Below are 122,789 nucleotides of genomic sequence, written 5' to 3'. Positions count from 1 at the left end.
CCAAATTTTGATATAATTCCTAGTGCTGTAGGGACGGAAACATCAGGGTTTGGCCAAATAGAGCATAAGGTCGTCCGCATACAGGGATAGTTTGTGTGTCTGGCCACCCCTGTCTATTCCTATGACTTCATTTGCGCCTCTTAGGGCCACTGCCAGTGGTTCCAGGGCCAGATTGAACAAAAGAGGGCTTAATGGGCACCCCTGTCTTGTACCCCTGTAAATATGGAAGTATTGAGAAATATAATTGTTTGTGCGGACTGAGGCCTGGGGTGTAGAATATAATATTTTTATCCAGGAAAGTTGTAAAGAGGTATTTATACTCTATCCGATCAAAAGCTTTGTGTGCATCCAAAGATAGGAGAACCTCTGCTGTAGGTATAGGTTTTGATGGGTATAATACATTAAACAGTCTACGCAAATTACTGAAGAGTTGCCGCCCTAAAATAAAACCGGTCTGGTCTGGGTGTATCACTGTATGTATTACTGATTCCAATCTGTTAGCTAAAACTTTGGTTAGGATCTTATAATCGCAACAGAGCAGGCTCACCGGTCGATATGACTCACATTTTAAAGGGTCTTTTCCTTTTTTAAGAATGACTGAGATTGTGGCCTGAGTCATTGTAGGTGGCAAAGATTTTCGCTCTAGTGCTTCCGTATATACCTCTTGTAACAGAGGGGCTAATTTAGTTGAGAATTTTTTAAAAAACTCAATTGGGAAGCCATCCGGTCCAGGGGCTTTCCCGGTCTTCATCTTTTTAATGGCCTGATCGATGTCCTCTATTGATATGTCATGATCGAGATGTTCTTTATCTTGTGATTCTATGGTTGGAATTTCAAGGTTATCAAAAAATGCAGCCAACTGTACCTCATCACTATTTTCAGAGGTGTACAGGTCTTCGTAGAATTTCCTGAATTGATTATTAATGCCCAACTGGTCCGTAATTATCCCTTCTGGTGCGCCAATCTCTGATATAAGACCCGACTGTGCAGACTGCCTTAACTGGTGGCAAAGCAATTTACCAGCCCGCTCCCCACTCTCATAAAATTCTTGACGAGATCTGAGATATAGATCTTCAGCTTCACCAGTGGAGAGAATGTCAAACTCTGTTAATAATGCCACTCGTTCCCTATACAAGTCAGCAGAGGGGGCTACTGAGTTTCTGCTATCTACATCATTAATCAAAGCTGTCAGTTCTTTAAGACGTGCCTGCCGTAATTTGTTTGCGTTGGCGTTATAAGATATAATCTGCCCACGTATATACGCTTTCATTGCTTCCCAGAGGTTGCCAAAACTAGTTTCAGGTGACTGATTCATTTCTAGGAAGAAATCGATCTGAGCTGAAATGAAGTTAACAAAGTCCTTTTCAGATAGAAGGCGTGGATTGAGTCGCCAGGTGTGGTGTGGAAATTCAATATTCTGAGAAGTAAGTGTCATGGTTATTGGGCTATGATCAGAAATTGTGATGCCCTCGTAAGTGCTAGCCCTCAGAAGAGGGAGGAGCCTTCTGTCTAGCAAAAAATAGTCTATTCTAGAGTATGACTGGTGTGCAGCAGAGAAGAAAGAATATTGTCTAGATTTTGGATTTCTATATCTCCATGCATCCACCACTCCATACGCCTGAAGAAAGGTATTTATGATCTCGGCTGACTTACTTGGTGACCGGGTTGAGCTACTAGAGCGATCCAAAATAGGGTCTAAAACACAGTTCAGGTCCCCCCCTAGAATCAGTTGATGAGTATCCAAATCGGGAAGCAAAGAAAAAAGGGTGCTAAAAAAACTGGAATTATCCCAATTAGGACCATAAACACACGCAAGTACCACTGGCCAATTAAGAAGACGTCCTTGAACAATAATATAACGACCATCTTTATCAGAGATGGCCTTAGATTGCACAAACTGTATCTCTCTACGAATAAGGATGGCTGTGCCCCGAAATTTAGCGTTTAGTCCAGAATGAAAAATTTGGAGAAAGCCCCCTCTCTTGAGTCTACTGTGGTCTTTATTGAGCAAGTGAGTTTCGGTCAGAAATGCTATGTCAGTTCGCAGTTTTGATAATTGTGAGAACACCTTGTTCCTTTTAACTGGATGATTAAGTCCTTTAACGTTCCAATTCGTTAATATCATAACTGTAATATATATTGGACGTTGACAGATCTCTGTCGGGTTGCGAAAAGAACACACCAAAAAAAAAAACACACACAGATATACACACACACATAAAACAAAAACCCACCCCGCTGGCCTCTCCCCAAATAAGAGGCTGCGTATCCCCCCCAACACATACTCGTAACCTTCAAAGCTTACCCTGTGAAACTGAGCCACACTGGAACTATGTAAATAACAGGGTAAAATTAACGCAGCTAAACTCAACTTGTATATCCCACTTGACTAGGTCTATATGATTGTGCAGTCCAGAAACTGCTCTTTCCGGTCGGTGACTCGGACATTCTTTGCGTGATAACATGGATTATATTTAGTGCCACTCCTGGATTCGCCCATCTTAATAATGGAGGAGTAGAACAGTCATCTTTGGTAAATCCACCCTTATTGAACGAAAGCTGAAAAACAAGACTAAAATTGTACAGAAGTCAGGTACCTGAAACGTTGACTCCAGTTTAAACGCTGTCACGGGTGTAAATCTACGTGGCACTAATCCAACATATCGCTGTGATTCAGAAGTAAGTTAGACCCTAATGACGCGCACGCCTAGTCAAGGTTTGGGTTTCAGGTTATTCTGAATGAAGTCCTTAGCCAGTTTCGGATCCTTGAAACGTGAACACTCGCCATTCCCCAGCGTTATCCTCAGCTCCGCAGGGTACCACAGCCCATACCGTACTCCCTCACAGCCTCGTAGCATGTTCCTCACCTCACCGAAGCCTGCCCTCAGTTTAGCGACTGATTGGGTATAGTCCGGTTGAATGCGGATTCTATCACCTTCTCTGGTAGTCAACTGTTTCATCTGGCCAGCTTTCCTTAGAATTTCTTCTCTCTCATGGAAATAGTGGCATCTGATGACGAAGGCTCTCGGTGGGCCGTCGTCGGCTGGCCTCTCGCGCAGAGTCCGGTGTGCACGGTCAAGCAAAGGGAGCCGCTCCAGACCGAGTGTTTCCTTCAAGCATAGTGAAACAAACTCAGTCGTGCGCTTGCCTTCTTCCCGTCTCTCCTTTATCCCGATAATCCGGAGATTGCAGCGACGCGACCGTGCCTCCAGGTCCTCATTCCGTGTTTTCAGCCCTGCGAGCTCCCTCTGCACGTTAGCCATATCGCGTTCCAGAGCTACCACCCGGTCAGATTGGTCGGTTGCCGAGGACTCTAGGGTAACCACTCGTTTCTCCAGCGCGGCGTTTTTAGCATTGGCATTATCGTTGGCCAATTTAATCTCCGCCTTTAGCTGTTCCACCTGGTTCCGGAGTTCGGCAGTTTGCGCTTCTGCTGAAGAAAGTAGTTCAGTCCTCAGCTCGGCTATGGCTTTGAGGATGGCGTCCTGTTCAATCCTCCGATCAGCTGTAGCATTAGCCTCCGGGTTAGCTTTGGAGTTAGCACGCGTATCCGGCATTTTCCAGGCTTTTCCGTGTGTCCCACGCTTGTTTCACTCAAAATATCCGACTTGGCACAAGCACTTCACTTTATGTGCGAGTATTTTAAGAAGCTTGCAAGCTTAAGTAGCTACATTAAATGTAAAATGACAGTTCCAGTGGGGAGCCCAGCAAAAACGCGTCCTCACATGGCGCCGCTCTCTATCGCCCCTTATCTTAATTGTTAATTTTACTTTACCTTTAAAGTTTTTCCTTTTCCAGTTTTTTCTTTTTATTCTGATTACCACGCTCAGGAGGCTTCTTGTTTTTCCTCTGCTCCACTCCTAAACTTTAAGTGTTCCCTTTATTTTTTGACCAGTGTATAAACATATATAATATATAAGAGACCACTGTAAAGTTTTCTAATAATCAGCATGTATGACACCCATCCATTCCAACCTAAGTACACTTCCTTCTACTTAATGTGCTTTTAATTAGGTGATCACCTGAACCAAATCTTATTAATGAGGAAAAGTATATCCTCTTGCAATAGGACACGCTGGATGGCAAAACAAGTGCTAGGAATAGCTCAAAAGTAATTGGAATAAAAAATAACTATTAACCATGCCAAAAGAGTTGAAAAGAAAAGGCTTGAGTGAGGAAAAGAAGGGCTCAATTCTGACTTTACTGGCAGAGGGATACAGTGAGCATCATGTTGCTTCCATCCTTAAAATGTGTAAGACTGCAGTTCATTACAACAAGGACCCAGGTCTCTGTTGCACCCACTGTAAAATTTGGTGAAAGATTGGTGATGATCTGGGGATGCTTCAGCAAGGCTGGAATTGGGCAGTTTCATCTTTGCAAATGACACATAAATTAAGCCACATACAAGGTTATCCTGGAAATCACGCAGTGACACAGAGAGAGAGTCTTTGTCTTAAACCAGACAAAATTTTTAACAAGGAATGATTTGACTTGTCTAAAGCTATACTGGGAATTCTGCCTGATAAAATAGAATATATAAAACATATATAAACAACAATATATAAACAACCAAACCAAAATTGTTAAATCATTTATTAAAGAATGCTCTAAAAGAGAACACAGCAGAGCAGTTGATTATAACAACTCAATTATTATTATTATTATTATTATTATTATTATTACAGATAAAAGCATAATGATTTTTGTATATTGTAGATAATATGTGTATAGGTGATAGTTTACAAATAGTTGATAATAAAGTGAAATTTATTGGTCACAGTAAGATTAGAGATAAAAGCACAGTGATACTGGTACATTGTAGATTTAGACTTCAAGTACTTTGTTTCATCTAAAGAATTACTTTTTATTTTATTCCAAGAATAAGTATTCCCATTGGTTCATTTTGACACAATGTAATGAAAAAAGAAACAGATTTACATTATATAAAAAATACAAAATAAAACAAGGATTTTCAAACAATTATACAAGCATTTATCCCTCTAAACACATTATTAAATATAAAAGATACAAAAGACATAATGGATGTTTTCTCATTGATATTAAAATTAGATGACAATATGATGACCCTACTGGGAGATTGATGGGATGGGTTGTGTTTTTATTTTATTGCTTTTTTTATGTGCCATGTACAAGAAATGTGTTTCCAGATATTTACGGAACATTTGATCCCTTAGGCCATACACAACAGGGCTTATAAACCCTGGCAAAATTTGAACAAAGACATAAATTGTAAATCTAATGTCATTTTTTAATAACGGAAAAAGAGATAATAGCAAACTCTCAAATAACGGAACAATGAAGGTAAACATGCACAGCACAAGCTGCAGTCCATGCAGGAGGATGGTGTTTCGGGCCTTCCGGGCATCTGCACCAGTGGCCTTGGCAGCGAACATGATCCTGAAGTACGTGTAAAACAAAGTGAGCCAAACGAAGGACAGATAGACCAGATGTGAGATGTTTTTCTTCTCTATCAGGTAACGATGCCTGAAGACCAAGTCTCGACTGCAAATGATGGTAGAAAGGAAATAATATAAAGGCTCAGTGGCTAGAAGAATGAAAAGATCTGGAAGAATAGAACAGCAGACAGCTATGTAGCGCTCCACAGCCATGCCAGCCAGATTTAGAGGGGTGTTGAGGGTGGTGAACACTACAAGCATTATAATCAAGCAGCATAAAGAGACATTCATTGTAAAAAATATGTAAGATATGATGTAAAGCAACACTGCCATGGTTAGCTGGATCATGTCATTCAGGACCATGTGGATGAAGAGGATGTATCGGGGATTCTCCGTGAAGATCTCATGCTTGAAGAAAGTGTGGACCAGTGTTCCATTAATGTAGTTAATGGTGACGTACAAAGCTGCAACTATCACATTTTTGGCCACAGCTGTAGCGTACGAATCTCTACCAGTAGTTTGTGTGTTGCTGTATATTGAGGAGTTCATCACTTACTCATGTCAGAACCACAGACTGCCTGTTTAAAAAGGCTTTTAAACCCTAGAACATATAACAAAGCAATATTACTCCTGCATAACAAAACAATCTTATATAGTATGATAATAAATAACACAAGATCTTCTACAGCTTTCTTGTTCTATTCTTCTAGTTTGCAAGAAAACATGTATTAGCAAGTGATTATATTCAGTCTGAGGAGAAAGTCAGCCCACTTATAGGATTCCACAGAAATACACAAACCATGATTCCCTCTATGCTGCATGCAGAGTCTGAGATGCAGCAACTTCTGCCAGACTTTAGGGACCAGTAAGTCTCCTGGGGGGCAGGTCATCCACTATGCTGTATACTGTGGAAAAGCTTTGAGCACCTAAGCCCAGGATCTTCTCAGTAAGTGTGTGTTTTTTGTTTGTAAAACATCGTGTATCATTAGAATAGACCCAATAAAAAACAAACACAGTAAAAAGGAATACATCATGAAAAAAGTAGTTGAGATCCTGCCTGGAGCCAGAACCACAATGGAAGTGTTCAATTCCATTAATAGCTCACCTGATTTAATGTCATTGTTAAAAACTAATTACCATACCAGGTGTTGAGTGAACATGTGAAGAAGAGGTTTATTGTACTAACAGAAAATATGCAATATGCATTAAACCAAAATTTGACCAGTGCAAAAAGTGGGCACCCTTATCACCCTAAGACAACTTTTTGTATCCTTCCCCTGAACAACTATGTTGAACAATCTTTGTTTTTAGATCATTTGAGAGTTGTTTTGATGAGCCCATGATGCCACTCTTTAGAGGAGATTCAAATAGGAGAACATGATTGGATACACCTGGCTATGAAGTTCAAAGCTCAATGAGGTTACCAAACCAATTTTGTGCTTCAGTAAGTCAGTAAAAAGTAGTTAGGAGTATTCAAATCAATAAAATGATAAGGGTGCCCATACTTTTGCACCGGTCAAATTTTGGTTTAATGCATATTGCACATTTTCAATCCTGAAATATTACTGTGTCCATCAGTTATTACATATATCAAACTAAAACGTCTGTTGCAAACACCCAAATATTTAGAACTAAAAATGATTAAGATTAATAGGGGTGCCCAAACTTTTTCATATGACTGTAAATGCTGCAGATGTGATTTGATATCAAAACAACAGAACATAAATAAAACAAAATCTGACATTTAACATGACTGTTTGTTCAGCACAATTTATTTCTTTTTTTACGTTGAAAATCTGTGGCTATAAAACAACACTACTCCAGCAACTAAAAGTGGTTTATATCATCTGGTTTATTTTTAGACTTAACTAAACATCACGGTTGGACAAAACAATCTCCATTTTTCACATTTCACTTAATAACTTACTATTAATCTGCTAGTTTTTATTATTTTGTCTCAGAATGATAATTATGTGGTAAATGGCCCAGTAGAAATGATCCAGTTGATCTGTACAGCTTTAGATGATCTGAAAGAGCTGTGCAAACACAAGCCACATCCAGGCTGCATCTGCAGTTCTGTCCTTTTCTGATATGTTTTTGATATGAAGCACTACTGGTCCATCAGTGTTCTAGATACACTGCATTAAGGCAAAGGTTTATTTTTTATTGTGTTTATTGTTACTTTATTATTGTCCTGAATTAACAGACATATGTTCTGATTAAAACAGAAATAGCAGAATATGTAAATGATCCCCATGACTTTTTTTTGCAGTGTCTAACTGGTGTCCACATGTTTTGAATAATTTAATTACCACAATGATTTACTGCAGATGGTTACACTTTAAAAAGATCTAACCTGAGGAGAGGTTGTTATTTTCTATTCATCAGAAATCTAAAAAAAGTCTCAGCCTCAGTTCTTTCCTTGCTTCTTTAGTGTAAGACATAGAGTAATGCCTTGCATTGGAAACTAGAGAATAAACATTTTTTATCAGATTTTACTCTAGGTAATTTTTAAGGTATTTGTCATCAGGATTTACTGACCCAACGTAAAGAATAACCCCCATATTATACTTTCATTTTCTGTTGTTTTTAATATATAAATAAATAATTAGTAGTAATAATACAGATTTACATTGAGTAAAAATGAATAAACAAGGTATTTGCTTAGAATTTATTTAGTTAACTAAGTACAGTTCAATAAGTAGTTTAGTTAGGTAGGTTGTGTTTTGCATCTTTCTTTATGCGCAGCAAACAACATGTGCTTTTTCAGATATGAACAGAGTATTTTATCCCTGAGACCATACACAATAGGACTTATGAATCTGGGCAAAATGTAGACAAAGAGGTAATGTATGATTCTCAGCTCACTTACATAATTTGGAAATAGAGATACCAACAAGCTGTGAAGTAACGGGCCAGTGTAGGTAAACATGCACAGCACAAGCTGCAGTCCATGCAGGAGGATGGTGTTTCGGGCCTTCCGGGCGTCTGCACCAGTGGCCTTGGCAGCGAACATGATCCTGAAGTACGTATAAAACAAAGTGAGCCAAACGAAGGAAAAATACACCAGGTTTGAGATGTTTTTCTTCTCCACCAGGTATGGGTGATGGAAGAGGATGTCTTGATGGCAGGAAATGGTTGAGTAAAAGAAAGATAAAGGCTCAGTGGTTAGAAGAACAAACAGATCTGGGAGGATAGTGATAACACTTAAAACCCAAATCAGTCCAATAAGAATGTACGTCCTGCGCACAGTACAGATGTGTGTGTGATGTAACGGTTTGCAGACAGCTATGTAGCGCTCCACAGCCATGCCAGCCAGATTTAGAGGGGTGTTGAGAGTGGTGAACACTGCAATCATTAGAAGAAAGCAGCATAAAGAGACATTCATCAAAAAGACAATATATGTAATGATATAAAGCAACACAGCAATATTCAACTGGATCAGGTCATTTAGGACCATGTGGATGAAGAGGATGTATCGAGGATTCTCAGTGAAGATCTCATGCTTGAAGAAGGTGTGGACCAGCATGACATTAATGTAGTTGATGGAGACGTACAAAGCTACAACTATGATGGTCATGGCCAGAGCTGAAGTGTCCCGTCCATTAGTTTGGGTAATGTTGCTGTACTTTGAGAAATTCATCACTTGCTCTTTTTTACACAATGGACTGCCTTCCTCACCAGGGGTTACTAGACAATGCAAAATATAAATTACATCTAAGATTCTACATTAACACACGATCCTAAACGTGTAACACATAGATAAGCAGTATTTTCAGTTTAGTTGTATTTATCCTTCTTCATAGAAAATTCACAGCGGTGTAAAAACAATTCATTACATTAATGTATCATTTCAATTCATCAGATTATACATAAAACGTCATATAGTATTATCTCTTAAATGGCTTTAAAAAAGACAGTTTAAAATAGAAGAAAACAATCTATTTTAAAACTGGACAGATTTAACCTACTCAGACTCCAACAACATCAAAAAAACATCTGCCAGTGCTTATATAGAGTCTATGGACAAGAAGGTCAGCCCCTTTTCTAAAAATAAACCTATGATTATACTGCCCTATTTCCTCTAAAGGAAAAAAAAACGAAATAATGAAGAGGGCAACCTAGTACAAGGCCAGTAGAAGTAGATGGAGAGTGGGCAGCTGGTTTGAGATGGACAGCAGGAAACCCTGATGGCTGATTTTGAGCAGGTCAGAAGACTGTGAATTGTTTCTTATTATTTTAGCTCCACTGGTCAGGTTTTGTAGTTCATGAACCTTTGGGTGTGTTCAAAAACTTTATAAACATCACTTAAACCCTCACTAACTCTCTATGATGAGTTCTAATAGAGTAAGTTCCACCCTAGAAATGGGAAGACAGGGGGCGATGGAGTGGGAAGATGGAGTGGGAAGACAGGGGGCGATGGAGTGGGAAGATGCAGGTGCAGGTAAGGGGCGGGAGTTAACGCCCCAGGCAAGGCTTGTTCAATTGCGGGGTCGTTCAACTGCGAGGTTGTTCAACAAGCAGGTAGAGAGGAAGTGATGGTTTAAATAGGAAAGGAAGTGGGAGGAGTGAGTGCGTGGATCAACTCCCAAAAGTTAGTTATGGATACATAACTCCACTTCTTGATGTGAAACATGCCTCAAAAGAGCTCTCAGAAGATCTATGTTCCAGACTTGCATGAAGCTGGAAAGGGTTACAAAAGTATCTCTAAAAGTCTTGATGTTCATGTGTCCACGGTAAGACAGATGGTCTACAAATGGAGAAAGTTCAGCACTGTTGCTACTCTCCCTAGCCTTGGTCGTCCTGTAAAGATGACTGCAAGAGCACAGCGCAGAATGATCAATGAGGTGAGGAAAAATCCTAGAGTGTCAGCTGAAGATTTACAGAAATCTCGGTAACATTTTACTTGGATGGTCCATTTGATGGCCTTGTTGATGCTCAACTGACATTCAACTAACATTCAACTGAATGTCAATTAACTGCAACTTAACCATATGTTGAAGGTAAACGATTTAAAATAGAACATAACCCTATACCTAACCCTAACATTAACCCTAAGATCTAACCATACACTTAACCCTAACCTAAACTTTAAATCTAACTCGAAACCCAATGTGATCAATAAAAAACTGTCCGCGACTGAGCTAAAATCAACCAGGCATCAAAAATCCTGAAGGAGAATGTCCGGCCATCTGTTTGTGACCTCAAGCTGAAACGAACTTGGGTTCTGCAGCAGGACAATGATTCAAAACCCACCAGTGCATGGGGGGTATGCCTGTTGACAATTCATTGAGATGGTAATAAATGACTGTTGACTTAGACTGTCTGTCTATGTTGTTTTCAGTCAGTGGAGCACCTGTGTTTTTTGTTGCCAAGATAGTAATATGCCACAACTCACTTTCAGACCACTTTCAGATCACACCCATCAGTGTAGATATATTCACAAGCACTGTGGTTATTTTAATGGTGCAGGCACAATGTTCATGTCAAGATGGCATAATTTTGTTTAAAACAAAGGCAAATTATGTGGGTATTTATGTGTGTGCATCTATGTTTTAACATTAACATATTTTACATTTTGTACATTGTTAATAAACTGCAATTTTTCCTGTACCTGTGTTCTTATGACAACATTTCAACATTTATAGAATTGATTCAAATTAATTGTTTCTTGAATAATCATTATTGTATAACCTTCCTGGAAAGCTAAAAAATATTATTTTGTGGAACACTAGAAATAATATGTGAGCTTAACTGGAAATGTAACAGGAAGGATGCCTCTAGTGTCGTATTGCTGATGAAGTTCTTCAGGAGAACAATACCTTGTTGTAATGTGTTTTCTTCACAGCTGGGAAAGGTAACCTGAGACGAGCAGCACCTTAAGGGTAATTAACTAATGCTAGAGGGACCCACTGACATTTCACTATCTGACTAATGGAGTCAGAACCAAGAGTGGTGTCTGGGCCCTGAACCCCGGTGCTCTCGTTAGCAAATTCAGGTAAAGGTCACCTTAAACCTTGTTTTTCACAAACACACAAACATAATACATCCCAGGGACTAATTAGGATGTCAGAGAAGATAAGCAGAGAAGGTCAAGTTTCTGTAAAACAGTTATGGGTAATTAGGATCTTGTTTTGGTCTGTTTGTTGTGATCTCTGAGGAAAAGATCTTTTGATTGTATTAGAAGACTGACATATTTACAGGAACTGAGGCGCCAATGTTGATCCATTCAATAAAGTTCAAAGCTACCAACAGGGAAGAGCCTATTTATGTTGATATATTCATAATGGATTTGGCCTCAAAGGTGCAAACTTGTGTTACAGGCTGAACACTTATGTAAACTTTACCACACAGGAGAAAAGCCTCCAGTGGATTCACCTTTTATACAAACTGTCCTAATGCTTCATATTCTTTGATTTATTTTATAATAAATTGATGGTCTTATTATGATCATTTTGATCCTTTATGTGTTGTCTTCTCAACTTTATTTTAGATGTTAATATACATGATTAAACACATCTGGTTTCCATTCAGGAAGCTGTGGAAATGATATATTGGGCTTGTTAAAATGGAACATTTCTATAATGACAAACAAAAATATTTGTAAATCCCAAACATTATTACGTGTATACATTAAATACAATGATCCTTTAAATAAACAAACTTTTTTTCTATAGTAGAATTAGCATCAAAAATGTTAAAATGCAAATGTTCCCCAGGTTTAAATGACTGTCTCAAAATATGTTAATTAACGTATTTAATAATCTTGGTTCTCTATTCTTATATCGTATTTTCTTAACCTCATTGCACTACAGATGGAGGAATAATCAGATTGCGGTAACTAAATATGATCATGTACACAGTAAACAAACTGGTGATGTCAACAAAAAGAAAGAAAGAAAAAAAAAGAAATAAAGGTTGAGGTATGAAAGTTTATTGGCATTAGCAGACCAATAGACATTTTTGGGTTTAGAGCAAATCTGTATCTTTGCGGGTTGAATTTGGATTCTGTATTCTGAGGGTTAGGTGGGGAAGGTCAGAGCGTGTGTTAAAGGTATTGCATGGTGGCTGCTTGCTGTCTATGCTGTTGGGAAAATGGTATTAAGTTTTATTAAAGTCCTGTGAAATCCCAGAAATTAAGATTGGAGGCAGTGGGACACCACAGTTTACTGCTGGACCTTCTGGAGGTGTCATGGGCTTAATTCAGTGAGATTCAGTAATTCAGTACCTACCTAAAGAATTGTAAAGAGCTTTCAGTAAAGTGGGTAAAGGGTAAAGCGTGGAATGGCTTGGAAGTTCTGATTAACATTATGCTTACGAAATTTTGACTGGCTTAAAGGTCCATAGAGTAAAAGCGTGCATTTCAAAATCCATGTTTCCCACTAAATCCAAAAAGAGGCGGATGACAGTATTAGAGTATAGTCATTAAAAAAGCAAAGGCTACTATATGGACAGAACATATTAAAGTATTTGCTAATTTATAATTTCTTCTCAAATAAAAAATGTTTGCTTTTGTTGGAGTAACTGTCTCCACTGTCCACTAAATTGTGGAGCACTGCTGTAAGGATTTAATGGCATTTATCACCAAGAGCATTAGCGATGTCAGGAGTGGGGCCAGTGCTAGCTATTTGCCAAAAACGCTTTGTATGTCCCTCTATTTCCAAAATAACTTGCTACTTGTGAGTCTTGGTCCTCCCAGGGTTTCTTCCTTCTCCAGCTCTGAGGGAGTTTTTCTTTGCCTCCACGCTCACTGGGAGTTCTGTATTATACGTTCAGTGTTTTGTCTAATTATTTGTTCAGTAAAACTGCTTTGTGACATCAGTTGTAAAAAGCGCTATACAAATACATTTTATTTGATTTGATAAACCAGATTGTGCAGATTGTGAACACATCATCTTACAGGAGGAACTAAACAGCTGTGAAGCTGTAATGGCTGGGGTCCGGCCGTGGGCTTCTTCAGCTGGTAGAGGGAGGTTTCGAGCCCCAGACCAGATCCGTTCCACCTGGGTTTGCCGCTATATTAACCCTGAGATTCAGTTTCTCTGCACTGGATCTTTAAAGCTCATCGGGGCGAATCTATGCCGGATTTTCCTCAGAGCTACTGCTTTTTTTTCCTCCCTGCTCTATCCACGGCAAATGCCATTTTCGTGCCTGTGCTTTGGAGCGAGATTGAACGGCATAGCCGGCTTTCTCCTTCCTTCTCGAGCTTCTCCCTATCCCTAGTCTGTGGGAGCCAGGGCTGAGCATCGAAGTTCGCGGCCGTTCTCCTTTTTGTTTGTCGACCCTGGTTCCTCCTTTTCCCCCGGTGGAACCACAGCCCAGTCCATAACCACCTTATACACTCCCTGTTCAGTTCTGAGAAGCTGTTTGTTTCGTTTTCTCTCTCTACACCAGTTTATAAGGGCTCGATTTCTTTTGCGTCTCTTGCCGGATCTCCACCCGTTTTCCCCTTTTTTTTTCACCTGTGTTGAGGGGTTCCTGTCAAGTTTTTACTTGCTTTGTATTCTGTTGCTGTGCACTTGGGTTCCACAACCTTCTGGGCTGGAGAGCTACTGCTCCCCACCCATTACAGAAAGATCCAGCCCACCATGGATCCAGCAGAGCATCTCCATTACAAGCAGGTAAAAGCCAACCCCCCACCATTCAACCGTTTCCCCAGGGGCCAGACCCTCTTCCAGCAGAGCAGCCTATGGTGGCTGCACCCCCCTCTGCAACTTTGTTTGAGCCACCATAACCAGCTCCCATGCGCTACAGGGGCAAGCCAGGGGGCTGTAAGGGTTTCTTACTACAGTGCTCACTGGCTTTTGAGCTACAGCCCTCCAGCTTTAGGTCAGAGTGGACCAAGGTGGCATACATCGTCTTCCTCCTCACCAGAAGTACGTTAGCGTGGGCAACCCCAGTATGGGTACACCAGCGCAATCGCTATGATATTCGGGGAAGCTCTTTTCGGTTCAACGAGAGGAGGCGGGGACCTGCCTCCTAAACCTGCATCAGGGTCAGTATCAGAGTATGCCATTAATTTCCGTATGCTTGCAGCTGAAAGCAGGTGGAAGGCTAGCGCACTTGCCAGCGCATTCCATCATGGGCTCTATGAGGATCTCAAGGATGAGCTAGCCCATTGTGACCGGCCATGCTTTATGACCTTATTGAGCTCACCCAGAGGCTGGATAACCGCCTGGATTTGGGAGTGGCGGGTAACTTCCTGCCTGTCGGTCCTCCTGCCTCTACCCTCCCCGAGCAATCCTGGGGGTGCTGACCTCTCCTGACTGGTTACTGACTACCATGACCTCGGGGAGCTTTTCAGCAAGAGGAAGGCCCAGAAGCCATCGACTTTCTCCCTGAGATTAGTCCCCCCAGGGGAAAGTTATTTGATTTGTCAGGTCCCGAGTGCCAGGCGATGGAAGAGTATATCCATAGAGTATATTCATTTGACCCTTTTCCTCCCCGGCTGGCACCGGGTTTTACTTCTTGGGGAAAAAAGTACGGGAGGTATAGACTACAGAGGCCTCAACAAGTTAACAGTAAAACAACATTAACCCCTACCACTCTTGTTGTCGTCCACCTTAGAGGCACTGCATCAGTTGGACCTGCGCAGTGCCTATAACCTAGTCAGGATCAAGGCGGGTGACGAATGAAAGGTGGCATTTATCACCCCCTCAGGGCACTACGGGTACCTGGTAATGCCCTTTGGGTGGATGAACACCCCGCCATCTTCCAGAGGTATATTAACAAGGTGCTCCAGTCATTGGACAGATACATGTTTTCCTGGCAGACATACTCGTGTTGTTGCATAACACCCTGCGCATGGACCCCAACAAGGTCAAGGCAGTCGAGAGCTGACCCCAGCCCATCTCGGTACGCCTGGTCCAGCGCTTCCTGGGCTTTGCAAATTTTTTCCGGCGGTTGGTCCATAACTTTAGCACTGTGGCCGCTCTGATGACCACCCTGATGAGGAAGACATCAGGGTGGTTCAGTTGGAACACAGAGGCCCAGGAGGCATTTGATGCTATCAAGCACTTGTTGACCAGGCCGCCTGTTCTCCGACTGCCTGACCCCAGACTACCGTTTGTCGTGGAGGTGGATGCCTCCGAAGTAGGCGTGGGTGCAGTCCTATACCAGTGGGCTGACCAGACTATTCCCACCGTCTGATCCCTGCTGAGCAGAGGTGGAAAAAAAAAAAAAATTTATTAAGTAAAAGTACTTAATTAAAATTTGCTAAAATTTTTCTCAAGTAAAAGTAAAAGTACCCATCTAAAAATCTAATCGAGTAAAAGTAAAAAAGTACTTAATTTAAAATGTACTTTGAGTAAAAGTTACATAGTTAATTTTAATTATTTGATGTAAAAAAAGTTCAACAAATCATAAATAAAATTCCACATAATAATTTTGACCTTTCAGGCAGTATTTGTTTAGACCACCGCATAAAACATTTTCAAGAACAAGTGGCATAGGTTTCTATTATGCATTTTTTTTCTTTACTATTAAAAGTTATGATCATATACGTGGCTATAATATACGTGGCTAATTTTTCTATTAAGCAGATTTTTATATAGCACATTTAAAGTGGCGCTCTGAGCTGAGTGGACGGCTATGATGAAAAGCGCGAGATATCATTTAATTAAATTTATTTAAATCATAATATAAATAACAGCTGTGCCGAATTATGACTCCCCGGCAGAATCCGACTCTCCTTTGCATGCACGCACGTCTGGTAAACATGTGGGCGCTAGAAGTTACTCTCGTGCTGTCCGTTATTTTTTGTGTGTAAATAACATTTTATATTTATTTTTTTACTCAGAACACAGCAAGAAATAAAGCCAAACAAAGTTTAGTTATATAACGAAGGAAAGACGGGTATTGCAGAACTAAATAACTTGTAGGAACGCGTTTTAGCCATAATGATCACTATTAGGAGAACATGTTAAACACAGCTTATTCGTAAAATCTGCGAAGATAACCGAGTTCAAATATGAATACCTGATATTTACACCTGCCAAAATGATACTCCCCCTCTGATCTCAGCACCCTTCGTGGTGAAGAGCACAGCACAATCTCAAATAAGAATTTGCCTGGACATGAAATAACACTGAAGGTACGCCAGAGCACTGTAAAAAAATATCAGACTTCCAGAATAAAATTATAATATTAAATAGGAAAAGAAGGCTAACTGGGTGGCCAGTTTAAGAAGCTCTGTTAAGATGATCTCTTACAGGGCTGCTGGGATTATGATCAGTTATTTACATTTGTAACTTGCTAGAGTGTTCTAGTGTTACAGATAAATTATACAGTGTCCAGATTTTGAGGTGTAGCTACTGGTACAGCCCAGCCTTCAGCACCCCTGCCACGAGACGTGTCCAGCCAGGAGAGCGCAAGGTGCTCAGCAGTTACCTTGTATTTTCTTTATAACTCGTTTTAAAGAAAAAACTTTCAACAGCACTTGTTTACTTTATATTAGGATTACAAATTAATTCCATAAAAAGGATAATAGTTTTTTAGTGTAATATGATGATATAATTTGTCCTACATCTTACAATTACATTTGGTCACATCTTGCACACATTTAAAATATTGGAATAAATTATCCAATTTATCAAAATTGCAATATAAATTTCCCACTCAAATAAACATCTTAAAACAGTGTATTATTTTTATTTTAGGCCAGCAATTATAATTTAATATAGTGTTACAGATTAAAGCAGGTCTCATGTGAGCCATTTATAGAACGGTCCCTAATTCCATTATATACATTTTTTATATTATTTTTCTTTCCTCATTTTTACAGTGTACAGTTGGAATAAGTCAATAAGTCAATAAACAAAACTCTAGGTTGACACGCATATAATGTTTTACAGTATTTTTGATAACACAGAGACAGTCCCCCTGCATCAGTAAAAGGTTAATTTCCTTTATTCAGGACTGGAACTGATCGTATTTACGTTCCTTTGATTGCAATAACTAAAGTAAAGAAGTTGAAGACCTCCGTGGACCAATGCTTGCTCTCAGGACGCGGCATCCCACGGCGGGGGTCCCGAAGCCAAAGCGCAACATAGGTAAGGCTGCGCGTGTAAAGACGCCTTGCAATATCTAAACACTGTAGCGGGTCGGGTCCCCCTAATTGCGAGACCCAAATGCGAGAAATTGCGAGACCCAACTGACTGTAAGATTGAGACTACGCCACCCCGATTTACTATGTAGGGTAGGGGATCCCTCTGAGGTTTTTCTCCAATAAAAGTGTGATCAGGCTGTTTAACAAAAATATCTCATCTCATCTCATTGTCAACCGCTTAATCCGTGAAGGGTCGCGGGGGGGTGCTGGAGCCTATCCCAGCAGGCATCGGGCGGAAGGCAGGATACACCCTGGACAGGCCGCCAATCCATCGCAGGGCAGACGGACACAGACAGACAAACAGACACATTCACTCACACACTCACACCTAAGGGGCAATTTCAATCAAGTTCCAATTAGCCTGAACGTGCCGTCTTTGGACTGTGGGAGGAAACCGGAGGAAACCGGAGGAAACCCACGCAGACACAGGGAGAACGTGCAAACTCCACACAGAAAGACCCGGGTTGCCCCAGCCAGGAATTAACAAAAATATATTTTTTGATATTTTTGAAAAATTACAGAATTATCACAATAAAAGGCGTTAAGGGACCATAAGACCACACTCCAGCCACTAGAACTGACCTCACTCACTTAATTTGACATATAACTTATAAGGAGTACGAGTCTTACACAGAGACAGTAATATTATCTTGCAACCCAAACAAAATAGAGAAATTAGATCACTCAAATAATAAACTCACTGCAAATCAATTAAGCAGAAGTGATACATAATTACACAAATCATAAAATAAAACAAAAAATACTTTGGGTCAATTATGTGTCCCTCTGATTAGTATACAAAAAGGCCCAGTAGAGGGCAGTATAGCACTACTAATGCTCTATGGCCCAGTCCACTTGCCCCAAATACTGAAAGATTATGATAAGCACAATTCAATACAGAGGATAAAAATCTGTCAATTTCACAATAATCTAACACAATTAGCATAGGTGACTCAGTACATTGGTAAAATCTTCATAATACTCTGGCTTACAAAAGCAGATAAAAAGGAAGCCAAAAAACACCATAATACCTATATAAAAAAGGCAAAGAAAAACAGTGGCCTACAGGCAATCAAGCTCAGCTCCACTGCAATAAAGCAAATACAAAAGAAAACACCCCTTTAGTTTTCACAGAGAAATTTAATCAAGTTCAAGCATGACCTTTAAGCTCCATTCACAAAATATAAAATCTTATAACAATATATGAATAATACAAATATAGTTTATATACATATATATTTAATTAATGTGATGCTTCATTAGGTTTAACTATTAGCTATTAAACAATTAAACCCCATGGTCACAATATATATATACATATATACACACACACACACACACACACACACATATACCTTCATCCATGCACCTGCTCAAACTACACACATACATAATCATAATTAAATTAACACCTAGCTAAAGCTGGAAGAACCAATTTTAACCACTCACCTAATAGCTACCAGACATACTCCATCACGTGTGAACTGTGATGGCTGGGTGCTGCAGTCAGTCCCATACTAAAATAAAACAAAGTTCCCCTTTAACACATTTTCCAATATTTAATCCTAATCATTAAAACCCATCTATACATATAAACCTATACAGCTCAAATCCAGCTGATATTTCACTAAACCATTGTACTTACTATGGCTTTGGACGGTGAAGCCTAAGGCTCAGCAATCAAACGAACATGTGTGCTGATATTCCCTAGACAACCAAAACGATTAACCGGGCTGGAAGTCCACTGCTTGCTCTTGAGGTCAGGCACGACTGATACAGCCCTGTATCTCCTAAGAGAAAGACATTTTATCCCCTAAATCCTTTATAGCCACTAATTTAATAAACCAACAAAATAAAACAATAAACCATGAGAACCTTCCAGACTCAGTTACCACCGCAACCACAACCCACACAGCAGACCAGCTACGAGGCTGAAGTTGGTTTGATATTCGCAGCTCCAGATTCGTTTGGCTCGATATTCGCAGCCTCGTATTCCCCGGCTGAAGTTGGTTTGATATTCGAAGCTGCCGCTTCACTGAAGCACCGTGAACTAAAGGGAGCGTTCACAAACACCCGCTGTTTATATTAAACACCTCACAGATCAACACTGAAGGAGATAGAATGAAGAAAAGCAGTACATCTGTTTATTAACAATGTAAATATACAATATCTTATTAAATGTAATTTTATATACACGACCTTTCATCACTTATTTTCTCCAGTTTTACTTACAACATGAATTTGCTTTTCTAGTGTAATTCATTCATTTCCTGAGTAAAAAATATCTGAAATAGAGATTTAGCCTCCTACTTTCAAGAAAACCTGGCATTATCCTGTCCGGAGCCAATTGTATATTGTAAAATATTTATTTTAATTACTGAATTTATAATTATATATTATAATAAGTAATAAAAATATATATGTAATAAAATTATATTTTAAAAGCCATTGCGCTCAAAAAATATGAGGCAGATGTTCAAGTGTGATTTTGAAGAACTTTTTCATGTTGGGCCAGAACAAATACACATGATCTGAAGAGTACTAGTCTTCTACTGTAAGGAAAACCTGGAATTAGCCTGGCCCAAGCTGATTTTATACTTTAAAATGAACTGGCAACATGGTATAATGAGCCATAATGCACAATTTTTTATGTAAAGCTGATGTTCCAGTGTGATTTTGAAGGACTTTTTCATGTTGGGCCAGACCAAATACACATGATCTGAAGAGTACTAGTCTTCTACTTTAAGGAAAATCTGGAATTAGCCTGGCCCGAGCTGATTTTATACTTTAAAATGAACTGGCAACATAGCCTACCAATCCATAATGCACAGTTTTTTTATGTAAAGCTGATGTTCTAGTGTGATTTTGAAGGACTTTTTCATCTTGGGCCAGACCAAATACACATGATCTGAAGAGTACTAGTCTTCTACTTTAAGAAAAACCTGGAATTAGCCTGGCCCGAGTTTATTTTATACTTTAAAATGTACTGGCAACATGGTATAACGAGCCATTTTGCACAAAAAAGCCACTGTTCCAGTACAATTTTGAAGAATTTTTCAATCTTGGGCCAGACCAAATACACATGATCTGAAGAGAACTAGTCTTCTACTTTAAGGAAAACCTGGAATTAGCCTGGCCCGAGCTGATTTTATACTTTAAAATGAACTGGCAACATGGCCTACCGATCCATAATGCACAAAAAAATTGAATATAAAGCTGAAATGAACTGGCAAATTTTGAAAGACTTTTTCATCTTGGGCCAGAACACATACACATCAGATGAAGAGAACTACTCTCCCACTTTGAGGAAAACCTGGAATTAGCCTGGCCCAAGCTGATTTTATACTTTAAAATTAACTGGCAACATGGTATAACGAGCCATAATGCACAATTTTTTTATGTAAAGCTGATGTTCTAGTGTGATTTTGAAAGACTTTTTTATCTTGGGCCAGACCAAATACACATGATCTGAAGAGTACTAGTCTTCTTCTTTAAGGAAAACCTGGAATTAGCCTGGCCCGAGCTGATTTTATCCTTTAAAATGAATTGGCAACATGACATGAAAGCCATTTTGCACAGAAATAATGAATATAAAGCATTGATTTTGAGAATACCAGAACTCTTCATCTCATGTGTATTTGGTCTAAAAAAAAAGTCCAAAATCATACTGGAATATCAGCTTTAAATAATATTTTTTTTGTGCTGCCATGTTGCCAATTAATTGTGGAGTCTAAAATCAGCTCGGGCCAGGCAAATCCCAAAATTTCCTTAAAGTAGAAGACTAGTACTCTTCAGATCATGTGTATGTGTTCTGGCCCAACCTGAAAAAGTTCTTCAAAATCACACTTGAACATCTGCTTTACATAAAAAAAATGTGCATTATGGATTGGTATGCTATGTTGCCAGTTCATTTTAAAGTATAAAATCAGCTCGGGTCAGGCTAATTCCAGGTTTTCCTTAAAGTAGAAGACTAGTACTCTTCAGATCATGTGTATTTGTTCTGGCCCAAGATGAAAAAGTTCTTCAAAATTGTACTGGAACAGTGGATTTTTTGTGCAAAATGGCTCGTTATACCATGTTGCCAGTTCATTTTAAAGTATAAAATCAGCTTGGGCCAGGCTAATTCCAAGTTTTCCTTAAAGAAGAAGACTAGTACTCTTCGGATCATGTGTATTTGGTCTGGCCCAACATGAAAAAGTCCTTCAAAATCACACTGGAACATCAGCTTTACATAAAAAAATTGTGCTTTATGGATCAGTATTCCATGTTGCCAGTTCATTTTAAAGTATAAAATCAGCTTGTGCCAGGCTAATTCCAGGTTTTCCTTAAAGTAGAAGACTAGTTCTCTTCAGATCATGTGTATTTGTTCTGGCCCAAGATTAAAAAGTCCTTCAAAATCACACTAGAACATCAGCTTTATATTCACTTTTTTGTGCATTATGGATCGGTATTCCATGTTGCCAGTTCATTTTAAAGTATAAAATCAGCTCGGGCCAGGCTAATTCCAGGTTTTCCTTAAAGAAGAAGACTAGTACTCTTCAGATCATGTGTATTTGGTCTGGCCCAAGATGAAAAAGTCTTTCAAAATGACACTAGAACATCAGCTTTACATAAAAAAATTGTGCATTATGGCTCGTTATACCATGTTGCCAGTTAATTTTAAAGTATAAAATCAGCTTGGGCCAGGCTAATTCCAGGTTTTCCTCAAAGTGGGAGAGTAGTTCTCTTCATCTGATGTGTATGTGTTCTGGCCCAAGATGAAAAAGTCTTTCAAAATTTGCCAGTTCATTTTAAAGTATAAAATCAGCTCGGGCCAGGCTACTTCCAGGTTTTTCTTAAAGTAGAAGACTAGTACTCTTCAGATCATGTGTATTTGTTCTGGCCCAACATGAAAAAGTTCTTCAAAATCACACTTGAACATCTGCCTCATATTTTTTGAGCGCAATGGCTTTTAAAATATAATTTTATTAAATATATATTTAATTATTTATTGTAATATATAATTATAAATTCAGTAATTAAAATAAATATTTTACAATATACAAAATCATATTTAATAAGATATTGTATATTTACATTGTTAATAAACAGATGTACTGCTTTTCTTCATTCTATCTCCTTCAGTGTTGATCTGTGAGGTGTTTAATATAAACAGCGGGTGTTTGTGAACGCTCCCTTTAGTTCACGGTGGTTCAGTGAAGCGGCAGCTGCGAATATCAAACCAACTTCAGCCGGGGAATACGAGGCTGCGAATATCGAGCCAAACGAATCTGGAGCTGCGAATATCAAACCAACTTCAGCCTCGTAGACCAGCTGGACTCCAAACAAGTGGCCAAAGCACGCCACACAGTAGCGACGGTGTGCACGCCAAACTAACGCGCTCCCCTTTGTTCAGCACGAACGGAAGTGACTGCTCCTGCTGCCCCGGAACTCTTAATGTGCCGACTAATCAGGCTGCAGTATCAAACTAACTTTTATTAAATATTTTAGAATCTTACTGAACCATTCTATGCCTAATATTAGTGACACAAGCAGACCAGAAAATTAAATAAATTCATAAAAACACGCCAAACCAACCTCCACCATTTAACTCTCATGTGTGTTACCACTCCAGACCCACTAGATGGTGCCAGAAATGTACTTTTCCTGTGATCTTTTGCCAGCCATACTACAACTGTATTATATAAATATAACAATATAGTATTAATAAGCTTTAGGTTATAAATGTAGATAATTTATTATGAGGACGTTGCCTCGTTATTCCACGCGCCAGCATCCGTGCACCAGTGTTTAGATTATTGTTTTTTTTTCCCAGCATTTTATTTTTTACTCAGTAAACCGGAGTTTTCTAATGTAGCAAAGTAAACGACTTGTGTCAAAATGTACTTGAGTAAAAGTAAAATTACATGTTTTATTCCAGTAATTCCAGTAATGTGAGTAAATGTAGTTAGTTACTTTCCACCTCTGGACGTGGGAGATAAAGCTTGCCCTAGAAGAGTGGAAGCACTGGCTTGAGGGGGTCAAACACCCCTTTCTGGTCTGGACAAACCACAAAAACCTGTCCTACATCCAACAGGCCAGGCATCTAAATGCACACCAGGCCAGATGGGGATTGTTTTTTTTTCCCAGTTTGATTTCAAAACCGGATGCAATTTCTTGCTAGTCGGAAACCCTCCCTATTACCTCCGGCCAGGATCCTGGCGCCCCTTCGGTGGGGACTCTTGGACGCCATCAGACGGGCCCAAGAGGCTGATCCCGGTCTGGGGAACGGCCCACCAGGCCGGGACTATGTACCTCCCTCCCTCAGGAGAAGGGTACTCACCAGGGGCACTTGCAGGGGTTACACGCACGCTCGAGTTCCTGCGCCGCCAGTGCAGGTAGTGTGCACTGTCCACTGCTCCCCACCCATTACCCTTACCCTTACCAAAACCACTTATCAGTGAGGATAGCTGGCAAACATGGCTTCAATTTTCTAAGCAACATAAAGATTGAGGCAAGAATGAAGTTAGCTGATTAGTGAACCACCAGGATATTCCATCAATGGATTTTTTGAAAAACAGAGTTCAGGGAGCATGAGCATCATTTTTACACATGGATTGGCCACCAGACCTTAACCCCATTGAGAATCTTTGGGATGTGCTGGAGAAGGCTTTGCACAGTGCACCAAATCTCCCATAATCAAGATAAGAAAAACTTTTTTGTAACTTATTTTTAATATTAATGCAACTCTGGACAGAAATAAGTGTAAATAAATAAAATAAATAAATAAATCATCAACTTTCTGTAAAAATGTACAGTGGTGTGAAAAAGTATTTGCCTCCTACAGATTTCTTTGTTTTTGCTTTTTTTGTCATACTAATATTTTTCAGATTATCAAACAAACTTTAATATCAGAAAAATATAAAACAATTTAAAGGAAAACAAACAATCTAAACCAATCTGCCCTCTGTGAAAAGTGTTTGCCCCCCTAAACCTTATAATTTGGTTGTGCCCCAAACTGCAATAATGCTTTACTGATAACTGGCAATGAGTGTTTCACATCTCTGTGTAGGAATTTTGGTCCACTCTTCCTTACAGAATTGAGTAATACAAAATTTAATTCAGACACTTTGGAGGGTTTTTGGCATGAACTGCCTGTTTAATATAATGCCACAGCATCTCAATCAGACTTTGACTAGGTCATTCCAAAACCTTCATTTCTTTAAGCCATTCAGAGGTGGACTGGACTTGTTTGTGGGCTTTGGGTCATTGTCCTGCTGAAGAACCCAAGTACTCCTGAGCTTGAGGTCATGAACAGATGGCTGGATATTCTCTTTCAGGTTTGACTGGTAAACAGCAGAATTTTTCTTTGATGGAGCAAAGCATCCCCAGAACATCATACTACCACCACGATTTGCATTTGCGTTTCTGAAATTATGTGTTAGTTCTACCCTAGATGTCATAGGACTCATAACTTCCAAAAAGTTTCAGTTCTGTCACGTCAGTCCAAAGCATATTTGCCGAAAATCCTGGGGGACATCAAAAAGTTTTTTGGCAAATGTGAGGTTGTGTCCTTTAGTTTAGCAGTGTTTTTTATTATGGAACTCTTCCATGGAGACAATTTTTACCCAGTCTCATTATTATTATTAAATAATTAACACTGATCTTAACTGAGGCAAGTGAGACCTTTAGATCTTTAAATGTTGTTCTGGGTTCTTTTGGGATCTCCTGGATGAGTTGTCCTGTTGGAATAATTTCAGTTGGCCAGTCACTCCTGGGAAGGTTTACCAGTGTTCCATTTTTTCTCCATTCGTGAATAATATCTCTCACTGTGGTTCACTGGAGTCTCAAAGCCTTAGAAATTACTTTATAATCTTTTCCAGACTGATAGATGATCAAAGATTAGTTTCCTAATTTGTTTTTTTTATTTCTTCAGATTGGGGCATAATGTGTTGCTTTTGGAGATCTTTTTTCTGCTCCTTGTTGTTGGACAGATTCTTTTTAAATATTTTTTCTTGATTTTAAAGGTCTGGCAGTAATCAGGCCTGGTTGTGGTTAGTAAAACTGAAACTCAGCTTTTCAAAAAGCTTTCCAACACGCCACTGTATAAGCAGACACATACAGGTTCACAGGTGGGTTTGGATAGTAAGTAAAATGGCTATATTTTTGTTGTAATTATGATGTCAACACTATGATTTACTGTAAAGTATCAAGAAGTTGCCAGTTAGTTTGAATAATTAATGCAATTCTCTTTTAAAGTGGTTAGATCTCATAAGAGAATTCTCACAAGGCCTTGTACATTTTTGCACCAGAATTAGCAAAAACACTCTGAAAAGTTGTCTTTATTTCATCTATTGAAATAATATAAATGAATTTTACACAATACAAAAAGGATTATTCGAAAATATATAAAGCACAATTACAAAATACAGAAGGTATAAAAACATGGTATTTCCACATGACCAAAATCAAAATAAGGCTACTTTAGGTAGATTCTCAATCTCTGATCTATATGCAGTCCACTACAAGCCATCAAAAAGCTATCAGGACACTTAAACAATGGTAAAAAACAGCTTTGGCCTTATTAATGTTTACTGAAAGGTTATGATACAGTTTGTTTTTTTGTAAATTCTTGCTAAACGTAATAACAATACCTAAACATAAACAAAGTGAAGGTCGATATAATTTACAAACTGTTTCAGTACACATGACTAACACAGCTAGTGGACTGACATATCCAAATCCCCTTTATACATTTGGTTGAACTGAAATGCCAAGGCATCATTACTGAGACTGAGTTCAATCAGCTTACAGTACACTGGAGACTATAGAGAGGTACAATCATATAACTTCATTACCAAATGCTTCACCATAAATATTTCTCTCATAACCATATAAAGCAGATCAAGTACAAATAGGGCAAAATGACTTCTGGTCAGTGCACTTCAGTGAACTTCAGTGCATGTACAGTTTTTTTTATGGAATTTAGGTTGATTTGCATGTTATGCACTTAAATGTGGTTTTGGTAGAACAATTCATGAAAACAGTAAAAGCCATCACTTGAGTGCCTGTCAAAGGGAGATGAGCATCTAAAAAAATGTTTTCTTCTCATTTCCTGGTTAGCAGTTGATTTTCCAGCTTTTCCAATCGCATGGTCATGGCTGACAGTAGCAGGGGGTTAAGAAAATTGCTGTGAGGAAGTTTCATAAGATTTTAAAAAAAGGCTGAGACATTTTGAAACATGAGTTATAGGGTAAGAGCTCCATTCAGGATCAAACTTTATACCTGTCTCTTTTTTTTGCGATTTTTTAAACTGATGGAAATTAAAATTATATAGCAACAAGATACCTAAGCAAAACACACTGTACTGTTTAAATTATTATCAGATTTTTCTAATAATCAACTTTCAGATACCCCCATACACCCAAACGTTCTGGAATTGTCCTATGTATTTATAATAGAAATACAATATTCATTTTTTTCCCATATTACTTGCTTTGCATCTGTTTTGGTGCTAGTGTTTTGGTGCCTGGAAAAAAAAGCCATAATGAATTCCACTAAAATCCAGGATATTTTTTAGGCACTTTTTAGCAAGCTATTAATAGCAATCAAAATTACAATGTGTTGACTGCAGGGATATCATGACCGTCTCACTTCCCAGATTTGAACCCAACAGTAAATCTGTGCTATATGTGAAAGAGAGGGACACAAAAGCAAAGACTCAATGGTTCTTAGCTAAATAAATGCATTTATATCATGCAGTGTTCATGCTGTGTTGCCCACAATATTGTCTGTGTCTGTGAAAAGAGTGAAGAATCCCTTTTACTGTCTCACAGTCGGAGACAGGAAAATATGATTATGAGAGCAGGGAGAGTTTCCACACAGACGTTACACTTATGTGCGTATCTGTCTGTGTTTATGATTGGTAATATTTACATTATTTCAAATAGGTTGTATTGGATCCACTGTTGCTCCAGGGACCTATCATACACCCCGCACAAGGCGTGTAGCCTGGTGCATTGCCATCGTACACCCCATCAACAGTCCATTTTTAGGCCTTGCGCACGCGTCCTTAAAATAGCGTAGGACTTCTGGAATATATCATTATTGCTGATGGGCGTGGTGGTCTGGAAATTACGTGTTTTCAGATAAATTTCTGGCGTGTTTCTATCTTGGCGGCGGAAAAACGCCTTGCACGACTGATCCTGTGAAAGGACGTCGAAATTCAATGGTCAGTGGCGCACCCAGAGCTGAATCATGATCACCCTGCGCCCTGTGCTCCAAAAATAAAATATACTTAAAAATCTGCATGACAGTTATAGGGAGTTATATTTATGTTCAGTACGCAGACTTAATAACTGTAACTTAATTTCAGCAGACACAGACATTCTGCTGTTTGAGAATTTTAACAGATGCTTATTCTCACTCAAATGCTGGAGTTTTAGAAATAAAAAAATAAACATAATGGATGCGTGATTACCTCTTTTTTCTTAAAAAAAGTCTTTTAATAAATAAGGTCGTATCAAGTGTAGTGAAATTCATGGTATAAACTCACTATATTTATGGTTAATTAATCAAAAGATATCAGGCGCCTCTCTCTCTCTCTTTCGCAGCGTGGAGCTGAATTCAGCGTGAGGCAACAAATAATATAAACTCAGTTTAGTTAAATAAATTAAGATGAGTAAGGACCTGTAAAGTTAATCAAATATTGTCAAACTAAAACTAACTGAAACTGAAACTTTTATTATTCTGCACACTATCAGAAAGCCTGTGATTGTTTTAAATTAGTTTTTTAATACATTTATATTTTATATTATTTATTTTTTTATTCATTTTAAGTATTTTATTGATCAAATTATATATAAAAATATATATATATATACATTTATATATTTTTTCCCATGATTCCAATGTTCTTCGTTTATTCATATAAACTTTATTATTTTTTATCATGCTTCCCTTATTTGAACAGCGTGACACACAGTCAGTTTATGCACTCTTAAAATAGGAATGAACAGAAGTCAGAGCGCACCTGTCTCTTAAATGTAATGACTACAGACACACTGATTGGTTTATTTCACGTTATGCCAAAAACACACCCATGAATAATTAAGGGAATTAAATTGGAGCTGCTATTTTTCGCGCCCTCAAGATACCAAAGACACAGGACACGCCCCTAAATCCAGCTGTGCAAAGCGCAATTAACTAGTGTGCTATAGATCGTTAAAATAGGGGTCCTAGTGTTAGTCGTGCCATACAGGTAGGTGCTGTGGTTATCGACTAACTGGCTCTCCTTATTGTTAAAGTTCCGGGGGTCAGAGAAAGCCAGTTTTAGTAGGAGGGCTGTGATTTGCTCGTGATATTGCTGTTTTTCCAATGTGCATTTTTAATTCTTCATTTAAATACTTTGAAAAATATTGCTATTATTTGTTTATTGTGTTATTCGGAGTGAATCATGTTTTAACCTTCCCTTCACAGTGTGGGTTTTGTGTGTTTGTGTGTGTGTGTGTGGGGCATTTAGCATTATTCTTAAATAAATATATCATCACTTGCTGTAATGAAGAATATTGTAGTTGAGAAAAACCATAAAGGATATGTTTCTGGTTGAGCTGGTTTAGAGTGGTCATGGTAGCCTGCTGGAATTCCACAAGGCTTTCACAGGCACAAGGGTTCTTCACCTCAATCTCACCTTGACTTTCCTCTGAAAACATACAGTAAAGAAAGTACAGACAAAAGAGTAAGATTGTTTTTTTCTGTGAATGTATCAAAGCAAAAAGAAGTGTGAAATTCAATAACATTTGAGTGAAGCACAACTATTGCACAATACTACTTAAGCACAAAACAGCCCAATATTTTAGGTGTTCTTACACCTACATGAAGCAAATACACTGACATACAACTTCCTACAAAAAAGATAATATTCTCAGTGTCCTTTAGATGGAGCTACAGAACAGCTTAACGAACATCACATGCAACCCCAGCCTCTCGCCTCAAACTTGCTCCCAGTCTTATGCTGCAACAGTGTTTTAGTCTTATTCATTTATTGAATTATTCTCACATACCTGCACAGACATTGAGTTTGAGGTTCTCTGCGATCTGGCTTATGGCAGTGAAGTCAGCAGTGTAGAAAAAGTGTTTGTCCAGTGGTTCAGATGCAATTTGTCTTAGTTCATCCTCTACAGCTTTGCCCACACCAACAGCATACATAGTGATGCCTGCAAAACAGCGTTCTCATGTCATCCTACAGTAAATGGCAAAAACAAAACCTATTCTAACTTTTTATTTATACTTTTACTTACTTAGATGGACATGTGCTACATGGAATGGGGGGACTTTAGGAAGGGGCAGGAGGGTGTTACATGTTGCATTAAAATGGTTTCTTAGTCATAGCAGTTTATATCAGATATGTGTTAAGCTATATTTGGTTCTTTTATTACTACAAACATTGTGTGTTAGGGTTTTTTTTGTATATTATAATGTTGCATGTCATAGGGAGCTTAATATTATCCATTTTTGTTAAGTTTTATAAAGCTAAAACATTTTAAGAAACAATAAAGAAATACAAAACACAAAAAACACATTTGCACACATACTTAATAAAAAGGCTGCAGTGACCTCTATTTCACATATAGGACCAGGATTCCTGGAATGATAACAGTAATATTTACAGTAGTGTGTAGGATTCTAAATGCTCTGGATAATTTAAATTTCAGGGTACAGTTTATAAAGCTAAAATATATAAAAACTCAATAAACATAAAACACAAAAATGATTTCAATCATTTTTTAGAAACTTTAAACATTGAATGGGATCAAATTGGTTGATTTATTGACCCCAAACATAATAGAAGGGTAAAGCTAGTCAGCTCTGCTGGGTTTACTAACTGAGAGCTTGAGATACAGATTGAGGAGGGCAGGAAAGGAGGGGTCAGCATTTAGATACAGACGTAAATGAAAGGACAGCCATTCGTGAGTAGACTGGAAAAGTTCTATTCAGTTTTTTTTTCTAATTTTATATTAATAAATAATTTATTTTAATATTTTCTAATTTAAGTGCTGAAATGTGTGGAATTCCAGTCAAAATCTCCATTGTATAGGGCAATCAAAACTCAAGCCCTCCTGAGGTCTATCCGAGAACATGCCTGCTGGCAAACTAAGCATGCTTCATCACACTTATTCACAGCTCACCTGCTTCCTTGGCCTTTTTGGACCACTCTGTTATGTCATCTTGAGATCGACCATCGGTAAACACCAGCCCGACCCGGGGGACGTTCCTGGAGAGAGCGCGAGCACCCTCAGCCTCTGAGAAACTGTTCTCTACCATGTGTTTTAGTGCCAGTCCAGTCATGGTTCCCTTCTCCATGTATTCCACCTTCATCACAGCTGCCTTGATCTCCTCTTTGCTTTTGTACATGCCAAGTGGGAACTCGGTCCTCACTCGGCTGGAGTACTGAACGAGACCCACACGTGTTCCGTGCCCAGAAACTTCAAGCTGGTCCACAACCTGATTGACAAATTGCTTGACCAGTTCAAAGTTCTGAGGCCGAACGCTCTTTGAGCCATCAATAAGGAGGACCAGATCGATGTTGGATGATCTGCAGCCTGGAAGTTAGGGAAAGTATGTTTATGCATTTTATAAGCAGAAATGTAAAAAAAAAAAAAAAAAAAACATTTCATTGCTATGTTACAGGGTATGAGTGTGTATATTTCAAACAAGCAGAAGCAAACTCAAAGCTACTTAAAAACTGTTTTCCTGTTAATAATAATAAAAAATAAAATGTCATAAATGTTTTGTAACTTTAATGAAGGATTGTCACAGGCACAGTGCTCAAGGTAAACATAAACATATTGAGTTTAATGTCAATTGTTAATTGATATGACAGTTTTTACAAGATTCTGAAATTGACAAACAAACAAACAAAACATTAAAAATGTACTCAACATTCTGCATAATCATGCCTGGCCGAGGATTTAAACCCTAGTCAGTCAGTTTTGTTAGTGGCTTTGCTAATTATGCACAAACCACCAGCCACCACAACCATTTCCGCATAAACATTAGTCTTAAATTGTAGAGTAAGCGTCATACTAAATGCTCTCTCTACCTGTAAATGTCTACTCACTTCCACAGCTCTTTCCATCATCCTGTAGAAGATGTCCTTCAGGGCAGATACAGTAATAGGATCCTGGAGTACTCACACATTGGTATTCACAACCATGCTCCACTACATTACACAGGTTGTCAGCTGCACAAGAAACAAACAGATTTTATTTAGAAGATAACGATACACTTGATGTTAATGAATTGCTCTAAAATGCCTAGAAAGTAGTTGAACCTGAACCATAATTCCATCTATTCTTGCAAAACCATGTAACCCCATGTAGAGTACTCTGTCTTTTATTAAAGAAATTGAAGAACTTTTTTCATCACAATATAACTGTGTTAAATGTGTAACTGTATTATAGAACAGTGAAAGCCTCACTTACTTTAAAACTGATTGAACCAAGATGTTTGAAATACATTTAAAATGTGATAAAGACAAATATGGAATAGTTTTATTCAGGTTGGTCCTGAACATCTGTGGATATTTCAGGTCTTCCTCTGCTCATTATTTACGAAGCCTTAAGTCGTTGTGTAAAGCATAAATGAAAACAGAATACAGTGTTTTGCAAATCCTTTATAACCTATGTTCAATTTAATTTGCTATTAAGACGAGATATTTGATGTTCAAACGTATAAACTTGATTATTTTTTGATTTTTATTGATTTTTGCAAATATTCAACCATTTTGAATTTGATGCTGCAACATGTTCTAAAGAAGTTGGGACAGGAGCAACAAAAAATTCGGAAAGTTGAGAACCAACATTGAACGCCGGTGACCTTCGACCCCTCAGGTAGCATTGCATTAAAAACCCATATCATCCTGTAAGTAAACACTTGGGCTCAGGAAAACTATAGAAAACCATCGTCAGTTCATCCTCCATCTACAAGTGCAGGTTAAAACTCCGCCATGAATTCCACCTACAAAGCTACAGTTACCAAACGCTTATTGAGTGTTTAAAGGAAAGGTGATGGAACACAGTGCTAAACATGTTCCTGTCTCAACTTCTTTACAATGTCTTGCAGCTTTAAATTCAAAATGAGTAAATATTTGCAAAAAACAAAGTTTATCCGTTTAAACATTAAATATCTTGTCTTCGTATTAAATTCAGTTGAATAAAGGTTGAAAAGGAATTTCAAATCAGCATATTCTGTTTTTATTTATGTTTTTCACATGACAACTTTATTGGAATTGGGGTTGTAACAGGAAGTTGATCTCCTTCTGGTCCAGGATGCTTGCATATGTTTGGCTTTCTGGGTTCTTAGGTTAGAAATTAGATTTTCCAGGAAAGAATATTTCTCTAGTCTACATTAGGTATGCACAAAAGCAATATTTGCCTTAAAATTTTACTCATATTGCTGATGTGAACCACGAGACTGGTTCACCTTGGGGTGGATATAAAAGTAACCTTGTTTTTCCACACCACTGAAACACATTCAGTTCTATTACTTTCTCCAAAAAGTTCTCCAGATGTGTCAAACAAGAGCCCAAGCCTGAGTTTTCTTAATAAATCTTGTTTAATCTGTTCTAACTCCCTGATTCTAATTCAGAACTGATTGTTTAATAATGGTTCCTTTTTTAATACATCCACATAGGTTTTATATATTCAGGAGTATAATAGCGCCACTAATGGCTTGGATGGGGGTTCTGTATTCTGTATTTTCTATGTTTAATGTTTTGCCTGATTCTTTGTCCTGTAATCATGTAAATAATTCTGTAAAGCTGCTTTGTGCCAACACCTGTTGTAAAAAGCGTTGTACAAATAAATTTGATTTGATTTGATTTGATTCCTTTGGTTCCAAGTTTTTAAAGCCTTTGAAGTCAATGATAAATAATAATGATAACAGCAGAGATAGACATTATTCTGAACACAGAGAGATAAAATAAATAATTTTACATTTTAATAACATTTTACACAGCATACACACATTTTTGAAATTGGGGTGCTGTTTAGATTTAAATGTTTTTAATGGAAGCATTTTGGATGCATTTCATGTTCCAGCGTGGCTAAATACACCAACAGCAGTCAACAAACTGGAGAAATTCCTGCATTCCACAAAAGTGAAAAAAATATTGCTAGATTTGGATAAAGAGCACCTGACTGTCACAGGACTAGTTGGTGTGTGCTGGAATGTGGAAGATTATGCATTTGACTTCAGATTGGTTTCATGGGCTATAGAAGGCATTTAAACAGTAGTTAGTCTCTGTGTTTAAATATTTTCCATATAATTGAGATGATGCCATGCTAGATTTCTACACAACAGAAAAGGACAAGGACTTTTGACCAGAGCCACTGTAAATAAATTAGATAGAACTATTATGCAAAAAAAAAATAATAATAATGCACAAAAACAGTTAAAATGGTTATTAAAGAGCCATGAAGGCTTGTATCTTTATTCTCAAACATACCCTGGCAGGTCTTTCCATCCTCCTGCAGTGTGTAGCCTTCGTTGCAGCGGCAGTAAAACCCATTGAGCACACTCACACATTCATGTTCACAGCTGTGATTCCCAAATGTACAATAGTCAATCACTGAAATGATAAAGAAACAGCAGGTTGTACACAGTGGTTTATAATGCTGCTGTCACACAAAAACCTTGTATCTCAATCTTTATATATATATATATATATATATATATATATATATATATATATATATATATATATATATATATATAATTTCTTTTTTTTTACAAAATTTAGCAGTTGTTTTTCATACTATCTAAAATGTTAGTATTAATGGACCAATAGAAGTGCAACAAAATTATCCTTTTTTTTATTGCAGGTTAAAATGGTTTCTCCTCACCCTTTGAAGTTGACATAAAAAGAATAATTAATTACACTCTAACCTGAAGTAAAAGGTGATACATTTAAATATGTCCATGTTTTATCTCGAATGCAAACTGTGAAAATCTGACCAAAAACAAAATTTACAAAATTCTCCATAGCTGTTTCACTGCCTAAAGTAAAAAGACAATTTAATTATAAATTTCCACTGTATCTCTGCAATCAATGTTTGAAATCTGCCTCTGCAGCGCCCCCACAGTTTCAACTGTGCTATACGCAAGAATGATGTGTCCATGCACAATTTGCAAATCAATCAATTGAAATCTGCCATTGGGAATTAACACAAAGAGCAAAGTGGCAAATAAAATAGTGTGACATTATATCAGCAGCAAATTGAATAAAATTATTTTAACAACCAATTGTATTACTTTTTGTCATTTTACTTAGTTAACAGTAATAAAGTCTCCAGGTTTGAAATTATTACTGAACTCTTTGTGATCAACATTAGTAGTAAACAAGTAATTCCAGGTTCACACTATATGATTTAAGCCCAGTTTCTCAGAGGCAAATCGGGGATCTCTCGACACTCACTCAGTCGTGTAGTGTGAACTACTGGCGCGTGCTGAGCCGCAGACACCCAGCAAATTTTTGTCATGCTAAATATCTGATCCAGTTGGCGGGGGACACGCAGCACGCTTCACTAGAAAAAACGCAACACACGACCGGGCGGCGCTTCAGCCGACTAGCAGAGACCCAAGAGGAGTTTGAAGATGCCGTGGGAGTAGAGCGACTGCCCTGAAGGTGAGCTTGAAATGTAGCCTTCACATTATTACATGATCACAATCAACTTCTCTAAAATCCGATGTCGTGGAGTTTAGGACGTTTAGAGATCCTAAATAATCTGACAGCACCTACTGTGCCACGTTTAGGTAGCAAAAAAACCCAGACAGCCAGCTAGCTTGCAGTCAACGTTTTAGATGGCTCAGGTTGTTTTGTGGGAGGCTAACCAAACTAAGTTACATGCAGCTGATAACATTTCATTTTATCCAGCAAGATGAATGACGGACATAAAGCACTATTCAAACCCTGATGGATAAAGCCAGCATTGACGATGGATGGATGCACTGTTAAACTGCAGAGGGTGCTCACGAGTGAGTCCTCTATGAATAGGGATGAATGGACAGGGTTCATACACCTTTTACAAGGTAAAATTCAAGCACTTTTCAAGCACATTCAAGGCCCATTTTCAAGTTTTTCCAGCACAAATTAATAATAATGGTGATATCTCTAAGTAAGTAAAAAGCAGGAATTATGGATTTATTGGTGTCAGTTTCACACAATTTAAATACCAATGTTCTTCACAGCATGTTTATCCTATTCATTTAACTGTGCAGTTACTGTATGTACATTTGGGGGTGAGTTAAGAGCATTTATACACATATACTCAAAATTATTGATTTGTTTTTTGTCACCCTGCAAGAGATGGTATTATGTTAATGTAGTGCTGGACGATATGGCCAAAATTTATATCACGATATATTTCTTAATTTCGGTCGATACGATATAATTTCGATATTGATATAATTACTTTGAAGGCCTCAGAAAACTGCTAAGAATCCCTGCAATGGAAATCTGTACACTACTGTCTGAAATTTTAATTTAAGTCTTTGAAACCTCCTTTCACAAAAATTATAACACTTAAGAAATAAAAAAATGTCAAAATAAATCAATGCTCAATTTTATTTGCATATAGCAAAATAAAAACATGACATCCCTGTCAAACGTAAGCCTATATAACTAACTAAAAACAACTTTAAATTACAACAGAGGCAGAGAATCTTACTCTTTTGTTTTACTCTTTAAACATATTTAACAGATCAAAACAGAGGTTTTCTGTAGCCTGCAGAAACAGGAGATGCTCCAGAGACCCCAGGAGTAGGCCTTTATCAAAAAGGCCTACTAGGACATTTTTATTTATCTCTGATGTGTGATTTTTTTTGTTGTTTTTATCCACTTGTTCCTAAAAGTTTGTTTCTGATTATTTTTGAGATTTCTTTGAAATGTAAAGTACATTACAAATAAAATGTATTATTAATATTATTATTACTATTATTAAGTGTTTCAACTAGGATAAAGAATACAAGAAGCATTTATATACATAAAAGGAACATGACATCCCTGTCAAATAAACAAACCTAAAGGATTCATAAAGTTAACTTAGTTACAACATAAGCTATAAAAGTGCTTCAGTCAGTATAAGGAAAATATTGTATGTAGTGGAGTTATTTAAGGTGGTGTAACAGATTAGATGTATTAACGTTACCGCTGATGGTCGGCTCCACTCTCCAGCACAATTTGCAGCAAACTGAAGTTTATCAGACTTTCTAAAATCGATCAATTCCTTACCACTGAATTAGACCTCCCTCCTTCAATTAATCACTTGTGGAAGCGGCAGGGGCATTACTTTTGCATCAAAAATGTCCCACGCTGGATCCGAGCGGACCCACGGCTGACCGCTGAACGAGCGGACCCGCAGCTGAACGAGCGGACCCGCGGCTGAATGAGCGGACCCGCGGCTGACCGCTGAACGAGCGGACCCGCGGCTGACCGCTGAACGAGCGGACCCGCGGCTGACCGCTGAACGAGCGGACCCACGGCTGAACGAGCGGACCCACGGCTGACCGCTGAACGAGCGGACCCGCGGTTGAACGAGCGGACCCACGGCTGAACGAGCGGAGCCACGGCTGAACGAGCGGACCCACGGCTGACCGCTGAACGAGCGGACCCGCGGGTGAACGAGCGGACCCGCGCCTGACCCCTGAACGAGCGGACTCACAGCTGAACAAGCGGACCCACGGCTGAACGAGCGGACCCACGGCTGACCGCTGAACGAGCGGACCCGCGGCTGAACGAGCGGACCCACGGCTGACCGCTGAACGAGCGGACCCGCGGCTGACCGCTGAACGAGCGGACCCACGGCTGAACGAGCGGACCCACGGCTGAACGAGCGGACCCACGGCTGACCGCTGAACGAGCGGACCCGCGGCTGAACGAGCGGACCCACGGCTGAACGAGCGGACCCACGGCTGAACGAGCGGACCCACGGCTGACCGCTGAACGAGCGGACCCGCGGGTGAACGAGCGGACCCGCGCCTGACCCCTGAACGAGCGGACTCACGGCTGAACAAGCGGACCCACGGCTGAACGAGCGGACCCGCGGCTGACCGCTGAACGAGCGGACCCGCGGCTGAACGAGCGGACCCACGGCTGACCGCTGAACGAGCGGACCCGCGGCTGACCGCTGAACGAGCGGACCCACGGCTGAACGAGCGGACCCACGGCTGAACGAGCGGACCCACGGCTGACCGCTGAACGAGCGGACCCGCGGCTGAACGAGCGGACCCACGGCTGAACGAGCGGACCCACGGCTGAACGAGCGGACCCACGGCTGACCGCTGAACGAGCGGACCCGCGGGTGAACGAGCGGACCCGCGCCTGACCCCTGAACGAGCGGACTCACGGCTGAACGAGCGGACCCGCGGCTGAACGAGCGGACCCGCGGCTGAACGAGCGGACCCGCGGCTGAACGAGCGGACCCACGGCTGAACGAGCGGACCCACGGCTGACCGCTGAACGAGCGGACCCGCGGGTGAACGAGCGGACCCGCGGCTGACAGCTGAACGAACGGACCCGCGGCTGACCGCTGAACGAGCACACCCGCGGCTGAACGACCGGACCCACGGCTGACCGCTGAACGAGCGGACCAGCGGGTGAACGAGCGGACCTGCGGCTGACTGCTGAACGAACGGACCCGCGGCTGACCGCTGAACGAGCGGACCCGCGGGTGAACGAGCGGACCCGCGGCTGAACGAGCGGACCCACGGCTGAACGAGCGGACCCACGGCTGAACGCTGAACGAGCGGACCCGCGGCTGACCACTGAACGAGCGGACCCGCGGCTGACCGCTGAACGAGCGGACCCGCGACTGACCGCTGAACGAGCGGACCCACGGCTGACCGCTGAACGAGCGGACCCACGGCTGACCGCTGAACGAGCGGACCCACGGCTGACCGCTGAACGAGCGGACCCACGGCTGACCGCTGAACGAGCGGACCCGCGGCTAGGCTAGGCTCGGTTCGGTTCTGCTCCAGCGCTGAACATCTCAGATGCGAACCTAGCCTACCCAAGCCTTGAATCCGCTCGTCCCGGCTCCGTTTGGCTCCAGCGAGGCAGTTTAGATGCGTAGGGGAGCGGACCCGAGCCTAGCCTAGCCAAATCTAACCTAGCCTAGCCTACCCTACCCTATCTGGCTACGTGCCTGTGTGATTACGTCATCATGCACAGACATAGCTCAGCTACGGAGGCTTATGTGTTTAGCTCTGGGGCGAGCTTACACCAGTAAAAAATGCCTGTCCGTGTAAATAATACATATCGATATACCACAAAAAGGATATCACCGTTATTGAAACATTTCTTATCGCGATAAATACCGATATCGAATTATTGTCCAGGCCTATGTTAATGTAAACACAATCAGAATTGGGTTTAGTAATAGCAGAAGAAGAGGAAATTAAATCAAAAGTTTTATGATTTAAAATGTATCACCTGTCTGTAGAGTTTGCTTGCTATGGCACAAAAGATCTCTAGGCAAATAACTTTCAAATCACTTTTTTACTGAAAATATAGAAAAGAACATTTACCATCGAGGTAAAGCTTAACAGTGCTGTGCAAATAATTTTTTTTATCTTAAATTCACAGTTCTCCTCGCGCTATGCTCATTGACTACAGATGCTGTTTTTGCTCGAGTGGAGTTTTTGCACTCAAATGTAGAAAAGGATGGCTTTGGGAGTTTGGGTGCGGAGTCAGGATCACCTTCCTCAGCAAATGCTATTGGCTGATATCTCCAGGCTTTGTGATGACGCCTACTACCAGCACCCTTCAGAAACAGACAGCAGGAGAGTTAGCTAGCTATGCTAAAAGCCAAACTTTGTATTTATCTACATAATAATAGTAATAATCCGGGGTTACACATACAATATATATTATTAGGCTAAGCCGAACCTGGTTTTCTATCGAGTTGTGCTACCCATCGGTATGTGCCACTTAGCAATTTTACTGTTTTCATGCTTTTTTTTTACTAGAAGTGGGTAACCCAGGTCCAGAAAGTACAAATGCAACCCAGGACTTTGTACCAACCCTCTGCGGCTCTGCTGCAGATTCACCCTGGATAGGATTATTCATTTCTGGAACTGAGTTACCCACCTGTAGTATTTTCCTGATAATTTAGTTTTTTTTCCTGGGTGCATTGTACAATATGGACTCACAGTCATCGTTTGTTTGAGTGTTACAAGCATGTAAAAAAGTAACAAAAATGTAATTATAAAAATATATATATACTTTTACAGTTAAACATACACTGGGGTAGCACGGTTTGACAGGGTAGCAGAACTCGACAGAACACCAGCACTGTTAACGCGGCGTCAGCGTCCCCCAATCTCCAGGGCTGTTTGCTCGGATTCAGTGTCTAGAACGAGCCGATCTCCGGGACACTGAATCCGGGCAAAAAAAGTGGTAAAAAATAGTGGTAAAACTATGTTGCATCTGGGGGCAAACAGACGTTTCCTCGTAAGCCAGCTCCTCTTGGATTACGAGAAAGAACCGGAATTTGTTGTCACACATACGTGGAGGTGCAAGCGAAGCCTTTTTTATGTTACGCTCTGCTATTTTTTTGTTAAAGTAAACTTATTTAGTCAGATAGCTATTTGTTGTAAAGTAAATGCAGTTACAAGCATTTTCTCCAAAATTCCAGGCCTGGAAAACAGAACGTTAAAATTCAAGCATTTTCAAGCACCCATACGAACCCTGAATTTGTAATGAAATACTAAAATTGTAATGAAATACTTGTTTTAAAGTAGAATTGTGTATTTTACTAAAAAAGCAAAGAAAGTGTGCCTGTATGTTTCCATTGTTTTACTGTTTAGGCAGTAAAGACACTAGTGCTACTGCTACTTTGAGCTGATTGGATGGTGATCTGATGCTGGAGGCTTATAACTGGAGTTTAAACTCTTCAAAAAGATTACTGTGGTACTAAAATATTAGATTCTGCATTGAGGGCAAAAGTACATATTTCAATATGATAATCAGACATTTATAAACTCTGATTTTGCTCAGTTGCTTCGTAGGAATCCATTCATTTCGGACTCACTTCAGGTGTGTATTCTCTCTAAATATTCTCTGGCATGGCATCGCTAGTTCTGGTGTGTATTGAGTGTTCTCGAGATAAACAGATTTTTGGCAGCCAGCTGTATTTGCGATTTCCTACAGTGAAAAATGCTGCAATTTGTGACCCCGTGTCACTGATGACTGACCACTCAAAAAGTTGTGTAGTGTGAAGGAGTGGTTTCAGCCCTGAGTCTTCCTCTAGTAGAGGTTTAATTCTCAATATACATTCAAAGGCTAAATAAATGAGTGCTGCTATATAGTAGTTACCAGTAGTTACAAGTATACTGCTGCCATAACAGATGGGGATGTATTGCTTTCCACAGAACCACAGTTCTATTTCTGAAGAGTTACTAAAGGAGGGGTCAAGTGGATGAAGATTAGTTGTACATTTGTGAGAATGTGTGTGAGAGTGTGTGTGTGTGTGAGAGAGTGTGTGTGTGTGAGAGAGAATGTGTGAGAGTGTGTGTGAATGTGTATGTGTAATGTGTGTGTGTGTGTGTGTGTGTGTGTGTGAGTGTGCGTGAGAGTGAGTGTATTTATGGGCTGATTTGTAGCCCTCACTAACTTGTGCAGGTCTTCTTGTCTTCATTAAGAGTGTATCCCTCCTTACAGCGGCAGAAAAAGCCGTTAAGGACACTCACACACTCGTGCTCACAGCTATCGTTTCCAAACGAGCAGTAGTCGATCACTAGAACATGTAAAGAACAGTGAGATATGTGGGCTTTCAGAGGATAAGCAAGGTAAGCAAGCAGAGAATTGGCGTGACTAAGAGAGAAAGGATTCGTCACTGGTTGACTCCACTAACTTGTGCAGGTCTTCTTGTCTTCATTAAGAGTGTATCCCTCCTTACAGCGGCAGTTAAAGCCGTTAAGGACACTCACACACTCGTGCTCACAGCTATCGTTTCCAAACGAGCAGTAGTCGATCACTAGAACATGTAAAGAACAGTGAGATATGTGGGCTTTCAGAGGATAAGCAAGGTAAGCAAGCAGAGAATTGGCGTGACTAAGAGAGAAAGGATTCGTCACTGGTTGACTCCACTAACTTGTGCAGGTCTTCTTGTCTTCATTAAGAGTGTATCCCTCCTTACAGCGGCAGTTAAAGCCATTGAGGATGCTCACACACTCGTGCTCACAGCTATCGTTTCCAAACGAGCAGTAGTCGATCACTAGAATTCGCAGACAAACAGAGATACAGAGCAGGAGAAGAGAAGAGCAGGCAGAGTTGTTAATAAGCTGAAGGCATTGATCAACAGATGTTAGGTGACCTGATATACTCTTAAGCCCTATCTAGATGCGATTAGTTTCTCAGGTGGTCTTGGAGTAATTTTCTCTTTTATGGGGGTCCTCTGTGATTTTATTCCTATCCGGAACAACCATGTATGTGTTTTGAGAAAATTACAGACTGAATTACCTACTATTTTTCACTGAATTCTGTGGTCCTCCAGAAATTTTAGTCCCGTCAGGACTCACATCTCTGAGTTCCGTCTCCTCGTGTTTAATAAAATAGCTATTTGTCCACTGCTACGCACCGTAATTACACTTTGGGCACAAGTTTCCACAGAGATCCATGTACACACAACAGTGAGTGGAAATGGAGGAGCTACTGAATGCGATGTCATGTGACAGAGAAAGCGACCCCCTATGAAACTCATCCCATCCAGATAGGGCTTCAGGGAGAATTTACTTAGTACACTTTCCAAACATCATTTCGAACATTTACTGGAATGATCTTTGGGATAGATAAAGTCTCAGTAATAAAGGGTTAAGCTGGTTTAAAGTTTAGGTGCTGTGATGATCTCAACTTTATAAAACAGCAAAGCCTTTATTATTCAAAGAGATCATGATCAAGGAATAGAGTTGAATTTCAACCAAATTACTGTAATATTTTCATTTCATGAAAAAGAAAATACGATAAAAGTTTATGGTGTTTGGGATTTTTGAGAAACTCCGGTTTCCCCAAGCCACACACAGTCAGATCCCCTGCACATCACCTAAACAGATTTATAAACAAGCAATCAAAATGTGTTTAATGTTTCCACTGTTTATCATTGTTAACAATAATAATTGTTGTTATTATTGTTATTATTTACATGCTGGACAAACTAATGTAATTATAACATTCTAGAATTATTTTCACAACATATTTTAGATTTTTTGCATACAACTAAATAATCTGAATGAATTATTGCATCTTCCTTGCCAGTAGAATAAATGTGTTGTAAGTTTCACCAGGTAATCTCAGCCTATAACAGCCTATAACAGTCAGTGCTGAGTAATAATGGACTAACTGATATTGAATCTGGTGTATCATGACTTTATTTTGATCTGATATGCTGGTGTTCTAGTTCAACATCTGCTGGAAAATATCCCCTCCAGCACTTTTATGCAGTATATGTATGTACTGTGGTCCAGTATGACCTTCACTAACTTGTATATTTTATCTTGTTCAGTGAGCACACTTTGTAAAGAAGCAATTACAGAGAGTACTCACACACCTATGCTGACAGTTATCATTTTCTAATGAGCAGTATTCCATTACTGGAGATAGATTACACAAGTTCATTGACTCTCACAAACTGTGACAACACATGTATACAAGTGCTCTCCAGCGATAAAAAAGTAATTTAATTAATTACATGCTCTTACATGCTCTGTACTTAAAATCTAAATTCATCACTTTTAATCACATCTATTATGAAGTATTTTTAATTGTAATATTTAATTACATTTTATCTTGAGGAGAATAAATGAACATTTATGTAGACTTAAAAGCTCCTTGTAATGAACATCAGTCTGCTGTAAATACTGTATATCTCTCTAGACCAATTTATTATAGCTGTTTCTTTATTATTTAAGTATACATTTTACAATTAAAATTTTCTGCCTGGGGCTTTTATTATGGCGGAGTAGGCTATTAGCTAACTGGCGATGCTAGCTGTTTCCGAGCTTCTGTAAATGGCTGGTGTTTGATAAGAGATGGATAGTGCTGTGCTGGTTAGATGGTTAGTAGTTTCTCTGGTTTGATATGATATGTGGATTATGGTTATAACTCCAGTCTTTAGTTATTAACCTCAGAACACAGTAATGCAGCTATTGGCTCAGTGCTAGCTAACAAGAGTAGGACTTTGTTAGGACTTGTTTGTTGTTTCTGTTGATTGTTTCATCCCAGATTTTTATTATTTATAAGAAAATGCACGGTGGCTTAGTTGACTCCACTAACTTGTGCAGGTCTTCTTGTCTTCATTAAGAGTGTACCCCTCCTTACAGCGGCAGAAAAAGCCGTTAAGGACACTCACACACTCGTGCTCACAGCTATCGTTTCCAAATGAGCAGTAGTCGATCACTAGAACATGTAAAGAACAGTGAGATATGTGGGCTTTCAGAGGATAAGCAAGGTAAGCAAGCAGAGTAAAGACGTTACTAAGAGAGAAAGGATTCGTCACTGGTTGACTCCACTAACTTGTGCAGGTCTTCTTGTCTTCATTAAGAGTGTATCCCTCCTTACAGCGGCAGCTAAAGCCATTGAGGATGCTCACACACTCGTGCTCACAGCTATCGTTTCCAAACGAGCAGTAGTCGATCACTAGAACACGTATAAAACAAGAGAAAAGGTTTCGAACACAAACAAAGCAAAGTAAAACATTTATAAAGTAGATTTTTAAAGAATGCACAACATGAATTATCTGCAGTTTTAAAGTTGGATAAAAAAATGGATACTTTTATGAAGTATTTCTAATGTTTCTAACTGTACACAATAATTCTAATCTATTCAAGAAACAAAGGTGCAGAAATAGGCCATTTAAAAGCCACTTAGAACACTGAAAAAAATCTGTCCCCACTCTCTAACTATAATACTATGAAAATCCTTTTTTTGCATTGATGTGTGACTCCAAATCCCATCTATGCATATTTTTTTCATAATAAATCCATAATATTTTTTTATTCTGTCCCTGGGTTTCACTCAGTCCTGTTACCGTAACACATTACCCTGATCATCTAAAACATCAGGAACATTCTACAAGTCACATCTGCAACAATAAGTCACATCAGTCAGTTCTTCTGAAGATCATGGGAAGACCAAAATTAAATTCCCTCATTTGTTTTTCTGTATATTTGATCTTATGTTACCTTAATTACTTCTTGTTGTTTATTCATTTTTAACATACAAATTTTGGAAAAATCACTAGAATGTGCTCATTGTTCTTATGCTATTAGCATAGCCACCATTTAGCTATTATTCACGTTTTTGCTAATTCTATGCTAAAAACTCATTCCTGTTAGTTTTAGTCCTGTTACTTAAAACATTAAAAGTAACAGGAGTGAGTTCCATTAACAGGATTGAGTGCCAGTAACATTAGCGAGTTTCAGTAACAGGAGTATGTGTGTATGGGGTGTATTGTGTGTATTGTGTGTATGGGGTGTATTGTGTGTATGGGGTGTATTGTGTGTATGGGGTGTATTGTGTGTATTGCGTGTAAGTGTGTATTGTGTGTATGGGGTGTATTGTGTGTAAGTGTGTATGTGTGTATGGGGTGTATTGTGTGTATGGGGTGTATTGTGTGTATGGGGTGTATTGTGTGTATGGGGTGTATTGTGTGTATGGGGTGTATTGTGTGTATGGGGTGTATTGTGTGTATTGTGTGTATGGGGTGTATTGTGTGTATGGGGTGTATTGTGTGTATGGGGTGTATTGTGTGTATGGGGTGTATTGTGTGTAAGTGTGTATGTGTGTATGGGGTGTATTGTGTGTATGGGGTGTATTGTGTGTAAGTGTGTATGTGTGTATGGGGTGTATTGTGTGTATTGTGTGTATGGGGTGTATTGTGTGTATGGGGTGTATTGTGTGTATGGGGTGTATTGTGTGTATGGGGTGTATTGTGTGTATGGGGTGTATTGTGTGTATTGTGTGTATGTGTGTATTGTGTGTATGTGTGTATGGGGTGTATTGTGTGTATGGGGTGTATTGTGTGTATGTGTGTATGTGTGTATGGGGTGTATTGTGTGTATGGGGTGTATTGTGTGTATGGGGTGTATTGTGTGTATGGGGTGTATTGTGTGTATTGTGTGTATGTGTGTATGTGTGTATGGGGTGTATTGTGTGTATGGGGTGTATTGTGTGTATTGTGTGTATGTGTGTATGTGTGTATGGGGTGTATTGTGTGTATGGGGTGTATTGTGTGTATGTGTGTATGTGTGTATTGTGTGTATGGGGTGTGTGTGTGTATGGGGTGTATTGTGTGTATGGGGTGTATTGTGTGTATTGTGTGTATGGGGTGTATGTGTGTATGGGGTGTATTGTGTGTATGGGGTGTATTGTGTGTATGGGGTGTATTGTGTGTATGGGGTGTATTGTGTGTATGGGGTGTATTGTGTGTATGTGTGTATGGGGTGTATTGTGTGTATGTGTGTATGGGGTGTATTGTGTGTATGGGGTGTATTGTGTGTATGGGGTGTATTGTGTGTATGGGGTGTATTGTGTGTATGGGGTGTATTGTGTGTATGGGGTGAATTGTGTGTAAGTGTGTATGGGGTGTATGTGTGTATTGTGTGTATGGGGTGTATTGTGTGTATGGGGTGTATTGTGTGTATGGGGTGTATTGTGTGTATGGGGTGTATTGTGTGTATGTGTGTATGGGGTGTATTGTGTGTATGGGGTGTATTGTGTGTATTGTGTGTATGGGGTGTATTGTGTGTATGGGGTGTATTGTGTGTATGGGGTGTATTGTGTGTATGTGTGTATGGGGTGTATTGTGTGTATGGGGTGTATTGTGTGTATGGGGTGTATTGTGTGTATGGGGTGTATTGTGTGTATGTGTGTATGGGGTGTATTGTGTGTATGGGGTGTATTGTGTGTATGTGTGTATGGGGTGTATTGTGTGTATGGGGTGTATTGTGTGTATGGGGTGTATTGTGTGTATGGGGTGTATTGTGTGTATTGTGTGTATGGAGTGTATTGTGTGTATGGGGTGTATGTGTGTATTGTGTGTATGGGGTGTATTGTGTGTATGGGGTGTATTGTGTGTATGGGGTGTATTGTGTGTATGGGGTGTATTGTGTGTATGGGGTGTATTGTGTGTATGGGGTGTATTGTGTGTATGGGGTGTATTGTGTGTATTGTGTGTATGGGGTGTATTGTGTGTATGGGGTGTATTGTGTGTATGGGGTGTATTGTGTGTATGGGGTGTATTGTGTGTATGGGGTGTATTGTGTGTATGGGGTGTATTGTGTGTATGGGGTGTATGGGGTGTATTGTGTGTATGGGGTGTATTGTGTGTATGGGGTGTATTGTGTGTATGGGGTGTATTGTGTGTATGGGGTGTATTGTGTGTATGGGGTGTATTGTGTGTATTGTGTGTATGGGGTGTATTGTGTGTATGGGGTGTATTGTGTGTATGGGGTGTATTGTGTGTATGGGGTGTATTGTGTGTATGGGGTGTATTGTGTGTATGTGTGTATGGGGTGTATTGTGTGTATGGGGTGTATTGTGTGTATTGTGTGTATGGAGTGTATTGTGTGTAAGTGTATATGGGGTGTATGTGTGTATTGTGTGTATGGGGTGTATTGTGTGTATGGGGTGTATTGTGTGTATGGGGTGTATTGTGTGTATGGGGTGTATTGTGTGTATGGGGTGTATTGTGTGTATGGGGTGTATTGTGAGTATGGGGTGTATTGTGTGTATGGGGTGTATTGTGTGTATGGGGTGTATTGTGTGTATTGTGTGTATGGGGTGTATTGTGTGTATGGGGTGTATTGTGAGTATGGGGTGTATTGTGTGTATGGGGTGTATTGTGTGTATTGTGTGTATGGGGTGTATTGTGTGTATTGTGTGTATGGGGTGTATTGTGTGTATGGGGTGTATTGTGTGTATGGGGTGTATTGTGTGTATGGGGTGTATTGTGTGTATGGGGTGTATTGTGTGTATGGGGTGTATTGTGTGTATGGGGTGTATTGTGTGTATGGGGTGTATTGTGTGTATGGGGTGTATTGTGTGTATGGGGTGTATTGTGTGTATGGGGTGTATTGTGTGTATGGGGTGTATTGTGTGTATGGGGTGTATTGTGAGTATGGGGTGTATTGTGTGTATGGGGTGTATTGTGTGTATGGGGTGTATTGTGTGTATGGGGTGTATTGTGTGTATGGGGTGTATTGTGTGTATGGGGTGTATTGTGTGTAAGTGTGTATGGGGTGTATTGTGTGTATGGGGTGTATTGTGTGTATGGGGTGTATTGTGTGTATGGGGTGTATTGTGAGTATGGGGTGTATTGTGTGTATGGGGTGTATTGTGTGTATGGGGTGTATTGTGTGTATGGGGTGTATTGTGAGTATGGGGTGTATTGTGTGTATGGGGTGTATTGTGTGTATGGGGTGTATTGTGTGTATGGGGTGTATTGTGAGTATGGGGTGTATTGTGTGTATGGGGTGTATTGTGTGTATGGGGTGTATTGTGAGTATGGGGTGTATTGTGTGTATGGGGTGTATTGTGTGTATGGGGTGTATTGTGTGTATGGGGTGTATTGTGTGTATGGGGTGTATTGTGTGTATTGTGTGTATGGGGTGTATTGTGTGTAAGTGTGTATGTGTGTATGGGGTGTATTGTGTGTATGGGGTGTATTGTGTGGGGTGTATTGTGTGTATTGTGTGTATGGGGTGTATTGTGTGTATGGGGTGTATTGTGTATATGGGGTGTATTGTGTGTATGTGTGTATTGTGTGTATGGGGTGTATTGTGTGTATGGGGTGTATTGTGTGGGGTGTATTGTGTGTATGGGGTGTATTGTGTGTATGTGTGTATTGTGTGTATGGGGTGTATTGTGTGTATGGGGTGTATTGTGTGTATGGGGTGCATGTGTGTATGTGTGTATGGGGTGTATTGTGTGTATGTGTGTATTGTGTGTATGGGGTGTATTGTGTGTATGGGGTGTATTGTGTGTATGTGTGTATTGTGTGTATTGTGTGTATGGGGTGTATTGTGTGTATGGGGTGTATTGTGTGTATTGTGTGTATGGGGTGTATTGTGTGTATGGGGTGTATTGTGTGTATGGGGTGTATTGTGTGTATTGTGTGTATGGGGTGTATTGTGTGTATGGGGTGTATTGTGTGTATGGGGTGTATTGTGTGTATGGGGTGTATTGTGTGTATTGTGTGTATGGGGTGTATTGTGTGTATGGGGTGTATTGTGTGTATGGGGTGTATTGTGTGTATGTGTGTATGGGGTGTATTGTGTGTATGGGGTGTATTGTGTGTATGGGGTGTATTGTGTGTATGGGGTGTATTGTGTGTATTGTGTGTATGTGTGTATGGGGTGTATTGTGTGTATGGTGTGTATTGTGTGTAAGTGTGTATTGTGTGTATGGGGTGTATTGTGTGTATGGGGTGTATTGTGTGTATTGTGTGTATGTGTGTATGGGGTGTATTGTGTGTATGGGGTGTATTGTGTGTATGGGGTGTAAGTGTGTATTGTGTGTATGGGGTGTATTGTGTGTATGGGGTGTATTGGGTGTATTGTGTGTATTGTGTGTATGTGTGTATTGTGTGTATAGGGTGTATTGTGTGTATGGGGTGTATTGTGTGTATGGGGTGTATTGTGTGTATGGGGTGTATTGGGTGTATTGTGTGTATTGTGTGTATGTGTGTATTGTGTGTATAGGGTGTATTGTGTGTATGGGGTGTATTGTGTGTATGGGGTGCATTGTGTGTATGGGGTGTATTGTGTGTATTGTGTGTATGGGGTGTATTGTGTGTAAGTGTGTATGTGTGTATGGGGTGTATTGTGTGTATGGGGTGTATTGTGTGTAAGTGTGTATGTGTGTATGGGGTGTATTGTGTGTATGGGGTGTATTGTGTGTATGGGGTGTATTGTGTGTATGGGGTGTATTGTGTGTATTCTGTGTATGGGGTGTATTGTGTGTAAGTGTGTATGTGTGTATGGGGTGTATTGTGTGTATGGGGTGTATTGTGTGTATGGGGTGTATTGTGTGTATTGTGTGTATGGGGTGTATTGTGTGTATTGTGTGTATGTGTGTATGGGGTGTATTGTGTGTATGGGGTGTATTGTGTGTATTGTGTGTATTGTGTGTAAGTGTGTATTGTGTGTATGGGGTGTATTGTGTGTATGGGGTGTATTGTGTGTATGGGGTGTATTGTGAGTATGGGGTGTATTGTGTGTATGGGGTGTATTGTGTGTATGTGTGTATTGTGTGTATAGGGTGTATTGTGTGTATGGGGTGTATTGTGTGTATGGGGTGTATTGTGTGTATGGGGTGTATTGTGTGTATTGTGTGTATGGGGTGTATTGTGTGTATGGGGTGTATTGTGTGTATGGGGTGTATTGTGTGTATGGGGTGTATTGTGTGTATTGTGTGTATGGGGTGTATTGTGTGTAAGTGTGTATGGGGTGTATTGTGTGTATGGGGTGTATTGTGTGTATTGTGTGTATGGGGTGTATTGTGTGTATGGGGTGTATTGTGTGTATTGTGTGTATGGGGTGTATTGTGTGTATGGGGTGTATTGTGTGTATGTGTGTATGGGGTGTATTGTGTGTATGGGGTGTATGTGTGTATGTGTGTATTGTGTGTATGTGTGTATGTGGTGTATTGTGTGTATGGGGTGTATTGTGTGTATGGGGTGTATTGTGTGTATGGGGTGTATTGTGTGTTTTGTGTGTATGGGGTGTATTGTGTGTATGAGGTGTATTGTGTGTATGGGGTGTATTGTGTGTTTTGTGTGTATGGGGTGTATTGTGTGTATGGGGTGTATTGTGTGTATGGGGTGTATTGTGTGTATGGGGTGTATTGTGTGTATTGTGTGTATGGGGTGTATTGTGTGTATGGGGTGTATTGTGTGTATGGGGTGTATTGTGTGTATGGGGTGTATTGTGTGTATTGTGTGTATGGGGTGTATTGTGTGTATGTGGTGTATTGTGTGTATGGGGTGTATTGTGTGTATGGGGTGTATTGTGTGTATGGGGTGTATTGTGTGTATTGTGTGTATGGGGTGTATTGTGTGTATTGTGTGTATGTGGTGTATTGTGTGTATGGGGTGTATTGTGTGTATGGGGTGTATTGTGTGTATGGGGTGTATTGTGTGTTTTGTGTGTATGGGGTGTATTGTGTGTATGAGGTGTATTGTGTGTATGGGGTGTATTGTGTGTTTTGTGTGTATGGGGTGTATTGTGTGTATGGGGTGTATTGTGTGTATGGGGTGTATTGTGTGTATGGGGTGTATTGTGTGTATTGTGTGTATGGGGTGTATTGTGTGTATGGGGTGTATTGTGTGTATGGGGTGTATTGTGTGTATGGGGTGTATTGTGTGTATTGTGTGTATGGGGTGTATTGTGTGTATGTGTGTATGGGGTGTATTGTGTGTATGGGGTGTATTGTGTGTATGGGGTGTATTGTGTGTATGGGGTGTATTGTGTGTATGTGTGTATGGGGTGTATTGTGTGTATGGGGTGTATTGTGTGTATGGGGTGTATTGTGTGTATGTGTGTATGGGGTGTATTGTGTGTATGGGGTGTATTGTGTGTATTGTGTGTATGGGGTGTATTGTGTGTATGGGGTGTATTGTGTGTATGGGGTGTATTGTGTGTATTGTGTGTATGGGGTGTATTGTGTGTATGGGGTGTATTGTGTGTATGTGTGTATGGGGTGTATTGTGTGTATGGGGTGTATTGTGTGTATTGTGTGTATGGGGTGTATTGTGTGTATGGGGTGTATTGTGTGTATGGGGGCTCGGTTGTTCTCACTAACTTGTGCAGGTTGTTTCGTCCTCATTGAGAGTGTATCCCTCATTGCAGCGGCAGTAAAAGCTTTGGAGCACACTCACACACTCGTGCTCACAGCTGTCATTCCCAAATGAACAGTAGTCGATCACTGGAACAGGAAAACAGTGTGAAGACTAAATACATATGGAACTAAAGTTTAAATTATTATTATTACAAACCTCTGAGGGTAATCACACTGTCTAAAATCAGAATCAGATTCATTACAGGGTATTATATGCACACTATCTTTTTAAAGTAAAGCACATTGGAATAGTCCAATCAACAGAAACCCCATGTTATATAAATACTAGGTACTGGCCTGTTCATGAATACACAAAATAATTACATTTTTGTCGAGGATGATCAAATGAATGAAAGTGGGTGTACTGTACAGCTCATGTTCATGCTCAGAAATTCTTAACCTTTTCATGGTCCACCTGTTTATAAACATAACGAAAAAGAAAAACCTTCTTATTTAATGTCGAGATTTTTTTTTCACTTTGAAGCATTTTTATTGGTCCATTCATCATGACATTTTGGCACAATGTAAAGAACCACTGGCAGATTCAAATTATGCCAAAAAGGGGAAAAGCGTTGGTAGGTATGTAACTATGATAGCGACAAAATAGTCCTGATACTTGAGTCCTGACAGTTTTGCTTTAGCCTTGAAAGTGAATGGTTTATACTGTTATGTAAAATAATGTGTTTTGTGTATACCTGCATTTATTTTTAGCCTTCTCACATTTGTGAAAGTGACAATTATGAAATTATGACATGTTTGGATTTTCTGTTATTTGTTCCATCCCATGTTAGTGTTATGATTATGATATTGCCTCCACTTACTTGTGCAGGTCTTCTTGTCTTCATTAAGAGTGTATCCCTCATTACAGCGGCAGTTAAAGCCATTGAGGATGCTCACACACTCGTGCTCACAGCTATCGTTTCCAAACGAGCAGTAGTCGATCACTAGAACACATAGAGAAAGCACTTAAGAGAGTCTTATAGAAGACAAAGCAGATTAGTAAAACAAATGTTAACAACACGCCATAACACAGGCAGCTCCTGGAAAGGTTCCACTTATCACCACGCTGAAGTTACCGTCTAAACCGAGGCCTGTTTTCGCTATTTCAGTAGATTTATGTATGTTTTTGTGTTCTGTGGACTTGGTCTTGTAATGGTTTGAGAGACATACCAGATGGTGAGAGTAGCCTCTGTTTTTCTTTCCAGAGAGGAACTGGAGCAAGGATTGATCAGATATGCTTATTATTTAAGCTTGCTGCTTAAATAAGTGCATGCTAATTCTAATTAAAGGTGCCATATAATGCATTTATTAACAAGCTGATGAATGGATCATTATAAGTATGTGACTGGCTGGGGTCTATTTACCAATCTGTTGTTGTGCCAGAGAATGAAACACATCGATTTTCCGCAGAAGCCACATTGGATTAAAAACACACACTGATACTAGTTTGCTATCTAATTACCATTTATTCCAAAAAATATTTTAAAAAAGGTGTACCCCGATAGTGTTATTCATACCATACCCTATCCTGCATAAAAAAAACATTTAAAAAAATTCAATCTAGATTCAGGTTCCATCGTAGAACTGAGACAGCTACAGTTGACATATTACCTGCTTCTCTCTAAAACATGGTAAACTAACACTGTTACATAGGGGTGTGACGAGACACTAATATCATGAGACGAGACGAGGCGAGACACGATACTGGGATCACGAGAACGAGACGAGATTTAAAAATAAAATTTGAAAGAAAACGTAAAAAATTAAAAATGGCTTAAAAACTAGAGTTTTAATTGACAAAATCAAATAACGCAAACTTAACAGACTGGTTTCTCTCACACATTGATTCTATAAGAAATAGAAATAAGAATAAGAATAAAAAATACAAATAAAACTTTTCTAGGTCTTATATAGAGCAAACAATAAGTGCAATCCACAACCAGTCATATTAAGACTATGGTTTGTGTTTTTTCTCCTAAATCTCTTGTAATTTAACTATGCAGAACCATAACCAGTCATATTAAGACTATGCTTGATGTGCAGAGGCAGAACATGTTTTTAAATACAGTACAGAGCTAAGGGATTAGTACAGCTGCCTATGAAACAGTCACGTGTAGGATTTACTTACAGTATTTATATATGGTTTGTGTCTTGGTGGTCACTCTGTTACCGTTTATTGTTTCAACTGGAGCCAAAATGCAGCCAGACATACAACTTAAATGTAGCAGAAGCATCTTCTAAGCAAACAGAAGGTGGGTGGCAGGAAAAGGAGTTCACATACCAAATATATGCTCACCCACCAGATCCTGTTAACTGCTCATTGCTTCTTACCATCACTAATATGAATATATAAGTACTCATGAGGATAACACTTGTCCTATTTGATGTTATTGAACACAGGACGAAGAGTCTTGGTTACTGGCAGTCTCTTTCTCCAGCTTTTCCTGATAATTGCCACATTTGGGGTTTGCTGTTTTGGTGACATATCTGTACCATATCAGTGTCAATATCATACCCAATCACTTTGATATACTTTTAAATGAACTACTGCAGTCATCAGTGTCACAGATGTAGGTGTCAGGTTTGCAGATCTATATCAGTTTTAAGAGTGTAATTATAATGAGTCATAACAGTTTTGGAGTTTGGAAATTTCCAGCTCTACTTTCAGTTTTAGTTTAGAGTAGGGTTGCAGCGGTAACCGGTTTCACGGTATACCATGGTATTAAAATGCACGGTTATCATACCATGTGTGTTTGCTTATTACCGGTAAAAGGCAAGCCAGCGGAGAAACTCACCCGCGCATGCGCAACTCTGCTCCGCTTCAGCTGCTCAGCACACAGCGGTGAGAACGGCAGAAAGTGCATCAGACTAAACAAATCTCCGCCCGCCTAAAAAAAGGCTAAACTAAAATCAGCAGTGTGGGACTATTTCGGATACCCGCCGAACGCACCCGAGGATGGGTATCCGATTTGTAATCAATGTGGCCGTAAAGTCACAGCTAAAGGTGGACATACGTCAAACCTGTTCTCCCATCTCCGAGAACACCACCCCGCCGTGCAGCGCAAAGTATGTGTTTAGTTTATAATTTTAATCTGAACATAAATAAAACCTCTTTGTAGTCGTGCACAACCCATGCGGTAAGCGCCCGCAAAAGCGCTGAGTTATCCGAAATTTGGGCACGCAGGTACAGACGTGAAGTGCGTGCTACGACGGATTCACGTGTCCGTGTAAAGGTCCTGGCCGGACTGGATGTGAAAGACGGCATTCATTTACATGCGTTCATTTTCAAATTCTGACGTGCCTGTTTTTCATATGTTAAAACCAGACTCGGTGTGAAAGCCTTAAAATAGAAATCTCTATTGTGAAGATCATGTCAGAAATAAATCCCCTCTTTCTGCATATCTGGTTATATAGCAAATTGGCAGTAAAACGGACGTTTACAATAGTTTACAACTGACCCAGGCTCAGTTTATCAGATATTAAATAATTTAAACTTAAATAATTGTACTGAATATTTTAAATACAGGATCTTTACTTCTTAGAGTACATGTAATGTGTGACACGTGTGTGTGTGTGTGTTTGTGTATGTGATATATATATATATATATATATATATATATGTATATATATATATATATTTTTTTTTTTTTTTATACACTCTTAATGCCCTTAAGAGTAGTGGAAAAACCTGGTTTCCTTCACCTGATGGTGTACAGCTTATTTTTTTTAAGGAGACATTATCTATATAATTGTTCCAGGTTTCTAAAATAAATAGTTAATTGAACAAAAAACCTTTGTTGTAATTTCTTTAAGGGTCAGTTTAATAATATATGTAACAAACTGTGATACCGTGATAACCGTGATACCTCTGTATTTTCTGAGACGGTTATCATACCGTGAAAATCTCATACCGTTGCAACCCTAGTTTAGAGTACTGTAATCTGCAACTCTCGTTATTTACAGTAAGTAAATAATGAAACATACAGTTTAACATTTTATATAATTATACTATGCTCTGTATTGATTTGGGAAATAATGGAGCTGAAGCTATTATAGCTGTCTGTGTGTCTTTTTTGCACTAACTGGTACAGGTCCTCTTGTCTTCATTGAGTGTGTATCCAGTGTTGCAGTCGCAGGTGAAGGATCCAGGAGAGCTGATACAGATCTGCTCACAGTCATGCTTCCCATCCGCACACAAATCAATAGCTATATGATAAACCATAAGAAGATGCATTCATTAAAAGCAATGTCCACAAACATTTAATAGTGTATAGTGTACAGTAAAAATCCTTCACAACATAGTAGACTGTCAAGATTTTAAATGACTTCCACATCAGTAGGGTACATACAGTGCTGTGAAAAAGTGTTTGCTCCATTCATGATTCATGATGTTACTCTTAAATGTCAAGTGACAAGATGAAAACCATTACTGAGCAAAAATAACCTTAATGCCTGTCCCAATTTTGTCAGAAAACATCTTGATGATCCCCAGGACTTGGGAAAATAATCTGTGGACTGATGAGAAGTTCCATAACATCTGCCATAAAAGTGATGCAGCATTTTAGAAAAAAGAAAATCATATCTACAGTTAAGCATGGTGTTGGTAGTTTTATGATCTGGGGCTGTTTTGCTGCTTCAGGAACTGGAAGACTTGCTGTGATAGGTGGAACCATGAATTCATAAACCATCTGTTTGTGACCTCAAGCTTAAACAAACTTGGGTTCTGCAGCAGGACAATGATCTAAAACACACCAGCAAGTTCACCTCTGAATGGCTGAACAAAAACAAAATTAAGTCTTTGGAGTAGTCTTGTCAAAGTCCTGACCAACATTGAGATGCTGTGGCATGACCTTAAAAAGGTGGTTGTGGCGTTATTACAACAATTCTGTAAAAAAGAGTGGACCAGTATTCCTCCACAGCACTGTAAAAGACTGCAAGTCACAGCAAATGCTTAATTGCAAGGGTGGAACAACCAGCTATTAGGTTTAGGGGGCAAACACTTTTTCACACAGGGCCGTGTAGGCTTGGTTTTGCTGTCCCTTAATAATAAAAAACTTTATTTAAAAACTGCAGAAATTGGATGTGTCCTAACTTTTGGTTGGTAGCGTACCTGTGCAGGTCTTGCCATCCTCATTGAGTGTGTAACCAGGGAGGCAGAGGCACTGATAGGAGCCAGGAGAACTCTCACAGATGTGATCACAGCCGTGGTCAGATTCAATGCAAAGATCTATTTCTGCAAAACCAAAAAACTCTGTGTGAATACTTGCTAATGAACACACAATCAAATAAATCAAAGCACCAATTTAACTCCTGTCTGTGAGTGCCAGTCAAACGTTTGATCACACCTTCTCATTCAATATAATATATTTATTTATTTATTTTTTTGCATTGTAAATAAATACTTTAGTCATCAAGACAACCACTTTTTTTTCTTTTTTTTTCAGGGGGGGGGGGGCATGTGGGGGATTGGGTTGGTCCTGATGAGAGCCAATTTTATCAGAACTTTTTTAATGGTCTTTGCAGTGACTGCATTTGAGGAAACTTTCAAAGTTCTTAAAATGTTTTGTATTGACTGACCTTTATTTCTTAAAGTACGCTTTTTTCTTTAATAAGTTAAGTTGAGTTCTGGCAAGTTGAGTTCTTGCCATAATATGTATTAGAACCTTACTCAAATAGAGCTATTCACTGTATACCAGCTCTACCTCTTCACAACTTTACAACTGATGCTCTCAAACACATTAAGAGGACAAATAATTCAAGTACAGCTGTTAACTGAAAGCCATTCCAGGTGAATTTACCTCATAAAGATGACTAAAAAATCCAGCCAAGATGTGCAAAACTGTCATCTAAACAAGAGGTGCATGTAAAATATTCACATATTCTGGTTTGTTTACTAAATAATTGTTTTTCTTTATAATTTGGATGTCTTTACACATTATCTACAATGCAGGACATTTTAATTAATGAGGTGTGTCCAAGGTCTGTCCAAATTCTGACTGGTACTGTGTATATATATGGAATAGAAGGTGATTTTTTAACATTTTAAATACAGGCATTTGTTTAGTGTAAGGTTAAGCAGAGTAGGTTTCTGTAATCCCACCCAATTCACTGCAGTATCCACTTTACATGCATTCAATAATAGCCTAATATTACTGTTTTACTAATAAGATGAGATGAACAAGAGTGCAACAAGTGCATATCAAGTGCATATCCCTAGTCATTAGATAATTTTTTTTTAGATAAAAAATAATTTCAATCTGAATAAAATGCATTAATACAAACAATTATGACATGATACTGAGAAATAATATCTTTTTATTAATTAATTTATTTAATCAATTTTTAGTTTCAAAACTGTTACCTTCTGAACCCTAGGTTTATTATTTTGATCACACATTTATTAATCATAATGCAAAAATAACTGTATAATATTGGGTGGAAAGCGGACTTTCATAGTTTGCAGAAACCCACAGGGTTTTCTTTCAGGCTGTAGAAGTAACAACATAGTAATAATATGTTATAAGGGGTTATGGTAAGGAAGTGGGAGCTGCACCATACAGTCTGCAACCTTTGTTTAAGAATTGCTTTTGTGGAAAACAGACTTACTGCAGAGCTTGTCTTGGAACTGGAGCCCAAACTGGTGAATAAGATCAAAGCTTTCCACGAGAAACACGTGATCTTCGAAAGGCGGGGATGCCATGGCTCTCAGGGAAGTCATGTCTGCTCTGGCCACACCTACAGCGTAGATTTCGATTCCGGATTCTCTGGCAGCAGCCGCCACCTCGGCTACACGATCCTGAGGGCGTCCGTCAGTCACAATTACCGCCACGTGCGGAACGTTGGTTCGGGCTCCCTCCACAGTGGAGAAGGCAACGTTCATGGCATAGCGAATGGCCAGACCGGTCATGGTTCCTTGTGCCAGAGGAATGATCTCATTGATGGCCTTGACCATCTGTTGGTGCGTGGTGAAGTCTTTTAGAGAAAAGACGTTCTGGACCTGGCTGGAATACTGAACTACACCGACGCGGGTGGCATCCCGGCCGACGTCCAGCTCGTGGATGATGTCAATCATGAACTTGCGCATGGTCTCAAACTCATGAGGACGAACACTACGTGATCCATCAATAATGAAGACAAGGTCGACTGGGCCAGATTTACACTTTTGATCTCCCGCTGTAGGTGGTAAATGCAAGAAAATGAGAAATTTGCAAAACAATAAAAAACATTCATTTCCAGTTCTCTATGTTGATGTATGAACGACACTGACACTTTTACAGATATTGAAATTCAAATACTGATCCAACATTTTTCTTCAAAAACTGTTGTTCTTATAAAATGAGCTGATTTAAATGGAAGCTCTACACTAAAGAGTATACTATACCAATTACCTAATTACTCTTCTATCATTGGAGGAAAAAACAAACAGATAATAGCATGACCATAAGCAACTCAGTCATGTTTTACTCAAGCAGTTTTGTAGTATTTACTATTTGGCAACTAATTATTATTATTACTGACATATTTATTTGTATTAGTTGTCACATTGACTAAATTACACTGAAGTGTAAATAAAAAATATATGTATTCTATGTCCATTCCAAATTCATAAAATAAAATTATAAAATTAAGTGAGGTAAGAATAATTCTCCAGTAGATACAGATACAGCATTTTAGTATTTAAGTACAGTAGTAAACTAGAGTATCGCAAGCTGGCAAAACTTCATGAAGTTAAAGTGACTTTGTGTTAGACTGCGATCATTAAGATAATTTTTTGAGCAGTGTTTTTAACAGACACTGTAGAATTTGACAGTAAAATATTAAAATACTCTGGACTATCATGTTCCACCAGCTTCAGTGAAGCTAGCCTGCAGTAGACTGACCTGCTTTGGGTCTTGCTTCCATAACGGCTATGAAAGCCAGCAGCACACAGACACACACAAGCAAGCGTCTCATTCTGGGCTCAGGGTCTTGGCCTCAGTCTTACTGTGTAATCAATCTGACCTTGTTCCTGCAAAAGGGCAAGCAGAAAGAAAGCCACAGTTCTGGGTCAAAAGCACAAACCATATATTTCAGCAAAACCCACTCATTTCAACCTGGTCTAGCCATAAAACGACAACGGAAACAGATGTCCCGCAGCAGCCACTGCGCTCGTTTCAAACAGATGTTGTTAACAGGGAGGAATTATTTAAGTTCTGAATTGAATACATGACAGCAGAGTGGCAGTTCAAACACACGGCCCAGGGGGAGTGCAGGAAAATAGAATGTCTAGAATGTTGTAAAATCTTAAGTCTTAACACTCAACCTTCTCTCTTTAAAAAAAAAAGAGTCTGTGAGGGAAGAGTTATCAGTGTGGGAAAAGGAGAGGCCTGAAAGAAGGGAGTGAGTAAGGGCTTGAAAAGCACAGTGTATAGGATCTGCCTGCCAGGACATAAAAGGCTGAACTATGATGATACACCACATCACCAGACATATACAATCCCCCATTACAGGGGTTCTCAAACATTTTAGACCAGGGGTGTCAAACTCATTTTGGCCGAGGGCCACATTGGCATATTGGCTGTCCTCCGAGGGCCAGATGTAACTTATAAATGTAATAAAATGTAACCAAATGTAATATATGTAAATGAATGTAATTACTCCTTAATGTTAAATAACTCTCAATATATTATTTATTCAATCAAATATTACAGTTGCATGGAAAAAATGTTTGCTTGTTGCTCTACTAACATAAATCCTTTTAATTTGTCATGTCATGAAATCCAAAAACTCCATCAATCAAGAACCAAACTATTCAAGTGAATAGAAATGACATCAAGTTATATTAACTTTGAAATTATTAACTGAAATAAGGCTTAATAAATATAAAATCAAAAATTGTGAGCTGTTAAGAACATAGCATTTCCTCAGATTTAGCAGTTCCTCATCCAACCACTAGTGGGAGCTGCAGCAGCAGCACCACAAGTCCGCAGTCTTTACTGAGTCAGAGCTACAGCCCAGCCACGGGCTACAGGGCTCCGCTCAGCCAGTCTGGAGCGTTTTTAAAATTTTTAAGTTCTTCTGTGTATGAAATAAAGATTTTTGTAACCGAATATACAGCTCTCTACAGTTCATCTTTCAGCCCAATCAGCTAACAGCAGCCGTTTAGAGCATGAGTCACTGCTGGGATTACATTATAAACAGGTCAGTTATCGCGCTGCTAACCTCAGGATGTTTCTAACTACGGAGTTTAGTGGACACACCACGGCTGCAAGGTTAGACTGTTGAAGGCTACTGAAGACTATTAAAGGCTATTGGAGGTTATTGAAAGGGTTATTGAGGGCAGAAATCAGTAAAGGCTGGTTAGATAAGTGATTCACGTCCTCGTCCTTTGCTGTGGTGAAACTGCGACTAGCGCTGTCACAGTGATGTTTATTAACGTCATTAAAACAGATTTTGTCAGCTATTGTCTTATAAATATTTACACAGAACTTATATCTCTCCTAAAAAGCGTTTATTTTGGTCAGTAACACTCTTCGTAACACAAAAGGCATACCAGTCTTTCGCCTTGAAGCACAGCCGTCCGTCTGCATCAACTTCTCTTTTTCTGGACATTATGGGATAAACATTTATATGTCTCAATTCCACCCGCGAAGTTACACCTTCCCTCCGGCAGGGTTTCCACATCAATGACTACACTGCCGTGTAGTGGCAGTAAGCCGTAACTTTGCGGGTAATACAATCGACAAGCATTGTGGGAAATGTATTTTTGGGTCAAAGAACGCTTCTGACCTATTTATTATAGACACTAAGATCTTACAAGCTCTCGCGGGCCACATAAAAAGACGTGGCGGGCCACATTTGGCCCGCGGGCCTTGTGTTTGACACATGTGTTTTAGACCATGTTCCACCAATGAACAAACTTAAACTTTCTACTTACTTACTTTTTATTCTACTTATAACCCATTTCACAGGAACACGTGTACCATATACACATGCTTATTTATACACATCACAATCCACACATATACATGTCCTTATATCTTTTACCAATTGTTCTAACCAAATGTAAATTACAGGTGGAACAGGTAGATTTTGGTCCATAATGATGCAAGCACTTTTTTTTCTGTTGTAGCACCTTAAGATGCTTCGAGTTCCACCAGTGGTTCCCGGACCGCAGTTTGAGAACCACTGATCCATTACATCAGCATATGCGGCATGCCTATTTAGACTTATTGATTAAACTGAGTTTGAGACTTGAGACTGACAGGTTTTGAACAATCAATAGGAAAATGAAAATGATCAAATGCACTTTTCATATAAAGCTCAGGGAGGTGAACAGAGCTGCAAAACATCACATAAGGAGTTCTAGTGAAACTACTATAATGAATGATTCATATTTATAAAGCAATAATCAAACATTTAGATAGGAAATTACTAATTAGTGTATTATATGACTTAAGCTCAGAATACTTTAATATTATTTTCTGGAAATGTTAATTTCAAATATTTAATAAAACTTCATAAGACGGCTATTTCATGTGGTATGATTGCAACATTGTTGCTGGGTGGTTGCTACTAACTGCTAGATAGTTGATATTGTATCCCAAGAGGTTACTATGTTGCTACTAAGTGGTTGCTATCGTTTTGCTAGGTGGTTACAATGGTGTTTCGGGATGTTGCTTGATGGTCGCTATGGTGTTGCTATGGTTTCTACACAGGTGCTATAGAGTCACTAGGAATTTCATATTTAGTTGATATGGTATCCCAGGTGGTTACTATGGTCATTGTGAAACAAAAGGGTAAACAAACATTTGCATTCCACTCATTCCTATATAAACAAATTTTGTGTAAAAAACAAAGTTGTCACACAAGAAATAAAACAGTATAAAAGCCTGAATTCCACAATCAGACACACCAATGTGAATAATGAGTTACGTAGCAAAATCATACATTAAAAAAGTAAAAAGAAGAATATAAATCAATAAATATTTTAAAGAAATATAAGATAATAGCATTCTTTATTTATGTCTACAGAATGAACTGCCTTTAGCTCTGCAGTTAGTCAAGGTTACAGGGTTCAGACTTGTGTAAATCCTGGTTTAGAGGTGATCTATGTTTGCTCTGCAGTTCCTTCAGGTTTTCATTGAAATTCTGCACAGAGTCTGTTTCAGCATCAACCGGCCAATCAGCAGGCCCGCTCCCCCGTGTCCCACTGAGACAAAGAGCCCTGTGTGTGGGTGAGCTTATGTTAAGATAACTAGCCCTGGGCTCCTGAACCGCACACACACACACACACACACACACACACACACAAACACTTTATGGGCTTTACACATATTCTATTTACATTTAATGTGTAATATTTTCATAGAAAGAGAAGCTGAATTACAGCAACAGTATCCTATTACATTATTAGCTCTAGATGTACTCAGATAACATTAAAGGCACAGAAAAAGCATAATCTTCTTCACATTGTCACCTAATCCTACAGACTGCTAAAAGCCCCTGACTAGCTGACCTCAGTGGCCTGGCACTTGAATATGGCATTAATAGCTCAGAGATGATTTATTGGCTAATCATCATGCACCGCCTGACATTTTAAAATCAGAATTTTAAACTGAATCCTAAAAGCAATGAAAAGATACCAGCACAGGAGTAATATGCTCCCTTTGTTTAGTCCTTGGCTACAGCTGAAAGTATCTCTGTGCCACATAATAGGAATAGATTGACAACACTGGTTGGTTTTCCCAATAAACAGTACACTGGAAACTTCCAAGAAGCTCAGGTGAGATCTGAGTATCATGACTGTGGATTTACACATAGTAAGAAATGACTCTAGGATCTATACATCTGTAGATTCCTACATCATCAGATCATGTTGTTGGTAGAAAAAGCCACTTTTGCAGAGATCTTCAACAACATCAGATTCTTTCTGTAGAGGTTTGTGCAGACATGGTGGTAATGCTTCTGGTATGATGTTAGGGAAGTATATGGAGGTGTTCCTACTAGGGTTGCAGCGGTAACCGGTTTCACGGTATACCGTGGTATTAAAATGCACGGTTATCATACCGTGTGTGTTTGCTTATTACCGGTAAAACGCAAGCCAGCGGAGAAACTCACCCGCGCATGCGCAACTCTGCTCCGCTTCAGCTACTCAGCACACAGCGGTGAGAACGGCAGAAAGTGCATCAGACTAGAGCTTAGATTCTCTGCCCGAACCAGACCTGACCCGAGGCCCGACCCGAGATCGGGTCCGTTCGGGCCGAGATTTCCCACCACATTCCTCGGGCCGGGTCGGGTTGGGCTCTAGAAAATAGTCTGAGATGTAGGCATCTGTTTTTTAATTATATATTTTATTTTTAAATAAAGCTCTGGTGTGATAATCACTATGTTAATGCTAAGTAACCAATTATTATTGTTAATGAAAACGAACCAAATAACGAAAACCGAAACTTAACTAACTTATTTATAAGCGCTGTTTTCACTCCCGCAGTTCTACAGCGGGAGGTGTTGTGCCGATTCTGTCCGCGCAGCGGGAGTCGGATTGAGCAGGGAGTCGGAATCGGCATAACAGCGGCAGCACGGCTGCACCTCGCGGCCCGCGGTGTTAGTTGTAAGCGCTCGCGCTAGCCGCAAAATACGACAGAAAACACTGATAAACTGCAGAATTATGTATTGGACTAAAATGAGCACGAGGAGATAAAAGAGAACCTTTACCTGTGAGTAGCTCACATCAGAACACGCAAATCTCTCTCTCTCTCTCTCTCTCTCTCTCTCTCGCACGTGAACTTCTCCGCACTGTGTTTAGCTGTTCTTAAAAATAATTTTAATTAAATAATAGTTCTATGCTTCTATGTTAGTGTTAATTAACATAATTCTGATCATATTTCGCTCATTCAAACAGCCTGAAAACAGACTTGTAATCTTGTAATCAACAAGCTTGTAATCAATGTGGCCGTAAAGTCACAGCTAAAGGAGGAAATACATCAAACCTGTTCTCCCATCTCCGAGAACACCACCCCGCTGTGCAGCGCAAAGTATGTGTTTAGTTTATAATTTTAATCTGAACATAAATAAAACCTCTTTGTAGTCGTGCACAACCCATGCGGTAAGCGCCCGCAAAAGCGCTGAGTTATCCGAAATTCGGGCACGCAGGTACAGGCGTGAAGTGCGTGCTACGACGGATTCACGTGTCCGTGTAAAGGTCCTGGCCGGACTGGACGTGAAAGACGCCATTCATTTACATGCGTTCATTTTCAAATTCTGACGTGCCTGTTTTTCATATGTTGAAGGTTTTAAGTAGTGAAAGCCTTAAAATAGAAATCTCTATTGTGAGGATCATGTCAGAAATAAATCCCCTCTTTCTGCAGTATCTGGTTATATACCAACTTTTTTTTATATATACACTCTTAATGCCCTTAAGAGTAGTGGAAAAACATGGTTTCCTTCACCTGATGGTGTAGTTTCTACAATAAATAGTTAATTGAACAAAAAAATAATAATATATGTAACAAACTGTGATACCGTGATACCGCGGTATTTTCCGAGATGGTTATCATACCGTGAAAATCTCATACCGTTGCAACCCTAGTTCCTACAATATGGCAGGTGTACAGATATGGAGGTGTTAATAGTAGAGAATAAGATATATAACATTATATTGTGATATTATGTTGTGCATCTGAGTGCATCCTTAGTACCACTCCACTTTTTACTGTATAAAATTCATGTTTCTTCATTGATAGATGTGTTTATGCAGCTTCACACTAAGGGAGAGTTAAGTTAGGACAGATTATCTCTGTAAAACAACTGTACATATGCTCTAAAAAAAAGACAGTCCCCCATATACCCCAACACAGAACATTCTGGTAAATAAATTAAGCAGCACATGTTTTTGGACAAGCTAAGAGTAATGGTACAAACCTCAAAACTCCTTTGGGAATAGAAGCAGTAATGCAACTTCCATCTCACTACACAGCAATCAAAAAAGCCAGTGTGCCGCTTTTCGGCAAAAAAAAAAAAAAAAACTAGAATTTACTGAATATTCAAATATTCAGGTAAAAGGTATGACATGCATGTCAAAAAACCCTTTTCCATTTCTGATTCCCCTATGATCTAGAACTCCCCAATCATACCAGATGCCTGCGCTGGATAGAATCACCAACACTGAGTGATGAGCAAGAGAAAGGACCAACCTCTCCATTCATTCCTCAGGTAGAAGTATAGATTTTAGGGTTTAAAATACTTCTGTAGAATTTGAAGTATCAAGCTATTTACTCAAGTAAAAGTGTAAAAGTACTGGCGTCAAAACTTCTTAAAGTATAAAGAGACCTATAGTGCACTACCCCTCTTTCCCAAAAAACATTTTTCTAAAAGCCATAATGACTATAATGTTATATTAAAATATTAATGTTGATAATTTGGGATCCACTAATCTCCCTCATTCAGCTGCATATATACCTATTGAAAATGAATGTATTTTAGTAGAATGTAAATATATTAAATAAGCTTAGTTGGACTGGAGTTTTTTTTTTTTATAATTTTATTTCTGATTTTTCCCCATTTTCTCCCAATTTGGATATCCAATTGTCCCACCCCTTTGTGCGTCCCCATCACCGGTGACGCCCGTGACCCTCGGAGGATGCGGACGAGCACACGCCTCCTCCGACACGTGCGAAGTCAATCACCCCTTTTTTCGAGCTGCTGCTGATGAATCATTGCCTGAGCAGCTAGCGCGCTCGGAGGAAAGCACAGCGGCTAGGTTCCGATTCATCCGTCATGTTGTCTGAAGTTTCTGATCACAGATGGCTCTGTCATAACCAGGACTCGAAGCTGCAACTTCCTGTTTATAAAGCATAGCCTGCTTCAGCACTGAGAATCCCCTTATTTTTATTGTAAAGTAAAGTTTGTCTAGCCCCTGTAAAAAATATGGACCTTAAACTAATCCTCACAGCAATGATCTAAATCTAGTAGAAAGTCTTCCCTGGACAATAGAGACAGTTACTCCAATGAAAAGCAGAATACACTCTTCTTCAACACTTCTTCCTTTTGGGAGAAACTATGAATGAGCCCCTACCCACACTGGGTTAGTTAACCACCTGCTCCTGCACACCACACTGACAATTATCCAAGCAATGCAAGATGTAGTGAATGTTTCCATAGGTGTCAACTCAGTGATAAAGATTGTAAGATGGTATAGACTAAAGAAGGGCAGAGGATCTCCAGTTAATAAGCGTATGAGAAACGTATTGAAATATATATAAAAAAAATGTTCCTCAAAGAAAGAGGGATTTCTATATTTCTCCTTCTAGAGTACATTAAATTAGTTAGTAATTCAAGGAATCGGATAAAAAAAGTTATTAGGACAATGAATTTTTATGTACATAGTATTTAACTAATCTGAAACCTGAAGCTGATCAGGATGAAACTAGAATCTGCAACCAAGGTTTTCTTACCAAACCTTTAAACGGTATAAAGTATATCCCACTGAAGAAAAGCAGAAAGCCTTTAGTCTTTATTCCGATTTCAACCTTAGTCCTCATTTTATTAGTGTCCACTACTGTTTGCAAAGCTACGGCAGGGTGTGAGAACTGAACACCTGAGTACAGCTCACTATCGCACAAAACAAACACACAAGCATTAACAAACAGTGCCAGGAGCTTAATAGCAATGCCAAAGCAGCAGAGGAAGAACACAGGTGCTTTAGAAAAGCAAAGCCAAGTGAAATAAGCTGAAGGAGTACATGTAGAGGAGCGTGAAGCTTGGTAGAGAGACTGATGTAGAGACCAGAATAATCACATCAGTGACAGACATGCAGGACCAAAAGAAGGCTGAAAAAGAAAGTGGTGAGTGACAGCATTCCAATATCAAACTTGTCTGTAAAAAATAACTTACTTACAGTGGTGTTATTATTTTATAGGTAAAAACTGTCTCTTTCAAGTAAGAAATTTGGACTAGTCTTGTTTAAATTAGATTTTTTTTTTATCAGAGAGGAGTCTGTAATAGAATGATTAACTTTTAATACAAAATTCCACTTAATTATAAATTAATTATAATAGTTCATACATAATTCTACATTACCAGGGTGAGGTCTAATAATCTAAAGAATGATACATGTACGATTTCAGTGTGCTTTATGTTCTAACAAATTTTCTGATATTTTCAAAAAAACATATTGTGACTCTATGATTATATTTAGGACTGGCTTGAATCATTTTATTCACTGTTTTACTATACAGCCAATTGCATTGGTATATGTTCTATTTTATTGTTTCTTCTGAAATCAAGTTATTAGAAAAGAAATTTATCATGCTTTTGTTACAGTAACCCCACCACATCCCACAATTTATTCTAAAAGTATAGGACAGGGCACCATCATTTCAAAGAAAACAGTTCCAGTGCTCAGCAGATCAATACCTGGCCTGTTTACCTGCCAGAGTTCTCTTCTATTGGCAATACTTCTATACAGACACTAGACAAGCTGTGTGAGTGCATTTGCACGTCTGTGTCAGCAACGGATGCAAGCAGCTGAATGCATTCATTAGAAGGGCAATGAAAAGCATTTCTACACAACGTGCTTTTCTACATTTAGTATAGGCATTCATTAGCGGAGGTGTCCACAAACATTCAGACCTTTGGTCTAAAATGGGAAACATTACAGAGACAAAAGTGTGACTGTTAAGTAAACGCACCATAAACTTTTCAGGAAAGCCACATTTTTCCACATATGCTTAGCAGAACACGTGGTAAACTGCTGAAGCTTCTAGAAGCAGAGGAGCATAGAAGAATCTGCATGGGGTAAACCAGCACAGTGTAAACATTCTACTCAGCTTGACTTAGAGAACTGAAGGAAAAAGGAGTAAGAAAGATGAAAAGAGTAATTGGGGAGGCCTCACCACAGAGAAGCACAGAGCTGACTGACAGCTACAGACTCTGGTTAGGAAACAGCAGCTTCTTGTTCGGAGGGATTGGAAGCAGATGTGGAGCTTTGCTACTGTTAGCAGCCTCACTGCGGCTTTGTCTCCAGCCAGCCACTGCGAACCTAATAAGGTTACAAGAGCTGGTCATAGAGCTGATCTAGGACCAGCTTTTGCAACCCAACACCATTAGCGGACCCTTAGGAGGGCCATTCAGGTATAATTATTTGAAGGAAGGCCATTTACCATTTATTGATTATGACTGTTCTCTTTGAGTGGATTTTAAATTTTACAGCTGTTTTAAATGTCACCTCAGAGCAAATAACCAAAATATAGTCTTAGCAAGCCTTAAAATGATTAACTTTACCTTTAATTAAATTAATGTTAAAATACCTAATAGGGATTTTACAGACTGTAGACAAAATGTCAAATGTTCTTTTAGCACAGAAAAAAAAATAAGTAGAACGGTTTACCAGTGATAGATTAACAGTAACAACACCATTACGGTACATTACATTGCATTACTTTACATTTAGTTGACACTTTTATCCAAACGACTTATAAATAATGATGTACATAAGCAATAGAAGAAATATTGATATAGAGATGGAAAGGAGGGGGAGCAGGAAACGAGGTTAGACAGAGTTAGTTTGTTAGAGGTGTTAGAAGAGCAAGTGCTCTTTGATAAGATCTATCTTTAGGAGATGTTATTAAAGGTAGTGAGGGATGCTCCTGATCTGGTAGAGGTAGGTAGTTTTTTCCTCCACTAGGGAACACCAGTTTTACAATGCTCAATATTAATAAACACTAAAGCAAATAATGGAACATTCATCATTATCTGAAAACCAAGGGGCAATTTTCATGGCCACTGCTTTAAATTTACCTTTTAGCTCAACCACAGTGCTAGTGAAGATCATGAATAAGCCTGGGAGATCAAAATGTGCCAGTACATTAAAAATCCATCCAAATCCTACCTCATATTTAGTTCAATGTTTGCTGTATTGTAATTAATTTAAACATAAACATAAATGTGCTAATTATATAATGACATGGTATTTAGACACATTTCTCAAAATATAATAAAGTTTGCATCATTAATATATGTATATATAAACAACATATGTTTATGTATATATACACATTTATAGGCACATAATGACATTATGCAAAATACAGGTAAACGTAAATAAAGTAAAAGGGAAGAATACATTTCTGAAAAAGAAAGATTGGTTCTAATTTTTTCCTGGATGCCCCAATCAGTGCATGCATATGTTCACCAGCGTAGCTCATTTAAGTTTAGTATGAATGTTATTTGCATGTATGTAGTGTTATATAGAGTAAATAAACACTAATTATTAAGTCTAATATTGGTATATACTGTATTTTGGCTGTTCCTCGCAGCTCCAGTGGCATGGGAAGAGTTGATATAAATGAATTGTTGTAAAGTAGCCCAGCATGTAATAAAGAGAATACAGAACACAGGTATCTTCATCTGCACAACTAAACTCTGCTTTATCTCAGGTCTGCAGCTCGCGCACGCGCACGCGCCACAGTCCCCCCTCACTCACCTTAGTGTCCTGCAGCAGCAGCAGCCGGCCTGGCTCAGGTACACACACACACACACACACAAACACACACCGCTCCTCAGATACACTGTCCTTTCAGAACAGCACAGGAATATCCGCGCGCCTGGGTCGGACCGGTCCGTGTTCGGTTCAGAGAGCAGAGACAGTGCGGACTGCAGGAAGTTAGTGTGTATTAAAGCTGAGCACGAGGCAGCGAGGCCCCGCCCCCTGCCACACTGGAACTGTTCGAGAAAGCTTTTAGAGCTTCAGTCTGTGTTTGTCTGTCTGTCTGTGTATGTCTGCTTGTTTGTCTTTCTGTCTATTTGCTGCCTGTTTTGCTGTCTGTAAGTCTCTTTCCATCTGTCCAAATAAGTGGATGTTTTACTTTAAATGATAGATAGATAGACAGTTTAAAGTCCACTTTTAATTTAACACTTTCCCCCGTAGTCTGACATCAAAAGATCAGATTCTCTGTTTAATTCTCTTCTCAGGAAACTACTGGGTGATTGTAATTTCATTTGTTTGCACTAAAATGTCCAAACATGAGGTGCTCACACCTTTCCCACTGGCTCCCAGCACCATCGTTTGCATATTGAGCGTGTGTCCCCCCTCACTCATTATGATTGTGTAGTCATTTCCCCCAAGCTATCTTCTCTTAGTTATACACTTTGATTGCTGCAAGAATACTGCAATGGTACCTTCTGGTACCACAAGAATACTTTCAGTTTTTTGACAGTTAATGTTTAGTTGTTCAAGGAATTATACAGTATGAGAAGATAAAAAAATCAAATCTCACTAAATACAATTGAGGTCCAGTTGTTAATTAAACAAAAAAAGCATTTTGTTAAGTTAATGTAGATCCATTTTAAACACTGACCTGTCAGTTTTAACTAAACATATATATATATATATAAAAATTTGCATTTTGTTGATAATATTCAATTGGGAGCCCTTGTTTAGATGTGTCTGGAAAATTTCCAGTTGTTCAAAAATGTAACCCAGTCCCCTAAAATAGATCAGTGATTCTATTTTTATGTAAAGAATAAACTGAAACTTTGAGACTCAGCTTTGGAAATTCAGCTTGTCTGAAAGTCTTATTTAAAAATTCCAGAAACAAATTGTCACGCCTGACGCTGTCTGTCTACCTGCTTTAGTCCCTGTCACTCCTAAAGACTTATGGACTACACTGACGCTCTGCCTCTCCAGTATTCTGATTGGTTAATTACTCGATTACTTTCTGGTGTCCTGGGTGTATTTATAGCCCTCCAGTTCCCCACTGAGTGTTATCTGGCTCTCCAGCTCTGTTACAACGCGTTTTCCAGTGCTTATCTTGTTTCTCTGTTTATGACCTGTTTCTGTTCTTCAACTACTTTCTAGCTTATCCCTTATTGTTCTGCCTTTGTTATCAACCTTCTGCCTTCCTTCACCATTCTCCTTGCCTAGTCCTGTCTGTGTTTGATACTCTGTTGCTGACTTACTGCCTGGCCCCACTACGATTCTGGTATGTCCTTTATTTATGCTGCCTGGTTTATTTTGTATATCTGTACTCTGTATATAAACCCCTAGAATTGATTCAGCGTGTCTCTGCATTCCCTGGTTTCAGTGTTCCTTACACAAATACATTTTAACTAGTTCATTATTATATGACAGCCCTACATAGTAAAAGTTTAATTGTCCAAAGTCTCTCTCTTTCTCTGTCTCTCTCTCTCTCTCCTCCTGCCGCAGACAATTATGAACCACATTCCACGGCTAAGACCTGGTGGTGCACAGAACAGAACCTCAGTAGGCTGCCATTTGCAGGAGGTTGGGAAATCAGTGAAACAGCAAAACAACATTTAGAGCTGTGAGACTCGCACAATTATTCTAATGATCTCTCGCATCACTGACATTACCCAACCAAATAATGAGAATTAGCACATCAAACTGAATCATTTTCCCTTTTTTACTATCTGCAGTCTACACTTGTTCCAATTTCAATACAGTATCTTAAAAAACAAAAAACATAATAAATTCATATCCAAGATTACATTCCAGTTACAAGTTTTTAGCCTTCAAGTTTCACTTGGGAAAAATAACTTTTGTTTTAATCAGGATATAAAGGCCTCCCTCTGCAGTCGAGGAATTAGCTGATCTTTTATCTAAATTTAGAAGTTCTGAATTGCTGGTCCTAGGTGATATTTACCTCAACTGGCTTTCTAATGTATCCGATCACTTAAAGGAAATATGTTAAAATTTTACCCTAACACAATTAATCAATGAACCAACTCACCCTAGAGCCTACCAAGTCAACCCTGATAGATCTAATACTGTCCAATAAAGCTGACAAATTTACTGCCTCAGGAGTCTTTGAACTTGCATAAGTGATCATTGTCCCATCGGATGCATTAGAAGCAGGCAAAACAGGCTCTCGATTGGTGGTATTTTAATGAGCAAACTTTCCTTTCTGACTTGGCAATGAGTAAAATCTACCTTACTTCAGAAATCCCAGATGTTGACGGGGCACTAAATCATTTCAGTAAAACCTTCCTAACAGTGGTAAACAAACATGCCCCTGTCAAAAAGTCATGAATAAGAGACAGGTCAAGCCCCTGGTTTACAGGTGAAGTTTTCTCATTGTTTAAGACCAAAAACAAAGCTTGGTCAACTACTAGACGCTTAGGGGAGAGAGACCATAGGCTTACTTTTAGAGAGATGAGAAACAAATATACCTCTGTTGTTAGAAAAGCTAAATCAGAATATTACCTCAACTTAATCACCAGATCTAGAAACCCTCAAAACTTCTGGAAAAAAGTAAATTCCCTCAAAAATAATTCCCCTCCTTTTCCAACCAGTGTTTTAGTTAATGATAAGCTGATTTCTGACCAGAAGGAAATATGTCAAGCTTTTAACTCACATTTTGCTGCTGCAGCTGGCCACATCTTTGATAGAAATAGCACAAACATATTCAATAAAACTGATCCCAACTCTACTGTTTCTAAAACACATGGTCTCTTCTCACCTCAGCCATATTCTCCATATTTAGTTGCAGCATGCCCTGGCTGAAATGAATCCACGAAAAGCCACTGGAGAAGATGGGCTGGACCCCTTTTTATTGCGTCTTGCAACCCCAATTATTACTGGAGATCCGTACAGAACTCATCACTGTGAGCTCTACGCAAAAGTTGGCCATCTTTAACGGTACGAAGGGAAACACGCGGGTTGATTTTTATTTATAAGACACTCTCCGGTCATTTGCCAGAATACATCACTTCATTGATGAATGTAAAAAACAGTAATTATCAGACTCGCTCTAGTGATTGGATCAGCTGCCAGGTTCCCAAAGTTTTTACTGAACTGGGAAAATCTGCTTTTAGCTACAGTGCACCAGTGAGCTGGAATTCACTACAGGAAACTCTAAAGCTCAGCTCACTGGTGTCACTAAATCATTTTAACATTTAATATCTAACCACCTTCAGACAGCCTGTACCTGTTTTACTTAATCCTATTCATTCTTAACTTTTATTCATTTTAGTTCTTCTTTTAGTTCTTTATTTCCTTTTTTTGGTTTTCTTATAAATATGATTATTATTATTATTATTATTATTATTATTATTATTATTATTATTATTTTAAATAGTTTTGTATTATTGCTTTTTATCTTATTTGGATTTTCTTTTATTGTTACTATTATGTTTATTATAGCTTTTATTTTTTTAGTTCATTTATTTATTTGTATTTTTATTGTATTATGGAAAAGTTAGTTTTAGCTCATTTTAACTCATTTATAACTAATTTCTCTTGAATTAATCTTATTTTCTTTTGATCTTAATTTTTTATCAATTAAAATTATATATTTTTTATTCTAATTTTATTTTTCTTTTTTATCTATTTCTATATTTTATTTACTGTTATTTTTAAATAATTAAATTTAGCTATTATTTTCTTTGTCATGTCAATCCCTGTTTATGTAAATGCTCGGCTACATTGAAATTAGGGTTGCCCTCAATGTGCATCCGAGTCAAAATAAAGGTTGATTGATTGATTGATTCCAGTTTCATTTATTAAACGAAAAAGTTTTAATACCATAATTAGTAATGCACGAGGTGCAATTATTTTCATAATTAAGTAAAATTATGTGGCTTGACATACTATAAACTTCAGTATCCAAATAAACTCCAATAACATTCAACATAAAATTCTAATAATATTCATATCCAGATCACCAGATCATCAACATTAACATACTACAAGCTGGCCTCAAAATTCTTTTATAACAGAAATTGAAATATTTTGCCTAATTAAATTATTAAAATATATAAAGAGAGTGAGGTTCACCTATGGGTTTAGAATAATAAATAAATTGGCTATATTTGTGTTAGTCGTGCTGACCACAGTATTTGTGATCCTTTAGTGTTTAGAGCAGAAAAAATTGAAGTTCAGTTTGCTGTACATTTCTGAAGTTTTTCAGTAATTTCTTGATTAAAGTATTGCACATCTGTAGGGTGGACCAAAACTTCTCCTCACTGTCAAGCGTAACCAGAGAGTCAATGAATGAGTACCTGCAATTCAGACCTGACCAATCAGTACTCATTCTGTATGCCAAAGTTGCTCAGAAGTCCTACGGCAATGAGAAACGGTAAGCAGAAGATTCTTCAGTTTGAAACTCTGCCTTTGCTTTCTATCCCTAAATGGTATATTTGCTTTGTTAGCTATTATCTAACAAAAGAGTACACCCCTTATATTGTTGTAAGATCTATAATGGTGTACACAGACAATTAAAATTATTACATTTCATTTCTATATTATTGTCCGAAGAAAAGATATGATAAAATATTTAAAGGAATGTGAGGGGTGTACTTTATATTTCGTATAGGCTCTACATTTTTAATTCCTTAATTTGCCTAAATCAAATATGATTTGTTTAGTTTTGAGCACACCTCACACCTCTTTTCTACATTTCTGATTTAATGTGAAATATTTTAGGCACAAAGTTTGATCACTGAGCGGCAAAAAATGAAATTACACACTTTAATATTATTGATTAAATCATGGCCAGTGTGGTTAAAGGCCTTCAGTTTGTTGAAATTACTAATGTTGTCTATAAGCATTGTTGGATATATTTTAACTTCGTTGAAGGACATTTATAAACTGGGAATTATCACTGGGTCATTTTTCATGCTTTATTCTAGATTGCAATATCTTGTAGTGTACTTTAAGTGTTTAGGTACCCAAATGTCCATCTGTACATATACTCTTATGTACAGATTCTTCTGCCCTCCTCCATGTGTGTATCTCTGTGGGACAGGATGGAATCTTAGACAAGAACATCTGAAAGGTTCGAGCCCATTACATCGTAAAATATATTTGTTACATTCAGTTCTAATTTTCAAAAGAATATTTGATTCTCCTTTATAAATCCTTGGTTGTTCAGTGACATTTGAGAAGTGAAATGAAGTTTATAGGATTTACAGAAAGTGTGCAATGATACTTTAAACAAAATTAGGCAGGTGCAAAAATTTGGACACCCTAACAAAAAAACTTATCAATATTTAGTAGATCCTACTTTTGCAGAAATAACAGCCTTTAAATGCTTTCTAAAGCAGGGGTGCCCAACCAGTCGATTGCGGGCGGAGTTTCAGTCGATCGCGAGAAGTGTTACCATGTATTTAAGGCTTTGACCAAAAAAATAAATAAATAAACCTTAAAGAAAAACAATAATTAAACCATTGTTTATGAGAGGCCAGTATGTATTTTCCTAAAAAAAAAAAATAATAATTTACACAACCTTTTCTGTTGCTGGGTATGGTTTGCCACGGTTGCTAGGTTGTAACCAGGGACTCTAATGTGTAAAGACGAAGAAGCCAGAATAGTGGAAGCTGAGGAGATAATGGCGGAAGCCAAAAAAAGCTAAAAATTATCACTTTCATCCCGAGTGGGAAGGGGGACTACTTTTTTACTTATTCAAATTCAAAGTCGATGTGTCTAATCTGTAATGCTACTGGGGCCATTCCGAAGAAGGGGAATTTGAAGCGACATTTTCTCACAGTTCACAAGAGGTATGCTTATGATTTACCGGCGAAATCAGCTCTACGAACTGAAAAGGTAAATTAACTTAGGAGACAGCTAGAAGCAAAGCAGGCAGTGTTCACGAGACCTGTTAATAGGAATAAAGCTGCCATGGTAGCGTCTTACTGTGTGAGCGGAGTTCTGGTAAAGCGAAAGAAATATTTTAAAGATGCCGCATTTACCTCTCTTCAAAATGCCATCTATCACAATGGATGGGGCTTCATCTATGGTTGGGCGTACTGCTCGATTCGTTGCTGTAACACTCGGATAAGGATTTAAAGATGAAAACGCAGAGTTTATTAACAACAGTCCACAAGGCAAGCTCAGAGTCAAAAACAGGCAAAAATGTCAAAAACCAGATTACAAAATCCACAAGGCAAAAATCTGAGTCAGACAGGCAAAGGGTCGAAACCAGAAAATACATACAATAAACCAGATAACGCTTGATAGAGACACGGAGAGTGGCAATACCTCGCAAGGAGGCAGAGATAGAGTTCAGGAATATATAGAGTCGCTAATGAGCTATTCCACACAGGTGTGTGTGTGTGGGAGGAGTCAGTTCAATAGTCCGGAGATGCTGATCTCTGAATGCTGGAACGACCAGCAGGCATGACAGTTGCTCTGTGCAAACTATCGGAATCTTTCCCGGATTTTTTTGAGCTACCACTGCATCATTCACCAACAAGGGCTGTGCAGGAAGATTTTAAATATGAAGGATGTCACGGACGTGGCAATGAAAATCGCGTGCTCTGTTCGGGCCAGGAGTTTATAGAGGCGTTTATTCCGTGCTCAGCTCGAGGAGACAGGTGCAAACCACACCGTTCTGCTGCTGCACACAGACATCAGGTGGCTGAGCCAAGTTCCTGAAACACTTAATAACCCATGCTACTGCTAGAAGCTAGAAGAAGCTAGAAGACGGTCAGTAGCTCACTGATTTGGCTTTTCTCCTCGATGTCACCAATAAGATCAATGACTTGAATCTCGAGCTGCAGGGGAAAGGAAAGCACATCGCCAACATGATTAGTTCAGTGAACGTCTTTAAAACGAAGTTACGGTTGCTGTTAAGCAGTTTGCAAAAGTGTGATCTAAGGAACTTTCCGCACATGAAGGCAGAGCTCCACCGTCAGAGCAAAGACAGTGTGGAACTTGCTCCTAAAGAGCAACTAATTCAAATCCAAGAGCGCCAGTTTACTGACTTTGATTCCATTGAGCCCGTAGATCAGTTTCTATGCTTTCCATTTGGGGAAAATGTTGATGTGGATTGCATTATGTCCAAAGTAGCCACACTCTTCAGCCTGGATGCCAGTGCTGTTGAGAATGAAATTCTCACACTGCAAAATGACATTGAGATCAAATCCAGAGCAACACATGGCATAAGTGGTGAATTTTGGAACCTGCTGCTGGAAGAAAAGTATCCAAGCCTCAGACAATGTGCACTGAATATGACTTCCCTTTTTGGATCAACATATTTGTGTGAGTCTGCCTTTTCACACATGAAAATAATCAAGTCGAAGTACAGAACCACATTGACTGATGACCACCTCGCGGCCTGTTTATGGCTGGTGCTCAGCTCCTACTGCCCAGATTATGAGAAGCTAGCTGACTCCTCCCAATGCCAGAAGTCTCACTAAGGTAGAGAAGTGTTTTTTTTATATTATTCTTAACTGGAATTAGGCATAGGCCTATTCATATCCATAAACTGTATTTAGAAGTGTATGTAATCTTGAATTACACATATTCATATCCAAATATTTAGAAAAGCATGTTCCGATTTTATCTGTTTTTCTTTTTTAATTTAAATCCATCTGCCGGTTTCCCTGCCAGTGCCACTGCCCAGTGAAGTTTAGCATTCTAAAATAATAGACTTTTCTTCTCCTCCTTCCTGCTTTGAAGTTATCTTTTCGAGAGTTATTGTGTGTCTATGTGTGTGTGTGTGTGTGTGTATGCATGTGTGTGTGTTAATCTGTGGAATTACTTGTTTTTTTGTTTTTTTTTTAGATTTGGGTTTTGTGACTGCCCAGCCTTTTCTGAAGTTTCTTGACAGCTCTTTTCTGGAGTTTTGGTGTGTGTGTGTGTGTGTGTGTGGCTAAGAGAGATAGAGATGGTGTGAAGTTCATGTAAGATTCTTGTAAAGTTCTGTTTTGACAACCTATTTTTGACGCATTGATCATTTCCTCATTTGTTGGATGTACTGCTTATTCTCCACCTGTGCAAACAAAAAAAAAACAACTACATTTGAGCTGCATTGTCTAAATGTGGTTTAGCATACCTCAAGCGACTCTGTTTGTGGCGTGTGCTCAGAAAAGGCTTCTTCTGTCTTACTCTCCTATACAGCCTCTCCTTGTACAAAGTGCACTGAATAGTTAAATTATGCACAGTGACTCCATTTGCAGCAAGATAATGCTGTACGTCTTTGGAGCTGATCTGTGAGTTGACTATGACTGTTCTCACCATCCTTCTCCTCTGCTTATCTGAGATTTTTCTTGTTCTGCCTTAACAAGAACTGTGTCTGTGGTCTTCCATTTCCTCACTATGTTCCTCACAGTAGAAATTGACAGATCAAATCAAATCAAATGTATTTCTATAGCGCTTTTTACAACTGGTGTTGTCACAAAGCAGCTTTACAGAAACATGTTCACAGTACAAAGAAACAGGCAAAACATTAAACATAGAAAATACAGTGCCCCCAGTGAGTGCAAGGAAAAAGAGCATTTAAATTCATTTTAAAAAGTCTTTATATATCCACATAGGTCTTATATATGTAAGATTATAGCAGCACCACTAATGAAAGCAGTTAGAATTTATGTAAGCTTGGATGTAATCAGTAGTGGAGAGTAAGATGGATGATGAGCAGCTGATCTGTGGTGGGTGAAGGAGAAGAGCTGACTTCAGAAACTCAGTCAGTAACTCGGTCAGTAAATAGATGTGCTACCTACAAAAATATATAGCTATGCTGAATACCTGAAATATGAATATGGCTGAATAAATATTTTATGTTAACTGTCAAAGGAACATTACTATAATAAGCACATGATTACAGGTTATAAGGTTATGACTCTATATGAGGGTTTGAGGAAGGCAGAGAGATGGAATTAGTTTTAACTGGATTTATGTAAAACAGAGAATATAAAACATTATCAGAGTGTGGCTCATGACTCCGGCAGAACTGAATAAATCAGCCTAACTAAAGGGAGAGAGCCAGAAGGTAACATAGACATGGAGGCTCCCTGAAACACCGGCATCCACCCACTCCACCGTCCACAAACCTGAGTGACTGTGTGCAGTGGGAGAACAGCAGCACCAGCATCTCAGTTTACCACAATTCCCTCTGTCCATGAACCCCTGAATCTGAAGCCTTATCTAAAGGGAAAAACATTAATTACCAAAACCTAAACTAAACAAGTAAGTTTTCAGTCTAGACTTAAAGATTGAGACTGTGTCTGAGTCCCGAACATATTCGGGGAGATTGTTCCAGAGTTGAGGTGCTTTATAAGAGAAAGCTCTTCCTCCTGCAGAGCTCCTCTGAATTTTAGGAACTACTAAGAAACCAGAACCCTGAGATCTAGGGGTGGGCGGATCGATTTAAAATATTGATAGTATCGATACTAACATTGGTATTGGGCATTCATCGATACTTACGTGATGAGATTGATTCTTAAGTTTCAAACAGTTGTCCTCACAACTGATATGTGGACATCAAGAGCCACAGAGGCTTATTTAACTATCTCATGCCATGTCATTGATGAAAACTGGCAAATGCAAGCATATGTCTTAGAAACCAGTAGTTTTTCAGGAAAACACAGTGCTGACAACATTTGCTCAGAACTATCAAGAATAACTGATGAATGGGGCATAACTGCCAAAGTTCATGCTGTAATCACAGATAATGGTGCCAATATGGTTGCTGCTGTACGCAAAGCAGCTTGGGCACATTATCCATGTTTCGCACACACCTTGAACTTAGTGGTAAAAGACTCCATTAAGGCTCTCCCTGACCTTCTTGACATCCAGCGGAAATGCAGTGCTATTGTAGCATTCTTTCACCACAGCACAAGAGCAGCAGAGAGGCTCAAAGAAATTCAGAAACAACTGAAGTTACCAGAACACAAACTGATTCAGTCAGTTGAAACACGGTGGAACTCTGTCTTCTACATGTTTGAGAGACTACTTGAGCAAAAGGAAGCTGTTACTACAGTACTTTGTCTTTGTGGAAAGAGCTCACTGTGCTTGAGTGAGGAAGATTGGTCCATGGTTAGTCTCTCTACTGATGCCCTGAGACCATTCGAAGAAGTCACAAAAGAGATATCGACAGAGAAACATGCCTCAGTTTCAAAAGTGATACCCCTGGTTACATTACTTCAGAGATCAACAGCAACTCATGAGAGCCAAGGTATCAAGCTAGCTGCTGAGCTGTCATCACAGTGCCAGCACCGTTTCAGAGCCATTGAACCCTTTTATGGTCTTGCTGTCAGCACATTCCTGGACACAAGATTTAAAAACCTTGGGTTCCGTGACATGGCAAATGTTGAAGCTGTGAAAAAACGACTGATTACTGAAATGCAGTCAGTGAACCAGACCTCAGTGTCAGCTCCCGAACCAAGCACAAGCTCTGCCACCAGCTCCGTCTCAGTAGCTGCTCCTGCAACTACCTCAAGCTCACCTGCAGCAAAAGGTGGGATATGGGCAGAATTTGTCTCCCAAGTCCTTGCATCCCAGGAACATCGCACACCTGGAACTGATGCCTTTATTGAAATGCGACGCTACTCAGAAGAGAAGCCAATACCACGGAATGGAGACCCACTTCTTTGGTGGAAAACAAATGAGCCAACATTCCCCTGTCTGAGCAAGCTTGCCAAAAAACACCTGACAGTAATTGCAACATCTGTACCAGCAGAAAGGATTTTCTCCAAGGCAGGTCAGTTAGTAAGTGAGAGAAGTTCACTAAAAGGGAAAAATGTAAACATGTTATTGTTTCTGAACAAAAATCTTTAAATCTGTAGTTCTCAACAAGGGAACAGGTCCCAAATTGGGATCCTCAGGGGATAATTTCTAGCAGAAAGGCAAAAAGCCAGACAGCCAGTAGAAGTATTTTTTTTCTTACTTAGTGCATTTCAAATAGAAAAAAAAACATCTTGAGTTTGTTAATTGCAACTGCAGTTTTAAGTTTTCAATAAACAATAAGTTACTTATTTAAATTTTTTTTTACCTGAAAACTGTGTCCTGTGTTTTATTATCATCATGAACATGGTTAATTAAAGGAAAACTTACAAAACAATTAAGTAATTATGAAAATTCAAGCTTTCATTCAAATTTGCATATTTGATGATGCATTTACTAAATAAATAATGATACATTGCCCTCCCCTACACAAAAGTAGATGGTAGTAGTAAAAAGTATCGGTATTGGTATCGGTATCGGCAATACTGGCCCTGTATTTACTTGGTATTGGATCGATACCAAATTTTGCAGTATCGCACAGCCCTACTGAGATCTAAGTAATCGCGGTGGTTCATAATAGGTGATGAGGTCTCGCAAATACTCAGGAGCGAGCCCGTGTAGGGCTTTCTACGTTAACAGGAGAATTTTATAGTCTATGCGGAATTTGCGCAGAGCTTATAGGACTGGTCTAATATGGTCAAATTTTCTAGTTTTAGTAAGGACCCTGGCTGCAGCATTTTGAACTAGCTGAAGTTTATTTAAGTTACTGCCGGAACATCCAGACAGTAGTGCATTACAATAATCTAGCCTTGAGGTAATGAAGGCATGTACTAATTTTTCTGCGTCATGCAGTGATAGGGCATTTCATAGCTTGGCAATGGTAGGTGTAGAAAAGCTGTTCTAGTAACATTAGATATGTGTTTATCGAATGCTAGATCTGAATCTATGATAACTCCAAGGTATTTAGCTGCTGAACCAGGGGTGGCTGAGAAGTCGGCCAGATTTAGCATTAAGTCTGATCATTTATTTCTAGCAGCTTTGGGGCCTAATAGGAGAACTTCTGTTTTATCACTATTTAATAGGAGGAAGTTGTGCGACATCCATGATTTTACATCTTCTACACAATCCTCGATTTTCTTAATTCTCACTCTGTCATCAGGTTTGAAAATTCACATCATGTTTTCTAAAAACTTTGCCCAGTGGGAGCATATGTAATGTAAATAATAACGGTCCTAATATAGAGCCTTGTGGAATTGCATATCTTACCTTATATACAGTAGTATATATAGTATATAGTATATAGTATATAGTCTTACAGTATAACTGTAAGACATATCATTTATCCTCACAAACTGATAACGATCGGTTAAGTATGATTTAAACCATGATAAGGCAGTTCCTGTTACACCGACCATGTTCTCTAGTCTTTCTAAAAGGATAGTATGATCTATTGTATCAAAGGCTGCGCTCAGATCGAGAAGTACCAGTAGGGAAACACAGCCTTGGTCGGCGGCTATAAGTAAATCGTTTGTTATTCTAATTAAAGCTGTCTCAGTGCTATAATAAGGCCTAAATCCAGATTGAAATTTTTCATAGATCTGGTTTTTTTGCAGGTAAGAGCAAAGTTGTTGGGCTACAGCTTTTTCTAAAATCTTAGAAATAAACGGTAAGTTTGAAATAGGTCTATAGTTAGACAGTACACTAGGATCAAGATTTGTTTTCTTAATCAGAGGTTTAATTACAGCTGTTTTAAAGGCTTTGGGTACATGGCCTAGGGTGAGTGATGAGTTTACTATCATTAACAGAGGTTTAATTATATCTGGTAGTACCTGTTTTAGTATTTTAAATTTTACTATCGAAGAAGTCCATAAAATCGTTGTCTTTTCACGCAGAGTGAAACACTTCCAGTTTAGTTGATCGATATTTCCACTGTAAAATTTATACTAACTACAGCATCTAAGGTAGAGCGAAAGGTATTTTCTAAACCTTCAGTTAGTTTGTCTAGTTCTACTGGGTCTACAGGAGAATACATTATAGTTGATAAATCTGGAAGCTTATCAGTAAATTGTTGGGCTGTAAAAGACGTTATTGAACGTTTCATAGAGTAACTAGGGGATGTACATAAATTATGACTGAGATGTAATTTAAATGAAATAAGGTAATGATCTGAAATTGCGGAGGTTTAAGAACGAATATTCAGGTTATCTATGCTCACACCCAGGGTCAAAACTAAATCCAGAGTATGAATGCAGTAATGAGTAGGTCCTGTTATATTTTGAGTAATACCAACTGAGTCTAAAATCGATGTGAATGCCTTTTTTAATGGATCATCCAATTTTTCTAAATGAATGTTGAAGTCTCCCACTATAATCACTTTATCATTACATTAAAGTTTTCAGGTCATTTTTTTAGGAGTGTTGTTTTGAGGCTCTTCAGAGAAGATGCAAGGAGGAGACAAACTTGCAGTTGGCCCCTTAACCCTTTCTCTAATATTTGGATTCACCTGTATATGTCAAGAGTCAAGAGTCAATGAGCTTACCAAACAATTTTTTTGTTCCAATATTTAATCCAAAAAATATTAAAATCATTAAAACAAGGGTGACCAAATTTATACACCTGCCTTATGTTGTTTAAAGAATTATTGCACACTTTCTGTAAATCCTGTAAACTTCATTTCACATCTTAAATACCCCTGTGTTCATCTGCTATATGATATATTTAATTGAAATTGTTGATCGAAACAAGCAATGATTTATAAAGGAAAACCAGCTCCATGGTTGCATTTTGTTCGTCCTTTCAATCTGAGACAATGACTCAACACTGTAGTTTTAATACGTTGTGGCGATGAATAAGAAGCTCTTACTGAGAAAAGCAAGAACACAACTCAGACACAAGTTATGAGGTGTGGAAAAAAAATTAATTTATTTATTCATACATATTAGATTAGTCACAAATTAGATCTGAAAGATCAGGGACTGGTTTTCCAAAAGCACTCTCTCACTTTTTTTCTCTCTCTCTACCTCTCTCTCTCTCTCTCTTACTCTCTCTTGCTCATTCTCACTATTCACAAGCTATAGGTCATGGAGAGTCTAGCTGTCGTCTGTGTGGGTATATGGGTCTGGACAGCTCCCCTGGGCCACAGACAGACAGCTTCAAGCTGAGCTTTGAGGAACAAACAGAAAAAAGGGTAAGACAGTAGCCCTGATATTAAAGTCGAACAGACCATGTGACATTAATCTAACGTGACTGTGCTGTTAGAGATTAGCAGGAAATTCCTGTTAGAGACATTGCGAGACATAAAAAAAAAAAAGAGTTTCCAGGTTTTCTCACTATTTACAGACACACACTTGTCATTTGTGTTCTTTCCTGAAGGCTATTACTTCTAAAACACAGTTTCTTCTAATGTCACCAGAGCTATCTTCTGAAATAATAAGCTAAATTTCACATTTATCATTTAGTCCATTATCTTTTACTGAACATTTCTAGTACTGCACACAACAAAAGCTTTTTTGGTGCTACACAGAAGCGTATTTAAAAGCTGCAGCATAGATATCTAAAAGAGGTTTTCCAACAGTCCAACAAACTCTTTATCTAGGCAAAGAATTTATTTCAAGGTTTCTTCCTCCATCTTTGAATGAGTTTTTCCTTTGTCTTGCTCACTGGAGGTTTTGTGTTGTATGTGTTGTTCATGTTTTTTTCTAAAACCAGTCAGTTATCAGCTATATAAGAACAATATTAAAGAACAATGCTACACCTATTATTTTAAAAATATCAATGTATAATAGAGTAATTGTATATAAAGGCTCTTGAATGAATATTTATACATTGTGAAATTTAATATTATAATGATGTTTGTTTTGCCTTGATTTAAGATTTTGAAGGTTTCTGCATGACAGGAATGAAAAATTGATGTAGTTGAAATGCTGTCTTAACTAACCTTATCTTTTTTTTGTATTTTTACAGATGTTTGCCTGTGCTAAGACTCTATACATTTCAGATACGGATAAGAGAAAACACTTTCGTTTGATGCTTCATTTGTTCCAAAGTGGAGGTCAAGAGATCGGCTCCTTTCAAAGTGGACTCATTAAAGTCATCTCTAAACCCTCACAGAAGAGACAGTCTATGAAGAATGCAGACTGTGAGTAAACGTGTGTGTGTGTGTGTGTGTGTGTGTGTGTGTGTGGCCAGATCTTAATGATTTATGTAGGAGAACTGATACAGAATTAAAATGGACAGGGTTAAATGGAGAACCTGTAAATGTCTCTGAAAGGGTAGTGAAGGATCCACTAACTGTGGCTTAAGCCTCTGTCTACAGTAATGAAATAGTCTATAAGTTGCAAGTTAGAGCATCACGAAAATATTGTTAGATGCTCAAAAAATAAAGCAGCTACAACATTTGATCTGTATTTGGAAGAGTTATATATCTCAAAAAGTACCAACCTCTGGTTAGTGTTATTGAAAATCTAGGATTTAAATGCCAACTGATAGTCCTGGTGGTTGGGAGTCTTGGTCACGTGCATAGATTGGCAGGGCCTGGTCTTGGTTTTGGGGGATTAAGTAGAGTAAAAGCTAAACAACTGGTAAAGTTTTGCTCTATTTCAGCCATCACTGGGACTATGCATATTTGAAAAAGGCGCTGTTTTCTTTATCCATAAACACATGAAATGCTGTAACACCCTGGATGAACTATATGTGACTATGGTAAATATTGAAATATTTTGTTTCCTTATTGTTTATTATATTGTATATGGAAACAAAATAAAGTATAAAATGTGTGTGTGTGTGTGTGTGTGTGTGTGTGTGTGTGTTTGTTACAAAAAGAACATGATTGTAAGAAATGTGTGAGTAGAATCTTTATTTGATGTAAAGTTACCAATTTAAACATTCTTCACAATCTTTGTTACAAATATGGTTGGTCTGTGGCATTGCTTCACTAATTAAACAAGAGTTTTTTTTAGCTGGGTTTTATTTCAGAAGGAGCCACCCCTTAGTTCATGCCGCCTGCTTAGTAAGAGCCAATTGGTTCTTTTAATTGTTTAAAAAAACATCAAAAGTAAAAACATTGCTCAGACCATTAGACCATGCTGACCCAGAGAGGTCAGGCATTTGATCTTTGACCATGTGGCTCTAAAGCACATTCTGTTGGGGCATGTTTTGTTGACATTGGTTGTCCAGAGCTTCAAGAGAGAGACCTCTGGGTGACAGTGAAGTGACGTTGAATTCCTCACCTTCTAGTGGAAAAGAGACAGATTGAGGTGAATTTGTGAACTGACTGGCTTTAGCTCAGTTTGAGTGTGTGTGTGTGTGTGAGAGAGAGAGAGTAACTTATGGCTCCTGCATGTTTCTCTGTGTAGTGTGTATTTCATCAGGTTCGAGAGTGTCGTTGTTTAACCGTTTGAGGTCCCAGACGGTCAGTACACGTTATCTTGCAGTGGAAGGAGGAGCTTTCGTTGCCAGCGCCAGACAGTGGACAGCTTTTACTGTCATCCTAGGTCTGCAATAATAATTTTATTTTACTGCTTAGGGTAGATCATTTTGTCAAGAGGTATGAAGTAAGGAAGTATAAGTAGATTCAAAGCAATGAAATCTCTGACAGCATATCTTCAGCTATGCCATGATGGCGAAAAACATGATTACATAAGGCCTGAGCTGTCTGGAATGGAATGGAAACAAAGCATCTGGCTTTCCCTCCGGGAAAACCTATCGATGTTGGTGAGGATAGTGGTGTAACCAATATATGAAAGAAGGTCAGTGATAAAGTCTACATCAATGTGGGACCAGGGTCTTTAGAGGTTTCACATTGGGCACACACAGAAAAAGAAGCTACAAAGGTGTGGACATTGGCTTGCATGGCAAAAACGTTTTTATGTTAATGTGTGTGTGTTTATATATATATATATATATATATATATATATATATATATATATATATATATATATATATATATATATATATATATTGATGGAATAAAATGGGGTGCGTTTCCCGTACAACGACGGAGCCTAGCATTTAACTAACGTGGTACGATGCATCGTTAAACTAACTAACATCTGAAGTACGACCGTTTCCCAAAACCATCGTACTTTGTTGGTACCACAGAAGTCTGAACTATATCGGTTTGAACAACCGTGGTCTTAACTAAGGTGTTTTTAGACGTGTTCGGCCAGACTTTCCCAGCAGGAAACTCTCAATCTTTAAATATTATGCCAAAAATATGTTACTAATGTATTATTTAGGCTATTTATATTGTAATCATCACCACAACTTGAACCGACAACAACACTATTAAAAAAATAACAATGAAATGCAAGTAAAGTCTACACTAATTGCTTTGTGTTACTTAAAAAAATACACATATTTCCCATTGGTTGATTGTGATATTTCCTCTTGATTTCCAGTTTGTTAGGATGGTTTCTTTGGCGATGGTTAGCGCCACCTAAAGTGCCCTGTTTTCCTCCTGGTTTAGATTTGTGTTTGAAGTGTCTCCTAGTAGACAGAGCGATGGGGATGGGGGGGTGGGCTGTTTCAGTAGTGGTGTTAGGTGGTTTATGATCAGTTGCCAGAAGTGTTGGACAGGTGGACAGTGCCATAAAGAGTGCATGTAGTTGTCTGGGGTGTTTAATAAACAGTGTGTACAGATTTCAGAGTCTATTAGTCCCATTTATGTAATTTTTGTCTAGTGTAGTGAACTCTGTGGATAACTTTATATTGTATAAGGTGGAGATTAGTATTGTTAGTCATGTTAAATGTGTTTTTAAGAATGTTAGTCCAGAAATCAGCAGTGGGCGTCATTAGGAGATGATCTTCCATTTCTTTGTTGGTACAGAGATTGTTTGATCTAACTGAGATAAAAACCTGTAAATTTTAGATAGGGTTTTGTTTGATGGGGATATATTGAGAAATTCTGAGATGGGTGGGGATAATTCAAGCGTTACTTTATTCTTGATTTTTGAGTTTAATACTGATCTGAGTTGTAGGTATTCTGAATACTATATTTCTGTTTTAGGTGTGCCATTGTTGCCAGGTTATTGTTCATAAGGATGTGATGTAAATGTGTAATATCTTTTTCTTTCTATTTGGGTAATTTTGATGTTTTGTTGGTGACAGGGAAATCAGAGTTGTGCCATATAGGTGAGTGTTTGGTGGGTGTAAGTGTGGTGTTTGTGCTCTTGTGCAGCTTCCACCAAGCTGTTAGAGTTGATGCAGGATTGGCATTTTAGTGTTGTGCTGATAAATGGTAAATCTGAGATTTGTATTTCATTACTCATTGCTTGTTCTTTCTCTTTCCATGATTCATCTGTATGACTTGGTTTTATCCATTTAATTATATACTGTAATTGATTTGCAGAGAGATATTGTTGGAAATTAGGTGCTTCGAGTCCTCCCTGAGTTCTGTGTTTTTGTAATGTTTTTCTAGGTGGTTTGTTTTTCCAGTAAAATTTGCAAAATGAAATTCTGTGATATTAAACCATTAGTATTAACTGTGTCTTTGGGTAAAGTGTAAAGTGTTGTAATCCAGTCGATAAATGATTCTCCGAAACCTAATTTATGTAAAGTAGTGAAAAGGAATTTCCAATTCCAATTGACTTTATCAAAGGCTTTCTCTGCGTCTAATGTAACTATTGCTGTCTCTAGTTGATGGAGTGTTGTGTGGTGTATCAGACTGAGTAGTCTGCGCATGTTGGTGGTTGAGTGTCTTCCTTTAATGAAGCCGGTCTGATCAGGATGTATGAGTGATGGGATGACTTTTTCCAATCTGGTGGCCAGGGCCTTACTTATGATCTTTGTATCTGTATGGATGAGTGACAATGGGCGGTAACTGGAGGGTAAGGTGGGATCTTTGTTAGCTTTGAGATGAAGTGAAATTGTTGCCGTATTCATTTCTGTTGGTAATCTCTTTTTGTGTTTTATTTCCGTGATCAATCTACTGAATATTGGAGCGAGTATTGTCCAGAAGTGTTTATAGAATTCAGTGGGAAAGCCATCCGGTCCAGGTGCTTTATTATTAGACATTTGATAGAGTGCATTATGGAGCTCTTTTGATGTTATCAGTTTTTCTAATATGCTTTTTTGTTCTTCGGTTAATTTTGGTAAGTTTATGTTATTGAGAACATTGTGGATATCTGTCAGGTCTGGTTCATGTTCTAATGAGTACAGAGTTTTATAGAAGTTTCTAAATATTTGATTTATTTCGTCTGGTGTTTGTCTAATTTTTCTGCCCTCATCCTTGATTGCTGGGATTCTTGTTTTTCTTTATTGTGTTTTACTTGGTTAGCTAAGAATTTTTCGGACTTGTTATTGTGTTCAAAATGTTCGTACCTTAGTTGTTGTATTAGAAACTGAGTCTTCTTGTTTATGAGTTCATTATATTGTGATTTACATTCGCTCAGCTCTTTCTTGTTTTTTTCTGTTGGGTTTTTTATCATTTCATTCGATAATTCCTTAATTTTCTGTTGTAGATTAATCTCATTTTTTGTATCTTTCTTTTTCTTGTGAGAGGAGTATGAGATGGTTTTGCCAATCACAATCAACCAATGGGAAAACTCACTCAAAGATCATATAGAAATGGAACAAATGTCAGCATCTACTAAAAACAGAACTCAAGAACACATGAACACATGGTCAGCATTAAACAACCTCTTACATTAGTGACTCCATCAGCTCTCTACACACATCCCTCATACACCACTAATACAACCGTTTTAACAATAACCATAAATCTAACACCTGTACCTGAATGTTCCTGTACTCTCACACACACACACACACACACTTAGGGCAGATACCTACCTTTACTATCTCTCTCTCTCTGTCTCTTTTCTCTCTTCTCTCTCTATCTATTATCCATTACATCAAATAAGAAAAAAATATATATGTATATATCTTCCTTTTCTATTTCTCCATTCTTTTTCTGTAAATATTCAGATCTATTTGTTGTTGTTTCCTAATATTTGTATCTTGTTTGCTATAATTTGTTTTGTTTTTTTTCTCTTCCCCTCTCCTTTTTCTCTTGTGGTTTACAAATTGTCCAGTTATTATTTTTGTTATTATTATTATTAATTATTATTAATTATTAATTCTCTTTTTTCTATGTATTATTTCTCCCCCTTTTCTCCACTATCCCCCACTTCTTATTTTTTATTATATAATATATATATATTTGTTATTATTATTGTTATTATTATTATATTTTCCTATTATTATTATTATTACAAATACACATATTTGCTATTACTATATATTTGTTTAATAATATATATATATATACATCACCATTCTGAATGAGTCTTATTAATATGAGACCTGAGAAATGTGTGTTACTCAGTGGTTCAGCAGAGCACCTACGACGGTGCAGCGGGCGGTGCTCTATCAAATTATGTAACCCATCAAGATGTGCTTCTCAACGCCAGCGCCCATGCATGGAAACATTATTTATTTATTATTTTTATGGTAATTCTGTTCTTCTTGGGTGAATTAAACAACCAGAAACCAATTATTTGTCTGAGTATTACAAATGCATAAAAGACAGTTGCTAATAATAAAAGTAATAATAAGTGAGCAATGAAAAAATAAGGGTTATAAATCACCCCTAATAACTTCAAACTGTCTCCTGATATTTTATTCAGGCTTTCCAAATATCCTACCGAAAGCATGTGTAAATATGGGGCTTTTTCTAACAATTTTACGCTTAAATACACACTATGGTAGCACGGTTTGACATGGTCACAGCACAAGTTTGAGTAATTGACATACATCTTTCCAAGACTGTAAAATACATTTTAGCTAACGAGCACTTTAATGCACTTTTTTCACTGCACTGAATTCATGTTTGCCAAATAAAGCTATATGTTAAAGACATACATTGAAAATGGGCAATTATCTGACATTTTCAAAATGCATTTGAGTCCTGAATTTGATTATTTTCCCTGGGTGCACATGGGTAAAGTGGCTCAATAAATGTAATAAACACAAATAATTAGGCACATGTTCAAAACACTTGACATCTTAAATCCTCATTCAGCAATATTAATGTGATTTATCAGCTTTCTGAATCCTACCATCCATCATCTGCTCTAATCACCAGGAACTAAGCTCCTAACGACAGGTCTAGAGCTGTAGTTGGGACGACGCAGCTGAACCACTGTAGTTGCGAAAGGTTTGCTGGAACCACGGTTTCGGGAAACACCTGAGTAGCTTAACTAAGGGTCGCACTATGTAAGTTACTAACGTGGTTACTTCCATAGTTCCAACTACGCTTCTAGGAAACACCTGCGTCGCAGATGCATCGTCCAGACTATGTAAGTTGCTAACGTAGTTTTTGGGAAACGGACCCCTGGTCTATATTCAGTATATTCAGGTAGTCAGCTGACCTCATTCTTTCAGCACATACTGTTGCTGAACCTAGACCTGACCAACTGCAGCATCAACCCCACATCATTTACTTACTTTAATCCAGGTGGAGACTTTTTTGGCCAGGCAGTATATATATTATACAGTAGCATGAAAATTGTTTAACTGTATGCCCCCCTACAGATTTCTTTTTTGCTTTTTTTGCTTTTTTGTCATACTGATATTTTTCTGATAATCAAACAAACTTCTATATTAGACAAAGAGAACCTGAGTACATATAAAAAGCTAAATAAAAAAAACTATCCAAACCTCTACTATCTAGCCCTATCTAGCCCTGTTTGAAAAAGTGTTTGCGTCCTAAACCTGATAACCTGGTTGTGCCACCCTCGGCGGCAACAAGTGCAATCAAGCTTAACTCAAAACTTGCACATCTTTCACATCTCTGAGGAGAAATTTTGGCCCACTTTTCTTTACCTAATTGTTGTTTTTCAGCCCCATTGGAGGGTATTCCAGCATCTATTACAGCAAGTTCTTCAGGCCCTGAAGCAGCAAAGCAGCACCAGAACATCACACTACCACCACAACATTTTACATTTAGTATGACATTCTTTTTCTGAAATAATGTGTTAGTTTTAAACCAAATGTTATAAGACACACACCTTTGAAAAAGTTCCATATTTGTTACGTCAGTCCAAATAATATTTACCCAAAATCCCGGGGATCATCAAGATGTTTATTGCCAAAGTTGATACTGGCCGTTGTGTTCTTTTTGGTCAGCAGTGTTTTTGTCTTGGAACTCTCCTATGGATATGTTTTCCATTTTAGCTAATTAATGTTGTCTAATGGGTTCTATTTAAGTGATTTCTTTGGTAGTAATCAGGCCTGGTTGTGGTTAGTAGTGATATTAAACTCAGCTTTCCAAACAGCATGAATAATCACAGTTTCTTTACGGTAGGGCACACACTTTTTCACACAGGGATAAATTGGTTTAGATTTTTTTTTTCTTAATAAAAGAAATCATCATTTAAATAGTGTTTTATATTTACTCAGGTTATACAGGGGTTGGACAATGAAACTGAATCACCTGTCATTTTAGTGTGGGAGGTTTCATGGCTAAATTGGAGCAGCCTGGTGGCCAATCTTCATTAATTGCACATTGCACCAGTAAGAGCAGAGTAAGAGCACATCTGGCGCATCTGTGACCAAGACAGCAAGTCTTTGTGATGCATCAAGAGCCACAGTATCCAGGATAATGTCAGCATACCACCAAGAAAGACCAACCACATCCAACAGGATTAACTGTGGACGCTGTAAGAGGAAGCTGTCTGAAAGGGATGTTCGGGTGCTAACCCGGATTAGATCCAAAAAACATAAAACCATGGCTGCCCAAATCACGGTAGAATTCAATATGCACTTCAACTCTCCTGTTTCCACCAGAACTGTCCGTCACCACAATAAATTATTGTGATTTAAAACCAGGTGTTTCAGTTTCATTGTCCAACCCCTGTGTTTGTCTGATATTAAAGTTTGTTTGATAATCTGTAGGGGGTAAATACCTTTTCACACCACTGTATATATACATTCATTTTTTTGTTGAACAGGCTAATATAAAACCATGTCAATGTAAATATGCATGTAAATGTAGAAATTAAAAACCCTCTCTCTCCCTCTCTCTCTCTTTCATGCATTCCTACTCTTTTATTCATTCTTTCTTTTTCTTTGTCTTTCTGAAGTGGAGGAGCAGCAAGCTGACCATGGTGACTACTCTGTGTGTGACAGTTACATCTGTTATGGCTGTGTGGTTCAGCTTGTTTGCACCAATTCAGGAGTTGCGCTGCCACCCATGGTATACTTATTGATCTTAATCCTCAACTCTCTTCTAATTAACTAACTAATTTACCTATAATTCTACTTTCATTTGCAATATATAATCTGATTAAATCTTTAAAATGATTTATGATTTATTTGTCATATGAAATTCTGATACAATTCATTTTTATATCTGTACAAATAACATATTGTGACTGGCCCCTGGGGAAAGAGGCGTGGCCACTGTGACCCGGTAGTGAGGAAGCACACAGAGAACACAGACACGGGAGTAAATGAACTCAAATCATACCTTTATTTTGTAGAAAGGCCCCCCACCACACCAAAACAACTTAAAACAACATAAACGCAGCCCAACTGGCCTCTAGTCATGTATAGGTTACTTATAGTCCTTTTTTAAGGTCTGTGAGGCAGAGTTTTTATACCTGTCCCAGCTGGCTGCTTAATCAGTCCGGATTCAGATCATATAAAGGTTTTGGCTTTATTATTTTTGTACATTTTTTCTGGTGTTTTCCCTAAATATTTTTTTTTAAAACATGAATGAATTTATAATGGTTTTTTACTTTCTTTAAATGTTTTTTCTTTTCTTTTTTTTTTTTTACCTCATTAGAAATTGAAGCTTAAAATATCAAAGTATTACAATAAATAATGATAATTAAGTACAAACATATAATTTTAAATACAAAAGCTGCCAGTAATGGCACGAAGGTGCACTCATTATATACTGCTCAAAAAAATAAAGAGAACGCTTAAATAACACGATATATATATATTGTTCATTACATGGTAGAACATAAAAAAATTGTCAGTGTAAATGTTGGTGTCTGGATTGCTCCTGATGAGGCGACGGATGTTCTCCTGAAGAATCTCCTCCCAGACCTGGATTAAAGCATCAGTCGACTCCTGGACAGTCTGTGGTGCAGTGTGGTGTTGGTGGATGGAACAGGACATGATTTCATTAGATTCAGGTCTGGGGAACAAGCAGGCCAGTCCATAGCATCAGTGACTTCATCATGCAGGAACTGCTAACACCCTACAGCCACATGAGATGTAGCATTGTCCTGCATTAGGAGAGCCCACTGCACCAGCATACGGTCTCACAAGGGGTCTGAGGATCTCATCTCAGTACCTAATGGCAGTCAGAGTACCTCTGGCGAGCACATGGAGGGAAATGCCTCCCCAGACCATTACTGACCACTGAACCTCTTCTTTATAGGGGTTGTCTTGCTAATTGCCTCTCATTTCTACCTGTTCCATTTGCACAACAGCAGGTGAATTTGATTCACAATCAGTGTTGTTCCCTATCTGGACAGGTTGATTTCACAGAAGTGTAACTGCCTTGGAGTTACATTGTGTTGCCTTAGTGTTCCCTTTATTTTTTTTGAGCATTATATGTGCCCCAAAGTATGTGGACATTTGCTGAATTTTCTGAAATCAAGGACATAATTAGAGAGTTTCTTTGCCTTCCAGAGCATCCCACTCTATTACTTATTATACGATTATAAGACACATTAAAGTCCATTTATAGGAGTTTCTGAGTGCTTATGGATATATACAGGTAGTTTACCAGACTAAGCACTAAGTAACTGTACACACACTTAAACAATCAGGACTAAAATAAGCTTACTTTCTAGCCAGTCACATGCACATTTCACCAAGCTTAATGTAAGCTCCTAACATTTGAACTCTTTAAGCCTGGATTAGGGAATGGGATATGAGTGTTTTGGCTTTTACTGAATAGCTCTGATTATTCTTCTCCAAGGTCATTCGGAAGGTGAACAAACAGCATGTGTGTCTGGATGTGGATGAACCGGTGTCCCAGCTTCATAAATGTGCCTTTCAGTTCCGAGACAGCAAGCACATGTACCTCTGCCTGTCCAATGAAAAAATCCTACAATACCAGGTAAAAAGATACAGATAAAATTTGACTCTGTTAAGCTAAAATGTTTTACAATATCTAATTCCTATCTTCTTTGCAAAACAGCTTAATCTCAGCCAGCTTGAATGGAGAGCGTCTGTGAACAGCGGTTTTCATGTCTTTCCCCAGAAGCTCAATGGGATTTAGGTCAGGACTTCAGTGGGCCTTCAGTTCTTACACATGAATATTCATTGATTTAAACTATTTCCCTGTAGCTCTGGTTGTAGGTTTAGAGCCATTGTCTTGCTGGAAGGTTCTCAGTTCCAGTCTCAAGTCCTTTGCAGCCTCCAACAGTTTTTCTTCCAGGATTGTCCTGTATTTAGCCCCATTCACCTTCCCATCAACTCTAACCAGCTTACCAGTCCCTGCTAAAGAAAAGCACCTCTACAACATGATGCTCCTACCACCATGTTTCACAGTGGGGATGGTGTGTTCAGAGTGATAAACAGTGTAACTTTTCTTCCACATATATCACGTTGAATTCTGACCAAAATGTTCAAATTTGGTCTCATCTGACCACAGCACCTTCTTCCACGTGTTTGATACAGCAAAAGGAATAATAAATAAATAAATAAATAAATAAAGGAATACATTCCTATATGGCTTGTGTTAAACTGCAAATGACACTTCTTATGTTTTGCTTTCAACAATGGATTTCTTCTTGTAACTCTTCCATAAAGGCCATATTTGTGAAGTGCAGGACTTATAGTTGTCCTGTGGACAGATTCTCCCACTCGAGCTGTGGATTTCTGAAGCTCCTCCAGAGTGACTATAGGCTTCTTGACTGCTTTTCTGACCAGTGCCATCATTTTTGGATGATGGGTTCAACAGTTCTCATTGGGATGCTCAAATTGGGATATGTTTTATAGCCTAACCCTGCTTTAACCTTTCCACAACTTTATCTCTGACCAGTCTGGTAAGTTTGTTTGCTCTTTATTATGCTGTTTGTTCAATAGTGTTCTCTAACAAACCACAGAGGCCTTCACAGAACAGCTTTATTTATACTGAGACTAAACTAAGTATAACTATAACTATAATAGCTATAATTAGCTATTAACTAATGAAGTGGTGTCTGAAGCCAATTGATTTCACTGAGTTTTATTTAGGGGGTTCAGAGTAAAAGGGGCTGAATACTTTTACACATCACACTTTTCAGGTTTTTATTAAAATTTAGAAAATCATGTATCATTTATCTCAATAGAATACATTTAAGTTTGTTTGTAAGGTGACATAAAAAAGTTCAAGGGGAATGGATACTTTTGCAAGACTGCATTTGAGTTGGTGATTGAACAGTCCTTGATATGCAGTGTTGTGTGTACTGGAAAATGTCAAATAAGGCATTACCACCCACAGTGGACAGCACATTGACTTGTTGGTGTCTGGCTAAAACAGTTGATTCAAACAGACAAGAAATGAATTCTTTATCAATTCAAGAGGCCCCATATGTGCAATATATAGGTCAGAATGTCCTTTAGCTTTAACAAGTGAGTGAAATGATTGGTAATCTGTAATGTAAAAACTTGAAACATTTCCAGTTATACTGTTACAATGTGCAATTAGTTTTTTATAGAGATGAATATTTTTTATTCACACTTAAAAACATATTTAATATGTAAAAGAAGTAAAAAAAAATAAGTAAAACATTTTTTTTAGTAAAATTTATTTATTTTTATATTACTCTAGGCCTCTCCCTGCCCGAAGGAGAGCAGTCGAGAGCTGCTGAATGATGGCTCCTGTTGGACTATAATTGGCACAGAGGTCGTGGAGTACACCTTCAGTGAGAGCCTCAGCTGCAACCCAACCACTGTCAGCCCTGTGCCGGTCATTCAGGGACTGGAGGTCAGAAAAATCATTCAATCAAGGATGCAGTAAAATGACTTTCAATAATATTTTTTACAAAAGCAATACATTTACTATTCCAGACAATGCTAAATATGTAAGATTTATATATACAGTGAGTCCAAGAAGTATTTGATCCCTTGCTGATTTTCTTTGTTGGCCCACTAATAAAGACATGATCATTCTATACTTTTAATGGTAGATGTATTCTTACATGGAGAGACAGAATATTAAAAAGAAAATCCAGAAAATAAATCTAAGGAATATATATTAATTGATTTGTATTTCATGGAGTGAAATAAGTATTTGATCCCTTAGTATTCATTAGCAGTTCTGGCTTTTACAGACCAGTTAGACACTCCCAATCAACTTGTTACCTGACCTGAAGCCACCTGTTCTCACTAATCACTTGTGTGAAAAACACCTGTCCACAGAATCAGACAGATCACACAGATTTCAAGTCTCCAACATGGGTAAAACCAAAGAGCTGTCACAGGACCTCAGAGTCAGAATTGTTGACCTTCACAAAGCTGGAATGGGCTACAAAAAGATTAGTAAGGTGTTGGATGTGAAAGTAACAACTATTGGTGCAATTATCAGAAAGTTTAAAGAGTATAACATGACAATCAACAGACCTCGGCCCGGTGCTCCAAAGAAGATTTCGCCTCGTGGGGTGGCAATGATGCTGAGAACGGTCAGAAATCGTCCTGCAACCACTCGGCAGGAGTTAGCAAATGACCTGAAGGCAGCTGGGACCACAGTTTGCAAGGAAACAATTGGCAACACTTTGCGCAACAATGGATTCACATCCTGCAGTGCCCGAAAGGTACCCCTGCTGAAGAGAGCACATGTGGAGGCGCGCCTCAAGTATGCCAATGATCATTTGAAAGATGAACCAAGTTATTGGGAGAAGGTTTTGTGGTCAGACGAGACCAAAATTGAACTTTTTGGCCTCAACTCCACCCGCCATGTGTGGAGGAAGAAAAATGCTGCCTATGACCCCAAGAACACTGTGCCCACCGTCAAGCATGGAGGTGGAAGCATAATGTTTTGGGGGTGTTTCTCTGCCAAGGGTACAGGGCTACTTCACCACATCACTGGGAAGATGGATGGAGCCATGTACCGCACAATCCTGAGGGACAACCTCCTCCCCTCTGCCAGGGATCTGAAAATGGGCCGTGGTGGGGTCTTCCAACATGATAACGACCCTAAACATACAGCAAAGGCAACAAAGGATTGGCTCAAGAAAAATCACATTAAGGTCATGGAGTGGCCCAGCCAGTCGCCAGACCTCAATCCGATCGAAAATCTATGGAGGGAGCTGAAGGTCAGAGTTGCCAAGCGACAGCCCACCAACCTTCATGATTTAGAGAGGATCTGCAAAGAAGAGTGGGCCAAAATTCCCCCTGGTGTGTGTGCTAAACTTGTGGTTAACTACAACAAACGTCTCACCGCTGTGCTTGCAAACAAAGGCTTTGCCACTAAGTATTGAGTGTGTTTGGCAAGAGGGATCAAATACTTATTTTCCTCATTGAAATACAAATTAATTAAAATATATTCTTTAAAATTATATTCTGGATTTTTGTCTTGATATTCTGTCTCTCCATGTTAGAATATATCTACCATTAAAAGTGCAGAAGGATAGTGTCTTTATTAGTGGGCAAACAAAGAAAATCAGCAAGGGATCAAATACTTCTTGGACTCACTGTATATATATATATATATATATATATATATATATATATATATATATATATATATATATATATATATATATATATATATATATAATAAAGAAAAATCTCTACCTGTTTCTATAGAAGAGGTCATTCGCTCATGAAACCTAATGCAAAATACACTTTTGGCTGACTAAATTATTCTCTACACTTATTCCTACATTTCATATATGAAACAAACTGCATTTACAAATACTTTACATTTCATTGTATAGAACTGAACATCTGTGCCAGCAAGACGTATTGGGAGTGAGGACAATGAGTGAAGTTTATTCTTATGGTAGTGTTTGTTTTGTTGCAATGTGTATGGGCAGTAGATCCAGCCAAAAATAAAACTGAAACTGAAATGGCTAAATTAAACAAAAAAAATCCACATTTGGAATATTTAAAATAAAATTAAACTGCTTAATCTTCTGTTTACAAATGTGTGCTCTGATGTGTGCTCTGCCATCCACTCACAGCACAGGGGGTTGCCTGGAGCTCTTACTAATTAGAATATCCATGTGGAATAAGAAAAAAAATATAGTATGTACAAGCTTTATTTTACTAATATACACTACTGTTCAAAAGTTTGGGGTCACATTGAAACATCCTTATTTTTGAAGGAAAAGCACTGTACTTTTCAATGAAGATAACTTTAAACTAGTCCTAACTTTAAACAAATACACTCTGTACATTGCTAATGTGGTAAATGACTATTCTAGCTGCAAATGTCTGGTTTTGGTGCAATATGTACATAGGTGTATAGAGGCCCATTTCCAGCATCACTCCACTGTTCTAATGGTACAATGTGTTTGCTCATTGGCACAGAAGGCTAATTGATGATTAGAAAACCCTTGTGCAATCATGTTCACAAAACTGAAAACAGTCTAGCTCATTACAGAAGCTACAAAACTGACCTTCCTTTGAGCAGATTGAGTTTCTGGAGCATCACATTTGTGGGGTCAATTAAACGCTCAAAATGGCCAGAAAAAGAGAACTTTCATCTGAAACTCGACAGTCTATTCTTGTTCTTAGAAATGAAGGCTATTCCATGCGAGAAATTGCTAAGAAATTGAAGATTTTCTACAACGGTGTGTACTACTCCCTTCAGAGGACAGCACAAACAGGCTCTAACCAGAGTAGAAAAAGAAGTGGGAGGCCACGTTGCACAACTAAGCAAGAAGATAAGTACATTAGAGTCTCTAGTTTGAGAAACTGACGCCTCACAGGTCCCCAACTGGCATCTTCATTAAATAGTACCCGCAAAACACCAGTGTCAACATCTACAGTGAAGAGGCGGCTGTGGGATTTTGGGCTTCAGGGCAGAGTGGCAAAGAAAAAGCCATATGTGAGACTGACTAATAAAAGAAAAAGATTAAGATGGGCAAAAGAACACAGACATTGGACAGAGGAAGACTGGAAAAAAAGTGTTGTGGACGGATGAATCCAAGTTTGAGGTGTTTGGATCACAAAGAAGAACGTTTGTGAGACGCAGAACAAATGAAAAGATGCTGGAAGAATGCCTGACGCCATCTGTTAAGCATGGTGGAGGTAATGTGATGGTCTGGGGTTGCTTTGGTGCTGGTAAGGTGGGAGATTTGTACAGGGTAAAAGGGATTCTGAATAAGGAAGGCTATCACTCCATTTTTCAACGCCATGCCATACCCAGTGGACAGCGCCTGATCGGAGCCAATTTCGTCCTACAACAGGACAATGACCCTAAACACACCTCCAAATTGTGCAAGAACTATATACAGCAGAAGCAGGCACCTGGTATTCTATTGGTTATGGAGTGGCCAGCGCAGTCACCAGATCTGAACCCCATTGAGCTGTTGTGGGAGCAGCTTGACCGTATGGTACGCCAGAAGTGCCCATCCAACCAATCCAACTTGTGGGAGCTGCTTCTAGAAGCGTGGGGTGCAATTTCTCCAGCTTACCTCAACAAATTAACAGCTAGAATGCCAAAGGTGTGCAATGCTGTAATTGCTGCAAATGGAGGATTCTTTGATGAAAGCAAAGTTTGATGTAAAAACAATGTTATTTCAAATACAAATCATTATTTCTAACCTTGTCAATGTCTTGACTCTGATTTTCTATTCATTTCACAACGTATGGTGGTGAATAAGTGTGACTTTTCATGGGAAACACAAAATTGTTTGCGTGACCCCAAACTTTTGAACGGTAGTGTATATATATATATATATATATATATATATATATATATATATATATATATATATATATATATATATTTACTATATATATATATATATATATTTGCACAACAGTGATTGGATTTCTTAAAACATTCTTTGCAAATAGCTCTAAACAACGGATGACCAGCCAGTCATGTCCCAAAGGTAAGGATTTATATCTGTAAACTGTAAATCTGTGAGTCATCCGAATGAAGAGTCCATCTATCACTGATCACAGACAAGAAATGTTGTGTATCAGTAAACAGATTGAAAATGCTTTAAAATGCTGCCCTTTTCCTGAAAGGCATTTATATTAATTTCAGAAGTATAAAGTTAAAATTACTGTTTTTGGGAGCCTGACTGGACAGAATTCAATGTATGATATTTTTCCAAAAAATGTGTTGACAGATCCTGTCATTGTAACACAGAAAAAAACAGACATCTATCTGTCTATCTATACTATAATATGAAGTGTTAGTGATACAATAAGCAAGTATTGCAGTACAGGGTACATTGCTGGATTACACACCTGTTCTCTCTATAAAACGTTTGAATTCGATCTCACAACATTTGGTTGTAACCAATCATGACCGTTGTAAGGCCATGATTGATAACATGTGGCCTTTTTTCATCTGAAACATTCCAACAACCTTTGCTTTATTATTAAAATTCATGATTTATCTCATAGCTAATGGTCAAATCAGAAGAAGATATATTTATCCCAAAACATCTAGTAGAAATGTATAAAATCTGCATCACAGGTCCTGATAACTGGTGTAAGTCATTTAAATGTGAGGACAAAGGCAGTAAACTAATGGGTAGATTGTTGGTGGTGGGTAGGACAGTTCAGCAGGGTAAAGTATAGTACTGTATATTGTGATTTACAGAAAAAAAGCATTTGATAATTTGGGAAACAGCAGACAGTTGTACATAACCATTTTCAAGGGGAATAAAAATATTTTGGTGTTTGAATAAAATAAATAAGAAACGGCTTCTGTGAAAAAAAATATTTTGCTTGTCATGATCAGAGCCAACTTTGTCTCTTTGTGGTGTAGTTGAATGGAGGAGGCCATGTGGCCATGTTAGAACTTCATGGAGAGAACTTCAGCCCTCACCTAAAGGTCTGGTTTGGAAACATGGAGGCTGACACAATGTTCAGGTAAGGAGACATTAGGCCACTTATGCTGACATATCACTACATTTAACTGTAAACCTTCCTAAACTACCTGAAGAACTTATCTGGAAGTCTGTGTAAGCCAATCCAAAACACAAATGTTGGTAACTTACACTGTGCAAAGCTACACCAGTGTTCCATAGTTTCCTATAGATCAAGTTTTTTATAGAATTGCACACTATATTGCTTCTGTAGGTGTTACCATAGCATGCTGTTGATGGAATTGGACAGGTAAAGACACGCACCAGTGACACAAAGGATTGCAGACATTGCAGATATTCAGCGAGCACAGATGCTTATCAGTAGTCATCCTCTTAGTGCCAGCTCCATTGGCAAATGGCTGCACAAAGCAGGGTTACATGCAATAGTGTCATTCCAAACTGTCATGGAGTGACTCAGAATAGCAGCAGGTCATCTTTAGTGAAAGAAATGTTTATGTCTTGATGGAGATAAATGATGAAACAAGATAAAAGGTTTGTTGTCACATGTTAGGTTTGTTGTACATGTTCAGAAGGCCTGGTGTCATGGAAGGTGGAAGCATGTTGTGTTACATTACACACTATTTCTGTATGTGCAGCTCAATACATTTTAGTCTAAATTTTTAATAAAACAAGAAACTTTACTGTGAATCCCTGCCTATGTTTTACCATGTTAAATGTATATATGTACAAAATATTATAGTTATGTTACATATCTGTGTTTAATATTTTACATATTTTACATTAAACACATTTATTTTTGTTAAAAAACAATGCAGTCTGACTTGGCAATGATCTTTTTTAATTCAATGCCATGGTTATCTGCATAAAATGTGATCTGATTTCCATCCAAGTAAATGGTACTGATACATTTATTATGCCTAAAATATAAAAAAAATATGATATTGTATTTCTTCATTGAGAACAATCATAAACATGTCATTGCTTGTAGAAAAATATGTGAAACATTGTTTAAATGACCTAAAAAGTCAATTGTTAGCATACATGTTAATACTGCGAGTATGGAGTTGTGGACTAAAGCTAATTTGACTGATAAAATTAAAATTTTGAGTTTTCTCCACATTTTGTGGACAGACGGCACTAGGATTAAACTAGTGCTGCCCTACCTCTGGCTTAAAAAGGCACCACACATAATCGTAAAAACATCATCTCAACCATACAAAATGATGAAGGTTTGATCATCATGATTTGGGCCTGCTTTGCTGTATTAGCTAAAACTCTGTAGAAGTTGGATTATGCAACAGGACAATGACTCGAAGTCCACAACAGACAGAATGGCTTAAACAAACAAAATTCACCTTTCGGAGTGGCCAAGTCAGAGCCCAGATCTTAGATGCTATGGACACAGTTAAAGAGAGACATACACTTGGGGCATCCAAGCAGCATGACAGAGCTAACGCAGTTCTGCAGGAAGAATAAGCTTAAAATCCTCATAAGCAATGTGCAGGTCTGATCCACAGTCTATTGATTCCAGGGGTTCACTTACCTTTTCCACTACGTTTTGAGTGTTAAATGATTGTGTTCAATAAAGACCTGCAAGATCATAATTTTGTGTTATTATTTTAGGCACATGGTATTTGTCAATACCCTTGATCAGATTACATTTTATGACAAATTAATGCATAAAACCATGACATTCAATGAAAATAGAAAAAAGAAAACAGTAGTGGAAAAAGAAGTCACCCAGGAGGATAAGGGAGATTTTGACTGGGAGTCTGCTCAGGAGAATGTCCATGTAATCTTTGAAGTTGAAATTCACTGATCAAAATGTCTTCACACAAACCAATACAGATAAGATCTCGATTATCCCAAATTTACACCTGAATCTACAGCTCAATCAACAATTCATGCCAAGCATACGTTAACCAAAATATTTTTTTTAGGGCAGCCATCTGCCTACACCCTTTAAAATGCTCTTGGCCAGGTGCTGCAGCCGGACCTTGAAGTATAGCCAGGTGGTTGGTCAGTGGACTCTGGGTGTTGGTGCTGCATGTTTTTGGTGTGTGTTTGCTGAATGTTACTTGCAGGTGTATGTTGGACGTTATGGGTGTGTGTATGTTGAACGTCCGTGGTGCTTGGTATTTCCTTCCTTCTGTGGAGGTGCCATCGGTTGTGTCAGAGTGTCTGTCCCTTTTTGTTCTAAATGTGGTAGCTTTGTTGTGTGTCTGCCAGATGTGTTGCTGTTGCTGGTTTCCAGGAACCATCCTCCTGTTGGAAACGGACAAATGTGCCCACAGGTAGGTTGGACAGTGGCCTTTCAGATCTGTTGTAATATAACTGCTGGCGCTTTTGGCAAACTTCTTTCCTCTCGCGTACAGCTCTCTGATGTGCAACTTGTGGCTGCAGCTGTTTTGCAGTCATTGGGAGTATTGAGCAGAGTCTAGGATGCATCTGGAGCTGGGTGGTGGACTTCAGGTTATCCACTGGGATGTTTCTATGTTCTAGCAGACCCAGATAGTGTTCTCAGCTTTGGCCTTGTCCAGGATATGCTTGGTCGTCTGGACTGTCCTTTTAGCGAGGCCATTGCTTTGTGGGTAATGCGGGCTTGTGGTGACATGCTTGAAAATTCCCATGCCTCTGAGAAAAAACAGAACTCAGTGGAACTATAACATGGTCCATTATCGCTAACCACAGTCTCTGGAATGCTGTGCCGCGTGAACGCTGCTTTAAGCTTTGTGAAGACTGCCGACGATGTGCAGCTGGTGAGTTTCTCCATCTCAAAATACATGCTGTAGTAGTCTACAATGACAACAAAGTCTTGTGATTTCCATGTAAACAGGTTAGTCCCTACAACGTGCCATGGTCTCTCAGGTGTGGCATATGGTAGGAGTGGCTCTTTGATGTTGGAGCTGCGTCTTTCATGGCATTTGTCACACTGTGCCACAGATGCTTCTATCTGCTTCCCCATGCTGGGCCAAAAGAGAATGTCATGGGCACGGCTCTTGCTTTTCTCTATGCCCATGTGCCCGGTGTGGATACTGTGTATCATATCAGCTCATATCATATCATATTAGGGTGTGAGGTATAATGATTTTCTCACCTTTGAATAGTATGCCATCCATTTCAGCAATCTCGTCCCAGTGGTTCCAGTATTACTGGATGCTTAATTTCCTTCTTGCATCGGGCCAACCTGACTTTGTGGTGAGCTGGGTATTTTGAGCAGTTGCTTCTTTGATTTCCTGCAGCTTGTTTTTGCTTACTGGAATGCTGCTGATGAGTGTTATGCTGTTATCGTTGTGCTCTAGTGACTTACGGGACAGGTTGTCGGCCACTGGTATATCCTTACCAGGAATGTGGATGTTATACTTTTGTAGCTGCAGTATCATCCTTTGGAGCCATGGGGGCGCTGCGGCTAGAGGCTTGCGTAGTATTGCTTCTAGGGGTTTGTGGTTTGCCTCTACGATCACCCTGCGGCAGTACATGTTCTCGTGAAAACACTTGCCTTCAAACAACACAGCATACAGCTCTTTCTCTATTTGAGCATAATTTTCTTCTGTGCTGTTCAGTGATTTGGAGGCATAGGCCACAGGTCTCGCATCCTGGAGCATGACTGCACCAATGCCACACACATGCAGGACACTAAAGTGCTAGGCTCCAGCAAGCTTTGTTGCATCTTCTAGCATAGGTAGTGGTAGTGAGGCCTTTGGATTGCCTTGTTAAGGTCCCTGGGGTCCAAACATTCCCTCAGCTTGCCACTGTGTGGCTTCTCCACTACAACTAATGCGTTCACTCATTCTTAGGGGTTCTGTTACCTTGGCTTTCAGGTCAATGCAAAGACAACACACACCCGGGAACTCTCCAATGCCCTGGAAGACGTCTGCATACTCCTCCAGTAAGTTTTGAGCCTCATCCTTTCTGGACACTGCTAGAACCAGTTTAATCAGATTTAGGTCCTCATGCACAGTATTGGTGGTGCTTTAGTGTCAACAATGTGAAATTCCAATGTCACTGAGGGGTCTCTGTACTTGCACCTCAGCTGGCAGGTGCCCCTGACTTTAAGCTGCTCCCCTCCGTAGGCTGTGAGCCTCTGGGTGGCTGGTTGTAGAGCAATGTCTTTGAATAGTCTTAGGAACACATATGCATTGGTTTGCGTGCCAGTGTCTATTTTAAATGTCATTTTATGTGTAGCTACTTCAATCTGTACATAAGCTTGTTTGGTGCCCTTGCCAGCATTCTCATTCGTCAGCCCGTCTATGTAGAGCTCTGCTTGTACCTCATCACTTGCTTCTACGACAGCATGAATAGCTCTCCTGTGGTGCTGCGTTGCAGTCTTTGACTTGCACACTTGAGCAAAGTGGTTCAGTTTCTTGCAAATTAGGCATTGCTTACCTTTGGCACTGTGCTGGCCTTTACATCTGCCGCATGGCCCACGCTGGCTGCACTGGGCTTTCTTGATTTTACCCTCCTGTTGTTTGATTGGCCATCTGTTTTCAGCTTTGCAGCAGTGCCTCACCACTTATTTTGTTTGCCTTTGTCCCACAGCGGTCCTGAGAACATCAGCTCCGCTTGCTGCTTGATATGGTGCCAAGCCTCCAGTAAGTTTCCTGATATATAGTGTTTAGCACTATAATGTGTAGTTTATTAGCTGATCACTTGGATCCAGTGGAAAACATACAATTTTAGGGCAGAGACCAGGGTTGAGGGAAACTCATTTAAACTAAGTATAGTACTAAATTATGGCTATCCACAACATCCAGCTTCTAGCTAACTGGTTAGCTAAATAAGGAGGGGGGGGGTGGTTGTAGGTGGTTGGCTTTCCTATTGTGCTGATTGGCTGTTTCTCTGAAAGGCGAAACTTTATTCTTGAACTGACTATGTTATAAGCGTTAAGAGAGTTCTCACAGTGGTCAGTGACCTGTCTCCTTATTAATAATACAGCTGAGCTGACCAAAACGATTTGGGGTTACTGGAAAATTATTATTATAAGCCCAGGCCAGGCGACGCCCATGGCCAGTATGTTACACTGCACAGGTTGCAACTGGAATCCTCTTCCAATTCTCCATGATAACATCATGGGTCTGGTGAATGTTAGACAAATTGCACCCCTCTAATTTCCAGTTGAGGATCTGCCACACAGGTGCTTAATTGAGTCTGGGGACATATCTGTACAGTCTATCACCTTTATTTATATCGTCCTCAGTAAGCCAGTTTTCATCCTGGAGGTGTGTTTGTGTTTGGGGCCATTATTGTGTTGTAAAACCGCCTTGAGGCCCAGTTTCCAAACGGAGGGGATCATGCTCTGCTTCAGAATGCCACAGTACATGTTGGACTTTAGCTCCACAGTGTCAGAAGCACTCATATAACCCCAGACCATAATGCTACCACCACCATCTGAGCTAATCAAGTTTTGGCCAGCTATGATTTATCAAAGCAATGATAATATAAAATAAGAGTACTAAAGGAATACGTGAAAGAAGCAGAGGCAGCTATCTAATATGAAACCACGCAGCCAACATTATATACTGACCCTAACTGGTCATTTGGCTGATCTGACATCACTTAGCCAAATTTAGACTCATCAAATTTAAATAAATCAGTAAAAAACTAAAACTTAGAAAAAGGTCATCATGTTCTCCCTCCATAGATAGTGAATTCATTATAAACCCTATAGATAACAGTTAGAAGAGAACAAAGAAAATGACTAGGCAGAAGATTTAGGGCTTCCTCTAATCATGTGTAAACTACAGGATGTCTGGGTGATAAACAGTCTGACATCTGTGTTATTCATGTACAAATCTGTCTGTAATAAAACCTGCATCCTCTTCTAAATTATACCCAATACACAATGTCATAAAAGTAAAGTGGAAATGCATTCTTTTCTACTGCCAGCAGGCAATGTTGCCATTCCTTTTCACAATACTTTTAGCAGTAAAAATATCCAGCAGTAAACTTTTATTTTCTGTTAAACTGTTATTTTCTTCATTTATTCCTGCAAACACATCTCAAAGTGTATGATGGTATGAATTCAAAAATTCTCCATACATTGTCTGTACAAAGAAAAATGCTCAAAAAAAGATCTTACAGATCTCGACAGGCACATTGCAATGCTAGTTTTAACTGGCCCAAGACTGTATTCAGGTCAGTCTAGTACCTGTACCTGGGATTGGGTGGTATAAACTTTTTTATACGTCATAATAGGTCACAAACAATGTATGACAGTTTAAGAAACAGTCATACTTTAGATGTTAGTTTAACAATGCATCAAACCATTTTAGTTAGGCTCTATCGTTGTATGGTAAACGCACTCTGACTGCTGATCTTGTTTTTTTTTTAAGTTTCAAGTAGTTTTATTGTAAATACGGCATATGTACAGGACATACAGAGAATTGAAATTACATTACTCTCCTTCCCAAACATTACAGCAAGTACAGAAAAAAGGATTATAAATATAAAAGAATGGGAGACACTATATGTACACAATACAGTAGTGCAATAGTGATGGAGGGGGTGATTAAGATGGAATGACAGTGCAAGTATAAACAGAACCCGTGTAAAACAGTAGTGCAAATATGGTATGATAGCTTAAGACTGGTAAAGTAAATGAGTGCAAAAAGTTCTTAAAGCTCACAGTTTATGGAGAGTTAAAGTGAGTAATGCAGTGTGAGTGTAGCAGTAGTGCAGGTATGAGGTGTGTACAGGGTTGCCAGGTCCAACAAAATTACCCAGCCCAAAGTCAGTCTAAAACCCGCCCCTCAGAAGCTTAAACTAGCCCAAAATATATGTCTGTCACATGTTTGAAGCAAATGGCAAAAAAATTTGTATTTTTAGTTCTTTTGTAAGTTTTATACCCCAGTTAAGAACATTTAATAGAAACATAATTAGCAAAAAAAGAACTGACTTTTACTTACTCATTTCTGTTCTCGCTCCTCCTGAACACCCTTCTCTCCTCTGATCCTCTTTAACATTTTGTTTCATCGCATTGTTCTGTTGTTGTCTTCTCTCATTTTTTTTTAGGGGCTCCTCCATTTCAAACATCCTTTAGATTATGTTTTATTAAGAACTATTTACAATCTTCATACTTTTTTTTTCTTTTATTCTTCTAAACATCTGTACTCTCTTCCTCGTCTTCCTCAGCAAGTGCTGAGTAAATATCTGCAGTGAAGAGAGAGATCATTCTTGGTGATGGCTTGAATTTATGGCAGCAGAGTTTGTTCCTTTGCATGTAAGCTCTGATTCTTATTGTATTTAGCAGACTTTTCTGTTCCAGCCTGTTTCGCAGCTTATTCTTTGAGGTTCATTTGAGAAAATGAACGTTCAACAGCAGCGTTGCTGAATGGTAAAGCGAGCAGAGACAGGGCAAAGTTGCACAGTTCTTCAAAATCTCTGTCGTCTGCAGCGTCTGTGTGCATTGCAACCTCTATCCAGAAGTCCTCAATTTTATTGTCCTCTTTGTTTTTCCAATCTAGAGTATGTATGATTCTCCACTGTTCCTCTGCTTTTTCTATGTCTCCTTTCAAGTGAGAGAAGAAGGGAAGATCATCCAGCTTTGGCTTATTCACATGCAGAACATTGCTTGGAGACAGAAATTTTAGAGCCTCTAGTTGTTTCAAATTATCTGGAAGCCTCTTTTTGATCTCTTTAGCCAATTCCAGCATGTAGTCCCTGCATCTGCTTTTCAGGTCTTGAATAGCCTGGTCACTTATTCCACTTGATTTGTGCAAAGCAAGATGGAACAAAGTCTACAGCATCAATGGGCAAAAGATGGTCAGACAGGTTGAATTCCATGATGTCATGCCAGCTCTTGAATGTCTGTGGCAGCCCAATTCGCTCAAGAAGTGATTGGTAGAATGTTACAAGTTCTTCTAGAAGTTTTCCAGGATTGGCTGTGTCAAGCTGAAATATTTTATTAATCCTGTTTAACTCTGACACAATTGGTTGAAGGAATTTCAGGTAGATCAGATTGATTTTGTCACTGTACATTTGGTAAAGCAACTCAGCAGCTTCAGCTTCTGGTACTGTGTAAGGATACGGTTGACACACTCACTGATAGCAAGCCACCTATAGTGTCTGCTAATTGCAGTATTTTCAGAGGATTTTCACCTGCATTTATGGTCTTGTACAATTCTGCATATTTCTGAAGCCTCTGAGTGGCATTTGAAAACCAGTTGTAGGTCTGTGACACCATATACTCCAGATTTCGGGGCAAAACATTCACAGCCCTTTGATGCACAGAGCTGAAGGGAATGGAATACACACTTGATGTAGACAACATGGGGATTACATTCCTGAAATTTCTGCAGCACTGAGTTGTGCTGTCCACACACTGTATTGCATCCATCAGTTGCAAGACCAATGCAGTTCTGTACAGATAGTTTGTTGTCATCCAGGAACTTGAAATAAGCATTAGCTATTGCCAGTGAATCACCAGATGCAATGTGTAAAATTCCAGCAAATGTGCTCATGATCTGAGAGTGTTTTTTACTGAAGTATCTGATGACTACACATCAGATGTTTTTTGGTTGTAACATCTGTGCTCTCATCAACAATTAGAGAGTATGGCCCACTCCCTATATCCTCTAAAAGAACTTCATGTGCTACAGGCCCAATCACTGAATTAATCAGTGCTGTGCATTTTGTTCTGTGTAAACTAATGCCTTTCTTTGAAATGTCTTCCACTACACATCCTAAATGATCGACAGTTAGAATGCTTGAATGGCATGCCACATGAACAGCCAGCTGCAACTCTGCCTCCTTCACTGGAATACTGGATCTTGTAAACGAGCTGCCTGTGTCAAACAATGTTCTGGCATTTGAGAATGGAGCCGCATTCCTTTTGTGTTTTTCTGTGGCAGCATGGACAATCAGGTCACTGTGATGAGCTCTTATTTCACATTTGCATTATTTGCAATATGCCTTTTTCTCATTATTAGGAACACTTTTAATCCATTCCATCAAACCTTTTTCTTTTTCCCACTCCTTGCAATACCGCCTCCCGTATTTCCCCCATTTACCTGGCATATTAGCTAGCGACTGCTGTTTTCTCTTCACCTTCTATATGTCTGTATGTCTTTCTCTCTCTCTCTCTCTCCTTTGCGCGCTCTCTTCCCTCCTGTTTCTTGTTGTAATCAGTCTTTCTTAGTGTCGACTTGTACACGTTTGCCCACCGTATTGACGTGACATCCAAGGCAACACCCACTTTTTTTGTTGCGGTCATTTTTAAAAGTAGCCCAAAAAAACGCACCCTGCCACGCCTGAATTTTCACCCGCGAAGGGCTTTTCAAACAAGCCCAATTTGGCGATAAAATTGTATTGTAGTAAACCTAGTGATGCACTAATGGGGTATTTGTAATATTTGCCATGGTTTGGTTCATGCTTAGACATGCCGAGGTTTGCTTGCTTTTTTTAGGCTATGATTCGGTGTTGTAATATCGTTTGGAGAGCGTGTGTGAGCTTTTAATTTTATTAGTAGAGGTGGGTAATGTAGGTTCAAAAAGTAAAAATCCATCCCAGAATTTTATGAATAATTAAATCACAGTGTTTATGAATAATTACAGGCTCAATATATACACACAATATGTCATATATTGAAGCTTAGAATCTCTTCAGGTGTCTAGCCTATTTAGCTGTATTTTCTTTTAGAAAATAAACATTTACGACAAAATATGCATTTTGTTATTAAAAATATTAATAATAATTTGCATATTTCAGGTTTTTGTACATCCATATTTGATCCAATGTGGACATGTTATCCACCATTCAAACTGTCTCAGGAACTACAAACCATTTCACTATATGGTTCCTGAATTAGAGCCGAAAGAGTGTGTTAGACTGTTTTATACAGTTTTACAGCAGCTTGTGTTTATGCCCCGGTGTTACTAATTTAGAGGTCAACAGTAGAGGTCAACACTAACAGGTTTCATGGCTAAATTGGAACAGCCTGGTGGCGAATCTTCATTAATTGCACATCGCACCAGTAAGAGCAGAGTGTGAAGGTTCAATTAGCAGAGTAAGAGCACAGCAGTTTTGCCTAAAATATTACAATGTACACAACATTATGGGGGACAAATTTTTGGTGCAAACTTGCTGGCACATCTGTGACCAAGACAGCAAGTCTTTGTGATGCATTAAGAGCCACGGTATCCAGGGTAATGTCAGCATACCACCAAGAAGGACAAAGAACATCCAACAGGATTAACTGTGGACGCAAGATGAAGCTGTCTGAAAGGGATGTTTGGGTGCTAACCCAGATTGTATCCAAAAAACATAAAACCGCGGCTGCCCAAATCACGGCAGAATTCAATGTGCACCTCAACTCTCTTGTTTCCACCAGAACTGTCCGTTGGGACATCAGTCAAGCGATTTGACTGATATGCAAACTGGTAGGGGTCCAGGGAGGGGGGGAGCGAAGACTTGATATGGTCCATGACTAGGTGTTCTAAGTACTTCTTGAGGATGGGGTGAACGGTAGTCATTGAGACAGCTTTTCAACCATTGATCGTGCTGTCTGGGGACAGCATCAGCACCGGGGTCTCATGTACTAAGACTTGGATCTGGATTTATGAAACTGTGCGTAGGCAGAATTCCACATACTTTATTTTAGTACATCACAATCAACTTGAAATTAAGCACAAGTGCTGAAACGGCTTATAAGTCAGTCATCATCATGAGCCAGAAAAACATAATGCTCACGAAAAATGTGCTCTCGACCAATTCGGCCATTAGCAATATTTTCCAATAATGCCAACGCTGCCATTTCCAACAACTCCAGCAACATTTTATTTATGTTTATGTAATCTAGGCTAAATGTAAACACCTTGAATGATTATTTCAGTAAGCCAATGAAATTGTCTGATTAATTTACTTTATTTTACCCAATAATGGCTTATTACTACAATGTGTGAATAAAGGATATCTTAATAGTTGTAATTTCAATGCATCGCCTCTAAGTGCTGCCAAATGACAAAAACACAATACATACGTACAAAAAACATACTCACACCTGAAATGAAAGTGCCGTGGGGGAACGCACTTTCTCACGTTCAACTCACATTTAGTACATCTGACCGTGAGCGTAAAATATGGCGTTTTTGTGCGTACACCTTTAGTACATGAGGCCCCAGGTCTCCAAGAGGAGGGATCGATTTATGGGCGGGTGTGTTGTTAAGTGACTCAAACCTTATGAAGAATCCATTCAGGTTGTTCAGCAGAGAGATGTTGCTGTCACAGGTCTGTGGATGGGGTTTATAGCCTGTGATCAGTGATGTTAGTAACGTGTTACTCTAATCTGACCCTTTTTTTCAGTAACGAGTAATCTAACACGTTACTTTTTTCAATCCAGTAATCAGATAAAATTACTTATCCCAGTCACTGTGCGTTACTCTCTCTCTCTCTCACCACTTCACTTACACACACACACACAGACACCATGCTCCCTTCCTCATCCCCCCTCCGCTCTCCCCCAATCACACGTGGGGGGGGGGGGGGGGGTGACTTCTGTTTATGCGACACACACACCACGCAGCGACACAAACAAATCCATGGAGGCAGGCGAAAGAAGCGCATTTTGTAGCAGAGGTTTGAGAAGCTTCTGTTAATGAGGTACAACCATTGGTTTACTCCCCCGACTCCACTGTTTCACTCTTAACATGTGATTATAAAATAAAACCAGGCCAAAGTAACAAAAGTACACATGATGTCAGCCTAGACCATATACACGGTTTTGTTTTGTAAAACCTTTCCTTGCTGCCCTGCAGAGAACAACAGGTTCAATGTTCAGTTTTATAGTGTTAAATATTTCAGGCCAGGTAAGAATTTCCTTATTTTATATTTTTATAAAAACAAGTATTTATGTTAGGGGAAATCAAGAAAAAAAACATTTTATTTTTTATAAAAAAAACTTATTTGTGTTAGGAAATGGTCTTTTATTTTTATAAAAACTTTTTTATGGAAAAAGTTCAACTTTAAATCTCTAGAGATACATTGTTGCTGTTAAAAATGCATTTTCCAATAAAGGGAGTATGGGCAAAACTGGTTATAATGTTTATGTTAAGGCGGCGGGAGGTGGTGTCTGCAGCTGCTGAAAGTAACTAATAAAGTAACTTGTAAAGTAACTTAGCTACTTTTAAAATCAAGTAATCCATAAAGTAACTAAGTTACTTTTTAAAGGAGTAATCAGTAATCGGATTACTATTTCAAAGTAACTATACCATCACTGCCTGTGATAGACTGAATTCCCTGCCACAGGTTCTGTGTGTCTCTGCTGTCACTGAAGCGTTGGGATATCTTCTTGGAGTACAGCCTCTTAGCTTTCCTGATCCCGCGGGACAGGTTGGCCCTGGCTGTCCTCAGGCCTGCCTGGTCTTCTGCTGTGAAGGCTGCATTTCTAGCCTTCAGGAGCTTGTGGACCTCTCCTGTCAGCCATGGTTTCTGATTCGCTCGAACAGTGATGGTCTTGAGGTCGGTTACATCACCAATGCAATTGGTGATGTAGGCAGAGAGTTTCTGTGTACTCCTGAATGTCCGTGGAGTTGTTGTGGGTGGCAGCCTCTCTGAACATATTCCAGTCTGTTGTGCTGAAACAAGAAAGCATTAATCTGTGTTATATTTAATATAAATTGATATATTGATGCAGTTCAATCTGACTGTAATGCCCTAAAACATCCCGCTGATTGTTGCATCATCAGGCTTAGCTAAAAAGCTAAATGCACAAAAAGGTAATCTCTGTATTGGGTAAGGAAATGTAAACTTATCACTAATGTAACTGCAAGGAATGAAAGACTTCTCCCATAGGCTACTCCACTTTAGGGCCCCTAATCCAAAGATATGCCTTAACAAAGCTGGATACTGGTACTTTTACAGATATGTATTTTTCCAAAGCAATCAATTTTTTTTTGTTTGAAATTTTTTATGTAAATGTTTTAAAAGAAATATTTTGTGTTGTTAATTCACTATGCAGTAGCTCACCATCTCTGTTCAGTACTCTTAATAGTATGAATGGTTTTATCTAACAAGTGCTTGTGGGTGCTGTTATTTTTATGTATAACGGTTTGTATACAGGTCCTTCTCAAATAAATTGCATATTGTGATAAAGTTTATTATTTTCCATAATGAAATGATAAAAATTTAACTTTCATATATTTTAGATTCATTTGCACACCAACTGAAATATTTCAGGTATTTTATTGTTTTAATACTTATGATTTTGGCATACAGCTCAAATCCAAAAATCATATCTCACAAAATTAGCATATCATGAAAAGGTTCTCTAAACTAGCTATTATCCTAATCATCTGAATCAACGAATTAACTCTAAACACCTGCAAAAGATTCCTGAGGCTTTTAAAAACTCCCAGACTGCCGACCTGACTGCTGTCCAGAAGGCCATCACTGACACCCTCAAGCAAGAGGGTAAGACACCGAAAGAGATTTCTGAATGAATAGGCTGTTCCCAGAGTGCTGTATCAAGACACATCAGTGGAAAGTCTGTGGGAAGGAAAAAGTGTGGCAGAAAACGCTGCACAACGAGAAGAGGTGACCGGACCCTGAGGAAGATTGTGGAGAAGGACCGATTCCTGACCTCGGGGGACCGGCGGAAGCAGTGGACTGAGTCTGGAGTAGAAACGTCCAGAGCCACCGTGCACAGGCGTGTGCAGCGAATGGGCTACAGGTTGTGCATTCCCCAGGTCAAACCACTTTTAAACCAGAAACAGCGGCAGAAGCGCCTGAGCTGGGCTACAGAGAAGCAGCACTGAGCAACTGGACTGTTGCTCAATTTTTGCATGTCATTCAGAAATCAAGATTCCAGAGTCTGGAGGAAGACTGGGGAGAAGGAAATGCCAAAATGCCTGAAGTCCAGTGTCAAGTGCTCACAATCAGTGATGGTCTGTGGTGCCATGTCAGCTGCTGGTGTTGGTCCACTGTGTTTTATCAAGGGCAGGGTCAATGCAGCTAGCTATCAGGAGATTTTGGAGCACTTCATGCTTGGAAAAAAACTGTCTAAATGACAAAAAAAAAAATTGGCATGGATGCGTTGGCACACGGATGCTCACACGTGGAATAACGAGGCAATGACGTTCACAGACAGTACAAAATGTGCCCCGCTGGACAGAGCTGTCAGCTTTCAAAACTTCCACATCAAACCTAAGAAAGCATGTGGTGAAAGTTATATGTATATTCTAAATTTACTGGTTAGCTGTGGATTTACTTTATAAAGACCAGTAATCTCTGTTCATATGCAGCTACACAGATTATACAATCTTTTGTATTTAGTAAAATATCCAGCACAATAATCCTAAATACATTTACTAAAAATTGTACAACCTAAGCAAATTCTTTGGCAGAATTCTGCCTGCAGGGTTTTCTGAAAAACAGTGAAGGTTAATGGAGTCGTAAGGTGTTTGTTATCCTGTATGTTAATTAATCCACTAATGTGTATAAATGCCTAAATTATTAGTACATTAAATGCACTGAAAGCTGTATGAAATGTGTCTGTCGGTGGGATGTTAGGCGATTGAGGCGAATATAACCTAAATACCTTAGCTAATGATATTGGATTACATAGATCTAAAGCTTTGATCGGGCCCAAAAAATCCAACCCGACCCGACTCATAAACTAGCTGTTTTCGGGCCGTTTGAATGAGCAAAATCTTCTCAGAATTATGTCAATTAACACTGTAACAGAGAAGCATAGAACTAATATTTAATAAAAAATGTTTTTTTTAGAAAAGCTGTACACAGTGCTGCAAGTCAAACACAGACAAGTGTTATGATAGTTTTCATTTTTTCATTATAGTTTAATTTTATTTTGTCTTTTTTTCTTCAACTCAGTTTTAATTGGTTTTTAGAGTGGGTTTGCTAGTTTTTATTAGTTTTTAAACATCACATCAAATAGATAAATCTGAGAAACACATAAACAAACTCAATAAACTTTACAGTTTTTACTAATTTACACCAAAATTAAGGAAGAGAGTGAGAGAACAATATTAATCAGTTCATCCTTCTGTGTGGGGCGTTCAAGTGTATTAGCTACTCACAGGTATTCATAGCTGTGTGGTGTTTATTCCACAGTATCTCCTGTTTCACTACAGAACCCGCGATTTTATCTCCCTCGCGCTTATATTCTAATTCCATTCTGCAGCTTCCTCAGGGTTTTCTGTCGCTATTTTGCGGCTAGAGCAAGCCGTGCGCTGCCGCTGTTGTGCCGAATCTGACTCACCGCAGAATCCGGCTCCGCTTCACGAGCAGATTCGGCTGTAAATCAGCTGTGTAGCCTGGGGTCTGCGTGTGCGGCTCGGGGGAAACGGTGTTCTGCCGAGTTATCCATCAGATGGGTCATAGAAGGATCATAGAAACCTATGCCACTTGTTCTTGAAAATGTTTTATGGGGTGGTCTGAACAAATACTGCCTGAAAGGTCCAAATGATTATGTGAAATAATAGTTCATTTAAAACTATTTAATTCATGATTTGTTGTACTTTTTTACATCAAATAATTAAAAGTAACTATGTAACTTTTACTAAAAGTACATTTTAAATTGAGTACTTTTTTACTTTTACTCGAGTAGATTTTTAGATGGGTACTTTTACTTAAGTAGAATAGTAGTATAAATATTTTAAGATGAACTAGGGCAACCCTGGGTCAAAAGCCTATATCGATCACTAAAACATCACTTTATTTTAGTTTAAACTCTAAAAATTATTTAATGCAGAGACAGTACACAAAAAAATCAGAGGGAAGAAAAACAGTGGCTACTATCAATGGCTGTACCGTTCACTCCTAAAACATAAATAAAAATTAGTCACTCCACTTATTCACTGTATTAGCTACTGTTTACTACATAAATAAGTATCCAGTCAGATAATACATACCAATTAGTAGTAAATGTGAAGACCAGAACTCAATCTCCTTCACAGCACATTCAGCATCAAGCAAACACTATATAAAAGCATGAACACACAATTAGCTACCTATTCCACATTACTCACAGAGTAATTAAGTAAAAAAAAAAATTACCCACCACTCAGCAGCTACACACCCCCAGCTGATTCCTGGAGCTCCCACATTCACTTTAAAATAAAACAGATGTTCTTTTGATAAACTGAAAACTAAGAGTAAACTTACTAAACTTTTAATAAATATTGATATTTATGCCCAGTACACCACCTAAACCTACTTTATTTTGGTCCTGCGAGACTATAAGCAGCGTGAGGTCATGATCTGCCAATCGGTGGCTGTCAAAATAAAAGTCCTCCCCTCTACACCTAACCTAGAGGAATTTTAGGGGCAGCAACACTAGAAATCATTAATTAAAATCTCCCTTACACCTCTGCCCACTACAAGACCATAAGATATGGTTCCAGTAATCCATGTCCTTTGTTGACATGTCTTGAGCAAATTGCTTGCGAGCTTTCTTGTGTACAGACTTCATAAGAGGCTTTCTTTCATAAGAGGCTTTGAATCGTGCTGACAGACGCGTTTCATACAGCTTTCAGTGAATTTATTATGCTACTAATTTAGGCATTTATACACATTAGTTATTTAATTAACATACAGGATAACAAACACCTTTCGTCTCCATTATCCTTCACTATTTTTCAGAAACCTTGAAGGCAATCTGTGTAGCTGCATATGAACAGAGATTACTGGTCTTTATAAAGTAAATCCACAGCTAACCAGTAAATTTAGAATATACATATAACTTTCACCACATGCTTTCTCAGGATTGATGTGGAAGTTTTGAAAGCTGACAGCTGACTTTATGAGGACATAAGAATGTTATTGCCTCTTTATTCCACGTGTGAGCATCCGTGCGCCGGCGCATGCACGCAATTTATTATTATTTTTTTTTTTATCCAGACAGTTTTTTTTTCCAGCATTTTTTTCTCAGTAACGAGGAGTTTTCCAACGTAGCGAAGTAAATTACTTGTGTCAAAATGTAAAAGTAAAATTACCTATTTTAAAAACTACTTTAAAAATTACAAATTACTCATAAAATCTACTCAATTACAGTAACGTGAGTAAATGTAATTTGTTACTTTCCAGCTCTGTATTTGACACACTGGACAAAAAAAGGCCACGTCATGTCAACCACCCACATACATAAACATATAAGTAAATTAGGTTAAGTAATAATAATGATAATAATAATACAGTAATTATAGAAAGAAGTAAATTAATTTACAATAGAAAATATTTAATTGACACAGTGTCAGCTTCCAAATTCTCAACAAATGCCAAAAAGTAAAAAACTTCTCAGTGGACCTTCTCAAAGTATACTGTGATAGGCCCCTGGGGTTAGGGGTGTGACCACTGTGACCCGGAAGGAGGAAGCAAACAGAGATACACAGACACGAGGAGTAAATTAACTCAAATCATACCTTTATTTGCTTTGAAAGGCCCTCCACCACACCCAAAATAACTTAAATGAACATAACTCGGCCCAGTGGGGCTCTAGAGTCTGTAGTGTACTTAGTTTTTGTTCTTAGCGTCCGCGCAGCCTCAGCCCTCAGCTCCCCAGTGAAAGTCCTTCCCAAATGAGGGCCGAGTTTATAAGCCTGTCCCAGCTGGCGGCTCAATCAGTCCTCATGCGGACCAGCTGAGACTGGCATGGCTTTGCGCTCTGGTGTGGGGCGGACCCACAACTCCCCCGCCTCCTCACGCCACAGTCCCTCCCCCCTAAGCTTCCAGCCACCAGGGTCGAAGGTGTGGCGTGACCTGGTGACTGGAGCGAACGAAGAGGGGCGGGGTGAGGAGAGCGGGGGATGCAGTTCGTTCGCACCGGGACAGGTGGAGCGGCTGCTCGTGGCACCGGGGCTGGCTGAGCGCCGGCTCTCGGTAGCACCGGGGCTGGAGGCGGAGCGGCGGCTCTTGGTAGAGCGGGGCTTGCGGAGTGGCGGCTCTCGGTAGCGCCGGGGCTGGAAGCGGAGCGACGGCTCTCGGTAGCGTCGGGGCTTGTGGAGCGGCAGCTCTCGGTAGCACCGGGACTTGTGCAGCGGCGGCTCTCGGTAGCGCCGGGGCTTGTGGAGCGGCGGCTCTCGGTAGCGCCGAGGCTGGAGGCGGCTCCCGCTCTGGGTCGGCCTCGCTCTTGTCGGGGCCATTCTTCCCCATCCACGACTCTGACTCAGCCGCCGAAGAGTTTCGCAGGAGAGGCGGGGCGGAGTCGGACCTTAGCCCGGGCGGAGAGGCGCAGAGCTCATCCTCTTCCTCCGAGAAGACGCAGCAGCAGCAGAAGTCCGGGCCGGTATGAGAGCAGTCTGCCTCTCGGTGTCTGGGCTTCGGACACCACTCACACCAGCCGAGTTCAGGGCGAGGCGTCCACTGCTGCTGCAGCCGCCTCTCGCTGGCGTCCTCCCAGCGCTGACGGAGCCACTCCGGAAGGAGAGAGGTGAGGAGGAAATCCCCCGCGTCACCGCTGCAGAGTGGTGGAGAGTAGCTGGGGGCGGGCTCTGGCTCGAGGAGTAGGAAGGCGAAAGGGAATTCCCCGGCGTCACACCAGAGCTGCGGTGAGTAGCCGGGGGCGGGCCTCCCCTTTTTCCTCCCGCGAGGCATTTTTTATTGTTTTTTTTTTTAATGAAAAAAAAAGGCAAAATGAAACTCAGGTGTGGCTTCGGGCGGCCAAACAAAGGCACGATTTGAGCCCAATACCACCCCGTGTCGTGCTCCGCAGCTTCCTTCCCACCGGGTCACTGGACCCCGCCCAAAAGAGGCGGAGTCCGCATTCTCCACCACTGCGATAGGCCCCTGGGGTTAGGGGCGTGACCACTGTGACCCGGAAGGAGGAAGCACACAGAGATACACAGACACGGGGAGTAAATTAAGCCAAATCATACCTTTATTTGCTTTGAAAGGCCCTCCACCACACCCAAAATAACTTAAATGAACATAACTCGGCCCAGTGGGGCTGTAGAGTTCAGTAGTGTACTTAGTTTTTGTTCTTAGCGTCCGCGCAGCCTCAGCCCTCAGCTCCCCAGTGAAAGTCCTTCCCAAATGAGGTCTGAGGCCGAGTTTATAAGCCTGTCCCAGCTGGCGGCTCAATCAGTCCTCATGCGGACCAGCCTAGACTGGCATGGCTTTGCGCTCTGGCGTGGGGCGGACCCACAACTCCCCCGCCTCCTCACGCCACAATACCTAATCTTTCCAGTTTAAGATGTACATGACCTCTCTGAATCAGTGACTGTAAGATGGTGGATTTAGCATCTTTCCATTTAAAGAGAATTAATCTTCTAGCAAGAAGTGAACAGAAATCAAACACATTTATATCCTGTCTACTGAGAGAGCTGTCTGACTGAGCTACACCAAACAATACTATGATTAGTGACGGCCTTACCATTTTCCTAGAGATCTTTGAGAAAGTCTCAGAAATAGAATTCCAAAAGTTATATAGTTTAGAGCACGTCCAGAACATATGCTAAAGGGAAGCAGGTGCTAACCCACATCTATCACATGCAGAGGTTAGGAAAGGTTTATAAACATTTAAGCTTTACTGATATGTTTTATTACTTCAAAGAAACACGTTTAAACTATTAATAAAACATGATTTAGGATTTAGTGACTCTATAAAGGAACTGCTACAGAGGACTAAAGGCATGTAGTTCCTTTTAACATGATCAAACTGTCGTATAAAAACATCTTTGTCTCTTCCCACAGGAGTCCCCGATCTCTGTTGTGTGTTGTCCCTGACATTTCAGTCTTCAGTGGGGAGTGGAGGTCGCTCAGGCAGCCAGTCACTGTCCCCTTATCATTGATCCGAATGGACGGACTGATCTACCGGAGCTCCTTTACATTTACCTATACACCAGAGCACAGTGCCACCTCTCAGCTGTGCACCACCATCGACAGAGTCCCCAACTCAGACATGCTGATTGACACCATACACCAGGAGTTCACCAGGAGTAACTTTCACCTGTTCATGCAGAGCTGACACAGTCACACCAGTCACAAAGTCATCATTTTCTGCTTAAAAGGAAATAACTGGCCTATCACTTTTAATTGGTTTATTATTGCTGATAAATGTATGACAACCAGTGTTGGAAGGATTACTTTAAAAATTTATTTGATAACAGATTAGTGATTTCTTCTTTAAAATTATAATTTCAATGTAATATTAAGGATTACTGTGTTCAAGTTAAAAGTAAATCTGATTACTTTTCATTTAATAAAAACAAAAGAAAAATGTAATGCGTTAATGCATAAATTCACATGAAACCACCCTGTATGTCTATGGTAAAATCAAAAATATCTCATCATTGCCGTGTAAGGAACACTGAAACCAGGGAATGCGGAGACACGCTGAATCAATTCTAGGGGTTTATATACAGAGTACAGATATACAAAATAAACCAGGCAGCATAAATAAAGGACATACCAGAATCGTAGTGGGGCCAGGCAGTAAGTCAGCAACAGAGTATCAAACACAGACAGGACTAGGCAAGGAGAATGGTGAAGGAAGGCAGAAGGTTGATAACAAAGGCAGAACAATAAGGGATAAGCTAGAAAGTAGTTGAAGAACAGAAACAGGTCATAAACAGAGAAACAAGATAAGCACTGGAAAACGCGTTGTAACAGAGCTGGAGAGCCAGATAACACTCAGTGGGGAACTAGGGGAACTGGAGGGCTATAAATACACCCAGGACACCAGAAAGTAATCAAATAATTAACCAATCAGAATACTGGAGAGGCATGGGCTGAGCATGCTGGGAGTTGAAATCTTTAGGAGTGACAGGGACTAGAGCAGGCAGATTAACAGTGTCTGGTGAGCAGAAGCCTGATGAATTTGCTCATCAAATTACCATTGGATAGCTGCAACAGATATGGAGGAAGGTAGGATGTGCTAGGGCTGCGAGTTCTCCTCCTCTTTTATAGAAAAAAACAGAGACAAGGCATCAGCCTTAGTGTTACGGCTACCAGGACAGAAAGTGATTGAAAAATTTAAACGAGAAAAAGACATAGACCAACGAGCCTGACAAGAGTTTAAACGCTTAGCTGAAGATTTTT

At 39.1% G+C, this 122,789-nt stretch overlaps 4 protein-coding genes across 29 annotated transcripts; 1 reads left to right on the top strand and 3 right to left on the bottom strand.

The window, feature by feature from the left end:
- Positions 1–4,890: 4,890 nt before the first annotated feature.
- LOC111196167 (odorant receptor 131-2-like) lies at positions 4,891–6,279 on the bottom strand. The gene has a single exon (XM_049479424.1). The coding sequence runs from the start codon at positions 5,964–5,966 to the stop codon at positions 5,088–5,090; it is 879 nt and encodes a 292-aa protein (XP_049335381.1). The 5' UTR covers positions 5,967–6,279; the 3' UTR covers positions 4,891–5,087.
- A 1,049-nt stretch (positions 6,280–7,328) lies between these two features.
- LOC103033582 (odorant receptor 131-2-like) lies at positions 7,329–9,682 on the bottom strand. The gene has a single exon (XM_007238298.4). It carries the CDS (start codon positions 9,058–9,060, stop codon positions 8,128–8,130), a length of 933 nt encoding a protein of 310 aa, XP_007238360.2. The 5' UTR covers positions 9,061–9,682; the 3' UTR covers positions 7,329–8,127.
- Positions 9,683–25,839: 16,157 nt separating this feature from the next.
- Positions 25,840–70,045, bottom strand: matn4 (matrilin 4). 26 transcript variants are annotated; one of them, XM_049479372.1, is made up of 18 exons: positions 69,858–70,044; positions 59,275–59,402; positions 58,001–58,567; positions 56,505–56,627; positions 55,478–55,600; positions 52,216–52,338; positions 51,359–51,481; positions 44,072–44,194; positions 43,832–43,954; positions 41,655–41,777; positions 41,415–41,537; positions 41,175–41,297; positions 34,010–34,132; positions 31,622–31,744; positions 30,690–31,103; positions 29,565–29,717; positions 29,101–29,203; positions 25,840–26,671 (listed from the first exon to the last, which is right to left on the bottom strand). In XM_049479372.1, exons 2-18 carry the CDS (start codon positions 59,345–59,347, stop codon positions 26,611–26,613), a joined length of 2,724 nt encoding a protein of 907 aa, XP_049335329.1. In that variant the 5' UTR covers positions 59,348–59,402; positions 69,858–70,044; the 3' UTR covers positions 25,840–26,610. The 26 variants fall into 26 exon arrangements, with proteins under 26 accessions (XP_049335329.1, XP_049335330.1, XP_049335331.1 ...); XM_049479373.1 differs by lacking the exon at positions 41,175–41,297; XM_049479374.1 differs by lacking the exon at positions 41,415–41,537.
- A 1,228-nt stretch (positions 70,046–71,273) lies between these two features.
- On the top strand, positions 71,274–121,857 carry rbpjl (recombination signal binding protein for immunoglobulin kappa J region-like). The gene is made up of 10 exons (XM_049479411.1): positions 71,274–71,355; positions 74,335–74,469; positions 75,098–75,168; positions 83,909–84,024; positions 84,801–84,975; positions 92,922–93,034; positions 94,778–94,918; positions 96,617–96,772; positions 101,741–101,844; positions 121,443–121,857. Exons 2-10 carry the CDS (start codon positions 74,381–74,383, stop codon positions 121,714–121,716), a joined length of 1,239 nt encoding a protein of 412 aa, XP_049335368.1. The 5' UTR covers positions 71,274–71,355; positions 74,335–74,380; the 3' UTR covers positions 121,717–121,857.
- Positions 121,858–122,789: the final 932 nt, after the last annotated feature.

Source organism: Astyanax mexicanus, chromosome 5 (assembly GCF_023375975.1).
Source record: "Astyanax mexicanus isolate ESR-SI-001 chromosome 5, AstMex3_surface, whole genome shotgun sequence".
NCBI lineage: Eukaryota > Metazoa > Chordata > Actinopteri > Characiformes > Acestrorhamphidae > Astyanax > Astyanax mexicanus.
Note: the sequence above shows the minus strand (reverse complement) of the source record. Positions and strands in the feature narration are given on the sequence as shown.

Excerpts from the sequence above, each read along its gene's own strand:
- LOC103033582 (XM_007238298.4), bottom strand. The coding sequence starts at position 9,060 with ATGAATTTCTCAAAGTACAGCAACATTACCCAAACTAATGGACGGGAC.
- rbpjl (XM_049479411.1), top strand. The coding sequence starts at position 74,381 with ATGAATGAGTACCTGCAATTCAGACCTGACCAATCAGTACTCATTCTG. Across the intron at positions 75,169-83,908 it reads TAGACAAGAACATCTGAAAG|CTATAGGTCATGGAGAGTCT; the intron begins GTTCGAGCCCAT and ends ACTATTCACAAG. Across the intron at positions 94,919-96,616 it reads AAAAAATCCTACAATACCAG|GCCTCTCCCTGCCCGAAGGA; the intron begins GTAAAAAGATAC and ends ATATTACTCTAG.
- matn4 (XM_049479372.1), bottom strand. The coding sequence starts at position 59,347 with ATGAGACGCTTGCTTGTGTGTGTCTGTGTGCTGCTGGCTTTCATAGCC. Across the intron at positions 34,133-41,174 it reads AGACAAGAAGACCTGCACAA|TGATTGACTATTGTACATTT; the intron begins GTTAGTGAGGGC and ends TTATCATTTCAG. Across the intron at positions 26,672-29,100 it reads CTAAACCAGCTCAACCAGAA|ACTGTCAGCCATGACCATGC; the intron begins ACATATCCTTTA and ends TAACCCCCTGCT.
- LOC111196167 (XM_049479424.1), bottom strand. The coding sequence starts at position 5,966 with ATGAACTCCTCAATATACAGCAACACACAAACTACTGGTAGAGATTCG.